At 35.8% G+C, this 139451-nt stretch overlaps 18 protein-coding genes, 1 non-coding gene and 3 pseudogenes across 34 annotated transcripts in view; 11 read left to right on the forward strand and 11 right to left on the reverse strand.

Moving 5' to 3' along the window:
• Positions 1–4879: 4879 nt before the first annotated feature.
• On the reverse strand, positions 4880–5986 carry LOC132170173 (F-box protein CPR1-like). Its single transcript, XM_088512082.1, has one exon. It carries the CDS (start codon positions 5984–5986, stop codon positions 4880–4882), a length of 1107 nt encoding a protein of 368 aa, XP_088368208.1.
• A 2161-nt stretch (positions 5987–8147) lies between these two features.
• On the reverse strand, positions 8148–11259 carry LOC132168541 (F-box protein CPR1). Of its 3 annotated transcripts, none has more exons than XM_088510558.1 (3): positions 9951–11194; positions 9558–9636; positions 8148–8378 (listed from the first exon to the last, which is right to left on the reverse strand). In XM_088510558.1, the coding sequence occupies exons 1-2, from the start codon at positions 11135–11137 to the stop codon at positions 9597–9599; spliced, it is 1227 nt and encodes a 408-aa protein (XP_088366684.1). In that variant the 5' UTR covers positions 11138–11194; the 3' UTR covers positions 8148–8378; positions 9558–9596. The 3 variants fall into 3 exon arrangements, with proteins under 3 accessions (XP_088366684.1, XP_059435523.2, XP_088366686.1); XM_059579540.2 differs by having other exon boundaries at positions 8148–8414; XM_088510560.1 differs by lacking the exon at positions 8148–8378 and having other exon boundaries at positions 9222–9636; positions 9951–11259.
• Positions 11260–13865: 2606 nt separating this feature from the next.
• LOC132171511 (F-box protein CPR1) lies at positions 13866–16506 on the reverse strand. Of its 8 annotated transcripts, none has more exons than XR_009439042.2 (4): positions 15251–16506; positions 14516–14590; positions 14307–14374; positions 13866–14118 (listed from the first exon to the last, which is right to left on the reverse strand). XR_009439042.2 is itself a non-coding variant. In XM_059582841.2 (3 exons), exons 1-2 carry the CDS (start codon positions 16372–16374, stop codon positions 14551–14553), a joined length of 1164 nt encoding a protein of 387 aa, XP_059438824.1. In that variant the 5' UTR covers positions 16375–16506; the 3' UTR covers positions 13866–14118; positions 14516–14550. The 8 variants fall into 8 exon arrangements, 3 of the variants coding, with proteins under 3 accessions (XP_059438824.1, XP_059438823.1, XP_059438822.1); XR_009439040.2 differs by having other exon boundaries at positions 14499–14590; XR_009439041.2 differs by lacking the exon at positions 14307–14374 and having other exon boundaries at positions 14499–14590.
• Positions 16507–21182: 4676 nt separating this feature from the next.
• LOC132171243 (tonoplast dicarboxylate transporter) lies at positions 21183–24320 on the forward strand. The gene is made up of 6 exons (XM_059582511.2): positions 21183–21871; positions 22276–22753; positions 22858–22901; positions 23080–23175; positions 23458–23971; positions 24086–24320. The coding sequence occupies exons 1-6, from the start codon at positions 21428–21430 to the stop codon at positions 24118–24120; spliced, it is 1611 nt and encodes a 536-aa protein (XP_059438494.2). The 5' UTR covers positions 21183–21427; the 3' UTR covers positions 24121–24320.
• A 753-nt stretch (positions 24321–25073) lies between these two features.
• Positions 25074–29602, forward strand: LOC132171245 (tonoplast dicarboxylate transporter). Of its 2 annotated transcripts, XR_009439020.2 has the most exons (7): positions 25074–25639; positions 26113–26590; positions 27005–27048; positions 27319–27414; positions 27752–28265; positions 29086–29187; positions 29434–29602. XR_009439020.2 is itself a non-coding variant. In XM_059582513.2 (6 exons), exons 1-6 carry the CDS (start codon positions 25202–25204, stop codon positions 29121–29123), a joined length of 1608 nt encoding a protein of 535 aa, XP_059438496.1. In that variant the 5' UTR covers positions 25074–25201; the 3' UTR covers positions 29124–29317. The 2 variants fall into 2 exon arrangements, 1 of the variants encoding a protein (XP_059438496.1); XM_059582513.2 differs by lacking the exon at positions 29434–29602 and having other exon boundaries at positions 29086–29317.
• A 7022-nt stretch (positions 29603–36624) lies between these two features.
• On the forward strand, positions 36625–36978 carry LOC148589976 (cysteine proteinase inhibitor 5 pseudogene; annotated as a pseudogene).
• A 7493-nt stretch (positions 36979–44471) lies between these two features.
• On the forward strand, positions 44472–45092 carry LOC132172142 (cysteine proteinase inhibitor 5 pseudogene; annotated as a pseudogene).
• Positions 45093–49491: 4399 nt separating this feature from the next.
• Positions 49492–56415, forward strand: LOC132172212 (Mo25 family protein). Its single transcript, XM_059583673.2, has 11 exons — positions 49492–49829; positions 51004–51168; positions 51406–51524; positions 52565–52639; positions 52920–53013; positions 53558–53617; positions 54476–54544; positions 54795–54893; positions 55314–55358; positions 55450–55552; positions 56054–56415. The coding sequence occupies exons 1-11, from the start codon at positions 49710–49712 to the stop codon at positions 56125–56127; spliced, it is 1023 nt and encodes a 340-aa protein (XP_059439656.1). The 5' UTR covers positions 49492–49709; the 3' UTR covers positions 56128–56415.
• A 1727-nt stretch (positions 56416–58142) lies between these two features.
• On the forward strand, positions 58143–62196 carry LOC132170728 (inositol-phosphate phosphatase). The gene is made up of 12 exons (XM_059581812.2): positions 58143–58301; positions 58418–58473; positions 58590–58640; positions 59041–59121; positions 59260–59363; positions 59459–59543; positions 59973–60027; positions 60136–60179; positions 61110–61178; positions 61267–61367; positions 61504–61560; positions 61856–62196. The coding sequence occupies exons 1-12, from the start codon at positions 58289–58291 to the stop codon at positions 61950–61952; spliced, it is 813 nt and encodes a 270-aa protein (XP_059437795.2). The 5' UTR covers positions 58143–58288; the 3' UTR covers positions 61953–62196.
• Positions 62197–62845: 649 nt separating this feature from the next.
• On the reverse strand, positions 62846–71192 carry LOC132170176 (cytochrome b561 and DOMON domain-containing protein At5g47530-like). The gene is made up of 4 exons (XM_059581067.2): positions 70569–71192; positions 69851–70105; positions 69496–69734; positions 62846–62903 (listed from the first exon to the last, which is right to left on the reverse strand). Exons 1-4 carry the CDS (start codon positions 71190–71192, stop codon positions 62846–62848), a joined length of 1176 nt encoding a protein of 391 aa, XP_059437050.2.
• Positions 64713–68769, forward strand: LOC132170673 (inositol-phosphate phosphatase). Its single transcript, XM_059581738.2, has 12 exons — positions 64713–64874; positions 64991–65046; positions 65163–65213; positions 65614–65694; positions 65833–65936; positions 66032–66116; positions 66546–66600; positions 66709–66752; positions 67683–67751; positions 67840–67940; positions 68077–68133; positions 68429–68769. The coding sequence occupies exons 1-12, from the start codon at positions 64862–64864 to the stop codon at positions 68523–68525; spliced, it is 813 nt and encodes a 270-aa protein (XP_059437721.2). The 5' UTR covers positions 64713–64861; the 3' UTR covers positions 68526–68769.
• Positions 71193–72891: 1699 nt separating the features above from the next.
• LOC148589977 (uncharacterized) lies at positions 72892–73405 on the forward strand. Its single transcript, XM_088515922.1, has one exon. The coding sequence runs from the start codon at positions 72898–72900 to the stop codon at positions 73339–73341; it is 444 nt and encodes a 147-aa protein (XP_088372048.1). The 5' UTR covers positions 72892–72897; the 3' UTR covers positions 73342–73405.
• A 5759-nt stretch (positions 73406–79164) lies between these two features.
• On the forward strand, positions 79165–81625 carry LOC132172102 (ARM repeat superfamily protein). Its single transcript, XM_059583551.2, has 3 exons — positions 79165–80202; positions 80350–80814; positions 81091–81625. Exons 1-3 carry the CDS (start codon positions 79342–79344, stop codon positions 81151–81153), a joined length of 1389 nt encoding a protein of 462 aa, XP_059439534.2. The 5' UTR covers positions 79165–79341; the 3' UTR covers positions 81154–81625.
• A 1550-nt stretch (positions 81626–83175) lies between these two features.
• RABA5A (RAB GTPase homolog A5A) lies at positions 83176–86832 on the reverse strand. Its single transcript, XM_059581962.2, has 4 exons — positions 86598–86832; positions 84984–85128; positions 84391–84844; positions 83176–83764 (listed from the first exon to the last, which is right to left on the reverse strand). Exons 3-4 carry the CDS (start codon positions 84728–84730, stop codon positions 83427–83429), a joined length of 678 nt encoding a protein of 225 aa, XP_059437945.1. The 5' UTR covers positions 84731–84844; positions 84984–85128; positions 86598–86832; the 3' UTR covers positions 83176–83426.
• A 6297-nt stretch (positions 86833–93129) lies between these two features.
• INT4 (inositol transporter 4) lies at positions 93130–95726 on the forward strand. Its single transcript, XM_059583464.2, has 5 exons — positions 93130–93350; positions 93479–93885; positions 93980–94087; positions 94298–94903; positions 95173–95726. The coding sequence occupies exons 1-5, from the start codon at positions 93215–93217 to the stop codon at positions 95647–95649; spliced, it is 1734 nt and encodes a 577-aa protein (XP_059439447.1). The 5' UTR covers positions 93130–93214; the 3' UTR covers positions 95650–95726.
• A 1629-nt stretch (positions 95727–97355) lies between these two features.
• LOC132171089 (heterogeneous nuclear ribonucleoprotein 1) lies at positions 97356–102133 on the reverse strand. Of its 2 annotated transcripts, none has more exons than XM_059582311.2 (5): positions 101765–102133; positions 101527–101643; positions 100989–101211; positions 98567–99764; positions 97356–97864 (listed from the first exon to the last, which is right to left on the reverse strand). In XM_059582311.2, the coding sequence occupies exons 2-5, from the start codon at positions 101529–101531 to the stop codon at positions 97854–97856; spliced, it is 1437 nt and encodes a 478-aa protein (XP_059438294.2). In that variant the 5' UTR covers positions 101532–101643; positions 101765–102133; the 3' UTR covers positions 97356–97853. The 2 variants fall into 2 exon arrangements, with proteins under 2 accessions (XP_059438294.2, XP_059438293.2); XM_059582310.2 differs by having other exon boundaries at positions 97356–97914; positions 101765–102131.
• A 5299-nt stretch (positions 102134–107432) lies between these two features.
• LOC132171493 (Pentatricopeptide repeat (PPR) superfamily protein) lies at positions 107433–117496 on the forward strand. Of its 4 annotated transcripts, none has more exons than XM_088517575.1 (4): positions 107433–107936; positions 112287–112384; positions 114120–116766; positions 117165–117496. In XM_088517575.1, the coding sequence occupies exons 1-3, from the start codon at positions 107602–107604 to the stop codon at positions 116216–116218; spliced, it is 2532 nt and encodes an 843-aa protein (XP_088373701.1). In that variant the 5' UTR covers positions 107433–107601; the 3' UTR covers positions 116219–116766; positions 117165–117496. The 4 variants fall into 4 exon arrangements, with proteins under 4 accessions (XP_088373701.1, XP_088373697.1, XP_059438798.1 ...); XM_088517571.1 differs by lacking the exons at positions 114120–116766; positions 117165–117496 and adding exons at positions 111555–111699; positions 111985–112106 and having other exon boundaries at positions 112287–112822; XM_059582815.2 differs by lacking the exons at positions 107433–107936; positions 112287–112384 and having other exon boundaries at positions 113757–116502; positions 116614–116766.
• A 440-nt stretch (positions 117497–117936) lies between these two features.
• Positions 117937–119127, reverse strand: LOC132171494 (putative serine/threonine-protein kinase WNK11 pseudogene; annotated as a pseudogene).
• A 2841-nt stretch (positions 119128–121968) lies between these two features.
• LOC132173152 (small nucleolar RNA SNORD96 family) lies at positions 121969–122057 on the reverse strand. Its single transcript, XR_009439248.1, has one exon. It is a non-coding gene; the product is annotated as a small nucleolar RNA SNORD96 family (small nucleolar RNA).
• A 1873-nt stretch (positions 122058–123930) lies between these two features.
• On the reverse strand, positions 123931–125316 carry LOC132170178 (putative pumilio homolog 8, chloroplastic). The gene is made up of 4 exons (XM_088515966.1): positions 125179–125316; positions 124773–124936; positions 124399–124648; positions 123931–124053 (listed from the first exon to the last, which is right to left on the reverse strand). Exons 1-4 carry the CDS (start codon positions 125299–125301, stop codon positions 123931–123933), a joined length of 660 nt encoding a protein of 219 aa, XP_088372092.1. The 5' UTR covers positions 125302–125316.
• Positions 125317–130935: 5619 nt separating this feature from the next.
• On the reverse strand, positions 130936–134448 carry LOC132171890 (zinc finger CCCH domain protein). The gene is given in 6 exon segments (XM_059583303.2): positions 130936–131211; positions 132720–132740; positions 132742–132866; positions 133026–133187; positions 133279–133695; positions 134276–134448. Coding segments are annotated over 5 exon segments (744 nt in total). The 5' UTR covers positions 133634–133695; positions 134276–134448; the 3' UTR covers positions 130936–131130.
• A 2836-nt stretch (positions 134449–137284) lies between these two features.
• LOC132170712 (scarecrow-like protein 13) overlaps positions 137285–139451 on the reverse strand; it is a 5477-nt gene continuing 3310 nt past the window's right edge. The window contains exons 3-4 of one of the 2 annotated variants that reach the window (XM_059581797.2): positions 139221–139359; positions 137285–139090 (exon numbers count right to left, since the gene is read on the reverse strand). In XM_059581797.2, the coding sequence (XP_059437780.2) occupies positions 137453–139090; positions 139221–139259 (1677 nt within the window). In that variant the 5' untranslated portion in view covers positions 139260–139359 and the 3' untranslated portion in view covers positions 137285–137452. Of the gene's footprint in view, positions 139360–139451 lie in introns of both variants that reach the window. The other variant, XM_088511182.1, reaches the window with a different exon arrangement.

A 139451-nucleotide genomic window follows, 5' to 3' on the forward strand; every position in this document is an offset into this window, starting at 1 on the left:
TACACTGCTGCAAGTAGTACTCGTCAAGGCAACCCAAAGGTCTAAAACAGCCTTCTGTCCGAGCACTAATCCCAGTGGTGAAATTTGAGTCAACAAAACATTTGGAGCTCTAAAAGGCTACAGAAGTCATTCTAAAATTCATTTTTTTGTCGCTCTTGTATTTCTTTAAAAATGAAGTAATTTTTAAAATTAATATTTTATCAAAATTTAATAATGATTAACTACAAGTCTAATAGTAATCTTAAGAGACACATCATTTTTGGAGTGACACAAGAATGACTTTTAACATTACTCATAAAACATGGTGAAATGGAATAAGCATTTCTATTCCTTTGTTTGGTAACAATAAATATACCCTAATTGGAATTGGACCAAAATTATCAAAAAATCCTCTTTTTTATTTTTCTTTTCTTTTTTTCTAAAACTTAAATTTAAAAATAAAATAACAAAAAAAATTGATTTTTCTAGGTGGCCGCATCCACCCCTAAAAGACTGCAGAAGCAGTTGCGGCCACCAGCAACGTGAATCGAAGGTGGCCTTGGCCACCCTAAATTCATCGAGGGTGGTGTGACCACCTCCAAGTTCTACGGTGGGCGGCCGGCCGCCCTTAAGTTTAACAGTTATTTATTTATTTATTCTTGGGGTTGAGGGGTTGAAAAAAATTATTTTTTTTTTAAAAAAAAATTATGTCTATTCCTTAATGAATAGCTATTCTCTATATATATTTTTTTTTTTTTGTTAAAGGAATAAGTATTCATTTTCATAAGTGAATAGTTATTCCCATGAGTCTATTCTTAGGAATAAGTCCCCTTCGTAAATCTTACTCGCGGCGCGTGTCCCCCACGCACCGATGCGTAAGGCCTCTTTCTCGCTGCTCCACCTCCATCCACCACCTACGCTGGTCTTTTGGTTCCATCAACAGCTCGTGGCCCCGTGCGTCTTCGACAACTCCGACAGTACTTTTTTTGGACATTTTACTTTGCTTTTTATCTTGTATTTTTATTTTATAATGTTGTTGTATTGCTTTCTGTTAAACCCAATCCGATTAGACTTTAGACTCTTCGTAAGTGAAGTGGATCTTTTTTTCTTTCTTTTTGGAAACCTTTTTTCCACTGTTACTATGCATCTAAATCACCATGGCTTTTTCGAAAGTCTGTTTTGATGCTTGATAGGGGTATTCGTACTCCCGATGGTAGTATCCATAAGATTGTGCTGCAGCAAAAGTTTTCTCGGGCTGTATTCGCATATGACTTCCATCTTCACCTACTTTGAGGAGTTTGTAGTCTGTTTGGATTGGGCTAATTTGTCTAAGCTTGTTAGTTTTATGTGTCTGTCCTATAACCTTTTTTTGTTCTGCTTTAATGGACATTCAGTTTGTTACGAAAATCAAAAAAAATATATATATATTTTATAAGAATAGTCATTTCATTCTAGAGGTGTACTCCGTAAACCAAACGGGGCCTAAGTCCATTATAGTAGTGTGTTACTAACAGTAACATATGAACTAAGTCTATTATTTTTAACTAATGGCTTTTCAATTGCATTCTCATTGATCTGATTGTCTATTCTTTCTCTATAATATTTAAATATTATTTTCTTATTATTTCTGTATTTTTAAATACTAATACATTAATGCATAAGATAATAAAGAAAGAAAGATGTGAGTGAGAGAAAAATAAAATAAAATACTTGCGCATTAATAATACAAAGTAGTTCAAAAGCAAAATGCATTAATTTGTATAGAGAATCGAATAAACACCTTGTTTAAGCTTTTGATTAGTCATTTTACATCATTGCATAAGCCATTATGAGTCCTCTTAGCAACTCAAGACACAACGGCAAATATTTTGGTTTGGTGAAAGTTCACATACCAGCAGAGCTGTCGGGGTTCATGTTCCATTTTGTTACTATGCTTCTTCAAGAAACACTCACTTCTTGATGCGGATGCTTCTTCAGGTGCCCATTTACTTACAAGGACGTGTGAGATGCCTATTTTCTAACATATTGTGTCTGATGCACACATTAAACATAATCAAAGCAGACAAATGAATTCAACGATAAGAAGGAACTTGAAAAGCATAAATCTATTGTCACCAACCAAATAAAAGAAGTTCATCCTTTAAGCAAGAGCAAGAGGAGCCTTAATTAGCAGTACAAAGGCATAAACTGCTCTTCCTCAAAAGACATTCAGTTTCCAAGATGACAAACCCTTTCGTCTTCTATGCAACAACATATTCAAATATGGTAAAATGGCCACGTAAACAAACACAACACATTCACATGCTTTAAGAATTTAATCAAAACTCAAAATATATAAGGAAAGAACCATCCTTTTATTTTTAGAACAACCCTTTTCTACTAGGATAGGCATAATTTTGAGCTGTTAGAATATTAATTTAAATAGTTAAATCCACGATAATTTAACATATATGTTGGTATTGCTTCTCAGCTGCTCAAAATATTTGCGACAATTAGTATGTAAACAGACATTCTCTCCAGATTTTTATTCCCTATATATTGTTTTGACAAATTGGCTAATATTCAAATATGCTACTAGGAAAGCAGAGATATGATTTGCTTTTGCCGAATATATATATATATATAGAAGTTCTGGTTCGGGCAAGGTTAAGAGTTCATTGAAGATCCATAACCATGCTAAGCAAAGAAATCCTTCTTCTGTTAGTCCCAAAATGCACATGCAGAAGGCCATTCGCAGCACATGATTGTAACTATTCAACAACATAGAAATTTAAACTCAAAGACAACATCACATTCACAATGTCTGTCTCCTTATGACAATTTCAAGCCAACACTAACAAATTGAAATAATCGCAGAACGAAATACTAGAGCTAATTATAAACAAGACACGACATTCTACAACCAACTTTTTTCCTGGGACAGACTCATATTTTTAATTGCAACCAGTGACTTCCTTTATCAATTCGGAGGGTTAAAAAGAAAATGAAAGAACAAGAAGTTTGTTGCTTTACCACTTTTCACTTTGTGCCCATTTTTCTCCTCCTGTTTGCTTATAGAGTCAGTTTAAAGCCTTTTGACAGAAAATCATCCCTGCAAAACAATGATCAATCCATCAAAGTAGTAAGTTAAACTAAAACAAAAATAAGTAGATGCTATATAGCAATCATGTTGAGTAATTCAAAACAGTGAAACAAACCAGACTGGTCATATACATCAATTTTTTTAAACAAACTTGAACTCTTAAGAGAACCAGAAAATTAAACTAAAGAGATCAACTGCTCACGTAAAATTGGTAATTAACCTATCCAGTCAATTGAGAAAGACAAATGCATAACCAGGTATAGAAATAAGCTTGAACAAAAATAAATAAATAACTCAATTATGTTTATGTTATCTCACATCTTCTTTCTATTGCTTTTCTTCTTTTCCTCTGGCGCTGGTTGCTGTGTCTTCCCATCCATTCCACCACCACATCCGCATTGAATGAATTTGGAGCCCCCTCAATCCTCACAGTCTTGGCTATCCTCCTCCTCAAATCATACCAAAGGAGCTTTTCCTTGTCCAATTCCAAAAGAACCTTGTCCTTGTCACCACTCTTAGAATAAGCTAAAGGCATCACCTGTCCAAAATCCCTGTTCAAACTTGACTGTGAAACCTTAAACAATTTAGTCCAAGATTCCTTTAATCCATATTCCTTCATCAGCCATACATCAACAAAATCATTACCGTAATTGCAAATCATGCATAGGCGCCCTTCCAAGACCCCCAGATCCATTACAAAACCACCATCGACATGATCAGGCTGTGGTACAATTCGAAACTCCTCAGCTACAAGATCATAAGCAACAATCATACAGTACCATTCAAACCCTCCAGGCACCACCCAATGCAAAGCGCCACCAGCAAGCGCAGCATACCCTCTTCTATAAAAAAGAAGGTAACCAAGCTGAAACAGATAACGAATATAATAGGGTATGTCCTTGATTCCTCTCCAGGAGTTACTCTTCAAGCTATCACTTTGAGTTGCAGGAACTCTTACAACCCATAAAATGTTTGTCTTGTATATAATTGCTCACCCCAAATGACACTAATTTCTAGCCTCTAAAAGCCACATTATACATTAAACTATTATAAAACATGTGAGAAGCACGTTCAATTAAAAAAATATATGTGTTTTTCACATACTAAGGGACACGTATCTTTTAAAAGCTAGTTTGTATGAAATTTATATTCATTCCAAAAAAGACAGAGAGAAATTTCCTATAAACTTTGTAGAAAACTCCTCCAAGCTAGTTTCTAAAAGTAACATGTTCTTTAAGCATGTAAGAAGCACATGCTTTCAAACTATGTGAGAAGTATATGCTATTAAAACAAAATAAAAAAACACGTGATTCTCACGTGAAAAGGATATATGTTAGTTTTAGATGTTGGTTTATAAAAAATTTCTAAACAAACCGGTCCATGGAGCTACCAAGTGTTCTCTGCTATCCTAAAACATATCAATCAATGAAATCAGAATCCATCTCATGAATCTGCCTGCAGCTTCTGTGCTAGCAAGTTCTGCATCCTTCTATTTTCGAAAGAAATATACATCCCAGCCAATGGCACGAAGAAGACACAATCAAATACAATGCCTACTTGCACTTTAAGAGTCAAAGCTAATGCAGGTTGAAAAATATTTAAGGAACAACCAAATGCATACAGAAAATGGATAGTTGTATTTGGAGAAAGAAAATTTTCGCCTCCATAGAACATTTAACCAACACAGAACTTAAAAGAGTCTAGAGAATTCCAGCAGAGATAGACATAACTCGAAATATTATTGCTGAAGCAAAGAAATTCTACATGATGTAAAATCCTATTTATCACTTCCTCCTCCATCGTTTCCGTCAACAAATTTTACACGCTATCACCATTGAGAAGAACAAGGCTTCCCACACAAATGGCCATCTCAAAGAAATTAGGCATACCACCAAACTCAACCCTCGTGCCACTTTTCTCCTCTATGTCATACCAAAAGAGATACTCATAATCCTGCTCCATCAGAACCTTCTTGCCGTCCTTCGAGTACGCCAAAGGCTTACAGTACTCAAAAGTCCAAGGTACTGCGCCTTGCTCAATGGTGTAAAGACGAGCCCAAGAGCTGACTACCTCGTACTCCTTCATCACCCAAACATCGTTGCGTGTCGCAGAGACATGCACGCAAACACATATACATCCTTTCAAGACCTCCAAAATGAGTGCCGAACCATCTTCCGATTGAACCGGAATCGTATACTTTCTGAACTTTTCGGTGGCTAGATCGAAAGCCAGAAGGGTCTCCTGGTGCGGGGACCCACTAGAAGAATCAACTAACCAATGGAAAGCACCGTTTAAGGACCTCGACCTTGAATAATAACTGGCTGAACTGAACTCTTTAGGCCATTCCTCTTCAACCGTCTTCCAAGAATGCGCTCTCAGACTATATACCTTGACTTCAATGGCACTTTCAGCATCAATCTTTCTATAGACCTCCACAACCCCCACCACCTTGTAGTCGTCGTTAACTGGGTCGTGTCCGAAGGCCACATTGGGCAACCCAGACAGACAGTCGGTGAATCCTACCGGCTCAAAGGGCAACTTCTTGTACCGCCGGATTAATGGGTTCCAAATCACAATCCCTCTCCAATAGCTGTAGATGCAAACCAGTCCATTGCAGTAGTTCACGATTTGGGTGTTATGTCCTGTATCGAAAAGTGGGTGGTGAATGTTCACGAGCGCTCCGTCGAATCGGTCGTCGTCCTTGAAGCGCACTCCTAAGAAATTCTGCGGCGGTCCTTCGATGTCAATGACTATGAGATGGCGTTCTCTGTTGGCCGCAATGGAGAAGCCAAGATGAATGTTGATGAAAACTCGGCCATTGATTTGTGCGTGCCATGGCTTCGAAACGCATTGGAAACGTACCAGGCTCTTCACGGGTAATCGCAGAAGTATTTCGGTGACCAAATCCGGCGAGTGAATCGACATTTACGGAGTTTATTGTGGTGGCGGAGGAGATGAGTAACTTGGAACGCGTAGAACACTGAATACCCACTACCCAGCGGGAATTTCAATTCCCAACGGTGAACGGCCAGCAAATAGAAACAGAAATGTTCTTTCTTGATTCTTCTAAGCTCTTTTTGCCACGTCCTTTCGGTGGAACGGTTTTGCATGCCCATTTTCTGTTTTCTAATAGTAAGTGGGCTTTTATTTCTTGAATTCTAACCCCATTTTCTGTTTAATATTCACGAGCTTCTTGATGCAAACTAGGCGTCCTGGATGTCTTTTAAGAGTAATGTTAGGTACTATTTTTTTATCTTTTTGAAATTCTCCTAAAGTTGATATGGCTTTTAAAATCACATTTAAATTTTAAATAAATCATACTTAAATTTTGATACAATTGTGATTTTGAATGTTACATCAACTTTAGGAGAATTTTAAGAGGACAAAAATATGGTACCTAATATTACTAGTATTTTAAAGTTCACTGAGAAGCAATCCGACAGAGGATGCTTGCAGTCGGCGCCGCATTCTTGGACGATGAGTGCGCATTATCGATTGGCCATGATGGAGAGCTCGAGATGCATGTTGATGAAAACGGTGTCGTTGATTAGATCCTACATACCATGTCTTTGAAAGGCATTGTAAACGTAAATTTAGAAAATTGAGATGAATATTTGTCTTTCCATCCTAATGATTACTGTTCAATGTATAATAAACCCAATTGTAAATAAATAAAAGAAAACGTTTTCTTTGTTAATTAATATTTTTTAGAGAGTATTCTATATTATTTTATTTTTTTAAAAAAAAATATTTTGATATGACATAAAATAAAAATAATTTTGAGAGTTTTATATCTTGAGTTGTTTATTATTTATTCTTATTATTATTATTTTGTAAAAAAAAGTGTTATCTAACGAATGTCAATACTCCAAATGGGTGTATTGCTTTAATCGTTGGGCCTTTTGCCAAGAATGATGAGGTATGGTCCTTTTACAAGTATGGAAGGTAACATAATTTCAACTTTTTGATGTCTACTACTCTTAATACACTGCCGAAGGTCTAAAACAGCCTTTGGCCCGAGCACTAATCCTAGTGGTTGTGAAATTTGAGTCAACAAAACATACAATGCTCCAATATCATTTTGGAAGTCTCTCTTATATCATTTTTGTGTCCCTTTAAAAATGAGGTAACTTTTAAAATTACTATTTGATCAAAATCCAATATTGAAATAATAATCAATCACAAGTCTAATGGTGATTTTAAGAGCCACAATATTTTTGAAGAAATAAAAAAAAATGACTTGTAACATTACTCATAAATTGGGGTGGAATTGAATAAGCATTTCTATTCCTTTGTTTGGTATCAATAAATATACCTTCATTATAATTTGACCAAAATTACCAAAAAAAGTCCCTTTTTTTAAAACTCAAATTTAAAAAATAAAATAAATAACAATAAAAAAAAAATTGCTTTTTCTAGAAGGCCGTCCACCCACATAAAAACCCGGGGTGACCGCACCACCCCCGATGACACTTGGGGGGGGGGGCGGGGGGGGGGCCGTGGCCACCCCTGAGAGACTGTAGAGGTAGTCGCGACCACCTCTGACATGAATCATAGGTGGCAAAGGCCACCCCAGGTTCTATGGTGGGTGGCCAGCCACCCTTAAGTTTAACAGTTATTTATTTATTAATTTATTTTTAGGGTTAAGGGGTTGAAAAATAATAAAAATAGAATTTTTTTTTTGTTTTGAAAAATTGTGTCTATTCTTTAAGAAATAGATATTCCTTACTCTCTCTTTTTTTTTTTTTATGAAAAAAAAATATATATATTTATTCCTCTTTCTATTCCTAGGAATAAGCCACTACCAAAAAAAAAAAAAATTGTTATTCTATAGAAATAACCATTTCCATTCTAGAGATCTATTCTGCGAACCAAACAAATCCTAAGTCTATTATAGTAGTGCTTACTAACAGTAACATATGAACCAAGTCTATTACTTTAACTAATGGCTTTTCAATTGCATTCTCATTTATCTGATTGTCTATTCTTTCTCCATATTATTTTCTTATTGTTTATGTATTTTTAAATACTAATACATTAATGCATAAAATAATACAGAAAGAGAGATGTGGGTGGGAGGAAAAAAAAAAAGGCATTAATGATACAAAGTAGTTCAAATGCAAAATGCATTTTGTATAGAGAATCGAATGAACACCTTGATTAAGCTTCATTGCGTAATCCATTGTGAGTGCTCTTAGCAACTCAAGACACATCGGCAAAGATTCTGGTTTGGTGAAAGTTCACATCCCAAGTGCCATTTTCTTACTATGCTTCTTCAAGAAATGCTCCCTTCTTGATGTGGATGCTTCTTTCGGTGCTATTTACTTAAAAGGACGTGTGAGAGGCCTGTTTTCTAACATATTGTGTTTGATGCACACATTAAACATAATCAAAGCAGACAAATGAATTCAACAATAAGAAATAACTTGAAAAGCATAAATCTATTGTCACCAACCAAATCAAAAAGTTCATCCTTTAAGCAAGACAGGAGCCTTAATTAGCAGCACAAAGGCATAAATTGGTGATCCTCAAAAGACATTCAGGTTCCCAAATGACAACCATTTGGTCTTGTATGCAACAACATATTCAAATATGGTAAAACGGCCGGCCAAGTAAACAAACACCCCACATTCACATGCTTTAAGAATTTAATCAAAACTCAAAATATATAAGGAAAGAACCATTCTTTTACTTTTAGAACAACCCTTTTTCTACTAGGATAGGCTTAATTATATACTTTTAAATAGTTAAATCCACGATAATTTAACATATATGTTGGTATTGCTTCTCAGCTGCTCAAAATATTTGGGACAATAACTATGTAAACAGACATTCTCTCCCCATTTTTATTCCCTATATCTTGTTTTGAAAAATTGGCTAATATTCAAATATGCTACTAGGAAAGCAGACATGATTTGCTTTTGCCGAATATATATACATTAGTAGAACTTCTGGTTCGGGCAAGGTTAAGAGTTCATTGATGATCCATAACCATGCTAGGCAAAGATGTCCTTCTTCTGTTAGTCCCATAATGCACATAATTGTAACTATTCAACAGCACAGAAATTTAAACGCAACGACAACATCACATTCACAATGATTGTCTCCGTATGACAATTTCAAGCCAACACTAACAAATTGTCACTAGTGCAAATTGAAATAATCGAAGATAGAACGAAATATTACTAGAGCTAATTATAAACAAGACACATGAGATTCTACAACAAACTTTTTCCCTGGGACACACTCATATTTTTAAGTGCAACCTGTGACTTCCTTTATCAATTCCGAGGGTTAAAAAAAATGAAAGAACAACTAGTATGAATCAAGGAAAATGACAAAGAAATTGTCAGTCCTCTAGAAAACAGTGTACTTGTTATGTCAAACAACTTATATCTGCCTCTTTTAAAACAAATTGTCAGCTTAAACTATTAATGAGGTAAGATAAACTAAATCTAGTAATCCTTAAATGAAATGGAAAAGTTTGTTGCTTTACCACTTTTCACTTTGTGCCCATTTTCCTCCTCCTGTTTGCTTATAGAGTCAGTTTAAAGCCTTTTGACAGAAAATCATCCCTGCAAAACAATGATCAATCCATCAAAGTAGTAAGTTAAACTTAAACAAAAATAAGTAGATATATGCTATATAGCAATCATGTTGGGTAATTAAAAAGAGTGAAACAAACCAGACTGGTCATATACATCAATTTTTTAAAACAAACTTGAACTCTTAAGAGAACCAGGAAATTAAACTAAAGAGATCAACTGCTCACGTAAAATTGGTAATTAACCTATCCAGTCAATTGAGAAAGACAAATGCATAACCAGGTATAGAAATAAGCTTGAACAAAAAGTAAATAAATAACTCCATTAAGTTTATGTTATCTCACATCTTCTTTCTATTGCTTTTCTTCTTTTCCTCTGACGCCGGTTGCTGTGTCTTCCCATCCATTCGACCACCACCTAAGGGAACAAGGCTTTCCACATAAACATCCGCATTGAATGAATTTGGAGCCCCCTCAATCCTCACTGTCTTGGCTCTCCTCCTTCTCAAATCATACCAAAGGAGCTTTTCCTTGTCCAATTCCAAAAGAACCTTGTCCTTGTCACCACTCTTAGAATAAGCTAAAGGCATCACCTGTCCAAAATCCCTGTTCAAACTTGACTGTGAAACCTTAAACAATTTAGTCCAAGACTCCTTTAATCCATATTCCTTCATCAGCCATACATCAACAAAATCATTACCGTAATTGCAAATCATGCATAGGTGCCCTTCCAAGACCCCCAGATCCATTACAAAACCGCCATCGACATGATCAGGCTGCGGTACAATTCGAAACTCCTCAGCTACAAGATCAAAAGCAACAATCATACAGTACCATCCAAACCCCCCAGGCACCACCCAATGCAAAGCACCACCAGCAAGCGCAGCATACCCTCTTCTATAAAAAAGAAGGTAACCAAGCTGAAACAGATAACGAATATAATAGGGTATGTTTGTTATTCCTCTCCAAGAGTTAGTCTTCAAGCTATAAACTTTAACCTCAGCAGAGAAAAACCCATTATCACCAACAAACTGCACCATCCTCATCACCTTGTAGTCATCGCTAATGGGGTCGTGCCCAAATCCATAAAAAGTAAAACGACGAGGTTTAACATTTACATAACCTTTAGGAGCCTTAACCGGCATAACAGGCAGTATCTGGTGCTTTCTCGTTGATGGGTTCCACAAAGCCATTTCTTCTTCAGAGTTACACACAGCCAACAAGCCATTGCAAGAGCCAAAAACGTCGGTTACACCCCAGATCACATTCAATGGGGGATTGAGTTCCGTTGCGGTGCGAAGCGAATCGAGCTCAACGGAATAGAGGTACCAATTTTTGAGAAGGAGGCTGAGATTGGACTTGGTGGCAAGGGAGTGGCTAAGGTGAATCTTAATGAAATCTGGACTGTCTATTTGGGAGCACCAACGCTTGGATGCGCATCTAAACCGTAGAAGCGTCTTCACGGGAAGTTGGCATAGTATGTCGGTGATTACATCGGACGGGAAGTTAAGGTCTAGCTTGAGGTTTGGCATATCAGACGGTGGATAAGGTTGGCTATCTGGCTGGGTTTTGGGTCGGGAGATATCAGATACGGATGAAGAAGCAGTTTCTGGTGCTCTCTCGAGAGCCTTTAAGGGTACGTCCAACGTGGCGACTCGTGAATGTACCAAAGGAATGTACTCGTGAATGTACTAAAGGAATGTTTAAACGACTCTTACGGCTAAGGTTCTATTGAAAATGAAAGTGACCGCTTTGGGGTCGTGTCAACACCATTGAAGTTTAGTAGTTGAGTAATGCTTTTACTTTGTTGGTCAGAATACACCTGTCATATTTTAAAAGATTTGTTTGGCAACACAATAAAGATTGGGATTATATATTTTAATATTATTTAATAGAGTTTAGTTGAGTATGATTTGTTTGTCGAGAATATTAAAGTTACAACCATTTTCACAAATGGAATTGCACAAGCTGACGTTGCCACGTTAGTTTGTTTTTTTTTTATTCTTTCTTTTCTCACTCTTTTGTTTTCTACTTCCTTCACCTGCTCGCATTTGCCTTTGCAGAGAGTGAAGGAGAGTGTGAGTCGATGAGAGAGAGACTTGAGGGTTCACTTCTTTTACTAAATGTTGCGTTCTGTCAACGGAACTCTCACGTCTCTTCCATATGCTCCACCCCCTTCAAATCAACACCTCTCGCTTTGGATTAATTTTTTTTTTTTTTTTTTTGAGAAAGCTTTCTATTAATCTTTTGAAATTGAGTCAAAGTAGCGTATTTTGTTTTTCTTTTCATTCCCAGTTCAAATCCATCTTTTTTTAATCTGAAAACAAGCCTAACTATCTTCTGAGAACTTCACAAGGAGAAAAACCAAGAAATCGCACTGACCCAGGTGAGGATATCAGTTGTCTTTGTTTCATGAGTTTGTCTTTGCAGGGGCACGGCGACCCGACGCTCATGAGGTTCTTGATTGCAAGGTCGATGGACCCAGACAAAGCAGCAAAGATGTTTGTCCAGTGGCTGAAGTGGAGGGCTGCAATGGTGCCCATTGGGTTCATATCTGAACCCGAAATTCCAGATGAACTGGAACCCAGAAAGATTTATCTTCAGGGTTTATCAAAGGATGGATACCCGGTGATGGTTGTCAAAGCAAGCAAGCATTTCCCGTCTAAGGATCCTGTGAGAAAGAGAAGGAAGAAGAAAACAAAAGAATGAGAAAAGAACGAATAAAAAAAACAAACCAACGTGGCCACGTTGTGCAATACCATTTGTGATAATGGTTGTAACTCTAGCATTTCTCTTGTTTATATATATATATATATATTACAACGTATAGGTGAAAGTTGTATTATATCTTGGAATTTATAATTGAGAAAACGTATTCTATAATTTTAATTTATTTATTTTCAAAAAAACTTAAATATATTTAAAATTAAAGATGGTTGCGTAACCCCTTTAGATTTGTTGAGTGGCTACATCTTTACCCCTCTTATGCTTTAGGTGGCCATATCATGTGGGTAGACCCAACCCCCAATGGGTGATCGAATGGACCAACCCCGAGAGGGAAATCTTCACCCTCGCAACGCACCACGGGTCCACGGGTAGGATCTCTCCTTACGACCCATTGCGAGGGCTCAGGATGAGTCTTTGCCACCCATTGAAGGTGGGATTTCCTATACCTCCCTTACATGTTTAGCTTTTTTGTGTTTTAATTTTTAAATAATGTTGATGTAGTAGAATAAATAATGTAGCATGGGAGACCCTTGTCATGCTCTACCTTGACATTATATGCTGTTAAGTTTTTAGAATAAACATGGGCGAAAAGATGTTCAAAATGGTACTTTTGTAATCCAGTGTGACTATTTGATACCAACACAAATCGCAAGTACTAAAAAATAAGGGCACCCATGTTGAGAAAAAAAGGAAAGAGATTAAAAAGGCCCAAACTAAAGTTGACATGAAATTCTACCTCCCTTTTGGTTTTAGGTTCGGTGGGCAGCTCTCTTTCTTCATGACCCCACTGCGGATCAAGCATGGTCCTGTTTTAATGCCCATACAAGTCCAAAATAACTAAGGGTTAGGATTCTTCTGCTTATTGATCTTCTTCTAGTCCCACCCTCAACTACAGACACAGCTTTGATTCCTCCGCAACTATTGTACAAAGGATACCATGCAATTCATCCTATTATGAACCACTCAATATTGATAGCAAATTTAGCAAAGCCAGAACTACTGATAGCAACCATCCACCCATAAAGAGTTTTAAACAATATATCTTTTAACCTACAACCGTTCTCTCATGCAATGGGGAGCCATCCTCCAGTTTTTGAAGGTCAAATTGGCCACTCCAGCTGACCAAGAACTCCACTGGGCATTACCCACTACAGAAACCAAATCACTAATCTATGCCTCAAATCCAGAATCCATTCTCAGTGAAGTCCATCTTACTGATCAAGAACAAAGGAATCTCAAACTGCCCCCCATACACAAAGTCCCATTCTCACAATTTTTCTTTATGTCATTTTCTCTGAGGTAAACAATTTCAAAATTCAACAACAATGTAATTTGCTCTATAATTGAACATCACCACCCATTCTTAATCTGCAATCATTTATAACTAGGACTGCACCTCAAAACCAACCTAAATGGTCATGCCATTTTCTCACAGGCCAACAATTTGAAAATTCACAGCATATAGTTCAAAGTCGGTTATAACATCAAATTTCAGTTAAAGAAAAAGTAAATTCCAGCATCAAAATCGACAGATGTCATACAACCTTGTGGATTTAGAGAGGTATACAAACATTTTTGTATATACATGCTTCAAAACCACAGTAACTACAAGTACACAACACCTTACACAAGTGGACAATATATGGCATTAATCAGGAAAAAACCTGAAATAGTATACTCATTCTAGTAAAGGCATTTGGTACACATCGTTGGGATTATTGTTTCCTCCCATCTTCAAGCATTTTCAGCTGATCAAGCATGGCTCTCTCCCTTCACTTTTCACCCTCTGAAGAATAAAGGAGCAAAGATATGTTGCTTATGTGACAGTAAAATTAAAAGAAACAGAAGGGGCACCCCTTTTTCTTTTTTCTTTTTTTCTTTTTTTGAAAAGAAGGGAAGGGAAGGGTGGTTGATTAAGCGAGTCTAAGAAATATTGGCTCCAGAGAGGAGCAACCTCCCGAAGGAACTAAATACCCTTTGAACCTCATTCTGAAATGTAAGTGTGAAGAAGAAGGTGCCCTTAATTCGAGATGGCACACTTCCTGAAAGATGAAGACAATAATTTGATTCACCAAATCCTGCCCTAAATACACTCAAATTGAGCATTGCAACCTTATTTTAGACCAAAAGAAGCCACTCTAGTAAGCTTTAAAAGTAAACGCAAACCAAATTCACAAAAGTACATCTTCTCCACGCTTCCGTTCATCCTGCTGTTTGCTTATAGCACCAATTTGAAGCCCTCTGACAGGAAATCATCCCTGAGAAAAAACCAAGGGCCAATTTGTCAGGCACTAAGTCACATGAAAGTATACGATATAAAATTGCACCAATTGCAAGGTGGTAGGAAAACCAAGCTGGGCTAGCCATCATTAAATTGTGAACCAAATCACATACACCACTACTATGAGTGACTCAGGGTCCATTTGAGAGTGTGTTTTTAAAAAAATAATCTGCCCTTTTAAACCAAATCGCAATTTTGGAGTGTTTGAGATTGCGATTTTAAAAACGAAAATTTTAAAATCGTGAAAAGATCTACGATTTCTATAAGCAGACTAGGGGGTGCTTATTTGAAAATGTGCGAATTTAAACCAAAATCATGATTTCACTTAAAATAATATTTGGCGCAATATTTACCCATGAAACTGCAAATTATATGTTAATGTTATCCAAACACTCAATTTTGGTAAAAACAGTATCTTTTAACATGTTTTACCAAACGTCTATGCAATTTTAAAAAGTAAAACGCAATTTTTTTTTTTAAATCGCACTTATTGAAATCGCACTCCCAAAGAGGCCATCATAACCAGATTATGTAAGCATGTCATCAACGTATCATCACTGTCTAATAACAAAAAACAATGCCAACAGAGATACAATAACCTGCATAAGGAAACCAAAGACAGTCTATTGTCATTTACCTATTTTTCTTATTTTTCTCCTCTTCTAAACTCTGCTTCTTCCCATGATCTCTTCTACTCGCCGCGGTCGGGACAAGACTTCCGACAAAAATTTCGGCCTCAAACGAATCCGGCAAACCGCCCACACTCACATTCTCGACCCTTTTCCCCCTCAAATCGTACCACACAAGCCTCTGATTGTCAAGCTCCACCAGAACCTCCCTACCAGTCTTGGAATAAGCCAAGGGCCTCAAATACTTGTACGACCCAACAACGTCAGCTTTTGCAACCGAAAAGAGCTTAGCCCAAGACTCCTTGACCCCATACTCCCTCATCACCCAAACATCGATACGAACATCCGGGTAAGTCGCTATCATACACACGCACCGACCCAAGACCCCCACTTCAATGTGAAATCTCTTCTCCGCACACTCGGGCAATGGGACCTCCCTAAATCTCTCAACCGTCAGATCAAAAGCGACAATCAGATCAGCCTCTTCGACGTTGAACTTCCGGTTCACCACCCAATGCAAAGCACCACTCGCGAAGGTCCCATTCTTCCTCGCATAACACAGAACATAAGGCATATCCTCAGAGTCTCTCCACTCGTTCGCTCTAAGACTATAAACCTTAACTTTGGACACAAACCCTTCGTTATCCAAATTGATGAACTGCGAAATCCTCACCAGCTTGTAGTCCTCGCTCACCGGGTCGTACCCGAACCCGAATACCCGCGTGCCCAGCAAGCTCGACCCGATTCGCTCAATGGGCAAAAAGGGCAAGACTTTGTGCCTTCTGATCGATGGGTTCCACAGAGCGATGTCCTCGGCCACGTTAGAGATGCAGATCAAGCCGTTGGTGGAGCCCAGGATTAAGATCCGATTGCTGTAGCACATCAGAGGGTGAGCGAGCAAGACGGCATCGCTTAGGGCGTCAAGGTTGATAAGATAGATCTCGGAGTCCCTCCGGAGCATGAGGCTGAGGTTAGAGCCTGTCTCTATGGAGTTCTTGAGGTGGAGATCAATGAAACCCGTGCTGTCGATCAGAGAGCGGAATGGCTTGGACACGGACCGGAACCGAAGAAGCGACCGGACTGGCAGCCGGCAGAGGACGGCGATAAGAATCTCCGACGGCAGGTCCGCCATGATCGGGTTACTCTTTGAAGTCGATTTGTGAGCATCAAGGACTAGGGCTAGGGTTGACACTGGGGTCAGTGCTCGAGAATGGGGGAAATTGCTTAAGGTACAACCAGAAACTTCGCGGTGACTCACGGGAAATGCTTTAGGTAAATAAAACGAAAAGACAAAGAGGGTAGGTGAATTTCTGAATTTAGCCTTGCTTTGGAGGTAAATTATTTATAAGAAAAGGGTAGATTAGTCATACTTGACAAGGACCATACGAAGTTCGGGGCCACTTTAACGCGTAGAGCGTGAAAAAAAAGTCACAACTTAAACTCAACTTTAGTTCAACTTTTTTCTAAAATTTAAAAATAAAAGAGAAGAATTTATTCTAAAAATTGGGTCAAAGTTGATTTAGAGTTGTGGCGGTATCAAATCTAAGCATTAAAAGCCAATGGATTGTCCTGTGGACACTATTCTCCCTTATTTTCTTTTTAAATGGATATCTATATTTTATGGTTAGGAATTAAAAATAGTTATGGTTTAAATTAAATCTTATAGATGTGGTATACATGCTGTCACGCATATATACAACAACAAAAATCTGTTCCATCAAATAATAAATGCTATCCAGAAATAAAGAGAATCCAATATCGTTGGTTGGCAATTTGGTATACCCACTAAGCAATAAACAAAGATGTGGTTTGGACTTTTGATTGTGTGATAGAGAAATGTTATAGAACTCAACAATTTTTTTTTAAATTTCCTTTTTCAAATGATTTGCATCCAGTTCATTTAAGAAGAAAAAAAAATCTAAACTTATTTATTTATTGAACCCATTTCTAAGTAGATAGAGTTTTCTTCTAAACTAAATTTAAAAAAATTTCTCCAACCTAATTAAAATAAAAACTCCATCCTTGCTAAGTAAGTTGTTGATTAGTAGAATACTTGGGACATCTCTGTGAAAGAAATCCGAAGAATCAGATGCTATAAAGTTGTGTTTGGATTCTCTGAGAATAAAGTCCTTGCACGAGTTGACCACTGACAGAGTACAAGTGTCGAGAGGAATCTAAATCTATAGTTTTAAAAAAAAAGGTTTCAAATGTCCCTGACACTGCCACCATCGAGGGCCATCTCTGGCCTACTATAGCATCCAGGGATTGCTTCAAAAATCACTGTTCTTGGTGGCCCTTTTCTTGGTGCCCAAGCTAAGAAATTATTAGATGACCAATTTTTCAGCCCATTTCCAGTTTATTTTATGGGTTTTCTCAGCGTGAGTTAGCAGGCCCATTGGAATTTGTTTTGAGGTGAGTGTTTGGAGGAAGAATAAGCCCAAACGCTTCTCTTTTTTTTGGTCTGAGATTGGCCCAAGTATAGGGACTGCGTTATTGAGGCTACCCTTCACTAATACTTTTATTACCTAAATGAGATTTATAATATAAAATATTTAATTAAAATGAGAGATAAATTATGAACATAAATAATACGAAAATGAATTCTAGAATTATTTAGCTACTTGGGATTGTCTAAGAACAATGTCATGACGTTACGGGGCTTTGATTGAGCCGACTTAAGATGGGTTTAGCATCGAGATAAGAAGATTTAAGTTCAACTGCTATTTCTAATCCGAATCCATTGTTGCATGACATCATTGCAGGGAAGACATCATAATTTAATACTCATCATGGCGTACTTTCTTGATCATCCAAGCGTTAGAAGGGGATCTTTCGAAATTTATATTATCATTGTAATTGGGCCGGGATTACAGGAGGCCCAATGAAGCCTTCCTTTGTCCCAGAAATGGCAGAGCAATGCCCATGAAATAGACGAGTTCTTTAGACCGTCGGATCATCGTAAAATTTTGATTGGTCAAAGTTTGATATGGTTCCCAGTAGATTGTCCCACGCATGTGAGAATATTGGAGAACACATGCGAATTGGTCTGAAGGGGACCACGGTTGTCCGAATGTGAATTATTGGGATGGGCCTCTGCCTTGGGGTCCTGTTGTGAGCCCACACGTGTCTCTTTCATTTTCAAACTTTAATAATTTTTTTTTTCTTCTTTTTGAGAGAAATCAACAATATCATTAATCAAACAGAAACCTACTCATACGTCTCTAAGAGATAGATCAATCGGTTGAGACAACGCCTAATGAAGCAGAGGTTACTAGTTCGAATCTGCATCCCTCCTCTGGTGCGGACACTTTACAAAACCTGACGAGAATGTTCTTAGTGTATAAATTATTGCAGTTGAAGAACAGCAACTTTATTATACTCCGAGAAATACCCAAATTTTTGGAGCTTTTGTTTTGGACACTATGTGGATGCAAGATGGGTCATAGGTTTGACAGAGTAATGCTAAAAGGCCTACAAAATACAAGTAGAAAACAAGTAGGCTTTTTAAAATTACTCAAGTTTGACATGACGACCATTTAACATCCACGAGAACACTTTAAAAAAAAAAAAAAGGAAAAAAGGAAAAGGATAACATGAAAAACACTTATCCAAAAAAAAAAAGAAAAAAGGAAAAAAAAGGATAACATATATATATATATATATATATATATATATAATAACTTCAATTAGAATGCAGTGTAAATCCACTCATTTACGACATCTCAACCCAAAACCAGAGCCTTGAAATGTTAAGGGGAGCAATACCACAAACTAGAATGTTAAAGCAGCCAAAACTAGATATTGAAATTATTATCTATTTTCTTTCTTTTCTAAATTAGCAAGAGGCAGAATGCTTTCCATTGTCAAACCCCACATGTACTGAAATCCACCTCTTCAATTTTTCACGTCTCTTCCGGCTGACGTGGTGGGTCTTGCCGCTATGTGTATTATTATTAGCCAATAAGTGAGTTAACACCTCAACCAAATAGTAGGGGTTCTCTATATTTAGCCTGCTCAAGTTCAAACCATCGGGGCCGTAGCTTGGGGTTTTAATTGGGAGCATGCAAATCTAAAAAACGGCATAGTTTTTCTTTTGAAGCTGAGACATTTTTTTAAAAAAAAAATTTAAATTCAAATAAGGAAAAGCGGGTTACATGGGATAGAACATCAACAAAGGGATAGACACCCCTACAACAAACCCAAACGATAAAATACAGTACATAATCAGAAATAGTAATAAAGTATAAGTAATGGTTTTATTCATAATTCAGAAGAACAATAAACAAGCTGAACTTTTTCAAGGGCCGCACAAGGTGGTTGATAAACAGAGGCTTAGTATCAAGCGGTGAAGACAACAACTACCTCCGTTAAGAAGAAGTTACAGGAAAGCTACCGTAAAAAATCGGATATGAGTCATTGAAGGACAAACACTAGCAACAAAAGTTTGTCCACAAGATCAAACCACTTCGAAGATGAGATATTATTTGCCTAAATTAACCGGTACAATATCCTTGGGCGGATCCCACGAGCATTGTCCAAGAGATGCTTTAATTAAAAGAATTATTGTTAATTAACTATTAATCCCACTAGATAAATACGAGCAATGCTTACATGTAAGCTTAATCCACGTCATGCAAGTATACGTGGGCCTTTATATTCCACTTGTATAAGACGTCATTTTCAGGTCTATATAAAAAACTACAATAATATGTACAAATTCTAAATCCTTCTGCGTGATCTTTATCACCTGTCCACTTGAGAAAAACCCAGATAAACCTCAAAGGCGAAAATATATATGTATATATATATCTTTCATTGCACCTTTAGTACAGTTACGTACACAACTAATTTTACATGATTGGTTGCGTGGTTGAGTAACCCATCTCGTAATTCGTCTATAAATATGGAAAGAAGTCGGATTTGGCTTTTTGATCTTTTCTATGATTGCTAATGGTTATTGACTGTGTGAGAATTAGTGGTAGGGACTCAGAGGTCCACGTAATAAACGTGAAGCATGAGATAAAATTCTGTATGCGTTTTATTTCTTAAACTTGACTTTAAATAGAAAGCTTACCAGACTTAAACTTGGAATGAGTCCTACTACAACTGATCTTATGAGGACTTAGAGAAAATTAGAAATAGGATCATAGCCTTTACATTGCTGTAGATCGATCTCATCCTTTTATGTAACAGTAGTTGGATAGAGCTTGTGACTTCTATCTAACTACTAATTCCTACTTCTACTGGAACTAACTAAGATAAACAAATAGATAATACCAAAAAATTAAAGAAAGATAGAAGTAAGCAGCAAATAAAATTTAAACATGCCACATCACTTTTTTTTTTTTTTTTTTCTTTTTTGGGTTAATAATTTTTTTGATACTTGGGTTTTGAGGTTTTTTTAATTTTCTCTCATAGGTTTTAAAACATGACAAAACTAGTACCTCAGATTTTGGAAAAGACCGAATCACCTCCTCGAGTTTGAAAAATTCTATGGGGGTGGCCGAACCACTCTCTGGGGATGGTTCGGCCACCCCCAGTTTGAACTTAGGGGTGGCTGAGCCACCCCCAAGGCCGGTCTGGGGTTGGCTCCCCCTTTTAGGCTGAGGGGGTGGTTCGGCCACCCCATAGAATTTTTGGAATTGGAGGTGGTGATTCGGTCTTTTTCAAAATTCGAAGTACTAGATTTGTTATGTTTTAAAACATAGAGGGAAAATAAATTAAAAAACCTTAAAACACAGGTACCAAAAAAAGTTATTAACCATTTTTCTTTTTTACAAATTTAAAGGGCATTTTATAAATTCACATGTGAGTCTTTAATGAAATATTTAAACAAGTTTGATAAGGAAATTTAAATTTAATACTTGAAGATATTGTAGAGTTTTATATGAAGGAAAGTTGAAGGAAGTAAATTACATGCGTGCCGCCTCAGCTCTCGTGCGCCACGCTGGAATGTACGTAGGACCCTCGACCATGTTCGTCACGTAAGAAAATAATTGGCATTTATAAGCTAAATCCAAACGACACAAATGGAGAGAAAATTGAACTTGTCCACTGTGCCTCCAATCCATCCATCACAGCTCATAATTAGAAGAAAGCCGTCTCTTCTTCCAACTATATATATCCATTTCCATGTAAAATAAACCTCCCCACCATTTTCTCTTTCTCCTTTTCCTTTCTCCAAAATGAACGGCGATGATCGGATGTCGTATTCCATCTCCGACGACCCCAAGACCCCACTTCTCCCTATCCACGACGAGATCCAACGGCGACCCAGCTTCCGTTCCTCTCTCACATCCATTTTCACACTCAAAAACTTGTACATCCTCCTCGGACCTCTTTTGTGCGCTATCATATACCTCTGCGTCAAGCCTGGCGGCTCCCTGACTGGCTCCGGCCGGAACATGTTGGCCGTCCTTGCTTGGGTCTTTGCTTGGTGGCTGACGGAGGCAGTGCCCATGCCGGTGACCTCCATGTCACCGCTCTTTCTCTTCCCACTCTTTGGGATATCCTCTGCCGATGACGTGGCGCACTCTTACATGGACGATGTGATTGTGCTTGTTCTAGGAAGCTTCATACTTGCTCTCGCTGTCGAACATTATAACATTCACAGAAGATTGGCTTTGAATGTGAGTTCATAGCTACCATTTATTTATTTTCACTTATTTAATCGGTTAGAATTTTTAAAATAACTGATAATTTAATATAATATTATAGTCAATATCTCAATTAAATATTTAACGTGTTAAGTCTCACTTATTAAAAATAAATTTAAACCCATTTTAAATTTACCTTTTTTTATTAGTTTTAAGAAACGTCGTCTCGTTCAAATAAACAGAATAATATCGAATTAATTATATTTAAAAAGATAAAGATATTTTTTAAATACAATTAACTAAATATTATTTAATTCAAATTAAGTAGAGAGAATATGTGCAGACGTAGTCCTCTCTCTCTCAAATAATTGATCGTGTCTTACTACAAAGTCTCTATTGAATTATTTCACCCAACGTGCACACGTGGCACAAAACAGATAACGATTCTATTTTGTGGAGATCCATTGAATCCACCACTTGTACTCCTTGGGATATGTGCCACCACGGCGTTCGTGAGCATGTGGATGCACAACGTGGCAGCAACGGTGATGATGATGCCCGTGGCGACTGGGCTCCTACAGCGCTTCCCAACGGGCCCAACGCAATCCAACGTTGAAAACAAGTTCTGCAGGGCAGTGGTTCTGGGGGTGACATACTCTGCTGCCATAGGAGGGATGAGCACGCTTACGGGGACAGGTGTCAATGTGATATTGGTGGCCATGTGGAAGAGCTATTTCCCTCAAGAAGAGCCCATCAGCTTCAGCACATGGTTCTTCTTTGGTTTCCCTCTGGCTTTGTTGGTTTTCTTTGTTTTGTGGGGTATACTCTGTTTGTTGTATTGCCCAAGAGGTTCAGGGCAGGCCCTCGGTGCTTATTTGGACAAAACCCATTTGAAGAGGGAGCTTGAACTTTTGGGTAAGTAAGACTCAATACTCAATAGCACTCAAATTAGTTTCTTTTGTCTTAATATACTTGGAAATGAAGCTGATAAAGTATGTGGTTTTACTTCTATTGAGCAGGTCCAATGGCTTTTGCTGAGAAGATGGTGCTGGCTGTATTTTCGGTGCGTTGCCAAGTAGTGTATAGTGACTTGTGAACAGTAACGCTATTAAAGCATTATAACGTTTGAACAGTTAAAAGTCGCAGTTTATTCAAATGTGGAAATTTTTGTAGTGATAATGTGTGAAGTATAAATACTAACATGGGAATGCACTTTAGATTGACACAATAGGTTGGTGCAGATGCTCATAGTTTTGTGGATGACAAGAAGCATAACAGACGACATTCCTGGCTGGGGAGCTCTTTTCAATGGCCGTGTTGGTGATGGATCAGTTAGTGTGAGCACCATCCCTTCAAGAATTACATAATTTTTCAAAAGATGATGACAAGAGTTAATTGTTAAAACCATTAAACCAAATTGTTATAGATGAATTCACCTCGCCTCCATGATGAAATGATTAGAGATTTCCCGTGGTTCAAATAAACGGTGAAGATTGTAAGGGTTGAGAAAAGCTCACTATAGATCGTAAGATTTATCTTACAATCTTCACCATTGTTTGAATCACGGGAGGCAATCCAAATCCTTGTTAGAGAAAGCTAATTGACTCAAAATTGTGCAGGTGATGATGGCAACTTTATTGTTCATAATTCCAAACAAGAAGCAAAAGGGAGAGAAGCTGATGGACTGGAACAAATGCAAGAAGCTACCCTGGAACCTGATTTTGCTTCTAGGAGCTGGCTTTGCCTTAGCTGATGGAATCCAGTCTTGTGGCCTGGCAGACATGCTATCAAACACCTTGGATTTCTTGGAGAGAGCACCATATTTAGCTCTTGCCCCTGCTGTCTGTCTTATGAGCAGCATCATGACAGAGTTCATCACATCTAACAATGCTACTACCACACTTGTAGTTCCTCTTCTCATCCCAATAGCAAAAACCATGCATCTACACCCACTCCTCCTCATGATTCCTGGAGCCATTGGAGCACAGTTTGCTTTCTTGTTTCCAACAGCAACTCCATCCAATGTTGTTGGGTTTACCACTGGATTCATTGAAATACAAGACATGATCAAGACTGGTTTGCCACTGAAGATTGCAGGAATTGCTGCACTGTCCCTTTTGATGCCAACACTAGGTAATTAAATTAATCCTTGAAAAATGGTTTGAGCACTTTTAAAACTGACGTGAAAATTCACTTGAATTAGCGTGATAATGCCACATAGTGATTGGTGGCTTTTGGCTATTGCAGGAGCTTATGTTTTTGGAACAAATAAGCATGTTTAATTGCAGGAAGATTCCCAAATGCCACCTTCTTGCAAATCATCGGGGCAGAGTACAAATTATCACGGCCAATATCAGCAGCAGCCCCCAGGTATCTTGGAGACAATGATATGTTATTGGCCCTTGCCCCTTGGTCAGCAAAGTACTCTCACTGTGTAGTCACAAGCTCAAGAAAAAGCAATAAAAAGGCAGCGTTCTTATTCTTTTCCCCACTACTTTAAAATTAAATGGTTCACCTTCTCTGTAAAATATATTCATTAATTAATAAGTTTTATATATATATATATATATATATGATGAGTTGATGAAATTCGAGCCATTTAATTAAAAAAAAAACTAATATTTTAACAACTTCATCCATAGAAATTTGAAAGAACTGAATGCCACTTTGTAGTTTGCACTATTATCTCTCTGTTTTTATCATCCTTTAGGGAAAAGTTTTCTATTCTTTTATAACTAATATTTATTTCTCTAATCTATTATTAAATAATTTAAAACACAAAACATAATTAAACCAAAATCAAAAGGCCATTTTCAAACACTTTTTCTGAATATTTCTCAGTCATACTTTTCCAGTGGAAATTAGCTGTTCTATCGACACGACAGAAAACCAAACAACTAAAAGAAAGGTTGTTGCCTTTTTGGGCCCAAGCGTGCCGCCACGGGACCATGGGGGCCTGGACCATGTTCGTCATTAAAAACTTTAGGCAGTGTTTGGTAATAGAATGGAAAAAGGAAGTAAAACGGTATCGTAATTAAATTTGATTGATATAAAAGAAAAATGTAAGAATATTTTATATTAAAAAAATGAAAATATTTGTTTTATAATGTTTTTTTATTTAAATAATAATAAAAAATAATTGATATAATGTAAAATGTAAGAATGTTGGAATTGATTTTGAAAATAATTTTTTTGATTTTTAGGTCCGGTCCTGCCCTTTGCCAAACACAGCCTAAAGTGAGCCACCGCTTAGGAAATAATTGGCATTCATCAGCTAAATCCAAATAACACAAATGAAGAGAAAATTGAACTTGTCCACTGCTTCCACCCATTACAACTCTTAATCCTTTTCCTTCCCCCAAAATGACCGGCGATGATCAGATATCGCATTCCACCTCCGACGACCCCAAGACCCCACTTCTCCCCCTCCACGACGAGATCCAACGGCAACACAGCTTCCGTTCCTATCTGACATCCATTTTCACACCCAAAAACTTGTACATCCTCCTCGGACCTCTTTTGTGCGCCATCATATGTCTCTGCGTCAACCTTGACGGCAACTCGACTGGACGGAACATGTTGGCAGTCCTTGCTTGGGTTTTTGCTTGGTGGCTGACGGAGGCCGTGCCGATGCCGGTGACCTCCATGTCACCGCTCTTTCTCTTCCCGCTCTTTGGGATTTCCTCTGCCGATGCCGTGGCGCACACTTACATGGACGATGTGATTGTGCTTGTTCTAGGAAGCTTCATACTTGCTCTTGCTGTTGAACACTATAACATTCACAGAAGATTGGCCTTGAATGTGAGTTCATATATAGCTACCATTGATTTATTTATTTATTTTCACTTCTTTAATCAGTTAGCTTTCTCAAAACCCACTTACAGAGTTATGTATCGACTTCGAGTTTGATTTTGAAATTATTAATTATTTTAACTTAATTATCAATATGTTCAAAATATCTAAAAAACACTTCTTTATCTTTCTTTTTCTGAATCATGAACCATGTGTCAAACATGTTTTAATAAGCATGTTTTTGTGGTATTATATAATATCTGAATTTAGTAACCTTAAAATAATGAAAAAGAAAATAAAATTTTCTCAAAAATATAATAAATATGCTACTGAGTTTTCGGATGTTGAAAAAGGAAAGAAGAAGGAAAAAGGGTAAAAGAGACACAGAGATTCCTCTCGTTTCTCTCAGATAATTGATCACGTCTCTACTTTATCGTACAAAAGTCTGATTTGACCCAACGTGCACACGTGGCACAAAACAGATAACGGTTCTATTTTGTGGAGATCCGCTGAATCCACCGCTCGTCCTCCTTGGGATATGTGCGACCACGGCGTTCGTCGGCATGTGGATTCACAACGTGCCCGCGACGGTGATGATGATGCCCGTGGCGACGGGGATCCTACATCGCCTCCCCATGGGCCCCACTCAGTCCAACGTTGAAAACAAGTTCTGCAGGGCGGTGGTTCTCGGTGTGACGTACTCTGCTGCCATAGGAGGGATAAGCACGCTTACTGGGACAGGTGTCAATGTTATATTGGTGGCGATGTGGAAGGGCTATTTCCCTCACGAAGAGCCCATCAGCTTCAGCAAATGGTTCTTCTTTGGTTTCCCTTTGGCTTTGTTGGTTTTCTTCGCTTTGTGGGGTGTACTCTGTTTGTTGTATTGCTCAAGGGGTTCAGGGGAGGCTCTCAGTGCTTATTTGGACAAAGCCCATTTGAAGAGGGAGCTTGAACTGTTGGGTAAGACTTATTAGCACTCAAATTTTGTTTTCTCTCTCTTTTCGCAAGACAGAGAGGACAGTGAAATTGTTAGCCATTGAGAGAATAAACATGAGAATTTTAGAAATTCACATGTTTGAGCAGATATCAGGGAGCTCATCCCTGCTCGAATAAGTGAGCTCTATAAAGACTCACAACTTCTGCCTGGGTTGCTAGTTATGTGAGTACACTTTGTAAGTGTTTTTGTGATTTGCTAGGCATTCAAATGGTACAGTCAGTGGCCCTTTTAGTATGTGAAGTGCCTTGTACAACGAAAATTAGGATGAGATGAATGTGTTCCACAAGTGAAATCGTGTTTACAATTCAATTTCTTTTGTCATAGTATGTTTGGAAATTAACCTGATCAGGTATGTGATTTTACTTTGGTTGGGGCAGGTCCAATGGTTTTTGCTGAGAAGATGGTGCTGGCTGTATTTTCGGTGTGTTGCCAAGTACCGTAATGAATGTTATACATCACTTTATTATCTCTTATTCTCTCAAAGTTTCACTTTATTATCTCTTATTCTCTCAAAGTTGACGTGACGTGCTCTCCAAACCTAAAACTCTATTTTTGTGCATCAAATGTTATAAAGAACCACGCTACATAAGCTTTGAAAGGATGAGAAATAATGGAGTGATGTATAGCATTACTCGAATTATAAATACCGACATGAGAATGCCTTTTAGATTGACACAATATGTTGGTGTAGATCCTCATAGTTTTGTGGATGACAAGAAGCCTAACAGACGACATTCCTGGTTGGGGAACTCTTTTCAATGGCCGCGTGGGCGACGGAACAGTTAGCGTGAGCATCATCACTTCAATAATTACATATTTTTTCAAAAGATGAAGTACATCATGTGGCTCATGGCATGAATTAATTGTTAAAACCATTGAACCAAATTGATATAGATGGATTTGGTTGCCTTTTGTGATCAAATGACTAGAGATTTCTTGTCGTCCAAATAAATGGTGAGGATCGAAAGATTTGGAAAAACCAATGTTTAGGGAAAGTATAGGGTATTTGTTGCATGTGGCTTTTTAAAAAATTTAAAATTTTTTTCCTATATTTAGGAAAAGGAAAAGGCTTTAAGGAAGTTACTGGGGGTGCTCTAATTAATGGCGACTCTCAAATTCTGCAGGTGACGATGGCAACTTTGTTGTTCATAATTCCAAACAAGAAGAAAAAGGGAGAGAAGCTGATGGACTGGAACAAATGCAAGAAACTACCCTGGAATCTTATTTTGCTTCTTGGAGCTGGCTTTGCCTTAGCTGATGGAGTTCAATCTAGTGGCTTGGCTGACATGCTATCAAAAACCTTGAATTTCTTGGAGAGGGCTCCATATTTAGCTCTTGCTCCTGCTGTTTGTCTTATAAGCAGCATAATAACAGAGTTCATCACATCTAACGATGCTACTACCACACTTGTAGTTCCTCTTCTCATCCAAATAGCAAAAAGCATGCATCTACATCCACTCCTCCTTATGATTCCTGGAGCCATTGGATCACAATTTGCTTTCTTGTTTCCAACGGCAACTCCATCAAATGTTGTTGGGTTTACCACTGGATTCATTGAAATACAAGACATGATCAAGACTGGATTGCCACTGAAGATTGCAGGAATTGCTGCATTGTCCCTTTTGATGCCTACACTAGGTAATTAATCCTTGGAAAATTGTTGAAATATTAAACATTTTACTACAATTCCTTTACAAACTGGCGTGTTAGTTCACATCGTACTATCATATCAGTCATATTCAAATTTAATTATTTAGTGCCTAACGTAGTAAGTGGCAAACAGACGGACTTACATGAAAGTCCATGTGGCCTTGCCATGTCAGCCACAATCAAATTAATTGTTTGTGAGGCTGACGTTGTAAGTGTCAAGTACATTTCCACTAAATTTGATTGCAACTGATATGATAGTGTCACGTGAACTACTATACCAATTTGTAAGTTCACATGACACTTACTACATCAACTACTAGATAATTAAATTTGATTATGAATGATGTGGTAATTTTCAGAGACGGCCACATCAATTTTTAAGAAACTTGAGTTGGAAAAATGTGATGTAAAAAAAAAAATTAAAACTTCAAGGCGTGATCACAACGACAATATCCTTAGAACATATTTTGTCCATTTTCTAACTGTTAAGGGATTTGACAAAATAGCTCCTAAGATACAATGAAGCCCAAAAGTTACTTTAGAATAGCACTCTTCTAGACTCTAGAGTAACAAGAAATCACCCGTATGGTGTGTTTTTTAAATTGCACAATTTTACAGGCTAAATTGCGATTTTAAAGGCTAAATTGTTACCGAACGCTTAACAAATTTTCTAAAAATCTCATTTTCAATTTTTTTTTTATTTTTTTATTTTAAATATATGTTTTGGAACCACAAATCCAAATAGACCCTAAAACGATGACATCAATACATGTGTTGGTGAGTGATTAGTGGTTTTTTGCTATTGCAGGAGCTTATGTTTTTGGGACAAATAAGCATGTTTTATAGCTGGAAGATTCCCAAATGTCACCTTCTTGCAAATATCATTGGGGCAAAGAACAAATTATCACGGGTAAGATCAGCAGCATACCCCAGCTATCTTGGAGACAATTATATGTTATTGGCTCTTGCCCCTTGGTCAACAAAGCCCCTCTGTGAAAAAAATTGGGGTTTTTTCTGTTAGTTTTCTGCTTTAGAAGCTGCTGTGATTTTAGTGGATTGCTGTTTATTGCTCTGATAATGCTGTGTCTGCAGAGTTGCTGTGTGGCTGTATATTTTTTATTATTATTATTATTATTATTTTTTGTTGCTGTTGCAGCTGTGATGACAGTGTTGCAATGCTGCTTCAATACGGCTTTGATACAATGTGGCTGGTGTGTTGTTGTTTTGATGCTGCTTTCCTTTGTTTTTGGATTCTTTAGTTTGGTTCTCTGAATAGCTTGCTACATTGTGATTCTTGGTAAAGATTTCCGAGGATTCTTTGATTAGTTTGCTGAGGATTGCTTTTGTTGTGCTTTCTCTGTAGTTTGCCTTTTTTGTTAAAAAAACAAAAAAACCAAACTTGAAGAGGGAAAAGAGATTATAAAATAATCTTTCTCACTCTTTGGAGTAATATTGTGCTAAAGAAATGCTAGGCATTCTTCTAGTGTTCTCTCAACTGTGATGTGGCTTTTAAAATTACCGTTCAATTTGAGATTATCATTATTGACTTTTAATCTATTGGTAATTTTAAAAGCCACATCACAGTTGGTAGAATACTAGAAGAACACCTACCATTTTCCATTGTGTTATACTTGTACCTTTTTATGGGTCGTTGTTAAGATTAGATAAACTAGGAGAGTTTGTTTATATTCATTTAATGTAAGATTGGTATGAAATCAAAAGTTTCCGTATGTGGATAAAAGTCAAAATTTATAACGTGTTACTTAATCAAATTATAATTGTCCAATGACAATTTGCTATCATTTGGGAACCAAAATGTGCGTGAAAGTGACGACAATACAACTCTAGCAATCCCCGAAAGGTCACGGTTCCGATCGTGTTGTTCATTTAATTAGGACCATTTGAATTAAGTCAAGCCAGCAATAAAAACAAAAAAATAACAAAAAAGCGAAGGGCTAACTCCTTGAAGAGTGGCCAATCATTAGTTTACCTTTTGAAAAGGTGGTCAGCCACCCTTATAGGTTGCCCAACCACCCCCTAGAGGTGAAGAGGTGGTCAGTCATTTCATGTTAACTTCTATCCGTATATACAACCACCTCTAGGGTTCGGCAAAGGGTAACCACAACACCTTCTAAGCCATCGAAAATAGTTGTAAGACTTTCATGATTTGACGAGAGATGATCGATCACTCCTTCATCTCTAAAGGAAATGGTCAGCCACCCCCATAAGAGTGGTTAGGGTAGCCGACCATTTCAGCCACTTTGCCCTCTCCCTTAAAGTGAAAAACTGTGGTTAGCCATTTTTCAAGGGTTGACCGACCACCTCAAGAGATGATCCATCCACTCTTTTGTTTTTTATTTTTTTAATGTTTTAATTGTTGGGGTGACTCATTTTGAATGAATGACCTACATTCCTTGAATTGAAACCCCTACATTCCATAGATAAGGCATTTTTTTAGTGTGTGCGTGTGTGTGTGTGTGTTTTTTTTTTTTTTTTTTTTTTTTTTTTTTTTTTTAAATAAGATTAAAACTTATAAAAAATTATTTATCTATTTAACTTTTCGTATTACTATTAAGCGTGAATCCACATTCTTTCAAATGTAAACTCGCCCCAATCCACCTAATTTTTTTTTTTTTTTTTTGAAATGTATAAATTATATATCTCATTAAAACACCTATAATTAATAATCTATTTACTCTCTTAAGAAAAGACACGTACGTTAGCTAATAAGAATTTCCACCTTCATTTTTGAAATTATTTTACAAATTTGAATTTTCCCAACTCTCTTTCATTGTATTCCATCTTTTGAGGAGAATATTTGGACAAAAATGCATTATTCTAATTTCCACCAAACGCATCTCTACAAAATTAATGAATGAAACAGCCGCCCCAATCAACCCCATGCCATCTTCACGATCTTCAACAACCCATGACGTCCACCTTCACAACCCCCTCTGATAATTCTTCCTCAATTTTGTGCCGGTGAAGTGGAATCCCTTATCCAAACCTTATCTCTAGAGTCTACCCCATCCCTCAAATGATCGTCATTGCTAAAACTAGCCATTATCGGCCTCCCACGATCCCACTATAAAACCAAGCACCCGCCAACCTTTCTCTCATGTACATTAACCCATAACAGAAAAACCAGTACCGGTTACAATGAAATCCCCGTGCTTCTACTTCTACCTTCTTATTCTTCTTCTCGTCCTTCCTATGTTGGCAGCGGCGCCTGATGCGGCGTGGACGCCGGTTCCAAACGTGAACGACCCGGTAATTCAAAACTATATATGGGCGGACCGCGGTGACAGATTACAATGGGTCATCTAAGAAAAACCTTCAGTTCGAGAAGGTGATTAGTGCTAACCAAATCGAACTCAACGTCCTCGATCGGGTTGTTGAACTTCAGCCTTACCCTGACGGCGCTGGACCTAGTCTTGGGCGTGACCAAAACCTACTTGGCTATAATACAAAATGCTTCGGGAATACTGAGCCTTCTCTCGTTTCTTCCCGTTTAACCTTCAATTTGAGAGCGTTATCTATGCTTTGTAGTGGATGATTGTGTACGTGTGTTGCATGTAATAATGCTCTCCCTCTTGGCTGAGGGTGTGAGGCAGCCTCTTGTCTTTTTGTACTCTATACATCCTTGTGGTTTATCAATCAATTCAAGGAATAAATAAATAAACATATCGCCCTAAGCTTTAAACAAATTATTCCTTGCATATATATTACATTTATGATAAATAAAACCCTTTTTAAAATTTTCCGTTAAATCTAATCAATATTTTGTCTAGTAACTTTTGCCTCAATAGGGTTATATGCAGACATAAATTTTTTTCAAACTGAGTTAGAGATCAACAACTTAAAAGAATAGTCACAATTGGTCTTCCTAGCCTGCCCTTTTTAATAAATGTCAAATGTCAATATTGTAACAATTTGTTTTTCTGATTAACCATTTTCAATAAGTTGTCTCAATTTGGATTTTGGAACTTTGTGTTTGTTTAATTTTTAGTTGCTTTTATATGTTTCTATATTATTTTTGGCATTCTTTTTTAAAAAAATCAATCTCCAGACCTTATCAAACAGACCAATATATAGTAAGCTAATTTGGTGTTATTGTCAATAAAATAAATTATTCAGAAAAACACCAAATTATTCGCATGCAATTTTCTTGAAGGTTGTTTCATTTAAAATGGACGCCTAAATTAAGTTGCGTCAGCAATAATAATAATAAATTAAAAAAAAAAAAAAAAAAGAGAAATTTTACTTAAGACCCATGAACTACCACGCATTTTGAGAAAATCTCATTAAATTTCATTAACTCTCAATTTTACCTCATGAACTTTCAATTTGATGCAATGTACTCTCTTCTATCAGATTTTAAATGTTAAAAGTGATCAAATGACCTTTATGCCCCCTGACCTTTTTATAAAATTTTAAATTTATCCTTCATTTCAATTTTTTTTAAAAAAAAAAAAAAATTCAAAGGGTAATTTAGTCTTTTTAGTCATTTTTGTTAAGAGTTATTGGTTAAATATAACGGAGTAGTCAATTGAATCAAATTGAAAGAGCATTAGCTTAAATTGAGGGTTTTTGAAATTTGAGTGATATTCTCGAAGCACGTGGTAGTTTAAGAGTCTAAAATAAATTAAGTTTTTTTCAAAAAAGCCATGAAGTGGTTAGACCACCCTTGAAGTGGCCGGTCAACCAACCCTCTGAAGAGTGGTCAACTACTATTTTACCTTAGAGTAGGTGGTTAGTCTATCACATTAAATTGCCGACCAAACTATTTCGAGTGAAGAGGTGGTAGGCCATTTCTTGCGGAATACCCTCGAGGGTGAGCTCAGCTACTTTGAGAGTTCAGCAGAGGTAGTCGATCATGAGGAGGGTTGAGAGTTTGGCTTCTCCTCGAGTTTCTCTACTTCATCGTTTGTTCCATATATATATATATATATATATATTTTTTTTTTTTTTTTTTTGCCGGCTGAATTTAATTCCACCTTCATTATATTGTTGAAATTATTTTACAAATATTAATTTTCCCAACTCTATTTCATTCTACTCCATCTTTTGAGGAGAATATTTGGACAAAAATATATTTTATAAAAAATTATTATTCAAATTAAATTGTATATTTTGAAATCCAAACTAAGTGCATTCCCAATGGTTGAGCCAATTTTTTATGCAAAATGACTCTTCAAAATTCACTTTATCTAGTTTAACTAATGAATTTTTAAATGCCTCCTACATCCAATTAGTTATATTTTTATCTATATCATTTATATATTTTTGTATTTTTTTTTTATAAGGATTATATTTTTTCTAAATATATTATTTTTCAACTTTTGGGAAAAAATAGATGTAGAGAGAGAAATAGTGGGAGAAAATTTTGGAAAGATAGAGATGTAGAAGAGAAATAGAGGAGAAAATTTTGGAAAAAGAGAAAACAGGTGAGAGAAATAATTAAAAAAAAAATGAAATGGCTGCTGAGAAAGTGCCCATACATGTAGCATTTTTTTTGGCTAATCGAATAAATTAAACATCCATTTTGATTTTTTTTGTTGGAATAGAGATTACCCGCTGCCATGAGGCAGTCAAGCGTTAGACATTTTACTATTTTTTTTTTTTAATTGAAGAAGAGAGATATTAAAGGGGAATTTGAATTTGAGGTATTAACACTAAATTTGAGGTATTAGCACCAAATTTAAGGCAATAGCACCAAATTTAGGATGATTGAATCCATTTTAAGTGATATTATCCCTAAAGGATCAACTTTCTACCCCTAGGTTTTAGTTTTGAATTCAAAAACAGGTTTTGATGCATTAGAAACTAAATATTAACTCATAGAAATTTAACTAACAAAAAAAAAAAAAAAATTTAATATATGTCCGACACTAGGCTGCCAAAATTTGATAGCTGGCATAGCAGGACTCTTTTTTTTGGTTAATCCAATGTTGAAGGTTTTTTACAAATCTGATTAGCCATTTTAGATAAAACTACAGTTTAGCTCTCCATTGGGAATGCTCTTAAATAGTTAGAGCATTCTCAATGGAAGAGCCAAATGTTATTTTTATCTAAAATGGCTCTTCAAATGTTTAAAAAACCCTCTGCATTGGATTAGCCAAAAGAAAATACAAAATAAATATTTGATTGGAAGAGCTAAAAAAAAAACTAAATGTAGCAGCACTTTTCAAGGGAGCTATTTTATTTTTCATTGTTTCTCACCTGATTTCTCTTTTTTTCCAAATTTTTTCCTACTTTTTCTCTCCATGTTTTCTTTTTCCCAAAACTTTTCCAATTTTTCCTCTTACATGTTCTCTTTTTCCCAAAATTTTTCTTACTTTTAATAATATTTTAATAGAATAGATAGAAATATAACTAATCGGATGTAAAGACATTTAAAAATAGCTTAGCTAAACTAGATAAAAGTGAGTTTTGAGAAGCCATTTTACATAAAAATATGGCTCTTCCAGCATTTCCAATGGAAGAGCCAAATGTTACTTTTATCTAAAATGATTCTTCAAATGTTTAAAAAACCCAGTACATTGGATTAACCAAAAGAAAATGTAAAATAGATATTTGATTGGAAGAGCTAAAAAAAAAAGGCTAAACGTAGAAACACTTTTCAAGAGACCCATTTTATTTTTTATTGTTCTCTTACCTGTTTTCTATTTTTTTCAAATTTTTTTCTGCTTTTTCTCTCACATGTTCTCTTTTTTTCAAAAACTTTTCTCACTTTTAATAATATTTAAATGATATAAAAATAAAAATATAACTAGTCAAATTATTAGAGACTTTTAAAAATTCATTAGCTAATCGGATGGAAGTGACTCATGATACTGCTTTAGAAATCTTGGAAGGGTCACGGGCACCATGGTTGGCTTGCCTATTTTTTTTCATTTTTGCTTTTTAGTCCCTTTTTTTTTTTTTTTTTTTTTTTTTGGGTGTGTGTCTGAGATTGCCTTTTATTCCATTTATTGCACAATAAGTAAGGCATTTTTTTTTTTCGAAAATAAAAATGAAAGTATTTGTTAATTCAACTCCTCTTATTATTGTTAAGCATGAATCCACACCTTTTTTTATTTATTTATTTTTTTAATGTAACTCACCCAAAGCCATCTAACAAAATTTTAAGAAAACTGTTTTTTGTTTATGAAAACTATTTTCGAGAACAAAAAAAAAAAAAAAAACAATTTTTTGTTGTTTTTTCACTAATTCAAAGCTGTTACCAAAAATGCCCCTGAGTTTGCTGAGATAGGCTATAGCACACTGCATACAGCATCCTCCACATCGTAATGGTACACCGAAATCCAACTGAGCCAAATCCATCAAGCGGGACCCACTCTCTAATCACAGCCCCTGCACATACAAAGACAAGAAATGATACATATCTCAAATTTTTTTTAAAAAAAATTGGTTCTTAAATAATAGGAAAAATTTTACTTTGGCCTCATTAACTTTCACTCGATTTTACAAATCCTCCGAACTTCTAAATCTCTTATTTTGGACCCATGAACTTTCAATTACTCTCAATGTTGACCTTTCGTCGGATTTTAAATGTTACATGACGTTTATACCCATGACTTTTATATAAAATTTCAACTTTCAAAAAGTTTTTTTATTTAAAAAAAAAAATGGAAATTAATGACATTTTAGTCTTTTTTTTATATTTTAACGGTTAAAATTAATAGAAGAGTTCTAATTGAGAGTAATTGAAAATTTAAGAGTTCAAAATGAGAGATTTTGAAGTTTAGAGGGTTTATAAAATCTAATGAAAATTCAAAAGGGCAAAATAAAGTTTATCCTAAATAATATGTCAATATCCTATAAGTTGCTAATACACTTTTTAAAATAATAAATATCTAAATTTTGAAATGTGTAACACGTACAATACACATCACATGGATGGACGATGTAACTTCTCAACCCAACTTCATACATGTACTGCACACAGCATTACAGCAGTACAGCACCCTCCGCATCGTAAATGGTACACCGAAATGGCGAAATCCAACTGAACCAAATCCACCAAGCGGGACCCACTCTCCATTCACAGACCAACACATCACATCATCAGGTGGATGGACGATGGGAGTTCTCAACCCAACTTCACACTGCACACAGCAGTACAGCACCCTCCACATCGTAAAATGGTACACCGAAATCCAACTACAAACCACAAGGAGTCCCTCTCTGAGGCCAAATCTCATCCGCAAAATGCAAATTTTTTCCATATGCAGCCGTTGCCCGTTATCCACGTCCCACGACCCCTATATAACCGAGCCCCCACCAACCATTCTCTCTCACGCTTCCAGACCAAAACCCATCAGAGAAGAAACCAACGGTTACAATGAAAGCCCAAGTCCTGTGCTTTTACCTTCTCGTTCTTCCCCTGTTGGCCTCCGCCACCGGCGAGTGGCAGCCGGTCAACATCAGCGACCCGCACGTGAAGGAGATCGGTGAGTTTGCAGTGGCAGAGTACAACAAGTCGTCCAATGCCACCCTGAAGTTCGTGGGCGTGGTCAATGGCGAGACCCAGGTCATCGACGGGGCGAACTACCGGCTCGACTTGGAGGCCAAGGACGGGTCTGTCACGTCCTTGACCAAGAACTACTACGAGGCTGTTGTGTTGGAGAAGGCATGGGTGGAGTTCAGGAACCTCACCTCGTTTAAGCAGCTAATGACCACTCACAACCGGCCCTAAGGTTACTTCGGGAATATTGAGCCTTCTCTCGTTTCTTCCCGTTTAACCTTCAGTTTGAGAGCGTTATGCTTTGTAGTGGGTGATTGTGTACGTGTGTTGCATGTAATAATGCTCTTGGCTGAGGGTGAGGCATGCAGCCTCTTGTCTTTATACTCTATCCTTGTGGTTTATCAATAAATTCAAGGAAAAAATAAATAAACATATCACCATAAACTTTAAACAAATTATTCCTTGCGTATTACATTTATGATAAATTAAATCCTTTGTTAAAATTTTCCGTTAAATCTAAGGCTGGCAAAATAGGTACCTGGCACATACCTGTTTATTCTACGCATGCTTTTTTATAATAAGATTTTAGATTAGATGAATGAATTATCTGAAATCTTATTATAAAAAAACATGCATAGGATAAACGGGTACCTGCCAGGTACCTATTTTGCCAGCCTTAGAACTTAAATCTAACCAATATTTTGTAAATTATACCTTCATCGTAACTTTCGTCCCAATAGATAATATGCAGACAATATATTACACAAAAAATAAAAAATAAAAATAAAAATAATGTACTAACAATATATGTTCCATTATACTTGGATCAATATTGTATCGATCAATTTGTTTTTCTGGTTAACCATTTTCAATAAGTTGTATCAATTTGGATTTTGGAACTTTGTGTTTGTTTAATTTTTAGTTGTTTTTATATATTTCTATATTATTTTTGACATTCTTGTTTTTTAAAATGAATCTCCAAACCTTATCAAACAGAATATATAGTTAGCTGATTTGGTGTTATTGTCAATAAAATAAATTATTCAGAAAAAACAACAAATTATTCCCATGCAATTTTCTTGAAGGTACGTTGTTTCATTTAAAATGGACGCCTAATTAAATTAAATTGTGTTAGCAACAAAAATTTTTTAAAAAAAATGGGGGAAATTTCACTTAAAACTCATGAACTAGTACCACGTATTTTGAGAAGATTCTCTTAATTCAAAAAACTATTAATTTCACTCCTTGAACTTTTAATTTGATGTAATGTACTTTCCTTTCGTCAGATTTTAAACGTTAAAAGTGACCAAAATGAGCTTTATACCCCTGATTTTTTTATAAAACTCCAAATTTATCCTTAATTCACATTAAAAAAAAAAAAAAAAAAAAAAAAAAAAAAAAAAGAAGCCTCCCAAACTACCAATCATTTACGATTTAGCCTCTCAATGTTCAAAATGTAATAAAGTAACCTTCAAAACTACCAATCAGTTGTAATTTGGCCACTTCATTAGTCATCACCGTCAAATAGGATAGAAAATTCAATACGACATCATTTTAGCAAGGTTAAGTTACTATAATTGCATTTTGGGAAAAAAAATCAATTTAAAAAATACTCCCAAAACGACGTCGTTTGGCAAACCCTAAAAAAATAATAATAATAATAATTAAAAAATTAATTAAAAAAAAAGGGCTGTGGGGTACCGAGTGAGCCATCCCCAGGCCATGGGATCCATCCTTGATGATCTTTGATGTCGCACACAACCTTCAGGGACATCATTGGCATTTGATGCATCCTTCCGTGGGGGTGCCGTCACTCGTAAAGTTGGTAATGCACTTGACCATAAAGGAAGCAAAGCTCTTAAAAACTTGTGTCGAAATGGACCGACAAATGAGAAACCCACAGGAAGATGACGAAGTCTGTTCAGTCCTAGAGTTGGATGGCTTTGTTTGCCATATTTTCTGTGAACAAATGTCTTGATGAAGAAAAAAACAACTTGAATTCAATTTTGGAAAGCTATCTACTTACCCCTTTTAGCATACTTATTACGATTCCCATCTTCATCATCTGCATAATATGAAATTTCAGAGTTTTGCCGTTCAACTTGAAAGACACACTTTCAGGTTGGAGCACCAGGGACAAAAATACGGCCATTGAAGGAGAATATAGAGGACCAGAGAGAGAGATGAGCCACCCCCAGGCCTATGGCAGCCACCCCCACCCCTAAACCACACCTTCTAAATTTTTTTTAAAATTGATTATTTATTTTTTTTAGGGTTTACCAAACGACGTCGTTTTGAGGGGTATTTTTTTAATTGAATTTTTTTTTTTCAAAATGGCATTTTAGTAACTCAACCTTTTCTTTCAAAAAAAAAAAAAAGTAACTTAACCTTTTCGAAAGGACGTCATATTGCATTTTCTATCCAATTTAACGGTGTTGACTAACGAAGTGGCCAAATTGCAACTGACTGGTAGTTTTGAAGGCTATTTTATTACATTTTGAACATTGTGGGGCTAAATCATAAATGACTGGTAGTTAATTTGGAGGGCCTTTTTATATTTTTTGTAACGCCCCAAGTTCTAGAGGTAGAGTGATTGAGAGCAATTGTAACATATTCTTATTAAAACAAAATAAAAATAATTATCCTAATATAAGATCACCACAGAGACATAACGTCGCCAGAGTACTATAATCTCTCATTATAAAATCACAAACACATAATGTGCTAGTATTCAATAATCTCATAAGCAATAAAGTTACACCGTCTATGCTTATCCAAAACTGTCTAGTCTATAGAATGGAGTCCCAAACACTTCTATTGCTACTACTCCTGCTAGTTCATAAAGCAGCGATAGGATCTTTAACAACAAGAGGCCCACCGGTACCCATGTCCTCAGTACTACGATATATAGAGCAATCTGAAAAAGATGTATAGGGAGAAGGGATGAGTTCGACAACTTAGTAAGTAGTCACAACACCAAGATGTTATAAAACATGCTATGCAGATTTCTATGTCAAAATCTTTAATTGTTATGCACAATAACAATTTATGCAGAATAACATAATTAACAAAATAAGCATGATAGTTGCAAAATGAGTAAGCACTTCTTTTTACTTTCATTTCAAAATAATTGTTTTACCCTTTGACCCGACACCACAAATTTACCATAAGCAGTGCATGTTGGCTTGTTCTGAAGGACCTATATGCTCATCTTGTCGTCATAGGGGAGAGCTACCAGGTTGAGAACTTCCCTAGGTGAAGGTCAACTACCTGGTAGCACACACCTTCTAGTAACCGTCATTTGGTGTGCTTGCCATGCTACCCTATGCGGTACCGATCGTCACTATAATTGTATCTCGGGTTAAATATTTATAACCATGAATGCACATATAATATTTCATATGATTTGTAAGATCATTCGTAACTGTATGCTATGCCATAAACTTTAAGAGCTCTTTTCATTCATAATTGCAGTTATGCATAAATCATGAAGTAGGGTAACTGTAACACGTAAAATTCTTAAACAATGACATATGATTGAATAAAACTTGGCATTAAAATATGAAAAGAAGTGCAATTGAAAATCATGTAAGTAAATTCTTTATAAAATCCCCAACATTTTTTCAAAGATTTATAATAAAATTTGTTGGGGTTTTTGGTGTTGTGTCCCCTTACCTGGCATTGCATATATGCTCTTATTTTGAACCCGCATCCAACTCACAATTCCTACAACGGAGATAAAAAGTACTTTAGTCATCAATTCGTTTTCAAGTCTCAATCATGTATCACTTTAGTTGATAAGGATCTTAACTCTAATCTTTATCCTATCATCATCTATCCTTAGCCAAAAACATTATAGTAACATCAACCCTACCAAGCTTGATTTATATGCCTCACATAGAATTCTAGGAATCAACTCCACTAAGGTCTTAATTTAATCAATTGCTTTATACTAAAACACCAAGGTTATAATATTCTTATTGCTATAGAATCATCAAGAAGTTTATCTAGACATACTATTATTCTCCTCCTAAGCCATTTAATTTAGCAACTTACTCCTAATATCAAAACCTTAGAAACATTTACAACAATCACTCTAATTATCACAAGACGTATTAGTATCTAAAACCAATAAGCATCAACTTCTATGGATCCCATAATAATTTATGATCAATATTTAACACTCTAAATATAATTACCTTCTCCAAATAGCAATTCAAGTGTTTATACACTAAAAGCCACAATTTAATTCCAACTACAAAATTAGAGTTTAGCTTCATACTAAAAATACCATAAAAGATATGAAAATATTACCTTGGAGAGTTCTCATTTATTTATTTATTTTTTTCTTCATCCCCCTTTTTCTTTCTCTTCTTTCTTTTCTTTCTTTTGTTCTCTTTTCCCTTCTCTCCTTATTTTCTCCTCTCTCTTTCCTTTCTTTTCTTCCTCTTTCTTTCTTCTCTTCTTCCGGTTCTCTCCCTCATCTCACGCTCACTTGAGCTGTGAGTAAATGGGGGGAAAATTGCTCCCCTTTATAAGATGTAAAAGCTGGTCATCCCACATGCACTCTACCCACCTGCTGTCAAGTAAGCTTGACACCTTAGCTGCCCAGGTGTTCAATGAGAAGACAATGGAAGCATGCTGGGTAACACGTGTACCTCAAATGATCGTCATTGCTAAAAGTACCCGTTATCGGCGTCCCACGACCCCCTTTATATAAAACCAAGCACCCGCCAACCTTCCATCCTCTCAGGTACAGTTTGATCATATACATTTACCCATAACAGAAAAACCAGTACCGGTTACAATGAAATCCCAGTGCTTCTACGTCTACCTTCATATTCTTCTTCTCGTCCTTCCTATGTTGGCAGCGGCGCACGATGCCGCGTGGACGCCGATTCCGAACGTGAACGACCGGGTAATTCAAAACTACGGGTGGACAGCGGTAACAGATTACAATGAGTCATCTAAGAAGGACCTTTGGTTCGAGGGGGTGATTAGTGGCTGCCAAATTGAAGTCTATCCCAGGACGACGAACTTCCGGCTCACCCTGACGGTGCAGGACGGGGGCGTGACCAACACCTACGTGGCTATAATACAGAATGCTTCGGGGATATTGAGGCTTCTCTCGTTTAGTCTCGCTTGACTTTCGGTTCAAGAGCGTTATGCTTTGTAGTGGGTGATCATTGTGTGTGTTGCATGTAATAATACTCTCCCTCTTTGTAGGGGTTTATGTTTAGGGTGCGGCCTCCATGCCTGAGGTAGCCACTTGTCTTTATACTCTATCCTTGTGGTTTATGATCAATTAATAAATTTAAGGAATACATAAATAAACACATCACCCAAAACTTTAATTTAATTAGATGTTAATTGATCAATGTGAAGTGCATGTGGTTGTACCTATACCTTCATACAACCAGATTGTATACCTTCATACAACCAGATTGTATGAAGACAATATAACTTCTAGTAGAGGTAACCGGTCAAGAGACAACTCTTGGTTTGTATCTCTTGGTGAAAAGTTGAGTTGAGACTCTATAGTCATATATATAGTTCCAGGAAAATACAAATACTATTTCTACTATCTATATTTTATGTACTTAAGATTGTGTGTTCTTAAGGTCTTTTGTTCTTCACAAGATTTCCACACTAATGGGAGAAATCTTTCCGAAAATTAATTATACAAATTCCAAACAGTAATATGATTAGTGGCTTTATTTTCAGTTAGCTAGTCTCAATTTGGTTTTTTGAATTTTTTGTTTCGTTTAATTTTTAGTTGTTTTTATATTCTTTTTTTTTTAAAAAAATGAATCTCCAGACCTTATCAAACAGAATAGTGAGCTAATTTGGTGTTATTGTGCTTTGGCCACAGTTAATCTGATCGTGTGGTTGATAGAAATACCTCAACTGCTATGAGTGGGAGAGGGAAAAAGAGCTAGCTAGCTGAAATCTTTATAATAAAATTTGCACCTCAGGTATGTTTGAACGTGCGTTTGAGAAGTTCGTATTCAAAAACTACTTGTTTGGTATAAAAAAAAAAAAAAAAAAATTAAAAAGTGCTTTTAAATGTCCAAAAAATTCAAAAATTGCTAAAATGCACTTTTAGTAAAAACTTAAAAATAAAAATTTTACTAAAATATGTTATTTTTACTTAAAAACTGTATTTCTCAAACATGTTATTAGTGTCTGTCTGGCTTGGTATTTTGCCGGTCAAAAGTGTAATTTTATTTAAAATTATAAAAATATATCATTTAAAAATATATTTTATAAAAAATTATTATTCAAATGAAATTGTATGTTTTGAAATCCAAACTAACCATTTACAAGGTTTGTTATCATTTCGCAATCAAAATCTGCGTGGAAGTGACTCATGATCATACCGATACCGCTTTGGCAATCTTGGAAGGGTCACGGGCTCCATGGATGGCTTACCTGATTTTTTCGTTTTTGCCTTTTAGTCCTTTTTAAATTTTATTATTATTATTATTTTGGTCTCAGATTGCCTTTTATTCCATTTATTGCACAATAAGTAAGGCATTTTTTTTTTCGAAAATAAAAAATAAAAGTATTTACTAATTCAACTTCTCTTATTATTGTTAAGCATGAATCCACACTTTTTTTTTTTTTTTTCCCTCTAATGTAACTCACCCTAAGCCATCTAACAAAATTTTAAGAAAAACGGTTTTTTGTTTATGAAAACTATTTTGGAGAACAAAAACAAAAAACAAATTTTTTTTTTTTTTTTGGCTAAAAAAACGTTTGACAAACTATAAAATTATTTAATATTATATATAAGTAAATAACAATAAGCACAATATTTCTCTCGATTTAGAAAAAAAACAAAGAAGCCTAAATGAAAATACTTAAAACTGTTTTAAAAGACATGTATAAATTATATTTAAATTTCGTGTAGTTCAATCGGCTGGGATCACGCCTAATGAAACAGAAGTTACTAGTTCGAAGTCTTCTCCTCCTTTTATGCGGACATGTAAAAAAAAAAAAAATTATATTTAAATTTTGAGTCGTGATACACAGCACACGGCGTGCTGCACACGCCTGTGCAAAAATTTTATTTATTTTTAATTATAAAAAAAAAAAAAATGTACACCGTGTACTCTTTTACTTCACCCCTAAATTTTAGTTTTTTGGTATTTTTATTTTCACTTGTTTTTGTTTTTAAAATAGTTTGTCAAACGCACATTAACAGTACAAAAAACGCGCTTTACTGTTTTAGAAACAAAAAACTATTTTCAAAACTGTTACCAAACAGGACCGGAGATTGCTTAGATAGGCTATAGCACACTGAACATAGCACACAGCACCCTGCACACCGTAACGGTACACCGAAATCCAACTGAACCAAATCCATCAAGCGGGACCCACTCTCCAATCACAGCCGCGTACAAAACAGACCAACACATCACATCATCACGTGGATGGACGACGGAAGTTCGCAACCCAACTTCCCCGACCTCCAATCTCCCTTATTTCTAGCTGCCACGTGTATACTGGTATCCATCTTTGTTAAAATCTGACGGCTGTAAATCCACCAAGACCCACATCCCAACACATACACATTTTCTTCCACGTAACGTATGTCGGTTCCGGGCCCACTGTAATTTCCTGAAACTCCAAGGCCAAATCTCATCCGCAGAAATGCAACTTTTTTCCATAAGCAGCCGTTGCCCGTTATCCACGTCCCACGACCCCTATATAAACGGTCTCCCACCAACCATTCTTTCTCACGCTCACACTTCGTTACCAAAACCCATCAGAGAAGAAACCAACGGTTACAATGAAAGCCCAAGCCCTGTGCTTTTACCTTTTCACCCTTCTCGTCCTTCCCCTGTTGGCCTCCGCCGTCGGCGGCCGAGGTGCTCTCGTTGGCGGGTGGCAGCCGATAAAGAACGTCAACGACCCGCACGTGAAAGAGATCGGTGAGTTCGCTGTGGCAGAGTACAACAAGTCGTCCAAGGCCGCCCTGAAGTTCGTGGGCGTGGTCAAGGGCGAGACCCAGGTCGTCGCCGGAACGAACTACCGGCTCGACTTGGAGGCCAAGGACGGGTCCGTGACCAAACACTACGAGGCTGTTGTGTGGGAGAAGCCATGGGAGAATTTCAGGAACCTCACCTCGTTTAAGCAGATTAAGGACACTCACACCCGGCCCTAAGTTTATTTTGGTTAGCCGGAATATAAATTTGGATGAAGATTAGCTGCATCCGTAGATGTTTTGGAGTGGGTGATTTTGTGTGTTTCCTGTATTAATGTTAACGCCGGTATTTGTTTGTTTACTGGATTTGGAGAATTAATTAATTAATTAAGTTTAAGAAGTTATCAAAGGTTTTTATTAATTGTCAGATTTGTATGGTAATTTGATTTCTATTTTCTCGACTTTTGCTTGCTATATATATATAATATCGTGGATAAGAAATTAAAAGCGTAAATGTATAATTAGCAACCCACCGGCAGGGACGACCCTACCCCGGCGGAGTGGTTGCCAACAGTTTCTAAAAACCCAGTAAATGTTTTTATAAACATGAAAATCACAATAATGATTATAATTTTTTTGATGGATATATAAGATTGTGTTCAAACCACTGAGTTTGTGCTAAAAAACTGTCAATATGGACAACTCCAGTTGCACCACAAACATCCGTTTCAAATGGAACTTTTTTAAAAAGACAATCTTTTTGGCAGAATGATCGATCTGGTCGGAATTTTTAACAGTTTTTAGTGTTTGAATTGCTAACATGATCGATCATGTGATATAGTTTATAAAGTTTACCTGTACGTCCAAATAGGTGAATTGACAGACAAAACTTACTCTAAATTTGTTCCAGGATATGCATTTTAGAACCTGAAATCAAAATAAATTTCAGTGATAGAGAAGGTCCTCATTTGGTGTTTAATTTTGTAACATTTAGTTTTATTGTTCCACGCTAATGAATCATCTTTCTTATTGGAGTACATAAAAAATTTATTTTGTGTCAAGACCTTAATAGTAAACGGCAGGCCATTTGGATAAGATGCCTAAGATTTTATCGTGTACTAAAATACGAGTAATGTTATAAGTCTTCATATAGTCCTCTTAGAGTCATCCCAAATGTGATATGACTTTTAAAATCACCTTAGAGTTTAAGATATGATTTATTGACTTTTGATCTATTGCTGATTTTAAAAGTTACATCACATTTGAGATGACTCTAAAAAGACTTATAGTATTATTCCTAAAATACTCTTTGGTCACCAGTGTTTCAAGGAGGAGAATTTTGTAGAATCTCATAAATTGTTTTATTTTGTATCAATACATTCACCTATCCATTTTTTCTTCTTTGAAATGGCAAAATTTAAGGCAAAATCTGAGTGAAATCCTCTCTTTATGGCTTGTTTCCTGCATTGATGACTAATTTATCCATCAATCATTGTCTTAAAATTTTCTTATCTTATCATAGATTTCAAGATATTATGTGAAATTAAAAGAACGAGTAATGCTATAAGTCTTTCTAGAGTCTTCCTACAGTCATCCCAAATATGATGTGACTTTTAAAATCACCGTTGAATTTGAGATGTGATTTATTGACTTTTTATCTATTAGTGATTTTAAAAGCTACATCACATTTAGGACGACTCTAAGAATACTTATAACATTATTCTAAAAGAACAATCAATCAAAAGATTATGACTTTCTAAAAATTAAAATTGTTGGATACCACATCAAGTTATTTTACAGCTCTTCGACATTATGAATTGTTTCTCTTTTTAGATGGCTATTATTCCAAGGTTGCCTAGCTTTTCACGACTTCACCCATATTTTTATGGAATGGTTGGTATTTGATTTTAGAGTAACGTATTTTTATTTCACAATTATTAAATTAATTATTATGATTGATTATGATTATTACGTTAATATTATAAAATAGTTGTGAGATAAAAATATGGTATATATATATATTTTTTTTCTAATTTTATAATTCTTACTTGCCTTGTTTTAAGAGGTGGGCAATCTAGAAGAACTGTGAGGACAACCTAATATTGTGATGGTTCATAGTTCTTTGGTTAGATGATTACTACCTATTTTTAGTTCATTTTAATGGTGATGAACAGGCTTTTTTTTTTTTTAATGTTTTTTTTATTTTTTATAATGATTATAGCGTTAAGAAAGTGAGACTCTAGGCACATGCGAACAAAGTTTTATTTTAGACAGTAGTGCTATATATTTAACTCTCGTTCAATTGAATTAATGTAGTAGTGTCCATAAACCATTGGATCAATCTTTTATTAAAAAAGAAAAACAATATATAAAGACTGATAGACACTGCCATATCAGCTTAGTTATATGAAAGTATGATTAAAGTTGAACATTTAAAATTATTCTTTTTAGAATACAAATGATATGTTAATTATACTCAAGTACATGTGAGAATCACATGCTTTAAGGATATATGTCAATTAAATAGACTGAATTAAAGTAAGGGGAAACTTTACTGAAGAGTCCCGAACTTCTACCCGTTTTGAAATACCCCCTTAAACTTCAAAATCTCTCAATTTAGTCTCCTGAACTTTCAATTGCTCTCAATTTAGACCCCTCCGTCATATTTTAAATGTTACATGACGTTTATACCCCTGACTTTTGTATAAAATTTCAACTTCCAAAACGTTTTTTTATTTATTTATTTTAAAAAATCAGAGATATTTTGGTCTCTTTTTTTTTTTGTATTTTTAACAGCAAAAATTGATGGATGGGTCCAAATTGAGAGCAATTGAAAGTTCAGGAGATTAAATTGAGAGATTTTAAAGTTTAAGGAGGTATTTTAAAATGAGTGAAAGTTCGAGAGTCTTTAGTGAAATTTTCCCTTAAAATAATTACAAGAAGACCCGAATCTTGGTGCAGGCTTGCAGAAGTGGAAATTCAATGACCAAAAAGGTGATTTTAGTTGAAAGGGCACAGTTTGAAGATGACCAGTTAATGGCTTAAAAGAAAAAGATGTGGGGTTGAATGTGAAGGTGGAAAGCAGTTGGCGTTGGCTGGAAGCATGGGCAAGTTGATGCCCAACAAAAGAGATGGAGATGATGACCCTTGCAACAATAAAAAGGGCTATTATTTTTATTTTTTTGAATTTCTTTAGTTGTTTTTGTTTGACTATGAATTAGTGAAAATATAGCACATATAAGATGCATTTGAATATATAGGTAAGGTAGGACAAAGTTTTTTTTTTTAAAAAAATTAGGTTAGAGGAAATTCTTTCAATTCAGCCTATTAAATTGACATATAATCATATGCTATGTTAATCATATTAAATGTATATAAGAATCACGTGCTTTAAGAATGTATATCAATTTAGTAGAATTCGAGAAATTTTCTATTCAGAGGAAAATTTGTCATTTATAATAAAAGATTGTAAATTGCTAATGTGATTATTTTTTATTTATTTATTTTATGTATTTTTGTTCTAAAAATTGCTACACCCACTTTCAAGTGCTTACTCTCTTACGTGGCAACAAAAATTACAATTATATCCAAAATTGAATGGTAATTTTGATTGTTAGGTCAAAAAGTGTACTATTAAAAATCCTTATAGCATTTCTATTTTGTTTTTGAGGATAGGATAGAACCCAACTAAATTAGGTTTGACTTATTTTCGAACTAGTTAAACTTATTCTCTATACTTATCAAAGGTGAATGCCTTGGTCCTGAGATATTACTTCCTTCAAGGTCCAAAGTTTAACACCTTATAGGTGCAATCAATTCATTGGGGCCATTCTCTTGGTGAAGAAGCCAGCAACTTAACCAGTTCTGTATAAGAAAACTTTCAAGAGTGCGATGCATGAAACCAGAGTTTATTCTGTAGGAGTAGGTCCGAAAAGTCCTAATTGCAAACGAGTTCCATTCAAATTGGGTTAGATATATATATATTTTTTTAAGATTAATCAATTAAATTAATTAATTTTTTTTTTTTTAAGAGCGTGTGAAAATGATATGCCCCTATGAAACCTATAATGAACCTTTTCACTAACGCAAACAAAAGTGTCTATATCAATGGACCAATCACTAAAATACACAAAAGTTGTAGACCTCTTTTAATTTTTTAATTTTTAATTTTTAATTTTTAAATAATTCAGGTCGAGATCTTACTTGGCTATATGTGAGTCATCACCTAGTCCTCAATTACAGCCTATAGCCACTTGGCTAAACAGACCAATAATCTTATTAAAAATTTATAAAAATAATACAAAATATTATATATTTTGAAAAATAATATTCAAAATTACATTTTTATTGTACCATTATCTCATTATGGTACAGTTTATACTAAACAAAGGTGAATTAGGCAAAATAAAATAATATTTTGAATGGGGTTTCTCCTATTTTTTTGTTGAGATAAGGTCATTTATTATTCCATTAATTATTGTTTCTAGTATTTATCAGTGGATTATCTTTATATTTTTTAGATAATTGAAGTAATTTCCAAATTCTTATATTTCTTTAAGTTATTCAAAACACAAACACAACGATCTTATAGTTAGCGTCAAACACAAGAGATAATTCAATCGGTTGGGATCACGTCACTATTTCGAATCCATCTCGAACACAAAGCTAAACCGCTGGATCTTTACAAGGTTACAGAATTTAGCAAACAACTCAACGGAAAATCGTTCTGATTGGGGACCGACTCATTTATTTTATTTTATTATTATTATTATTTTTTAATTGAAGGAAAATATTATACACATTACACACACAGACACGCTCAAACACGCACACGAATTCGTTCTAGCTGTGTGACATTGGCATCGTCATCTTTGTCCGTGACACCAAAGTTAGGCAGTAACACAGAGAGCAGAAACCCTAATAGAAAGATAAAATAGGAAATTGTGCGTCGAATCCATCGGCGGAGGCCAAGGGTCTCTATCGACAGAAGGATAAGAAGCCGGTAGAGAAGAAGCCGGTACTTCCGTCGGAGATGAAGGGCCTCTTCAAGTCTAAGCCTCGCACCCCCGCCGAAGTTGTACGGCAGACCCGCGATCTCCTCCTCTACGTCCAGCGCGCCTCCGATACCCGCGAGAGCAAACGCGAGGAGAAGGTTCGTGTTTTGCTATTCGGATCTACGCATATTGATTGAGTCCGATTTAAGCCGGTTCGGATTTTCTGATCCGGATAGGTGCTGGATTGTGAGGATCTTTTGCTGTTAATTTGTTAAAAAAGTGAACCTTTTGAAATCTTTATTTGGATTTGGTTTTGAGTTAAGAACGAAAAAAATTTACGTCAACCAAGATGAATAGCATAATTTGGCTCAGTTACTGTGTTTTTGTTCTAATTTCTGGCTCTAGAGGATGGAGTGCGTAACATTGTTTTTATGTTGCGTTGGTTTGTTTGATAGAAAGTTGAAAAATTTGTACCTCAATCAAGGTAGATAGTAGAATTTGGCTCACCTACTGGGTTTTTGTTCTAATTTCTGGTTCTAGATGATGGAGTATGTAAAATCCAAAAGCTGAATTTCGCTGTGTCAGAGCATTTTATTAGAAAAATTCAATTTACTACTTTTAATTTTTCTATGCGTGACCGATATTCGCTTTTGTTTTCTTGTTTTATTTTCGCCAATATCATCAAAACCAGTCGCTTAGGTATAGGTAAATTTCAAATGAATTTGACTTTTTCATTACCTTTTTGTTCATTTATTTTTTGTTTAGTTATTAATGTTTTGTTTATCGCGTGGGTAGTTGAATCTTAAATTGTTGATTTGCGGAATGCAGCAATCTTGTAGCTTTTCAATCTTAAGGTTCCATTTCGTGCAAACCTAGAATAGGTCAGCCATGATTTCGCTTGCATCTAATTTGCGGTTGCAAGACATTGAAAATTTAATGCATGATCCTTATCGTGTAATTGGTGGTCATATGTGCGCCATACCATGACTTGGGTTGAAGTTCTTTAACTGAATATTCAGCTAATCTGACTGCCATCGAGTTTGTGTGTGCTGAAATTTTTACATTAACGTTTGATATGTATAGACATTAGCTTAAAGTTAAACTGTGTGATTAATATAAGAAATTTATTTATCATTTAATTTAAGTGAGATAGTGAAAATATGAATAAATGTGCTTGAGAACAATTATATATGGTGCTAGAGTTTTGGAATCTTTTTAATTATAGTTTGCACATATTTTTAAGTGTTCTCAGGTGAGTGCTCGACCTATTTAATGCACTCTGATTTGCTATTGTGTGAAATTTACCTCGCTTTTCAATTTTGCATTTCTCAGCAGATGTCAGAGTTGGGTAAAAATATCAGGGAGCTAAAGTCAATTCTTTATGGCAATAGCGAATCAGAGCCAGTTGCAGAAGCTTGTGCAAAACTGACCGATGAATTTTTCAAAGAGAATACGCTACGGCTTCTGATTTTATGTCTTCCAAAATTGAATTTGGAGGTAAGCATAACTTGATTCTTATAGTGAGAGCTCGTATTTTGACAATCTACTAGAGTTGTTACATTTAGTTTGCGAGGTTTTCTTCAGATTCATTTGCTCTCAGTAGAGGAGTTGTGGCAAGGAAAATATAGTGGAGTACCCTGGCAACAAATCCTCAAGGGTCAAAAACTGCTAATGCGTGTTTGTCTCTACTAAGCATTGCTTGGTATTAATTTTGACAAGGATTACCTTTTGTAGGCTCGAAAAGATGCCACTCAAGTTGTTGCAAATTTGCAAAGGCAACAAGTTCAATCAAGATTAATTGCATCTGATTACTTGGAAGCAAACATAGATCTAATGGATGTCTTGATATCAGGGTAAGCCACTCTCATAAGAGGTTTGGAATTGTTAAGCTTATTATCCCATGATGATGTCCTTCTGGTTGGGTCTTGAAGATCCATGTAATGATAATGATATAGTGTGTTCCTATTTGAACTAGACATTGTCACATCCTTGCTCTGGATTACTCCATGGTCAGCTGATTCCATTAAACCTTCAGAGAAAACTAATAATGTCTTCCTGATTGACCAAGTTCATGTGAATTTCGTCTATTGGCAAACCAAAGATTTGGTTCAAGTTGGTTATGACCCTGCCCTAAAAAAACAAATCAACTGAACCTCCAAGTGGTTTGAGTTATAAGTGTTAAGTAGTTCTCCTACGTTATCAAAAAAAAAAAAAAGTGTTAAGCAGTTTGTCTATGCTAGATTCACAAACCAAACAAGGATCTGGTCTTTGTATCGTTTGATTTTAAGCTTTTAATTTTAAGAACAAAACATCAAATTAAGAACAAGTTCCTGTTTTCGAAATTTGTCCAAACCAAGGCTTCTGGCTTGCCAAGCACCCCTATAGGTTAAAATTCAGCCTCTTTTTCTGATTCATTTTTCTTATTTGGAATGTTGGGGGCAGGGGAGGGATTTCACTGGAAAAATAGAATGGAAAGTGAGAAATTTTGTGTTATGGCTGTGGGTTATTTATTTATTTTTATTTATTGAATTAGTTTAATTATTGGCGCTCACACCAATGAGCTTTATCTCAAATTGTAGTTCCTCCTTTGTAGCAAGGTGGAGGGTGAGGTTGTGGGTTTAAGTCCCATCGGGCGCGCATGTAACTTACAAATCTTTAAAAAAAAATAATAATAAAAAAAAAAAAAAAAAAAAAAAAATCAGCACTCACGCTGCTGTTAGATGCTACATTCATGATGCCCTTTCATAAGTATTTAGGTTAGACAATCATTTTGAGTTGCTATAATCTGTTCTTCTGAGGCTTCTTTTTAGGGTTCTTAAACTCTTTTTTTTTTTTTTTTTAATTGGCCCATGTTAGACTTCATCTTCTAATGGTAGAATGTTGTTTCTTTTAGGTATGAAAACACAGACATGGCTCTACACTATGGTGCAATGCTGAGGGAGTGCATACGTCACCAGAGTGTTGCAAGGTGAGCAAAAGGAACCTGCTTGTTACCTCTTTGAACTATTGGATCAATAAACTCTTAAAATTATATTGTTGGTAATTGTATCCAGTAGATATCATTCTTGGACGAAGTTCTTGGCATGTCTATCAAATTGATGTAGTTATGAAGCTGTAATTGATATGCATTTTTCCCTGTTAGATCTATCTATTTTGGCCAACTTTCAAATTGTTAAAAGCTGATTTCTTGATGATGTTTGTCTGGCGTGAGCTTTATGACTTACTGGATCTTTCTGGTTTAATTGCAGATATGTTTTGGAATCTCAGCACATGAAGAAGTTTTTTGATTATATTCAACTTCCAAATTTCGACATTGCTGCAGATGCTGCCGCAACTTTTAAGGTCGAGCCCAACTGGCAGTACCACTCATTAATCATCAGTTTTGTTTCTATTTTGATTTCAGAGTTCTTTTTTTATTTTTATTTTTTTAAGAAAAAAAAATTAAGAAAACTACTTCTCTGCAGTCTGGTTTGTGCTTTTATAATTATTATCCTATTTATGAGTTAACTTATCAAAAAAAAAAAAAAAATCCTATTTAAGAAGTTAGGACTGGATGATGTTGCAGGTTTAGCTAGTCTCCCAATTGTTGCATTCCATTCCTCCAAAGAGTTGTACATATTGAATACTTTTCTGTATTTGTATTTAGTGTTGTTGTTCTTTCAAATATTGCATCTCTTGGCCCATAGTTCTCTTATATTATAATTCTATAGAAGCTCTATATTGCAGAAGTCTGCATGGGTTTGCTTGTTATAATAATTAAGAGATTTTTTAAATTGTCATTGGCAGTATTGGGGCTTGTTATGTATCTTTTGTTTGAGTCATGTGCTTACAACATCACACTTGGACTGGGGTTGTTCTGATGCTATTGTAACATTTTTTCTTGCAGGAACTCCTGACAAGGCATAAATCGACAGTTGCTGAGTTTCTTTCTAAGAATTATGACTGGGTAAGTTTTGTTTCACTTTTCTTGTGTGTTAATACACAACCACACTCTTGGAGATGACAAGAAGCGTATGTGGTGATGTGCACTCATTAGAGAGCATATCGAGAGTGCTTAATTATATATGTAGGAAATAAGAATTGGGAAGAACATTTATAATGTCAACTAGGCCGTGATCTTGTGATATTAGACAACATTTTAGACAACATTGTTGCTTTCCTTGGTCTCAAAATACATACGTATCATGGAGGTGAAGAGCTTATTTCTTCCACTTGGTTGTTTTAGTGGTTTGATATTCTTTTTTTTTTTTTTTTTTTTTATTTATTATTATTATTTTTTTTATGAATAGTAATTTGATTTGATATTCCTTGGCTCTTCGTTGTTGCTCATTTGTCCCTAGAGATCTCATATTTGAGGAAAGTTTAGGAACTTCTATTGATGAATGCTAATTTACAATCTGTCCCAAAAATCTTGGCTAATGGATAAGTGTGGATTTAATGGTTTATCTAAATATTTTAACACGTCCCTTATGTACAGGCCTAGTCTTTCCTTTAAGGACAGGGTTCAACATATGAAATTTTTAACTTTGAATGGGAAGCATATAGTGGAGACAACATTTGAACTTAGGACATTCATTAAAAAAAAAAAAAAAAAAAAAAAAAAAAAAGAACTCTGGACAATCTTCTTTGGTACCTATATAAATTACCAGTTATTCTAAAAGTCTTAGCTAATAAATAGGGAAGGGTAAATTTTAATCATTTAACCAAATATTCTTGGAGCCAAATTTGTCACCCGGCAGGGTAGGGAAGCTTAAGGTGTCTGATTGGTCATGACTTATTCTCCATTCTCTTTTGCTGTTTTCAGTTTTTTGCAGAGTATAATTCAAAGCTACTGGAATCTTCTAATTACATCACCAGAAGACAAGCTATCAAGGTATGACAAATACGTGACATTTGGCCCAAATATTTAAAAGGAAAAAAAGGATAAAATATAAAGGAAGAAAATGTGTAGGTTGAGCCAAGGGATTTGTTTTCCCTCCTAAAGATTTTATTTTTTCAATCCATGTTTTTATTTTTTTTAATTTTATCCATAGAAGGTTGCGTTGCTTGTTGGTCTTCATGAACTGCTGCTGGTAACTCTGACATTACATTATTTGCTGAAAAGGCTTTTTTATTTGTTACAGCTTTTGGGAGATATACTATTGGATCGTTCAAATTCAGCCGTAATGACACGATATGTGAGCTCAAGGGACAACCTGAGGATTCTTATGAATCTTCTCAGAGTATGATACCCTTGCCTAATAATATATCATCTTTTCTTTAAATGAGATGGTAATGTTTTCATCTTTTATGGGCCCTCTTACACAGATGTCAACTTTTTTATTTCCCATGTACCTCTTGCCTAGATGGTACCATCTCCACTTCTAGACAAGTGTCACGTTTCAAACCACTAAGATATTCCTTATGGATTCTGTGATGAACTACTGATGTCATATTTGATGGCCCAAAATAAAAAATAGAGTATTTATTTTATTTTTACTACATATATATAAATAAGAACAATATTCATCTCATTTTACCTTAAAAAAAAAAAAGAAAAAGGAAGAGTACTCATCTTAGTTTTATTGACCACCCAAAAGAAAAGTTTTATCTTATTTAAGTGAATGTTCATGTGTTATATAGCGGATTCCCTTTTTTTGCAGGAGACAAGCAAGAGCATTCAAATAGAAGCCTTTCATGTGTTTAAGGTACCATATTTTGGGTTAGGCTGCATTTTGAACTAACGAACTTTCAAGTGCTCCTTCAGTTATTTATGTTTACATCTTCACATTTTTTCAGCTATTTGCTGCTAATCAAAACAAGCCTACTGACATCATCGGCATACTTATTGCAAATAGAAGCAAGCTTCTAAGGCTGTTTGCTGATTTCAAAACTGATAAAGGTAGAAAGACACATTATTATTAGGGAAAATTAAAGTTTACCGCCCTAAAGTTGACAGCGTTTTTCAATTCGAACACTAAAGTTTCAATTTTTGCAATCCACCCCCCAAAGTTTCAAATTTTTGCAATTTGACCAAATGTATCCAAAGCTTTCCATATTGCCCCTAATTTTTATTTTTTTATTTTTTTTAAAAAAAAATTTCCATCTGGCCATTTTTACACTCCCAAAATTTTTATTTTCTTCATAAATTTTTTTTTTTAAAAAAAAAAAAATTAGGGGCAATATGAGAATTTTGGAATAATATTAGTCGAATTGAAAAAAAATTGAAACTTTGTGGGAGTGGATTGTAAAAATTGAAACTTTAGTGTTTGAATTGAAAATTGCTATCAACTTTGGAAGGGTAAACTGTAGTATTTCCTTATTATTAACAATATGTGAGAGTTGGTGTGGCAGCTGGCACCATGTTTACAGTAATTTTTATGTTTTTTAACTTTTGTTGCAGAGGATCAAGAGTTTGAGGCTGACAAAGCTCAAGTTGTGAGAGAAATTGCTTCCCTGGAACCTAGAGAGCCTTGAGACCACCCATGAGCGAGCTTTGTTGTATGTCAGTCATTGGAGTCTTTGTGACTCAATTGTGAATCTTTAGTCTTACAGCTGTCAGCACGACACGCTATCAATACGCAAGAGACCTTGTTTTCTATTTAATTTATACCATCTAGTTTCTAATGATCCTGCTCTGTAATCTAAATATACTTCTGTAAAAGGTAGATAAATAAGCCGACGAAGTTAGTTTAATGCAGCACTTAAACTAATGCAGATGTTTGAATCCTTTAACCAAGTTATAGTGTGCCACCTTTTTCATTCTGTGTTGTTTTATTTTTTATTTTTTATTTCATTCTGTGTTGTTGAGTGGGTTATGTGAGAGAGTTGGTGAGTTGGGAAGGGCCAGGTGGAGCGTGAGCATGGTAAGATTTTCGGGAAGTGTGGAGATTGAGAGCGGAATGCACGGAATTTTGAAGATAATAGACTTCAGTGGTGAAGCTAAAAAAGGATTATGTTTTACGCGTTATATACATGAATTCTAACGGAATTTTGAAGATAATAGACTTCAGTGGTGAAGCTAAAAAAGGATTATGTTTTACGCGTTATATACATGAATTCTAGTACATTATAGCTTGTTTTCTAATAGTTTTTCTGATTTTTTAAACCTTTTTTTTTTATGATAAGAGAGTTTTCTTGTATATTTCTGGTCTATCGAGGCTGCACCCTTATGCACTTTCTGAATGAGATTGCATTTAAAAAAAAAAAAAGGTTTATAATCCCTTTAATAAACGAGTAAGGGGAAAGGTTAGTTTGAGTTGCTGATGGTGGGTTTGGCTTAGGTGCCCAAAGCAGGGACAAAGGAACACGTGTCCCAACATACGACAATGTCCCTCTCACAACTCACAAGGCAGCAGCATCTTGGCATATTCCCCCCCTGATGGGCCTCATCATCTCAATCATATGAAGGATTCAGGAACCATGTTCCTCTTCCTCTTGTAAATCCCACTTCACAGGTATCATCCGTTTGTTCTGAATGCATCAGTTTTAGTCTTTAGATGGGTACCAATCCAACTAGTCCACATTGTCTTTATTCCCCAACTTACACAACTCGAAGTTTCCTACATATTTCCAATTTCTCTGGATTCAAATACTATTCACCTTTTATTTTATTTTATTTTTCTTCCGTACCACACCTATTACTATATGCTCCTTATATCAATTTACATGAATTGGGTTTGGAGAAAAAAATAATGAGGTTTTTTTTTTTTTTTTTTTGAAAAACTTCATTTTGATTTTCCATGAATAGCTATTCATTTTATTTTTTAGAAGAATAATCAGTCTCACAAATGGTGTACAACCAAAAAAGAAAAAAGAAATGATATTCAACATTCTCAAGTGTCTATCTCTTAACATTATTGTTTATGTGACACATTCACATCTGTTTATTTTCTTAAAAAAAAAAATTATTAGTAAGAGACGAACATTTAAAAATGCTAAAGAATCCAAAAAAAAAAAAGATTATTTCTTAAGAAAAACCACTTCATTTTGAGGTTTATTCTGTGTACTAAACAATAAACATGCTTTAAGATAGTCACAAAAGAATGAATTTGTGAAGAGCAACGAAGATGAGAGTCCTAAAGAGGAGGAACTGACTATTAATTGGTGGTAAGAATATCCAATAAGCATATTCATAGTTCTTTATGATAGCAGTAAGGATGCCTTACAAGCTAAAACGACACGTTTTATTCTGAACGAGGCATTATAGATTTACAGTGAATCTCAGCAACTGGAGGAACATATATATATATAAAAGAAAAATTTCCAAATTAATTTTCTATATAAGCAAAGCACATGGGACGGAAAAGGATCCTCTCCATTTTAAAATTTCTCAATTTTTTTTATTTAGTGTATTTTGAAGGGTAGTGTTGTCCAAAATTTTTAATGATAGTAATGCATTAAATGTAATACCCTTTAAAATACACTAAATGAAAAAAATTGAGAAATTTTGAAATGGAGAGGATCTTATTCCACATGGGACACATGGTTCTTCTTGTTTTTGTTGCTTGAGGCTTGAGAACGTGCTACGTGAAAGATCAGAGACAAAGGCAAAGCCTTTCATATCATCGTCATCGACTCATCTAACTTTCCCTCATTTTCTTTCTCTTTCTCTTTCTCTCTTCTACACACTTCAAAAATGGCCCAAAATGGTAGGACCCATCAATCTCTTTCTCACACAAACACACTTTCTATATGCATTTCTTTTTCTTTGGTATCTATTTACTAATTTTTTATTTTTTTTTTCTCCAAATTCTATGAGGTTCAGATTCGCTCTCAGACTTCCTCGCCTCTGCTGTCGATGCAGCGAAGAGGGCTGGCGAGGTTTGTTAATTCAAAGTCCTTTTTAAAAAAAAAAAAAAAAAAATTATTTTTAAATATGTATTTTCATTTCCCTCATCATTTTTTCTATGGAGACTCATAAATGTTGAATTTTGCAGGTAATTCGTGATGGGTTCTATAAAACCAAACATGTGGAGCATAAAGGCGTGGTATGATTTTAGTTTTGGAGGTTTTATTTAGTTTTTTTCTTCTATACTTGGTATGCCAAATCTTATGCTTTTCTTTTTCTCTTTTGGCTTCTTATCTGATCATTACAAGTTATGGAATTATAAATGTTGTTTGATACACATGCAGCATGCCCAGTAAATTATTAGAACTAAATTACAAGTGTTGATGAGATAGTAGTGAGTGGATGGTAGCACAGTGTCGATAGTTTAAGATGAAGAATTGTGTGGACAGGTTCCTTTTGATTCTTTGAACCATAAGTTTGTTAAATAGGCATTGTCTAAGTGAGGGATATTATTTAGGGGAAAAAAAAGATTTAGGATGGAAAAAGGAATTTAGAGAAGTAGCAACTTGTAATCTTAAAGTGTATGTTATGGAGTGCAGGTGGATTTGGTTACCGAAACTGATAAGGCATGTGAAGATCTCATATTCAGTCATCTCAAGCAGCTTTACCCCACACATAAGGTTAACACCTATTCTTCTTTATGCGTCAAGAAAGTTACAATTAATGATCAAAATTTAGTATTTACCTCCTAAGAATGACCTTTAATTTTCCTTTCTTTCTGAATAATTTCTTACTGGCTCCAACTGGCGTTCTCTTAGTTCATTGGTGAAGAAACTTCTGCTGCCTATGGTGCTGTGGATCTGACTGATGAGCCAACATGGATAGTTGACCCTCTGGATGGAACCACTAACTTTGTCCATGGGTAAATATCACTTTCTCAGATTGTTGGTGATCCTTTCTTGTTTGTATATTCAGTCATGTTCATTGTTTTTACTGTCGCAACTTAATTATTTGTAGGTTTCCCTTCGTGTGTGTTTCTATTGGTCTTACAATTGGAAAGGTTCCCACAGTTGGTGTTGTTTACAATCCAATAATGGATGAGGTGAGAATTCTAATTCTCCATGTATTTTTAACATAAGTGATCAACCAATGACCATTCTGTCAATGCCATAGAGTTATACACGGCCGCATCCACTTTAGCCCGTGAAAAATGTCCACTGAATTTGTGTGTCAGCTTTATGCTGTCGGACTGTTGTATGTACAGACAGAGGAGCACTTAACATAATTGTCAGTGAGCAATATCAGTGTTTTCTCCGTCATACTCTGATCTGATCAAGTTGACCTGTTGGAGGTCAGAGATTCGTATGATCGACATTTTGACTTTTCTTTTTAGCTGACTAGGTGTTTGGGCCTCTTTGAGCACCTGGTTGCCAGGGCACGTGTGGTTCTCTTTGAATTTGATAGTTCATAAACGTGTTTCTATAAGTACTACTGGCTAAACTATTTGTAAATATGGGTTTATGGTATGTAGCTTTTTACTGGCATCCATGGAAAAGGTGCTTTTCTGAATGGGAACCCTATAAAAGGCGAGATTGCTTTTCTTAATCATTTGGTTTTGCGCTTTTCTCTCTCACTTTTTTCTTTAATCCTAGGAAACTCTAACAGCGACATGCTTATATTTTACAATGTTGCAGCATCATCTCAAAGTGAACTTGTGAAGTCTCTCCTTGCAACTGAGGTATGTGAGTATACAGCGGAACTGATTCTTTGATGCAAGACTATTAGACGACAGTTGTTATGCTTTTCATCTTCTTCTAAGCCTTAGGAATTGTAGTACTTTTCCATCATATCATAAGTGTTGTCGATGCTTGTCACTGGGGTACTTTTAAAAGTCTCATCTCATCTTCTTCTAAGCCTTAGGAATTGTAGTACTTTTCCATCATATCATGAGCCAACAATCTTAAAAGTCTAAGGGGTCTGGAGTCGACGCCTCAGATTTTTAATGTCCCACTAAGCTAAAGATCAAGCAAAATAAGACTCTGGCCAAAGTCACCATAAACTTTTGAAGTCAGTTCCAAATCTTGGAACTAGTTTATTCTATGGTACGCCCTGATCCTTGTCCATAAACCGAAAATAATAGGAAAAAGGGGAGAAAGTGGGAAAAGGAACAATAAAATATGTCTATGATAGTACTCGTCAAGAATATGCTATATTAGAATGTGGTGGCCCTGCCATTTTCTTTCATTCACTGTCCATGGATAGGGATATAATGCGGAATCACAAGTACAAATTTTGCAGTTATGTTAGCTGGTGTTCTTTAGTTGGGTAGTAACTTGGTATTGGTAATAAAAAACTTCAATGTTACAACCTGACTTGCCACTTATTTGTTTAGTTATTTTTGAAGAACACCAGTGAGCATACATATAATGTGCCCCTGCTTGATAGCAAGTGAATGTACAAAACCTGCTTCGTACCGTCTTTCCATTGTATTAGATTAGGCGAGAAGCTAAAATCCAAAATCGTGCATCTCAGAAACACACGCACATGCATTGCTATCAAAATTTGTCTTTCAGAAATACATGCTTTCAGAATGTATTTCAGATTTCACTGTGTTGCATTGAATTCATAAAAATTTCAACACTAATCAAAATTTATCCTGAAAGAGCAGGCTGGGACAAAACGTGACAAGTCAACATTGGATGCCTCTACAAATAGGATTAATAGCCTACTTTCCAAGGTAAAATTATAAACTTTCCTCAGAAGCTATTGAATTTTATAACATTGCATTGCTGTGCGTTATGGATACTAGTTTCTCTTTTGATCAGGTGAGATCCCTTCGAATGAGTGGCTCTTGTGCATTAAATCTCTGTGGAATTGCATGTGGAAGGCTTGACCTATTTTTTGAACTCGGCTTTGGGGGTCCTTGGTAAGATATTGTAATTTTTCAGAGAGGTCTTTGGTGTGATCCATGATTTAGATAGTCTGCTTCTTGGTTTAATATTGTGTGTTTTAAGTGAGGTTTGGCATGACTTGTGATTGACATAGTCTGCTTTTGTACTCAGGGATGTGGCAGGCGGTGCTGTGATTGTAACAGAAGCTGGAGGCCTTGTATATGATCCGTAAGTAACATTCTTAAATGTGCATTCTTCTTGTTTTCTTGATAAAGGGAATATGGAAGGTTCTGCAGAGGATCAGCATTCTTCCATTGTAACCTTCAACTTGCATTGATCTTCATCTTGTGAGCTTTCACATATCAATTCCTGAGTTGGACATGCAATGGGTTGGTTTAGCAAAGTGCACAACTTTCAGGCCATGATAAACATGTTTGCCTTTTAACTTTAGAAGCATTCACAATTATAGAAAATTTCAAATATTTTACCTATATTAACATTTGATGGTTGTTGTTACCATCAGATCTGGTAAAGATTTTGACATCACAGCCCAGCGAGTAGCAGCTTCAAACCCTCTCGTCAAGGATGCATTTGTTGAGGCTTTGCGGCAATTCGAATGAGAAAACACATTGATCAATGAAATCTGGAATGCAGTTTCTTCAATCTAGTTTTGTTTGATTCCCATGTTCCAAAATGCATCAATGGTTGCCTATTTATAATTCCTTCATGTTCCATTTGCTGAGAGATAGTTGATAAATTCAGTGATTCCTCAAGGTCTCCTGTGGCCTTACTGTGCCAAGTTCTTTGTGGAATCAGTTGATATGACAGCTCACATGGTTGGTTATATAAATTTGCTTTAAATTATGTCGTCGACCATGAGAGTTATTGGTTTAACATTATAGTTGCATCCAGTTGATATAAGTTTCCTTCGTTTTTTTCATTATTGAATTACAAAATGTTCTAAACCTGAAATGGGCTTGAGTGGTTCTCAAAAGCTCTGACTACTTTAATTCAACTGTTAATCCAGGAAGGGGTTCATATAAACACACTCGTTAAGAATCAAAGCTTAGTTATTTCATAAAGTTGAATATAAAATAGCTTGAAACAGGGAAATGAGATGGAAATAATCAATAAATCAAGACAAAACATAGGTGTAATAATAAATAATATAATATGAAGTAACTTATACATGTATCTGTATAACTCTATGAATAATCACCTCTAGTCTCCGTACGTGGGGTACTTTAAATGCCCTCATGCATAAATTTACAAAAAGGTACAATAGCATAGAGGTAAAAAGAAAATGAATAAAATAAGAGTGTCAATAGCCTAATTAAACTGGGTTCGGGCTCTCGAATTTCACAAAAATTCATGCAGCTTAAGAGAAGAGGTAGCGAGATCCATTTGCTTCGAACAACTGAAGATGTTGGACCCATTTGCTCGGGTAGGTGAGCCCTCGCAACTTTCTCTAGTATGATTTTTTTTTTCTTTCAAAATTTGGACAACCTAACAATTAGCTCCAATTTGCTCCATTCAAGCCCTCAGGCTTCTTGGCAGCACTTTCTGACCTCCTCTTCAAAAAAACATACTAAGTAAACGCTTCCAACCACACAGCATTGACAGCCAAAGCCACAATGAAGCCAATGTACGCATTCTTATATGTCTTTTGGGGCTTCAAAATATCACATCCTTTGAATATGTTAATGATGGCGAGAAGAATAACAAAATATCCGATTGGATAGTGACATATCTTCCAATGAAATCTGTATTTGTGATCCTTTTCGGGAAGTGTGAGAGATTGAGAGTAGAACACACGAAGCTTTGAAGATATAGACTTAAGTAGTGAAGCTAAAAAGGATTATATTCTACGTGTTATATGCATGGATTGCAGTACAGTATAGCTTGCTTTCTAATAGTTTTTCTGATTTTTTAAACCTTTTTTTTTATTGATAAGAGGGTTTTCTTGTATATTTATGGTGTATCGAGGTTGCACCCTTATGCACTTTCTGAATGAGATTGCATTACTTATATTAAAAATATATATATTAATTTTTTTTTATAAAAAAAAAAGGGTTTATAATCCCTTTAATAAACCCTTTAGGTTAGTTTGAGTTGCTGATGATGGGTTTGGCTTAGGTGCCCAAAGCAGGGACAAAGGAACACGTGTCCCAACATACGACAATGTCCCCCTCACAACTCACGAGGCAGCAGCATCTTGGCATATTCCCCACCCCACCCCCCTGATGGCCCTCATCATCTCAATCATACGAAGCAGGATTCAGGAACCATGTTCCTCTTCGTCTTGTAAAACCCACTTCACAGGTATCATCCGTTTGTTCTGAAAGCATCAGTTTTAGTCTTTAGATGGGTACCAATCCAACAAGTCCACATTGTCTTTATTCCCCAACTAACACGTACAACTCGAAGTTTCCTACATATTTCCAATTTCTCTGGATTCAAATACTATTCACCTTTTATTTTATTTTCTTTTTTTTCTTCCGTACCACACCTATTACTATATGCTCCTTATATCAATTTACATGAATTGGGTTTGGAGAAAAAAATAATGAGTTTTTTTTTTGAAAAACTTCATTTTGATTTTCCACGAATAGTTATTCATTTTATTTTTTAGAAGAATAATCAGTCTCACAAATGGTGTACAACTAAAAAAAAAAAAAAAAAAAAATATTCAACATTCTCAAGTGTCTATCTCTTAACATTATTGTTTATATGACACATTCACATCTGTTTATTTTTTAAAAAATATTAAAAAAAAAAAAACAAAGAAATTATTAAGAGATGAACATTTAAAAATGCTAAAGAATCCAAAAAAAAAAAGATTATTTCTTAAGAAAAACCACTTCATTTTGAGGTTTATTCTGTGTACTAAACAATAAACATGCTTTAAGATAGTCACAAAAGAATGAATTTGTGAAGAGCAACGAAGATGAGAGTCCTAAAGAGGAGGAACTGACTATTAATTGGTGGTAAGAATATCCAATAAGCATATTCGTAGTTCTTTATGATAGCAGTAAGGATGCCTTACAAGCTAAAACGACACGTTTTATTATGAACAAGGCATTATAGATTTACAGTGAATCTCAGCAACTGGAGGAACATATATATATATATATATATATATATAAAAGAAAAATTTCCAAATTAATTTTCTATATAAGCAAAGCACATGGGATGGAAAAGGATTTTCTCTATTTCAAAATCCTTCCATTTTTTTATTTAATGTATTTTGAAGGGTAGTGTTGTCTAAAATTTTTAATGATGGTAGTGCATTAAATACAATACCCTTCAAAATACACTAAATAAAAAAAATGAAAGGATTTTGAAATGGCGACGATCCTATTCCACATGGGACACATGGTTCTTCTTGTTTTTGTTGCTTGAGGCTTGAGAACGTGCTACGTGAAAGATCAGAGACAAAGGCAAAGCCTTTCATATCATCGTCATCGACTCATCTAACTTTCCCTCATTTTCTTTCTCTTTCTCTTTCTCTCTTCTACACACTTCAAAAATGGCCCAAAATGGTAGGACCCATCAATCTCTTTCTCACACAAACACACTTTCTATATGCATTTCTTTTTCTTTGGTATCTATTTACTAATTTTTTATTTTTTTTTTCTCCAAATTCTATGAGTTTCAGATTCGCTCTCAGACTTCCTCGCCTCTGCTGTCGATGCAGCGAAGAGGGCTGGCGAGGTTTGTTAATTCAAAGTCCTTTTTTTAAAAAAAAAAAAAAAAATTCTTTTTAAATATGTATTTTCATTTCCCTCATCATTTTTTCTATGGAGACTCATAAATGTTGAATTTTGCAGGTAATTCGTGATGGGTTCTATAAAACCAAACATGTGGAGCATAAAGGCGTGGTATGATTTTAGTTTTGGAGGTTTTATTTAGTTTTTTTCTTCTATACTTGGTATGCCAAATCTTATGCTTTTCTTTTTCTCTTTTGGCTTCTTATCTGATCATTACAAGTTATGGAATTATAAATGTTGTTTGATACACATGCAGCATGCCCAGTAAATTATTAGAACTAAATTACAAGTGTTGATGAGATAGTAGTGAGTGGATGGTAGCACAGTGTCGATAGTTTAAGATGAAGAATTGTGTGGACAGGTTCCTTTTGATTCTTTGAACCATAAGTTTGTTAAATAGGCATTGTCTAAGTGAGGGATATTATTTAGGGGAAAAAAAAGATTTAGGATGGAAAAAGGAATTTAGAGAAGTAGCAACTTGTAATCTTAAAGTGTATGTTATGGAGTGCAGGTGGATTTGGTTACCGAAACTGATAAGGCATGTGAAGATCTCATATTCAGTCATCTCAAGCAGCTTTACCCCACACATAAGGTTAACACCTATTCTTCTTTATGCGTCAAGAAAGTTACAATTAATGATCAAAATTTAGTATTTACCTCCTAAGAATGACCTTTAATTTTCCTTTCTTTCTGAATAATTTCTTACTGGCTCCAACTGGCGTTCTCTTAGTTCATTGGTGAAGAAACTTCTGCTGCCTATGGTGCTGTGGATCTGACTGATGAACCAACATGGATAGTTGACCCTCTGGATGGAACCACTAACTTTGTCCATGGGTAAATATCACTTTCTCAGATTGTTGGTGATCCTTTCTTGTTTGTATATTCAGTCATGTTCATTGTTTTTACTGTCGCAACTTAATTATTTGTAGGTTTCCCTTTGTGTGTGTTTCTATTGGGCTTACAATTGGAAAGGTTCCCACAGTTGGTGTTGTTTACAATCCAATAATGGATGAGGTGAGAATTCTAATTCTCCATGTATTTTTAACATAAGTGGTCAACCAATGACCATTCTGTCAATGCCATAGAGTTATACACGGCCGCATCCACTTTAGCCCGTGAAAAATGTCCACTGAATTTGTGTGTCAGCTTTATGCTGTCGGACTGTTGTATGTACAGACAGAGGAGCACTTAACATAATTGTCAGTGAGCAATATCAGTGTTTTCTCCGTCATACTCTGATCTGATCAAGTTGACCTGTTGGAGGTCAGAGATTCGTATGATCGACATTTTGACTTTTCTTTTTAGCTGACTAGGTGTTTGGGCCTCTTTGAGCACCTGGTTGCCAGGGCACGTGTGGTTCTCTTTGAATTTGATAGTTCATAAACGTGTTTCTATAAGTACTACTGGCTAAACTATTTGTAAATTTGGGTTTATGGTATGTAGCTTTTTACTGGCATCCATGGAAAAGGTGCTTTTCTGAATGGGAACCCTATAAAAGGCGAGATTGCTTTTCTTAATCATTTGGTTTTGCGCATTTCTCTCTCACTTTTTTCTTTAATCCTAGGAAACTCTAACAGCGACATGCTTATATTTTACAATGTTGCAGCATCATCTCAAAGTGAACTTGTGAAGTCTCTCCTTGCAACTGAGGTATGTGAGTATACAGCGGAACTGATTCTTTGATGCAAGACTATTAGACGAAAGTTGTTATGCTTTTCATCTTCTTCTAAGCCTTAGGAATTGTAGTACTTTTCCATCATATCATAAGTGTTGTCGATGCTTGTCACTGGGGTACTTTTAAAAGTCTCATCTCATCTTCTTCTAAGCCTTAGGAATTGTAGTACTTTTCCATCATATCATGAGCCAACAATCTTAAAAGTCTAAGGGGTCTGGAGTCGACGCTTCAGATTTTTAATGTCCCACTAAGCTAAAGATCAAGCAAAATAAGACTCTGGCCAAAGTCACCATAAACTTTTGAAGTCAGTTCCAAATCTTGGAACTAGTTTATTCTATGGTACGCCCTGATCCTTGTCCATAAACCGAAAATAATAGGAAAAAGGGGAGAAAGTGGGAAAAGGAACAATAAAATATGTCTATGATAGTACTCATCAAGAATATGCTATATTAGAATGTGGTGGCCCTGCCATTTTCTTTCATTCAATGTCCATGGATAGGGATATAATGCGGAATCACAAGTACAAATTTTGCAGTTATGTTAGCTGGTGTTCTTTAGTTGGGTAGTAACTTGGTATTGGTAATAAAAAACTTCAATGTTACAACCTGACTTGCCACTTATTTGTTTAGTTATTTTTGAAGAACACCAGTGAGCATACATATAATGTGCCCCTGCTTGATAGCAAGTGAATGTACAAAACCTGCTTCGTACCGTCTTTCCATTGTATTAGATTAGGCGAGAAGCTAAAATCCAAAATCGTGCATCTCAGAAACACACGCACATGCATTGCTATCAAAATTTGTCTTTCAGAAATACATGCTTTCAGAATGTATTTCAGATTTCACTGTGTTGCATTGAATTCATAAAAATTTCAACACTAATCAAAATTTATCCTGAAAGAGCAGGCTGGGACAAAACGTGACAAGTCAACATTGGATGCCTCTACAAATAGGATTAATAGCCTACTTTCCAAGGTAAAATTATAAACTTTCCTCAGAAGCTATTGAATTTTATAACATTGCATTGCTGTTTGTTATGGATACTAGTTTCTCTTTTGATCAGGTGAGATCCCTTCGAATGAGTGGCTCTTGTGCATTAAATCTCTGTGGAATTGCATGTGGAAGGCTTGACCTATTTTTTGAACTCGGCTTTGGGGGTCCTTGGTAAGATATTGTAATTTTTCAGCGAGGTCTTTGGTGTGATCCATGATTTAGATAGTCTGCTTCTTGGTTTAATATTGTGTGTTTTAAGTGAGGTTTGGCATGACTTGTGATTGACATAGTCTGCTTTTGTACTCAGGGATGTGGCAGGCGGTGCTGTGATTGTAACAGAAGCTGGAGGCCTTGTATATGATCCGTAAGTAACATTCTTAAATGTGCATTCTTCTTGTTTTCTTGATAAAGGGAATATGGAAGGTTCTGCAGAGGATCAGCATTCTTCCATTGTAACCTTCAACTTGCATTGATCTTCATCTTGTGAGCTTTCACATATCAATTCCTGAGTTGGACATGCAATGGGTTGGTTTAGCAAAGTGCACAACTTTCAGGCCATGATAAACATGTTTGCCTTTTAACTTTAGAAGCATTCACAATTATAGAAAATTTCAAATATTTTACCTATATTAACATTTGATGGTTGTTGTTACCATCAGATCTGGTAAAGATTTTGACATCACAGCCCAGCGAGTAGCAGCTTCAAACCCTCTCGTCAAGGATGCATTTGTTGAGGCTTTGCGGCAATCCGAATGAGAAAACACATTGATCAATGAAATCTGGAATGCAGTTTCTTCAATCTAGTTTTGTTTGATTCCCATGTTCCAAAAGGCATCAATGGTTGCCTATTTATAATTCCTTCATGTTCCATTTGCTGAGAGATAGTTGATAAATTCAGTGATTCCTCAAGTTCTCATGTGGCCTTACTGTGCCAAGTTCTTTGTGGAATCAGTTGATATGACAGCTCACATGGTTGGTTATATAAATTTGCTTTAAATTATTTCGTCTACCATGAGAGTTATTGGTTTAACATTATAGTTGCATCCAGTTTATATAAGTTTCCTTCGTTTTTTTCTCATTATTGAATTACAAAATGTTCTATACCTGAAATGGGCTTGACTGGTTCTCAAAAGCTGTGACTACTTTAATGCAACTGTTAATCCAGGAAGGGGTTCATATAAACTGCTACACTTGTAAAGAATCAATGCTTAGTTATTTCATAAAGTTGAATATAAAATAGCATGAAACAGGGAAATGAGATGGAAATAATCAGTAAATCAAGACAAAACATAGGTGTAATAATAAATAATATAATATGAAGTAACTTATACATGTATCTGTATAACTCTATGAATAATCACCTCTAGTCTCCGTATATGGGGTACTTTAAATGCCCTCATCCATAAATTTACAAAAAGGTACAACAGCATAGAGGTAAAAAGAAAATGAATAAAATAAGTGTATGTAAATAGCCTAATTAAACTATGTTTGGGTTCTCGAACTTCACAAAAATTCATGCAGCTTAAGAGAAGAGGAAGCGCAGCAGCGAGATCCATTTGCTTCGGACAACTTAAGATGTTAGACCCATTTGCTCGGGTAGGTGAGCCTTCGCAACTCTCTTTGTACGTTTTTTTTTTTTTTTTATCTTTCAAAATTCGGACAACCTAACCATTAGCTCCAATTTGCTCCATTGAATCCCTGAGGCTTTTTGGCAGTACTTTCTGACCTCCTCTTCAAAAAAACATACCAAGTAAACACTTCCAACCACACAGCACTGACAGCCAAAGCCACAATGAAGCCAATGTATGCATTCTTATATGTCTTCTGGGGCTTCAAAATATTACATCCTTTGAATATGTTAATGATGGCGAGAAGAATAACAAGATATCCAATTGAATAGTGACATATTTTCCAGTGAAATCTGTATTTGTGATCCTTTTTGGGCCTTAGAACCAAAGCAAACACCTAAACACAATGCAAATCTTTCTCTTAGTTAAGCTAAACATAATTAAATAGCCAAAATTTTATACCAAATCTATATAAAAAATAATAATAATAACATTGAATGATCTTTTGGGTACCTGAAGTGTTCCAAGGATGAAAATGAGAATGCCAAGTATTCTGTGCCCTCTGTATTCGACCCATGTAGAGTCACTGCCGAGTTTAACACCAGTTGCCCATCCAGCAACTCCAACAACATAAGCTGAGCTCTGGCAGATGACATGAATTTTGTACCATGCAGGGTCTTCAAATTTGAATACCTTAGCGTATCTTGCTATCATCACACCAACAGGCATCAAGATACCCCAGCTTACTGCATTTGCCATTCCATGCAGCTGAAATTTCATTCCAATAAGAGCAATGAACAACACTTTCTAGTTTCTAAACAAGAAATCCCAAAACAGAGTCATGCCAGATTTGATTTCAAATAGAAATACCTTAAACATAAAACAGAGAGGATGAGAAAAAAAAAATTGAGCAATCCATGCAAAGGTTTTACTTTTACATGATAACTATCGGCATATCTGTTAAAGTAATGATTAAGTTAATAAATTTATTTCTTCATATCAGCTTAGAAATAGCTGGTGATTTAACATGGTATCGGAGTCAAGGTTCGAAGAGCCAAAGGTCTTGGGATCGAATCTTGACTCCGTTAAATCACCCCTATTTAAATTAAATATTTCACGTATTGGGCCTCACTTATTAAAAACTTCCTATTAGCTTAAACTTTTGGGATAACTGATGATTTAGATGTTTATAAATCCCAGAATTGGTTGTAAAAGAAACTCAATTACTCACATTTTTGCTGAAGGCTTGTAATTTTTCCGCTCTTGCATACTGCCTGGAAAGAAGGTTGAGGGTCCCGAAGGAAATAGTATTATCATTTTCAAAAGAATGAGCTCCTGGACTTTCATTTGTAACGGGGCCCTCTTGCCAAGCCTGGTTGATAGTGGTGGTATCGATTGGCAGAGCCAAGGTGGCATAAACAATCATCTCATTAGTTGCATAAGTTGCCGTCAAATCAGAGACATTGTAAATCAGATTTCCCTCAGGCATGGTGGTGGCATAACTTTTGATCTGGGAAGTGTAGGCTCTCATGGTTCCATTGGTTAGCTGGTAAGCAACAACTGCTTGTGCTCCAATCATGGCGGTCTGTAACTGTAAGCCATTGGGGTTGATGGCCCACGCAGCCCATCTGGACGTCAGCATTAGATGCCTGAAAGCGATTTGGAGGCTTCCAGAGGATGAGTTGTAGTTCCAATGCAGGAAAGAGTTCTGACATGGGAGATTATAGCAGGAGCTGAAGACCTTGTTGCTTGAGAAGCCGTACATCTCACATGTTTGAGCAGAGGAGGAGGAGGAGGAGGAGGAGAGAAACAGAGACAAAAGAAGAGAGGAAATTACAAGCACACGCCTGAACATGTTCGCGCGCCTGCATGCAGGCTGCAGGGATAATAATGGTGAGACTAAGTTAAGCAGCAATGAAACAGAAACAGGTGTTAAGGATGCGTTGGGATAATGGAAATTAGAGGTGATTATTATAAGAGTTTGCTGTAGGCCTTTCTGTTGGGGAGCTTCCATTTCCACGAAATCGTACACCTGCTTCTGCCAGACTCAACTACACCCCCATGATTCATGAAATACACACGGTTTGCAGTTTCTCAAGTGTTTAACTAATTTAATTAAACGTGTTAGACTTCTCGACCCTAATTAACTAATTTTGTATTAGATTTACTAGCCTTGTCAAAAATTGGCAACCCTAAACGTTGCGTGTCAGATTTGAGTTGTGTCGTATACGACTATATGGTTTAATCCTAACTCAACTCATTTAATTAAACTAGTTAAATTTTTCGAATTTAACTTGTTAATTTCATATTGGTTCGTGTCAAATTCGCATCAACATAATTTTGGTCTATTAGAATTATATAAGTCATTAGAACAAGAGATTCTTACATGCATTTTTAATTATATCATGTATTTTTAATAGAACATGTAATTCTCAAATGTTTAAAGAGATGTTGATTTGATACACTAAATTGACAAAAAAAAAAAACTCTATTAAAAACAAGGCTTAATTATTTATTTATTAATTTTTTAAGCCCCTAATAAAAAAAATTATAGTTGAGTCTCCAGGGCAGGCTGGAAGAATGCCCATGGAGGCTGCAGGCAGCCATTGGTGTTCACGTGTAGCCGCATAACGTTGTCGTTTCTCTCTCGTAATCTTCACCAAAAGCTGGGCACGGGAAGTTTCGTGATTAAAAATACTGAATTTTGATCGCAATATTATGATATTTTTTTTTTCGAGTTTGTAATGTCTGCAGTTGACAGTTGACACAAAACGACAACACCGCAGGATCTTGGGCGATCACGTATGCTCTTTGCGCGATATCTAAAACCGTCTTTTGGCCTTATATAAAATATATATAAATAAATAAATAAATATATCTTTTGGCTTTTTTTTTTTTTTTTTCCTTCAATTAAGATCATTGCAGTTCATTTTTATTTTATTTTATTCAAAGTGGGAGTGGGGGAAAAGGGGATGATCATTGCTGTTCTTTTTTTCTTTTTTTATTTTATTTTATTCAAAGTGGGAGCGGGGGAAAAGGGGAAGATCATTGCTGTTCATATAGAGGATTGAACAAAGCTCAAACTGCATAGTGACTAATTAATTTTTAGACGATTATAATTATATGATTTAAGAATTTAATCATCCGATAGTTGGATTTACTTGGCGGTTAGTAAAGAAAGCGAGTTTATAATTGTAAAACACACATGAAAAGTAATTATTTTTTTTGTGTAGAGAAGCAAAGATAGGATTTGCAGGAGGAGAAATAGGCTTGTGAATAGTTGCTCATTCATTAGTCTCTGGTTACCAATAATTGGTGGTTGGGTTCCAAATAGTTGAATAAAATAGAAGATTGCCAAGAGAATGAGGCAGACAAGCTGCTCTAACCTAACAAACCTCATCCTCTTTGTAATCCTCTATTTACTCAACCATTCAGAACCTAACCAGAAAGTAAGCCTCATTCTCTTGGTAAACACTAAAACAGTGAGCCAATGAATGCAAGTATATAAATTAACAGAGGCAATGGCCAATCAGCAGTTACAAGCAACCTTAAAAAAAGGCATGATTATTATCTTAACTTTCTTTGCTCTAATGGTTATGGTGCCCATGTCGGAGGGCCAGATGCCGGTTCCCCGCCCGCTTTGTGCGTCTCAGTTTTCGCTCGCCAACTACGCCTGCGCCCGGCTCCCCTTGAGGCCGGTGACCCCTCCTTCCCCCCCTGATGATGATGATGATGATGATGGAGAGGACCATCAGGTGCACCATCACAAGCACGGACACAAAAGCAGGCACCACCACCATAGCCATAGCCACCATGAAGCGGGCCCCGGGGAACACGATTGTTGTCGTTGGGCGAGGCAGATGGACAGCCAATGCGTCTGTGAGGTGCTCTATCTCTTGCCAGCCTTCGCTAACTTCATCATGAGACCCGTGCATGAGATCTCCCTCAGTATCAGTGATACTTGCAATGTTACCTACACCTGCGGGGGAACAATAATAAGGTAGTTCTCATTTCAAGGTAGTTAATTCGACTGGCGATCACGTTGATGAAGCGGAAGTGTCACTAGTCAGAAGCTCTCCTTCTCCCTCCCTGGCCAAAAAAAAAACCCTACTTAAATATATTTATAAAAAAAAAAACATATATATAGTTATCCTGCTGGTACGTACCTAGTCCTACTCTACATATATACTAGCTTATTAATTTGATGTTTCTGTCTGTGCTTCTAATAGTTTTGAGAATCAATAATAAATTGAAGTTGTTGGCTTGGGAATGTTCTCAAACTTCAACTTCCTATCCATATTCTTAATTGGTGGAGTAGCAGTGTTCATGCTTTGAGAGTAGAGATTGAAACATTGTGTTTATTAATGTGTTCTGGATTTTTTTTTTTTTTTTTTAAAAAAAAATTGTGTTTTTATGTGATATCAATGCAAAAGAAGTTGTTGTGTTTTTAATGAATGTTTTATATTTGAGCGGTTTGTTAATATTTATGTTTTGAGCATTAAAAACAATATTGTACGCACAAAATTGTGTTACGACTTACGAGTCAACCTCACAACTATGCCATGTGTCAACCCTGCAATATAATGGTCTGGTGCCACATCAGCAAATCGCAACTGACACCAGACCACCATGCCACAACAGCAAACCACGTCTAAAGCCACACTATGCCATGCATTAGGTTGGATGCCACATATCATATGTATCGACACGCCACATATAAGAATTAGACTGTCATTTTAGTAGCCACGTATCCATCGAGTATCTAATCATCTTGCCACGTGCCATATTAAATATGTCTTGATAAGTAAGTAAATTTATTCATTAATAATTAAAAAGCTTAATTACATGACCTTTATATCATATTCAATATATTTCACATAATTTATTGCATGATTAAGTTAAGGATTATAATGCTTTTAAGTTTAAAATATTTATATTTTGCAATGATTATATTGTAATATATTAAGAATGATGTGAACTCACATTTTCAGCTTTAAATTTAATGAAAAAGATATAGGGGTGTGGTTTCTTTCAAAACAAAGGGCTCAATGTGGACTGATGTTCAATAGTCAAATATATGGTGGTCCAAGATAACAAATTAACAATAATAATAATAATAATAATAAAACTAAGAAAGGCCTGAGATGGACCCATGACAGCAGTGAGAATAATTATTGCTTCAGACAAAAGATTTCACAGAAAATAAATAAAAATAAAAAATAAAAAATAAATAAAGAAAAGAAAAGAAGAAGGGAGAAAAATAGAGAAGGATATGCTTTTTCTTAATAAACGCATACTACAAAAAAGTAGGTCCCAGAGAGGGGGAGGCAGATTCAGGGAACGTTGCGCTGTTCACCACCAAAAATGAGCCCATCAGGCTGGGCCCAGCAATCTTCATGCGTATTGTTGTGGCCCTTCCCTCCCAAAGCTTTTTGTCCCCTAATACCCTTATAACCACATACTAATCTTTTTTTTTTCTTTTTTTTTTAAACAAAAAAAAAAACAAAGGGCTTTTCAGAGAGTCCCAAAAAGTGGTTTTGGTAGAAGGAAAGTGTCGGTTTGAAAATATAAAAACAATTTTCATTAGTTGCACATTTTAAAATAATAAACGCTACGATTTTTCTTTGCATGTTAAACTAATGGCTCATATTAATACTAGTGGAAGGTCAAGTAGACGATAGCAGAGTGAACATCGCTATAGCGACGTCCGTACAAGTAGGGTTTATGATTTTTCATATATATATATATATATATGTTATGCTATAACCCTGAATCATTAAGAGAAAAATATAGTCACCTTTTTGTGGACGTAAGTAAATTGTCGAACCACGTTAAATCTGTGTCTCGACTCTTTCTCTTTCCAATTCTATATTGTTCATCAATTATTGTGCATAGTAACAATAGTGCCGATAAAGATTAATGCATGGAACTACAAACATCACTTATTTTTTTAGATTAAAGCTAATATATTTTCAATATCCATGTTTAATTGCCGATAAACAAAATTTTCATTCAAATTGAGTAGAAATTTTTTTTTATTAACTTATCATATGTTATTCTATTCTTTACCCATCAAGTTAAGGAGAGACTAGACTTTTAAAATTTAGTTATGAGAAGAAAATATAATTGTTCGCATTATTTATTTGTTTTTAATAAAAATCGCCAATAAAAATTTAGCGTTACTAATATATATATATATATATATATTTACAATGAAAAATATGGGTCAACAACTTGATCCCATGTGGTAGAATTGAGATGACCGCGTCAAAAAGTGTCCGCTTCTGATTGGATAACATAAGCCCAGATTAACATTTCAACGGTTTGACAAATTAAAATATTTTAAAAGTCTTTTCGTTTTTATTTGTCTTCTGATCGTCAAACCTTCTATTCGGGTTTGACATTTGGATTTATTCAAAATCCAAAAGCCCGCAGTTTAAAAGACTTTTCAAACACAAGTAAATAAATAAATTATATATATATATATATATATATATATATATATATAACTTTTTCAAACACCATAATTGTTTGACCAAAAGTGGGCGTGTATAAATGCAGGGGAGACTGGGGAGTGATCACCATCAGCCTTATTGAAAAGGCCAAAAGGTTACAGCTAGAGCTAGGTGTTTCACTAACTCAATAATTCAATATTTCTTTTCAACAAATCTAGGGCTTTCGATTGTTAATATCAGTATTTTTTTTTTGTATTTTTTTTAATAAATATTTTGAAATAATATAAATGTAAAATTAATTTTGATATTTTTGAGACCGACATATTCAACAATAAATTTAATAAAAAATCTGATCTTGATAAAGAAAAGTACGTCTACTAGACAAGATAGAATAGCCATGGATAGATTTGTTTTATCTCTTAGAGAAAAATATGTTAACATCAAACTATGCAAGAAATTTCTACTATGTTCTTTTAACCTTGTTCTTCATCTATTAATATGATAGAAATGATTGGTGTTATTAATTTGTTCATATTTTTCCTTTTTTTTTATATATAAATTCAATAGATTAGTCATTAGATTTGTCGGGTTCAACATTGACTTACGTGAAGTTCACATAAATCCACAAATTTAATGGTTAATTTGTAATATGAGAAGAGAAAAATATGAGAAAAAAAATATATTGACACCAATCATTTTTCTTAAACAGACTGTGTGAAATTTTATTGAGGAAATAATGCAATTATATTTCTTGAATTGGACAAAGTTTTCCTCCAAATTGGGTTGGAAAAATTTTCTTTAATCTAGTCTATAAAAGTGACATGTGTCCAATTTTTTAATAACATGTGAAGTGCAAATGAGTTTTGAATAAGATTTTAAAAGGTGACATAACTCTCCAAATTATCCATCACTTTTAATTTGGCCCTTCATTAACATTTTATGTTAATTTAAACAACAAATGCATTATGTGACCCACACGCAACTAAATAATTCAATTTCCCTTTCATTATATGTGTGAAAATACAATTATGCATTTATATTAAATAATTTTTTTTTAAAAAAAAAAAGTTATCCTTGGTCAAAGAAACTCACGATTTAACAAAGACTAACACCATACTGTATAATTTTATATAAGTATTTGCCCAAGAAGATCCACTACCAAACTATAGGTCTCTAGCCATGGAGTGGTAGAGACCCACAACCATGGTGGTTTAATATATATATATATATTAAACCACCATGGTTGTAGAGAGATATATATATATATATATATATATATATATATAATGTAAAATTAGTTCATATGATTGACTTAATTTGTAATTAATTTTCTATTGTATTAAAATGAACTCAAAAATCTTTGAAGTATGTCAAAAAAATAATTTAGTCCTTATAACCAAATTACGTTCACTGACATATTATGATTGCATGAAACGTTAGAGTCAATAAAATTGTGATACTTTATCATATTTAAGTAAATGTCACACTTACAGAATCTGTTAAATTAGTTAACGAAATTTGACTGTAGGAATTAAATTATTTTTTTTGGCATACTTTAAGTACCTTTGTATACCACATAGAGCTAATTATAAATCAAGTAAACCACAACGATTAATTTTACATTTTTCCGTAAATATAATGAAAAAGCTGAGTTATATGCGTCCAAATTAATAGAAAATTTCAATGAAATGAATAAATTGAAAATGTGTAATAATTTAAAGGGACGATTATCAATTTTCTTTTAAAAGTTAAATAAGAAATTAAAAATTTATAGGTGAATTTTAAGAATTAGGATACTCTTCATTTCATTTGAGCCATATAATTAATTATATTGAAAGAGTATTTTTATTTTTATAAAAAAAAAAAAAAAAAAACCTTCCATTATAAATAATTAAATATTATTCGAATTCCTGACATCATAGTACGACCTTTTAAATGAATTTGTTGCACTAAAACGTATCCAGAATTGGCATTAAGTCTGTGTAGCGATGATGAGGCTCGTAAAAACAAATCCTAGGAGTAATAATGGTGGCATTAAAAGGCTAATCCTACAGAGTACACTTCTTCTTTTATGGCTTCATAATACATCTTTAACTTCTCAGAAAAAAAAAAATACAACTATTAACTCCCACTTTTGGGGAATTTAAAACGTGTCCTTTGGGTGTCCAGAAACTAGTGCAACGTTAACTACAGGTGGCAAGTAAATATGTCAGTCAAATACGCGTAACCATGAACAACACTAACATCATTGTTTCCAAATTCAATGATTTTTGTGGGCACTACGAGTGCTTATGGGTGAGTATTTTGTAGTTCATGAGAAAAACCTTTTAAAAAGGGTAGTTTATGATATGATTCTGATATAAATTTTACATACAACTTATATTTAAACAGGCTTATAAAGGCATGACGTTTAAGAGTTCATACATTCATAGTTAAAGTTGCGCTTAAACCATCTAAGACATTTATGATAATAACATATTACCATGACGCTGACATAGTACCAAAATGTTTTAATGTAGCCTATAGTTCGTCCATTCCGTGAGTCAATCACACAATCGCAACTTATTTGATCACGCACTCGATTATAGGCTACATTAATACAAAATAATACAATCGATCTAAGGAAAAACTCATTTTTAATGCTCCTAGTTACATAAACAAAGCACCTCTGTTTTAATTAATTAATATATATTTTTTTAGAGAGAGAGAGAGAGAGGAAAAAGTGTTCAAGCGTTGCACCAATGACACCTACCACACTCCAAAATCTGCTAAATGGGGACAAGACAAACACAATCTTTTCCATCTATATATTAACCACTGCACTTAGGGTGCTAAACAACTCAGCAAGCACGTTGAATCACACAATAAAATTAATTCCATAATATCATCTTAATTATTTAATTATTTACGGGTTATCTACGAAAGCTTACTACCTAATATTTTTATGTGGTAAAAAGACTAGGAGTAAAAATTAAGAAAGTATTAACCTAACACGCCGACATTAGGTGAGCACGTTGGTTTTGAAATTCACCTCGTTTCAACTTTGATCATCATAACTAGCGTCTCCATCGGCCAGCCACGAGTGGCTCGGTTGTCGAGTTGCTTTCGCCACCGTCCGATGTAGATCGTACGGACAAGTTACGTGAAGGGGCTGGCAAACACGTGTCCCGCATCCAAGTTGTAAGTGACTCTTGTCGTAATCCCAAATCAAGAATCTTTAAGCGTGAAAAGTAAAAAAAGTTTTGGAACCGACGACGTCGCTTCATCTTAGTCGCCCACGGTCCCACATTCCCCCACACAGTATACTGTGATCCCTGTCAGATCAGCACCCTCGATAAGACCTGAACTGTGACCATTACTAGCTCACCAAGGTGTGATTTTAGGTTCGCCCGGATACCAAAGCCACTACACACAGCGAAACCAGCCTTAAAATCGATTCCCTCATCTTCTTCCCCAACCTCTGTTGTACCTGTCAATGGTGAAATCTTCTTTACCAAATTCTTCACACTAAAAAAAGAGGCTCGTGCTCTGATTCATACCAAAGCGACAATGGTTTCTATAGAAGACTCCCATTCGAGCTCCAACCGGTTCCCTCTATCCCGAAACTTGTATTCGCCGAAAGTTCACCGACACAGCATGGGCCGGTCGATGCGCACGATACGGTCCAACGTGTACCAAAGGAACGACGACGAGAGCAGTTGCTGCTCATTTGTCGTCGAGAGATCGGGGTGTGTGTCCGAGAACCTGACAGACTCGGGCATCGACATGCGGCTGAGCGAGCTTGCAATGCGGAACGGCAAGTCGCTGAAGTCCACGTCGTCGTCTGAGATGGTGGAGATGAAGGAGTTTCTGGATCTTTCCCAGGCCTTCAGCGACCTGTCGGTTTGCAGCAGCGACATCTCCGGGGAGCTACAGAGGCTAGCGAACTTGCCCGCGACGTCGTTGGACTACATCCGCGAGGATGCTGACGTAGCGGAGGCGGCCGAGCCGTGTTCGGGGTTTCTACAGAGGGAGAACTTCTCGACGGAGATAATCGAGAGCATTTCGCCGGAGGATCTCCAGCCGACGGTGAAGATCTGCGTGGACGGGCTCCAATCGCCGTCTATTGCCGTGAAGCGGTCGGCGGCGGCCAAGCTGAGGCTTTTGGCGAAGAACCGCGCCGATAACCGGGCTCTGATCGGCGAGTCCGGTGCAGTCCCTGCTCTGATTCCGCTTCTCCGGTGCAGCAGCGATCCCTTGACGCAAGAACACGCCGTCACGGCCTTGCTCAACCTCTCTCTCCTCGAAGGCAACAAGGCCTTGATCACAAACGCCGGTGCGATCAAGTCCTTAGTGTACGTTCTCAAGACCGGCACCGAGACCTCCAAGCAGAACGCAGCGTGCGCGTTGCTTAGCCTGGCTCTGCTGGAGGTAACTAATATCATAAATTTGATTGATTGAGAGATAAAGTAGAGTTAGAATTCGAACTCAGAACCACTGTACTCTGAAAGCAGAGAACTTAAAAATCTAGCTTCTGAGAAGAAAGAAGAATTTGATGTTGAATTCTTATTGTAACAGGAGAACAAAAGCTCGATCGGGGCCTGCGGGGCAATCCCGCCGCTGGTGTCGTTGGTGCTGAATGGTTCGAGTAGGGGGAAGAAGGACGCTTTAACGACGTTGTATAAGCTCTGCTCGATAAGGCCGAACAAGGAGAGGGCCGTGAGCGCCGGGGCAGTGAAGCCGCTGGTGGAGCTGGTGGCGGAGCAGGGGAGCGGGATGGCGGAGAAGGCGATGGTGGTGCTGAGTAGCCTGGCGGGGATTGAGGAAGGGAGGGAGTCCATTGTGGAGGAGGGTGGGATTGCGGTGCTGGTGGAGGCTATTGAGGATGGGTCAGTCAAAGGGAAGGAGTTTGCCGTGCTCACGCTGTTGCAGCTGTGTGCAGACAGCGTCAGGAATCGGGGGTTGCTGGTGAGGGAGGGGGCGATTCCTCCGCTGGTGGCGCTCTCACAGACTGGGTGTGTTAGTGTTAGAGCTAAGCACAAGGTAAGTGGGTAGTTCCATATTCGTCAAAATCCCAAAAACTTTGAGCTAATGGGTCTTGATCTTCAATCAAACTGTTGATGTGGTAACTTTTCTTGATGATGGAGCCTAATGAACTTGAATCTGGAAGTTTTGCCTTTTTGGCATTTTGCATTCAGTGTGCATGATTTCACCACATGTTATAATCAGTTTGATCGCAGTGTTTTCAGTGATTATGATCTTGGGAGTTCATGATTTTCTTCAATTTTAATGATCACATGGTTTGTTATGCATTTGCAGGCCGAAACGCTTCTTGGGTATTTGAGAGAACCAAGACAAGAGGCAGCCTGTTCAAGTCCTTAGACAAAGTGGAAGCCATTTTACTCCTTAGCAGAGGTAATTACAGTAAGAGGTTCGGTGTTGGGTGTATATATATGTTTGTGGGTTTTTGATGGTTTTGTACAGAGTGGGTTGAGAAATTTGGGAGAATATTTGTAGAAGGAAGAAAATTAGGGAGGGTAGCTAGTAAGAGTTCTGACCTTTAGATGTGTATGAGCTTGACTAGGTTTTTGGATTTTCTTCGTTCCATTTCATTGACTATGTTTTCTAGAGGTGGAATACATGTTTGCTTTTTGGGTTTTTGGGGTGATGAGATTTGGGTTATTCTCCTTATGTTTTGTTTGGGTGGCCCAAATGTTGTGAAAAAAAAAAAAAAAGGTTTACTGTGATCCTCTGGTTTTATGTAGCCTACACAACAAGAATATGTAAACGACTTGGACTATGCTATTATTTTCCAATATTTTTATCTGGTGAAACTATTTATCATCTTACTTCACAGCTTTCTCCAACTCCTCCTGTGAATTTCGTCATTGTGACTTTATGATCTCAATTTTTAATTTGAGAAAACCAGCGTAGGTTGCTTTTGGTTTTGGACATCCCCCCTCAATGAGATGACGGCACTTAGGGTGGTGGTTGCAAAATGCAAGCCACCTATGACCTATCCTATCTCTGTGCTGGTTTTTGTACTTGATTCTGTTAACTTATTTGACAGAAAAATTAACAGACACTTCAAATATTCACAAAAGCGATTCCTGTTGAAGAGATAGTGTAAAAAGTGTGGCGGTGGTAAGAGGAAAAATGGGTTGGGTAGGGCCCTTGTCTGCTGCTCCTTGTTGTAAAGTGTAGGGCATATGATGTGGGCTACTATCGCCATCTTTGCTATTTGCATGTAATCCAGCAATGCCGACGATGCAGGTGAACCCCACCACCACCACCACCACAGATTTTCAGTATTTTCTTCTTTCGTTGTTGTCATTATTAATGGTGTGCATTAGCTGGCTGGCGGAGCAGGTATTTGTTTTTTTTGTCGTGATGTTTGTTTGGTCGCGATTTGAAATCAGAAAATCAGTCTCAGGGGCTCAGAAGCTGACTTCGAATCGAATGCATGTGTCGGTTGCGAATGTTGGCTTGTTAGTTGCACCATGTATGGGTCTCCTCACTCTCCTCCATATAAAGGGTTTACATTTTCTAACACGTAGATAGAGCAATATAGCCGGGTGTTCAATCTTGTAGGTTTTGTATAGAGCCAAACTCCCAACAGATAATAAACCAAAAGATTGTTGTGTATTATTATTAGGAGAAAAAATTAAATTTTATTTATTCTTTAGGTTTTAATGCAATTTAGACAATAATTATGTGTTCAAGTTTTCTTTTTCTAGCTTCAAATAGGTCCCTTTTATCAATTTCTTGTCCAATTTATTAACCATATGTCTTGTCAAACTAATTAATTAATGTCATATTATCTGATGAGGGGGTTTCCCTCATCATTTAGCGGTGGTTGACCACTCTTTTTTTTTTTTTTAAATAAATGTTCCACTTGGCACGTACAATGGGCATATGACGTTCCAAACAAGAGCAATGTGGAATTTATTTTTTGGTCTGACGTGACATACTAAATGGAGGAGGAGCCTATTTGAAACTAACAGAAAATCTAAGGACCTAATTGTCAAAATTGAAAAGCTAGAGAATAAAATAAAATTGCGCAAAATCTGAGAAACTAAATTTAATCTCCCTTTTTATGAAATGAAACCACCAAAAATGACATCGTTTTGTTTTTTAGTTTGTTATTATTATTATTATTATTATTATTTTGTGGATGATTTTGAGTTTGTTATCCCTAAAAACAAATTAAAAAAAAAAAAAAAATCTCTGAAAAAAACATTGACTGAGCAAATTTTTTGGTCATTTTTCCCAATGTTTTCTGCCAGCCTTTTAAGGATGGCAGAAACACGTGCATGTGGCTCACAACATAAACAACTGATAAAGAGGTTCCAAACCTACTCCCCAAAGAAAAAGAAAGAGAATGCGGAAGGAGTCAAGGTGAAATAAATAAAAACATAATGACTAGATATGAAATTTGAACATTGTAAAATATAATTTTCTTAATCCCATTACAAGTCACTTACTCTACCCCCAATTTCTATTCAGCCATCATTGACTCAGAACAAGTGATGTTTAAATTGACATTTTAAATAAAATAAAAAAATTTGATCAGATGAAGAAGAAAAGTGTGGAGATTGACTAGAAAATTTAGGCTTGGGAGACCAGCAAAAAGATGAGAGACATGGCGTGTAGCTTCAAGATGAGCAACACCAACCTTTTCTAGGCTCTACAGCTGCTTCTTGGTTCCCTCCCTGCAAAACCACCACAGTTTTTCCATTTCCCATCCAGGTAGGATCTTGTTTCTTGAGCTCTTGAGATATCATCACTTTTCGGCTTAATATATGGTAGATCTCTGTCACAACTGTCTGAAAAGCGGCGGCTACATTGGAGGAATCAAGAGCAGATGTTTCCATAAAAAACAAACCCTGTGCTTCTGCCAAGTCCTTGCCTTCAGCAGTCGATACCTCCCTCGCATCCTTGAGATCAGACTTATTGCCAACAAGTATCGTGACAACATTCATGTCGGAGTGCGCTGTTCAGTAGAACCACCCAATCAATCCTCAGTTTATCAAATTTAAAAAGGATAAATGTAAGTTAATCTATTATAGCCACCAGAGTGAAAAAAAAAAAAAATCAAATGTATTGACAGGAAAACTGCAAGGGAAATGAATCAACATGACAGACCATCAACCTCGATCAATTCTGAAACTGATAGGCTATGAGGTGCAAACAGACATCATAGGAAAAGAGAATAAAATAATGAAATGAAGGTTCACAGCATTTAACATCCAGGGTTGTGATAAAAAAACAGCTTCATTAGGCATCAAGAATATCACTACAACATTTAAACTCACTTAAAAATTACTTCAATATAAAATGGTTCAATAAAGTGTTGGCCCATACAAATGCACTAGAAAATAAAGACAGAACCATTGAAATGGACAGTCAAATATTATGAAAATCATAAAGAAATTATTCATTAACAGAAAATGTCCAATGTATTGTCAATGTAACCTTCCGCCAAGGATTCATATAAAATTATCTACCAAAATTAGTAACAAAAACATTTCAGCAGAAAGCACCACAATGATTACCCTCTTTATTTAAACATGAGAGAGAGAGAGAGAGAGAGAGAGAGAGAGAGAGAGTGCCTCTTACTTTGAAGTTCATTAAGCCATCTGGCAATGTTATCAAATGTCTGGCGTCTACTGATGTCATACACAAGAAGAGCTCCAACTGCACCTCTATAATATGCAGATGTAACAGCCCTGAATCGCTCTTGACCTGCTGTGTCCCAGATCTGAGCCTTGATTTCCTTTCCATTGATATCCATCTTTTGGGTTTGGAACTCCACTCCTATTGTTGACTTTGAATTAGGGTAGAACTCATCTCTAGCAAATCTTGCAAGCAAGTTTGATTTTCCAACAGCTGAATCACCAATTAAAACAATCTTGAAGAGGTAATCCTCAGATTTTTCTTCTTCAGAATAAAAGGCCATCTTCCAACCTTGAGAGATTGTCACTTTATAAAGCCATATTTATATGAGTAGCCTTCTGGGTTTTGGGTCTTTTCAGGGATAACAATATTGCCTAATAAATATAAGACCTCCCCCCTATTCATCATGACGAGGAAATGGAATAAGAGAATAAAGAAGAAGAAAAAACCTAGGTAGGAAGGCAGGAATATAAAGCACAAAAGCTGCAGCTAATTATTGACTTTAATGCACCATAAAACAGAATCTGAGAAAATACCTATCTTCTGGAGCTCACATCGGGTGGGGTCTGAAAATTTTTGGAACTTCTGATCCACCCTCAGCTTCTAGCCACTTCCATATGGAGCTTTTTAAGGTAAAATTCCAATATGCCCCTCCAAGAAAAGTGAACAGCTTTAAAGTTCCTATAGAGTCAAGAAAGCATCAGAATCTACAAGACCTAAAATGAAAGTAACTAATATCATTGTTGCTCATTTCCTGAGCTAGAAATTTGTGGTTGTGCCTCGTGTAGAGTATGTTACTATTTTCAATTCAAGGTCAGTAGTTATCATGTTAGCTAGAAAATGGAGGTTGTGCCTCATGTACAGTATATTTACTATCTATTCGAGGTGAGCACTGTGCAGTGATCATGCGGACTGACAGCCAGAAGCTCAATGTGTTGAAGCAAAGTAATGATAATTGTCTTTTCAAAGCAAGAAGAAGAAGAAAAGGAGCAGAAAGTATGTATGTAAAAGCATTAGGGCTGCTTGCTGTAAAAAAAGGCACTTTAGTCTCTTATACAGGAGAAACTACGATCACTAGTTGTATCTTGATATAGGTCTCCTCGCTCAGCTCCCTGTTGCTGCTTCTAAGCTCAACCACAGAATCAATGATAGTGGGTTAGATCATCTGTGCCAAAAAGATTGTATGAAGACTGAAGAGGAGGTATTCTTGCATGATTAAAAAAAAAATCCTAGATACTTTACTTTGACTAAATCAGAATTCCCATGTGAAATCAGATTATAGCATCAAAGGTAAAAAGATCTAATCTTCTCAACAGGTTTTCAACAGCATTTAGTATGTCCCCCTTTTCTTTCAGATAAGCAATAAGAGATTTTATTGATATGTACACAAAAGGTTCCCCAAAAGAGCTACTTGAAGATTTAATATTGGAGTTTCACGTGTAACGGAATAGTGAGCGGTTGATCTAACATTGCTGAGTTGAAACCCATTGGCTTAAAGGTGGAGACCTGGCATATTGAGACTCGCCGGTTATTTATTCTCTCAACATTTAGTATATTCCAGATACAAGTTATTTAATGCTTCAGCTAGAGCAACTATGGAGAAAACCTGTTCTGAGACTACTAAAAAGAAGAGGTCTAATACCAAAGAATGGTGCTGAATGATGAAAACATTGATGCCGAATTGAAGTGAAACTGAGAAGCTTCATCATCAATACAACCATTTAACCAAATCAGTAGTCAGTGACCTAGCTATCATGTTTAACCCAATCAGGTATTCAACATATCGTGCCCCTGTAGACCTAAAGGTGCAAAACCAAAGCAAGGAGGCAAAACCCAGAAAACCCTAACAGTTTTGACCAATTGGTGTTCAACAACAGAGCATAAGCAAGTACTTCCTTCAAACTATAGGCAATGAAGATCGACCTCTACGTTAGGATGAGCTTGAACAATGAATTAAAAGCATCAAAACTGTAATATTGCACAATCCCATTATCAATCACAAAGTGAACTCATTTTCTATTAAAAAAAACGTGTATTCTAATTGAAAACCAACTCGATCACAAACTTCCTTATGAGAAAGAACAAATGAACTTTCTTTGTCGTCATTTATATGAGAATTGGGAAATTAGGGTTTATTGTGATTGACATACCGGAGAGAATCTGGAGATCGAGTGCCGTCCGATCCCTGTCCCTCTTTCTCTCAGATTTCCGATCAAAACAGAGGCGAATTTGTAGCCGTTGAAGATAGGATCTAGCGAGAAGTGCTATTGAAATTATATGATTAATGAAAAAATTAGGGATTTTAACATTTATTTTCTTGGAAAATTAGGCTTTGGGCTTTTGGGATTGATGGAGAATAAGAAGCGAGCACACCGAGCCAGCGAGAGAGATTTTATTACTGTTATTATTATTTTCTTTTTTTGGGTCGGAGAAGTTATTACCCAAAAAAAAAAAACAAAAAACAAAAAAACAAATTACTCTAACTATATATATTACAAAAAATAAAAATAATAACTTAAAATAAGTCTTCTCAGCACATTAATGTGTGACATGAGCAAAATTATATTGTTTATTATTTTTTAAAATTATTAAATTAATCCTTGTGATGTTTTAAAATGAACAAAAAACAGAATCCTTATAATTTTCTAATTTGTTTTAGAATAACTCAAGAATACAGTTTTCGTCTCCAAAGAGTAGCTCAATTAGTAGTGAACCACGCCTCATGAAGCGGAAGTCACTAGTTTGAATTCCCTCTCCCTTCTCTTGTGTGAACATATCAAAAAAAAAAAAAAAAAAAGAGTTTTCAATATTTTGGATAACTTTCTTTAATTAAAGGGATTTAATTTTTTTAATCTCAAAATTTTTAGTGTCTTATTGCCTAATTCATTGCTCCTTATTAAGTTATCTATTAATAGTATTAAGATGAAATCAGATTCTAATCCTATTAATAAAGCTATAAAAGAAAAAAAAAAAATCTTTATAATGTTATTGATAGTTCAATATTTTCCACCCTTCCAATCTTCTGGGTAGTATGTTTTAGCTTAATTTGCGTGCTAATTAATTTGTATTGTGGGCGTAAAAGGTGTTTGACAAGAAATGTTTGGCTTTTCAGGATCAAGTTGATTTTTGTTATCGAAGAATTGGGTAGCTTTTCTTCTTAAGGATTGGGCCGCATAAAGCGGTTTAGGATGCATAACAGAAGAAGATAGGTTTAACCTCATCCAAACCTCTGTTCGGCAAAAACAATCCCTGTGAGGGCAAGGGGGTGGAAGCACTGCAAATCCCAGAAATAGATCCGTTAAAAAGGAGTGACTCACTCCAAAAACAAAGGTCTCAACAACATAAAACAACAAAATACAGAGAAACCAAAACCCAAAAACAGATAAAAGAACAGAAAATGAGCACAAAAACCATCTTCAGCAAACTACCGGTGAAGGAGTGCAGCAGGGGGTGGTGGAGACCGGCGAAGGAGGGCAACAGGGGCAGTGGCACGGCGACGGGCAGCAGGTGCGGAGGAGGACGTCGTCTGACTCAAGCATCCAAACCACACGCCGGCTCGAATCACACACATTTGACTAACCTTTTGTTTTGTGTCTTTTTGTGGATAATTTGTTTTTTTTTTTTTTTTTTTTAATTTGGGTTTGAGATTTTTTTTTTTTTTTAGACAATTAAACTGAAATATGTTTTTAAAATATAGAGTTGAGAAATGTTTAGTTTTTATCTATCTCCCCTTCTAAAAATAAATATTGATATTTAATAAAATTTATCTAAATTATAAGTAAGAAGTCAACTCTTTGACTATTAGTGTTTATTATTTATTTAGAAACACAAAACACTTTCTAAAAAATTTATTGAACAATTTTCTTAAGTTGACACTACAAGAATATTTTCTCTTATATAAATCTCACTAAAAACACTTTGTGAAAAAAAAAAAAATCTAAATTAAAACACAAAAAAACACATTTTTTTTTTAACTTTCATTGAAGATCTCTGTGGTAAACATCATGGCAATCATGAATAGCCAATTATGAGTCAACTCTAGTTTGATCCAACTCCATACATTGAGGAGCTCTAGTGAAGCCAAAACGTCAACAACAATATAATGAGTCCCTTGCCTTTCCCAGTCTTAGGAAGCAATTTTGTGGCTTTGTGGACACCGTGATAATAAGAAATTTAATAGTTCAAATGAATTGGAGAGTATTCAGTTAATTATATTTTAAAGATATTTTTGCCCCCAAAAAATGAAAAGACAAACTTGCTCCTCAAAATTGTTGATGATCGTGTTCTGATAACAAATGAGTATTCTTTATTTCACTTGAAGAGTAACTTATTATAATCATTGGGTTGAGCGAGAAAGTAAATGATACTTATTGATTAATGCGGGGTGTGATAGGCTTGAAAGGAAGATCTATTTAACGGTCATGAATTATTTTGTTGAATCTAACAATATACAAATGACGCGGTCTTATGTATACCGTTAAATACAACAAAATAAAGTATTTAAGCCAATCACGTTCTCCATTAATCAATTTATTAAGTATCACTTACTTTCTTGTTCAACTCGGTTTTATGTGACAACATATATACTATTAAATCTATAAAATCTAATATGGACCATCTGTTTTACTTGAAATTGAGATTATCCTTATCCGCTTGAAATGCTTCAAATTGTTTATTGTTGGAGTTTTATGAAATTGAGTTTCTTGAAAATTTTCAAGGTGGGTAAAATTACTATCTGTAAACAGATGGATCATCCAAATATAACATGGGTAAGATTGACATTTTCTCTTAACTAACTTAACAACTACTGCCATTTATCATTTTTTTTTATTAAAAAAAAAAAAAAAACTAATTCAATTTCAATAGCAATTGTTTTGGAAGTAGCACTAATAATGGAGTAATGGTAGAAGAAAGAATCATATCATTTTCTTTGTCATTTCAAAATTGATGTGACTTTTAAAATCATCATTGGTTGATAGATAATTATCGGATTTTAATATATAGTAGTTTTAAAAGTCACATCAATTTTGAGAGGACATGAGTCTTATTTCTAACATATATTACTCATAATAATGTGCTATCCTATATTTATCTTCTTCTTTTAGTTTTTATTTATCCTAAAAGCTTACTCCAATAGAAAGTCATGTTAAATCACCACTTATCTTAAAAGCTTAAAATGATAGGATATTGTTAATTTAATTATTTTAATTTAGGGGAAAAATACAAAATCAGTCCATGTGGTTTACCTAATTTACAATTAGCTCCATGTGGTGTCAAAATAAACTTAGAAATCCCTAAGGTATACCAAAAAAATAATTAAGTCCCTACAATCAAATTATGTCCATTAATTTAACAGATTCCGATAGTATGACACTTACTTAAATATAACACATGTTACAATTTTATTGGTTCTAACGCTTCACGTTATCGGAATATGTTAAGTCAATAGACAAAATTTGAATGTAGAGACTAAATTATTTTTTTGATATACCTCAGGGACTTCTAAGTTCATCTTGCTAATTACAATTAGGTAAACCGCATAGACTGATTTTACATTTTTCCTTTAATTTAGACAAATACTATTTTGCATTCTCCTAGCATACTCAGTTATGTGGCATGCTCAATCTACTCTTAATAAATCTCAATTAAAAAGGAAAATTACATTCAAGAGTGGATTGAGTATCCCACGTCAACTGAGTATATATGCTTGAAGAAGAAAAAACTAACGTTTCTCTTTAATTTATATTTTAACACTCCCTGGACTCAAAAGTTTATCTTCATTATCACCATGTGTTTTAGTTAAGGTTTACCTTCATTAATCATTATCCTCTTGTTTCATTCTGGAAGATCATTTTACCTGAATTGGGAAGCTTATCTTAATTCCCTTATATCTATCATGTTTGTAGTATCAAATGTACGTGGGGGTTAATTAATTAGCTGGATTTCTACTCAATTATTGTTGCTGCGGGTTAATCGCCAAGGTTTCGGGAAGAAAATAGAAAATTGGCAGAGAGAAATGTGCTCAGCCTCAAACAAAGGATATAATTATCTCTCTAAATAGTATTTAAATTGGTTTTGGAGGGCCTTAAATAGTTGGATTTACTTGAATTGATAGATCCCAGTCCAACCATCAACATTCAACACCCCCTCCTGCCACCATTAGTGCACAACATACGATCTCAAAGTTCTTGAATCAACAAATATTTCTTCTTTGAAAAGGGCATCTGAAGAGCATAAAGCATCAGGAGGTATTTATTTTGATATGATAACAAAAAAAAAGAAAAAAAAAAAGACAACATTTTTTTTATGTTTTGAGTTATTTAAGTTAATGTCTTATTGACTTTAAATTGCTTCCCCACACTGTTTTTCATCCTAATTAAGCTGATCGTGCAGTTGATAATTGATGGTAAAATTATATATATTTCTTTTGCTAGGATTTTTCGATATTTTAAGAATATTGAATTTCATTTGGTTAAGGACTTTGTTTCCTCATAAATGCTTTTTTTTAGAGGTAGATAATTAAGATAAGAGAAATGCTAAACATCCCAAATTTCTGTTCCAAAAGTTGGTTCCCAAATGATGTGTCACCATCTCATAAGTTAGTGACACATTTATGAAAATAATAAATCTCATGAGATGGCCAACTAGCTTATCTTGAATCAACAAATGATGATAACACATCATTTGGGAAGAAAATTTGGGATGTGTAGCACTTCTCTTAAGATAATAATATACGTACATTAAGTCAATGACATGCGTTTTTTTTTACAATACAATTCATTCACAGCTTGTTTGAATGTACCTTGAAACTTAATATTAAAGATACGACAGAAATTTTCTCCAAACTGGTTTAGAGGAGATATCCTCCAATTTATGTAAAATAGTGCCAAGTGTCTATAAACATCTAAAATGTACATTAAATTTTTAACCTCATTGACGTTCCCTTCAAAGGCTTTTCAAATAAAATGAAGGACTTAGATTGAGTCATATCAATCTTTAATGGAAATTAAAAAAAGTAAAGGAGTATCAAAATCACCCTTTAATGTGGTTGGTCAGCTTGTTAAGGAGTGGCCGATTAGTACTGTTCCAGCCACTCTCACGAAGGTGGCCAATCACGGCAGAATTACATTTTAAAATTAAAATCTTACTCTCCCAAATTTTTTATTTTTTAGTTTTGTCCTCCAACTCTAAATGCTAGTTCCGCCCCTGAGGAGGTAGTCGCGTGATGTAGGACAATATTTATCTATATTTTTGGTAAAAATGAAAAATAATATTGGAGCAAAGTCTTTTTATCAGAATTTTACCTCTTTTCAAGCACGGGAAGTATAGAAGGAAAGATTTTGTCATGATCACCGCTGATTGGAGAAATGATAAAAATCATTTTCTCAACCATTTTCTCAACCATCTCCGGATAGTGAATTGATGAATTTATCATTGAAATTTTGTGGGACTCACATGAGTCCACAAATTCAATGGTGGATCCATTAGATTTGCAAAAAAAGATATATGGTTGAGATACTGATATGTAGCATGTCAACCATAGTCAATTTTATTGATTCTCTATTTTAGGTTAGGATTTTACCAGTTATTTTATTTTTCCATCTTTAGTTTAGTTTATTTACTTTCAAGATTTAAGATTTTGTAATATTTTCCTTCTTAAGTGATTTAGTTGCTTATTAGGTTTTAGTATCCGCAATTAGAATATTGTTAATTAGTAATAGTTGCGGAATTATATTTATTTAGATTTTCTTTTTTAAGCTGTGTATTTTCCATTTATAGAGAGCTTATTGTATATCAATTTACAACTCTTATAATAAATATTTGAAAAAATACATGTGTATTTTTGTCTTTTAAGCCATGTGTAGCTTGTGTTCTTTATAGAATCAAAGATGCAAATCTTCTCTCTTTTATTTTTATTTTTGTTATTTTTTTTTTATCTACGAGGGCTCGGGTCCTAACAAACGTGCCTTGGAATTGCAGTCCTTTCCTCTATCCCTACACATAGGGCTGGCAAAACAAATACCTAACATGACCCGTTTAACTTATGCATGTTTTTTTTTATAATAAGGTTAATCTAAGCGTCATAATTTCATAAATAATAGTTACATGCATTGATGCATAGGATAAACAAGTACCTCTTTATTTGGCATGTACCTATTTTGCTAGCCCTACCTATACAAACTAATGTCACATATTCCGTTTATTTTCCTTTTATTCTTTCTTCAAAGATAATGAGACTTTTTAAAATCAACATTAAATTTGAATAAATCCGATAATTACTAATAAAAGTCCTAAGTATATATATCAACGTAATCTTTAAAGATTATTTCTTCTATACGTTAACTTTTGAAATTTGAATAGTAAAAAACTTTCCAAGCACCGATTTAGTATGTGAAGGCCCAGCATAATCCTTTGGACGCACCCCCACAAAGCCAATCAATCAATCAGCTCTACAGCCATCTCTTTCTTGGTAAACGCTTGTCCATCCAAGTGTAAACGCATGCATGTGATCTTATTAATTAGGTAGTAGTTATTATCGTCTTATCCAAATTAAACTTCCTAGATAATGTTAATGACGTACTCATTTACTTCTCTTTTAACCGTTAGAGGTGTGCTGGAATTCTTTAATCTTAATTAGTGTTTTGAATTTTTAGTAATTGTTTTTTTTTAGCGGAAGACTTTTATCTCCTTGGCAAGCTTGGGTATATATTATCTCATCTGCGCGCAGAACGTTGGTTGAGAGATAACAATCTGCTTTGCATGAACAATGGTGGAGGGGGGTGTCATATCTGCAGACAAGACAGAGTTTCTTGAATGTTTTCGGATCACATGGAAAACACCATACATTTTGCGTCTTGCTGCCACGGCTGGCATTGGTGGTCTCCTCTTCGGCTATGACACCGGTATTTTCTTTTTCTTTTATTTTATATGGTAGAATAATAATCAAGTAAGTTTGTTTAATTAAGATTGTCTTAAACGTACGAAAATCATTTGAATAAATTGGTGTCGTGTTTTGAAATCAATCAAACAGGTGTGATTTCGGGAGCATTGCTATACATCCGTGAAGACTTTGATTCCGTTGACCGGAAAACATGGTTCCAGGAGTTGATAGTGAGTATGGCGGTTGGAGCAGCCATTATAGGTGCAGCCATTGGGGCATGGATGAACGACGCTCTCGGAAGAAAAAAGTCAATTTTAACGGCAGACGCTCTGTTTTTCGTGGGTGCGATTGTGATGGCTGCTGCTCCGGCTCCTTGGATGATTGTTCTTGGAAGGATCTTCGTTGGCCTGGGAGTTGGAATGGCTTCAATGACGGCGCCGCTATATATTTCTGAAGCCTCTCCGGCTAGAATCAGGGGCGCACTTGTCAGCATGAATGGTATCCTAATCACATTTGGACAATTCTTATCCTACCTTGTCAATCTCGGCTTTACTCAGGTATTATTATTTTATATACATCATTTAATTTCTAGCTTTAATATGTTTTTTTTTTAAAAAAAAATTTAAAAAGGCATTTTGATGTGATATAAAGGTAAACGGAACTTGGCGATACATGCTTGGAGTGGCAGCAATCCCGCCTTTTATTCAATTTATCCTCATGTTGTCACTTCCGGAGTCCCCGAGATGGCTGTACCGAATGGTGAGCATCTGATTTGACTTGAATACTGTTTTTTTAGACATTGTGTTATCAAATTGCTAACAATTCGGGTGAGCCAGAGAGCTAATAATATAAAATCCACTTTCAACCTCTCATATTTACTGCTTGAATTGTTAAAAATTTAGATAGCAAACTGCAGAAGATATGTATTCATGAGATGATGAATTTGAAGTTTTTTCTTTCATTTACCAGAACAAGAGGGAAGAGGCAATGAGAATTTTGCAAAGAATCTACTCTGCCGAAGACGTTGAAACAGAGATGAAACTATTGGAGGCATCTGTTGAAGCAGAAAAGAATGATGAGGCGGATATAGGGAACGACATCATCACCAAGTGTAGGAACGCTATGAAGAATGTGGTAGTGAGAAGGGCTCTTTATGCCGGCATTACTGTCCAAGTTGTGCAGCAATTTGTTGGCATAAACACCGTCATGTATTACAGCCCGACTATCATGCAACTCGCCGGATTTGCCTCCAAGGTGGTGGCTTTGGGCCTCTCTCTCGTTACATCTGGTCTGAATTGCGTAGGTTCTGTAGTCGCCATGTGTTTCGTCGACAGATTTGGGAGAAGAAAAATGATGCTTGTTTCTTTGGTTTCCATCATCATTGGCCTCGTCGCTCTCTCCATGGTGTTTTTAGCCTCATCTAGGAATGCGCCGCGTATTAGCGACTTTGATTCCAACCACCTCGTACTCAACGGCACTTGCTCTGCTTACATATCAGCCCCCAACCCATCATCTTGGAACTGCATGACCTGCCTCAAGCAGGATTGTGGCTACTGCGCTAGCGCAGGCAACCATGTAAGTTCATTTAATTAATATTCTAACACCAACTATCGACCTCTGCTCGAGAGCCATTTCTTTTGTGGCCTCGGGTTAGGATTTGCGATTTTAAAATGTGCGATATTTTGAAAACTATGTTAAAGTGGGTTTGCTTGTGATACATTTTTTAAAAGCACACTCCCAAAAGCAATTTGCGATCAAAACTTTAACATCACTAGCTAGCAATTGGCTTGGCCTAATTTATACATTTTCCACCTTCATTTGTTTATCTGTTTTTCTGTGATCAGTTTCAACCTGGGGCTTGCTTAGCTAGTGATAAGGAAGTTGGAAATGTATGTAAAAGAAACAATCGTGTGTGGTACGACAAGGGTTGTCCTAGTAAACTGGGAGTGTTGGCTGTCGTGCTTCTCGGATTGTACATAATAGTTTATGCTCCGGGCATGGGGACGGTGCCGTGGATCGTTAATGCAGAGATCTATCCGCTCAAATACAGAGGCTTTGGGGGAGGCGTGGCAGCCATGGCCAACTGGTCTTCCAATCTAATTGTGAGCATGACCTTCTTGTCTTTGACAGAGGCTTTGGGTTCCTGGGCCACCTTCCTTTTCTATGCTGCCTTCTCCTTCGTTGGCCTTATTGCTATCTTTATGTTGGTGCCTGAAACGAAAAGTATGCCGCTTGAGCAGATTGAGAACACCCTTCGCAAAGGGTTCAAGCCGTTTGGTAGGAGGAGAGAGCAGACTAATAATGATGGGGAAGCTGCTTGACAAGACAAATTAAACAAGTCAGAACTGTAAATCTAACAACATTTGCTGTCTCTAGACTTCTGCTTTTGATAAGTGTCTCTTCGTTGGATTTGTCAATGAAAGTTTTTGTCTTTATATCTATTCAAAAATCTGTTGATCAACAATCTGCAAAGTGGTAATTAGATACGTGCTTCATGTTTCGTTGGGCTTTTCGTAATGATTATGTTGTTTGCACATTAAGAATGCCTATTACATATGGTCAAATAAGCAAGTAGTTAATGGATTAGAATCTCTCACAATCTCTTGCCCCAAGTGCAGGGGATTGTGAGAGGCCCTCAAATAGGGCCTATTTGCCCGAACAATGCACAGGCCCCATCGAGAGCCTCGCACAATCCTCTACCCGATTGTAGGGGATAGGAGAATTTCATGGAGTCTCCAATAGTAAGAAATCCATTTTTCAGAACATGGATTTGAGAAAATAGATTACCAATAACAATATTCATTTTTGGGAGTTCTTTATTTGATAAAAAAAATTTGGGGGGTAGACTCTTCCATAAAAAGTAATTTGAGAGCTCAAGCAAGAACTAGGTGTGATCGAGTTCCATTCAAATGGATAAGAGTCAAAACAGCCACATATTTAGGTGTAACCGAGTCCCATTCACATACTCATATAATCTATGACTCAGATCAAATTTGTATCCAATGCCCTCATTATTATCCATTTAAAGCTTGCACTTTTGTTTCAATGGAACAAATAAAGCAATTTTATGTGAATGAGACTGTTGTTAGGAGTATTACAGCTTTTACTATTATAAGTAATAGTTCACATGATACTTACCACACCAGTCACTAATTAAAATTACGTGTCAAATAATTAAATTTACGTGTTAAATTTTGTTGTTTAGTCTTTTTACCATGATGTATCATGTAATACTCATACGAATTATGTGAGTTTGTAAGAGAGTTATAGTAAAAGTTATAGTGCTTCAATAAAGCAATTGATGTGTACTGGCTTGCATTAAGGGTGTTTTAACAAATAAAGCAAATGGGTATCAAGTGATGATGATCAATAAAAGTAATTCCTTTTGATATTAGGGTTATTCTTTGAATCCTTTTTTTCCGATCAAGCGACAGAGTGTTAGCAAAAGGTGGTGCAGAAGGATAAAATTGTCTTGTATCATGTAGCAGGCACATGCTCATACTTCATCTACACTCATGGCATTTTAAATTTCTAGCATGGGAATGCTTTCCCACGGCCAGAAAGGGCAGGGAGAGTGGGGACCCCAAGACCATGTTCCCAACCATTATGGCCTTTAGCGTCCCCTTAAAACAATTACAGCAAATATGGGTCATCTCGGCATATGCATCAAAGAGATAAGGAAAGTAAGGATAGCAATTCGTGTTTATATGTCGGATTTGAATTGTATCGAGTTATAAGTATAAGACTATAAAGGTCAAATCGAACCCTACCAATTTAATTAAATGAATCAAACCTCTCAATGTTAACTTACTAATTTTGTGTTGGTTTGCCAATCATGTAAAAAATAGTAAACCGTAAGGAAAAAACACTCCCTCTATAACTAGTAATTTTCACTTTGCACCCTACCAATTCCAAACAATATGATCTCCATGGAGTAAACTGTTAAAATGGTATGATGAAGCAAGAGTAGCTGCAGTAGATAATGATTTATAACAGAAGAATGAAGCTTATACCTGCTAAGAAAAAATTTGCAAGGGAGATGAATCACTATGTTGTAAATTATTTTTCTGGGACCCAAATGACAATCCCATCAGAGTATTGCACTTAAATCAACCAGACATTACGTACAATCTACCAAAAACCAAAACCCCAGAAAAAGGGTTATATAAGCAAAACAACATGCCTGACAAGAACCAGCAACTTTGCCAGATATTACAAAAAAAAAAAAAAAAACGAGGAAGAAAAAGTCTTGCTTGTTTCTGTTGTATTGCTATGTCACCAGAGATGCAAGATACAACAAATCTCTGTATACCCAGCAATCCGATTATACATTTCAATCAAATTCCAGGGAAGAAACCTATATTTAACTCAAGCTCAGACCTTATAAGAAATCCCTTGTAACTGCTCTCTACGACGTGTTCTTCAAAACAGGTAAACCAATTAGCTCTAATCATATTTTCATATACCGAAGTATCTCAACGATGAAAATGTACGAAGATTCACAGTACTTCACCTTCTTCACCAATTATACTCCACCTACAATAATTTTTGGACATCCAAATCATAATCTCCCTATGCAGCAATTCCTGAAGCAAAATATGATTGAAAGCATGTAAATACAATAGAGAAGCATTGCATGGCATAGCATAAATAATCTGTTCAAGATCAAAATAATAAGTACTTGATAAAAATGTTGTAGAAGGTAAGGAAAGCTTGACAGTCAGTGAACATAGAATGCAGTCAACGCCAATTTATTAGATGGCAATGTGATTGATGGCTGAGAGAGTAAAATATATATTTTCCATTAGTAGAGCAAATTTCATGTGAAGTAAATGCTGTACACTCACGATTAAACAACCAGCAAGCAAATGGTTGAACTATATTTAGAATCCAATTGATTGGGTAGTAAATAGTTGTCGTAGCATAATGCTCAAATCAAATGGCCTACTTCTATATGTCCAATTGACGATAAAGAATGGTCCCAAATCTGGTAGTTGAATCAACAGGATTATACTATTGGCCAAAATGTTCGAAATAAATAAAATAGTGCTCGTGTGCATGACACTGCTAGAAGCCATGACTCATGCAAGGAGGAGACAAGTATCATTTATATTGTGCCAAGGAACTGTGCCAGGGAAAACTGGATAAAGAACAGAAGATTTAAACGTGAGACAGAGGAGGGGAGGAAGAAGTATTAATATTCAAATGAAAAAAATAAAAAATAAATAAAATAGTTACCTCTATTTGATTGTCTATTGGTAACACTGTAAACACCACCATAACCACCAGAGTTCTTACTTAAAACATCTGAAGCTGCATTTCCAAGCCCAAGACCAAATGAACCAGACCCCTCTAGCTCTGAAGGTGATGATCGCCAAGTTTGGTCCCCATAAAACAAACCACCTTCATAAAGTTCTTCATAAGACCCACTGTAACCACCATTTGATGCATATGATGAGGTTGGTGCAACACCAGTTCCACTGTTTCTTCCATACCCTACTGCTCCTGAACCAAAACTGACTTCTCCACTGGCATAACCAAGATTGCCACTACCGTAGGTAGAACCAGCACCTCCGCCTTGACCCGAGTTAGGAGAGGAACTCCAGAGTGCTTCAATATTGGCAAAAGAACCTATTCCTGAATTTCCACTTCTAGAGCCCAGTAAAGCGCTAGGGTTTGAGGAGTTAGTAGAGTAATTAAGACTCTCATTGCCCCACAGATTACGGCTCGCTGAACTTAAGATTGAACCATTTCCCCCATTACCACCACCATAGCTGATGTGGTTAACATTCCTATTTGAATTTCCAGTGTATAAAGCGTTCAATCCCCGTCCAAAGCCAAGGTCAGAATTAAGGTTTGCATTTCCCCCATAGCTTGGACTCAATCCAGGCTCAATATTCAGTCCTGTCCCATATCCAGGACTGAATGGAGGAAATCCACTACGACCAACAGTAACTGGACTAAATCTACCCTCCAATCTATGTCCGTACACCCCAACTGAGCTTGGGTTATATCCCGGAGTGTAACCATTAAGGAAGCTGCTAACTCTACTCAGACCATAGTTATACCCACCCAATTGGCCCCGGCTTGGCCCTGGAGATAATTCTTTGGGGACAGCTCGTTTAACTTCAACCATTTTACCATTGAGTTCATGAAAGGTTTTGTACAACACTTTCTCTACTGCTTCCTCTGAATCATAGGTAATGAACCCAAATCCTCTTGGCCTTTGTGTATTGTGGTCATACATCACCACCACATCTGTAATTGTCCCAAACTGATCGAAGTACTTCTTAAAATCGCTCTCTGTGACTGTGGATGCTAAGCCTCCTACAAATATCTTCTTAGTGCGGGCAGGACCTGGAGAACCATGAATGCTGCTATTGTTTCTGTTAAGAATGTTCTGATCATCTCTAGGAACAGCTTTTTTCGCTTCAACCTGAGAATGGAAAGCTAGAGGATGAAAAAATGAACTCAATAAATTTTTTCCTTTGCAATACAAATAAGAGTGCCTGAAATGTAGAAATAATAAACTCTAATTCAAACAGGCACAATTAGAGTATGATTGGAAAAGAATTTGGGGTCTGCAAATGCCATCAATTGTATCAAGAATCTAAATATTCAATCATCTTGATCTTCATTACTTTTTTCTTGTGGTTATTATTGTGATTTTGCCTAACTAGAGATGCTTTTACTGTATGAAGATTAGGCTTTGGCTCGTAGGAGTAACAGAGAAAGTATATTGACAAAAAAACTACTTTCTAAATGTATTTTTTTTATCTCATATTACTTAAGCCCATCCTCCTAAGGTTCCAAATTATGGTTCAGTAACTCCACATAGTATCTACTGAGCCTTGAATGAGCAAGTGACAATGAAGCATACACATCCGCAAGCAAGATTGAACTGTCGCCACCCAAATTAAACTGTCAAAGGACTAGTTAGACCAAACTTCTATAGTATTTTTTCTTAATAACAAGTACTTATACCAGACAATCTCCCTGGTGTAATTTTGTTTAAGACTCCCACAGTCCTCTCTCAATTTACCAACAGATTTAATCTTCATGCAAATGTCCTTATTATTGGCACCATGCTATAACTGTTCTCTGAATGCACCCTCCAAACAAATTGACTCTCCATGGAATCCGTCTTAATATCTCTTGGCACCAATCATTTCTGTCTAAAGGCTTCTTTCTAGCATTGCTATTCTGGTAATCTTCTTTCTAGAATTCATTGTAAGACTGACTGTACAATTTCCCAAAGGTTCCCAAAGTTGCCAAAAAGGCACTTGATGGTGACAACACTTTGATTGTCTTGGCTTTCACAGGAATTCCTAAAATCATATTTTGAGGAATTCAATAGTGATATAAAGCCAATTAAACCCAACATCTACAGTGAATGAGGCTCGAAAAGAAAAAGAAAAACATACATTACATTTTTAATCTTCTCAATCAATAGAGTACATGTGAAGAAGTTGTTTCTAAAATTTTGCTTAAAAAAAAATATTGAATCATGATGCACATAAGAGAATTGGGATACGCTTTTAAATTCTCCAATTGTGAAGATAAGAGCCACCAACATCTGCAGTGGAACTCATAATATCAGGAGAAAACCGATATAACATTAAATTATACATAAACTGTGAATTCAAACGTACAAACTTACAGTTCTACCATCTATCACATGCTTTTCCATAACAACTCTTTCTGCAACAGCAGGGTCTGCAAAAACAACAAAACCAAAACCACGGGCACGGCCCGTGGCCCGATCCTTCATTATCACAGCTTCCACTACTACTCCAAAAGACTGGAAATACTCTCTAAGACGGTCTTCATTTGTGTCCCAAGATATCCCACCAATGAAAAGTTTGCCAGGCTCCATTTCCATCCTGCACATCCATTTCCCACAAGCCCATCAATCAAATTCCCAACACTCAAAAACAAAACGAATCAATATGAGGATATTCACTTAAAAAAAATCAATTTTTTCATCAGCATCAGCCAAACTAAATTCAACCAATAAATGGATGATATAGAAGAACACGCACCGGATCTAATCCGCAACGCATAATTTACCGAAAACCAAGTAAAACACAATCCAATAGTCGCTTTCCAAGGAATACAGAAATCAATGTAACATCGAAAAAAAAAAAAAAAAACATGTAACAAACAGCATAGTGCGGATTAAACGAGAAAAGCTGTACCTCATCACAGAATTCACAGACACTTGGATGCTCTTATTGTTAGATAAGAAATGGGTGTTGTTGGATTGAATCCAGGAACGTCAGAGCATCCACCGATCGACCCGCAATCCGGGATTCCTTAAAACAAAAGCAAATAGGAGATAAGTTTAACATTGAAGGAGCGAAAGATCCAAAACCCAGAATTTATATTTGGAAAAAAGAAATTGAAAAGCAAAGCATTTTGCAGAGAAAATATTACCACCAAAAGAAGACAAGCCAGATGGAACGTTTGAGAGAATCTAAGATCTGAGAGGAGGCATAATAAGAAGAAGAGGGCGAGAGGCCCTCCTTTTTCTTTTCTTCTTTTCCTCTCTCTCTTTATTTGTTCTTTCAATTATGGTCGATTCAAATTAGATTATATATATGTGTAATGAACCAAAGCTATGCGTCTCAGACAGACAGGAAGAGATATGTATGAGAAAAGGAATTTGCATCTCACATGGGCATATCATAGATATTATATATTATATATACATATATATAGGAGAGAGAGAGAGAGAGAGAGAGAGAGAAAGAGCGAGAGGTTTGGCTATCTATCCTCTCGTTGTAAGAAAGTTTACAAGGCAGAGACGATGGGAATAGAAGACGGTGACTTCCCCAAGTTCACGTTTTGATTTCGAAATATATAAAAAATGTTGCCGTTTTTGTCTATTGTTTCTTGGGGTCTCATTATTGATTATTCTCACATGTACTGCCTCTTATTTTGTGTTTTTTCCACTTATAGCCATTGACTTTCAGGTCCTTTATGATTGGCACCCCCAATTTGGTTTAAGAACCTCAAACATACAACAACAATATACCTTATCAATTCCATTCACTTTTTTCTTTGTTCTTTTTTCTTTTTTCCTTTCTTTCTGAGCTCAATTCCAAGAGCTTGTTAAACCTAAAGAATTCCATCAACTACATCGTTTATGTGTTTAAAAAATTAGAAAAATTACCACCAAAAAAAAAAAAAAAAGTATTGTTGAAAAACTCTTGATAAGTTCATGGAATTGATCATATGAAATTTTTTCCAACTTAATTATGGATTTTTTTTTTCTATTCTCGTTCACAAACCAAACATGATTGAAGCTTGCTAAAATCATTTATAAAATCTAATTTTACTTGGTAAGAAATTAATAAAATCATTTATAAAATCTAATTTTACTTAGTAAAAAATTAATGTGAGACTTAACATGCATGAGCTTATTTTATAATTTGTCCGATTTATGTATACTATTCATCTTTTCAGTGTGAGATTTGGGTGTTGCATTTATCTTTATAGCACATGATTCTTGTTCCTAAAAGGTAACTCAATCGGCTAGAGACCATATCTCATTAAGCAAAAATCATTAGTCCAAATCTTTCTCATCTCTTTTCCTCTCCTTGAACGGACTATGAACATGTTCACAAAAAAAAAAAAAAAAAGAACACGTGATTCTTACTTATATTTCTAAAAATGCATGTGAGAATCCAAGGGTAGAAGAAGCCCCCAAGCCCCATGTTTTTTCAAAAAATTTTAAAATACCTTTATAATTTTTATTTTTATTTTTTTAAATTAGAATTTACCCCCACCCCCAATTTTTTTTTTTTTTTTAATTTTTTTTGTTTTACCCTCCACCAAACTCTAAATACTAGTTTCGCCCCATGAGAATCGTATACTTTGTTAATCATCTCCAACCTAATTTGAAGGTGAACTTTATTTATTATTATTATTATTATTATTATTATTTTGCTTTTTATAGTGGACTTCTAGTAATTATCTTCTAAATCCATCCATACCCTGATTGCTTGATGTGGAGGAAAGGGATGGACCCTTCTTCCAAGCAAGTCAAGATTTGTTGAATGAATTTATCTACTAAATAGTGCATTTTTAGAGAGTTTTTTTTTTTTTTTTTTTTTTTGAAATTGATATAATTGGAAAATCACATGAATATGGGGGATTGCCAATTGCTTGAATAGATAAGATACTTATTTCTAAAATGCCTTTCTATATAACTTTTAAATATATATATATTAAAAAAAAAAAAAAACCCATCAAAAAGTGGAAGATGTGTGATAGACAGAAGGGATTGCTTGTGCACCCACACATCCAAAGAATACAACAGGTAGATGCATCATCATACATCTGGTGCAAGCTGCACATGCATGACGTTATATCCATTACCAATGCCTCTTCATTTTTTTATTCAAATAATAGTTGGCCAATAAATAATATCATCCCCTCCCCCCCCCCCCCCTCTCAATTCTCAATCTTATACAATTATTATCCCACCATGATATTATCCTCTCCAATTCATGTGATTAATATATATATATATATATATATATATATATATATATATTTGAAATTTACTTGTTTTGAAGACAAATGTTTCTAATTCTAGGGTCGAAGAATAAGAGCTACCTATGTATTAGATTGTCTGCTTAGAGCAGATCTGCAATTACAACTAAAGATTAGTCATAGGTTAGCAGATGTTTGGCGTCATAGTTTGAACTTCAATATAAGATATGTTTGTTATTGCCCTCTATGATGTGTAATCTTTTAACTTCGGTTTGGATCTTAATTGTAAGAGTTTTTGTGCTCTTGACTTTTCTATGAATGAGATCAGATTAATTTTTTTTTTTTTTTAAAAAAAATGTTTGTTTGATAAACTGAATTTTCTGACCCAATTTTGAGAAATGTTTGTTAAAAAAAAGTTGGATTAATTTGGAAAAAATATTTGTTTGGGAAAATAGATTAGTGGGAAAATTAGAGAGTATGAGGTGGCAAGCTTTTCTTTTTCTTTAAATGGTGAAGTTAAATTAAAGTTTGTGGTGTCCGTCCACTAGACATTGCCGAAAATTACCACATGATGTTCGATCGATCCAGCTTTTAGATTGAATAAAACAACGAAAGTTGTTGACCTTTCTAACGTACATGCTTAAATAGTTTTTTTTTTTTTTTTTTTTTAAACTGCCGATACATATGATTTTCAACACAGACCAATTATTATGGGCGATAATTCATGTTCGGATGTCAAATTTAAGTTGTCTCGAGACATAGTATAAGACTATATAAATCAAACAAATCACTATTAATTGTGTTAAGCTCGCAACAAGTGTGTGAATCGACGTTTGCCAAAGTTGTTTTCTTTTTCAGTCATTGGCCAGCAAGTTTGAGAGATGCAGGCCAGTAGCTGCCAAGAAAGCCTTAAGGCCTATCGTGGGTCACCCACATTTGCTAGCATATATATATATATATATATATATATATGAAAGCTACTTGGCGTCAAGTTTATCCCATTTGTTAGGTACCCATAAAAGTTCACCAAGTCATGGCAAAGCAAAAGGTGTTCATGAAATTAATATATGCAAGGACGAGATATACGACACATGAACAATCTCTTTATGAGCACATAAATTGTATTTGAAGAATTTCCTTGTATCCGGTTTAAGGTCTGTTTAAGAGTACGATTTTAATAAGTGTAATTTTAAAAATTGTGTTTTTAAAATCGATTCTTTTTAAAATCGCATAGACGTTTGGTAAAATATATTAAAAAATACTTTTTTTTATCCATTGAGTGTTTGGATAACATTAGCATATAATTGCGGTTTCATGGCCAAATAAGTAAATACTGTCCCAAATATTTTTTTAAGCGAAATCGTGATTTTGGTTTAAATTCACACTTTTTCAAATAAGCATCATCTAGTTAGCTTATAGAAATCGCGAATTTTTTCACGTTTTTAAAATCGCAATCTCAAACACTTCAAAATTGCGATTTGGTTTAAAAATGCGGATTATTTCTTTAAAAATGCATTTCCAAACATACCCTTAGAAACAAAGAAAAAAAACAACAATTTGTCCAACTCTTTAATTTCCGTCTTGCCAATTATAAAACAAAATTTTAATCAAATATTACCAATTTCCCATAAGTCTCTTTTTTTTTTTTTTAATTGAATAAAGATATTAATCAGAATTTGAGTGAAATATATTGCATCACACATATGGGATGATAACTCAAGCTTAATTGATTGTTTGATCTTCATTGACTTGGCATGGGTGGACATGTATAGTGGACAGGCATAAAAGGATGGATGATTGAATCACATGGGCGCAAAATAATGATTTGGGAGGGGTTCACATGTCTCATTGATTCCCATCACCTTTATATTTAAAGTGTATATGTTTTTGTACAAACACCAAAATTGGAAATCCAACGGCTGTACTTATAACAGGAAAGTTGATGATTTAATCTCATATATATATATATATATATAAAAAAAACTAGATTAACATTTGATCATGTCTCAAATGGTATTAACTAGAAAAGTAAACATTATGAGGTTACCAGGAAATACCCTTTGAGGTATATATATATATATAGAGAGAGAGAGAGAATCGTGAGGTCAATGCAAGTGGAACTCATACATGCCGTGTTTCTTTATTGAAATGATATGTGATCATAAATGGTCACATCCTCGTGGAAATTAGGGTTAGCCCTTATTAAAATTTGTCCACTTTTGCGCAAAATGAAGATGATTCATTTTACTCTAAATATTTTTTTTATTGTATTTAACAATGTATGTGGTGATGCCACATAATGTATATAGCGGGACGTCATTTAGAAATTTAAATGAAATGTAATATGGATCAGTAAATGAAGAGGGTACTTATCCACTTAGCTCACTATCTTCTTTAGATGTAAGAGAAACTTTACTGAAGATCCTCGAACTTTCACCTGTTTTAAAATACCCTATAAACTTCAGAATCTATCAATTTAGTCCCATAAACTTTTAATTCCTCTCAATTTGGACCCATTCATTAATTTTAGCAGTTAAAAATATAAAAAAGACCAAAATATCCCTGATTTTTTTTTTTTAAAAAAAAAAATATATATTTTGGAAGTTGGAATTTTATACAAAGTCGGGGGTATAAACGTCATATAACGTTTAAAATCTGACGGAGGGGGTCTAAATTGAGAGCAATTGAAAGTTCAGAGGATTAAATTGAGAGATTTTGAAGTTTATGAGAATTTATCAAATCGGGTGGAAGTTCAGGGGTTTTCAGTGAAGTTTCTCCTTAGATTATTTATTTATTTTTTTGAGCAAATAAGGAAATTGTTATGGTGATTAAAATACTGAAAAATGCGTGGATTCTTCAACAACAGACAAAATAATAATAATAATAATAATAAAATATGAGAAAAAGTAAAAAATAGGTCATCAAATGACCCGGTCCTCTCAATAAAGCAGCGAAAGGTCCTCTTTAATTTATTTTTTTTGTTTTCTATTTCCTCTTTAATTTAATTGATACTATTAAAAGTTGTCTCAAATACTATTAAAGGATCTTGATCCACATTCTCAAGAATGTGATGTTCGAGAATCTGAATTCATAAGAATGTGACTATTCTCATGCTTGAAAGATTAAGTATCTGATAAAATTCTCGAAAAATATAAGATTTTTATGTTTGGTTTACTCCTAGTCATCCCGTAAGATTTATTTATTATTCCCAAAATATTCTTATGCTTCTCTCTTCAAGTGTTTATACCAAATTCTTAATGATTTCTTAAAAATTCTCTAAATTTTTTTTGATAAATTAAAAGGATTTAGTGTGCATATAATTTACGGGAAGAAGAGGCATTCAGACAAAATTCTTCTTCAAATTAAATTAGGAGAAAATTTTCCAATTAAATGTATTAAACTAACATTTGCATTATCACGTGCATTAAGAAAAAAACAATTAATATCTATTTTTATTTTGTGCCAAAAAAATTTAAAAATATTCTTACAATGTTGTAAAGACATAATATTTTTCAAAAAAATAAAATAAAGACATATAATAGTTTTATAAAACAAAAATCAGTTTAATATGAATTTTCTCCAACCAGGTTGGAGAACACTTTCTCCTTTCGGCTCTGGTCCTTCTCTTCTCTCTCTCCAAGTAAAGGTTTTAAAGCCCTCACAAAATCAGACAAAATCGCGACAAATGCTCTGTCTGTCTAACGAGCAAAACCCTTAAACCCCTCTCTCTCTCTCTCTCTCTCTCTCTCTCTCTCGCTTGTAGAGCAAAATACATGCTAACTATTTCAAGAATGAGGTCTCTCTTAACCCCAACGTTCTCATCCTTCTCTTCTCACCTCCCCGAAGCTACTCCTCTGGCGCTGTTTTCGTTTGCCTCCAAATCATTGTCATGCAGCCCCACGACTTTCCGAAACCCCTGTTTCGTCCCTCTAAAATCTGCAATCTTTTCATCCAAATCCTCATTTCTTTCAATCCAAAACCGTGGAGTGCATACGGAGGTGGCTCCACCGTCGTCGGCCGGAGAGATTCACGTGATCGTCGGCCCCATGTTCGCCGGCAAAACCACCGCGCTTCTGCGCAGGATTCAGTCTGAGAGCAGCAATGGCAGGTTTGGGACCTTTTATAATTTTGTTTTTATGTGTTGCGTGGTTGAATTTTGAGCTTGAATTTATGTGGGTTGTGATAAAATGTTACTCTTTTTGGTGGGTAGTATTGTTTCTGTGCCAAAGACGAGATCTTTAGGTCCAATATTGATTGTGTAATTTGAATGTTTGACTATTTGAATAGAATGTTACCATTTTTGTGTACATATTTATGTATGTATTATGATTGTTATAAAGCTCAACGTTTAAGGGAATTGGCATGTGTATATTATTCTTTGGAATGGGAAGAGTAAATGTCAGGGACGTATTAGCTCAATTGATGGAATGCGATTATCGCCAGCTTTCAGGTTGAGCCTTACAAAAGTCACCGCCAATTGGATAAAACATTAAAGGGTCTTTGTATATCGGGAAGATTGAGGGAAGCTGTTGGGCTGTTGTGCACTACAGGACTGCGAGTGGAGCCAGGGACCTATGCTCTTCTGTTGCAGGAAAGCATATTCAGGAAAGAGTATCAGAAGGGGAGAAGAATCCATGCACAAATGGTTGTTGTCGGGTATGATCCCAGTGAATATTTGAAAACTAAATTGTTGATATTGTATGTGAAATTAGGGGATTTAGGAATGGCTCACGTTCTGTTTAATGAATTGCTCGAGACGAGCTTGGTTTCGTGGAATGCAATGATTGCAGGGTATGTGCAAAGGGGGCTTGAAGAAGTGGGGTTAAATCTTTATTACAAGATGAGACAGACTGGTTTTGTACCAGACCAGTTTACCTTTGCATCAGTCTTTAGAGCCTGTGCCACTCTAGCAACAATTGAGCATGGGAAGCAGGCCCATGGTGTCATGATAAAGTGCCAAATCAGGGAAAATGTAGTTGTCAATAGTGCTCTCATGGACATGTACTTTAAATGCAGCAGTTTATCTGATGGGCATCAGGTATTTGACAAGTCTTTAAATAGGAATGTTATTACGTGGACTGCTTTAATATCTGGGTATGGTCAGCATGGAAAAGTTGTAGAGGTTTTGGAATCCTTTCATAGGATGAAACATGAAGGTTACAAACCAAATTATGTTACTTTTCTTGCAGTTCTCTCAGCTTGTAGCCATGGAGGTTTGGTTGATGAGGGTTGGGCATATTTTTCATCTATGTCCAGAGATTATGGTATTCAGCCAAGAGGGCAACATTATGCAGCTATGATTGATCTTTTAGGGCGTGCTGGCCGGTTACAAGAGGCGTATGAGTTTGTTCTGAATGCACCTTGTAAGGAGCACTCAGTGATATGGGGTGCTTTGCTTGGGGCTTGTAGGATTCATGGAGACATGGACTTAGTAAAGCTTGCAGCAAAGAAATTTTTTGAATTGGAACCAGAAAATCCTGGAAAGTATGTGGTTTTGTCTAATGCTTATGCCTCCTCTGGGTTGTGGGACAACGTTGCCGAGGTTAGGGCTGTGATGAGGGAATCGGGGGTCATAAAAGAGCCTGGTTATAGTAGGATAGAGATTCAAAATGGGGCTCACGTCTTCTTTAAGGGTGATAAATCTTATAAACAGTCTCAGGATATATATAAGATGGTTAGAGAAATGACTTGCATTTTAAAGGATGCCGGCTATGTTCCTGATTTAAGTGATAACTAAGTCAAGTTATGGAAAAACGCTTACTGCCTGTGAATTTCTCTCTCTTGCAAAGCAGGGCTATTTGATACATTTAAGAGCTGTGAACCTAAAACCTTAGTGTTTTCTGGAAATTGAAGAATCTGGAAGACCCATTAATAGGTAAGGCACAATGCATACCAGTCATCTTATGTGCCAAATGTTACCTAATTAGGCATCGCAATCATTATATATCTTACATTCTTCAGTAATTTAAAATAATGTTTTGATGTGTGCGAAAGAAAACCATTTACTTTCAATTTATGAACCCAATGTAGAGCAGCAATACTGCCAGTCCAAGCATATAGGTGAACGTGCTTAGTGACCCAATACCGGTTGCTCCTCATGCATGCAGAGTTCTTCTATCCACTTTCCAAGCTTCTTTAGATGCGCCTTTCCGTCTCCACTAAAGACATATCGTTTAGAGTCAGTCCCTAGAGCCCCTATATTATCTAGTAAGCTTTCAAGGCAACAATTTCGTGGTTAAAAGTTTCTACTTGCTAGAGGACTGGCAAGCAACAAGCCAAAAGCATTTTCAGATCTTTGAGTTTATTTTCATATTTGTCTTGCACTATAAATCACTAGTTAAAAGCAAGAGAGACAGAAATGATTTTGCAATCTCATTTCTTGGCTACCTTTAACATCTTTGAATCTGTGAGTTAATTTGCCCGTGTGCCTTGAACTATTAATATCAAGCCTTGAACTATTAATTTGGTCTACCTTTCACTTGCAGAGGAAAAATTATTGCTGTTTATTCAATTCAATTTTTGAAACTCATTTGGGTTTATCATTGTCTATTCTCATCTGTATCAGGTGTTGAACTTTGATGGATTGTTTATGTTGTAGACATTATGTGCAATTGTGGTTTTTCAAGCTGGGATCTGAAATTGAAATTTGAATAATGCATATTGAACCTTGTTTATGTATCTATGTGCTCAGGCTGTTCAGGTTTTGTGATGATATATAAAGGTCAAGCTTTGGTTTGTCTAATAGTACTGCTGGGATGATATATAGACAATCTTGATCAATGACAATTGTATAAATTTTTTTTATGATTGAATATGATTTCTAAAGACTAGGGGCTTAGATCAGAAATCCAGCTGTTTATTCCTGGATTTCTTTCTCCTTCCCCTGCCTCAAGTTCCCAAAAAGAAAAGAATAATAGTAATATAAAAGAAACCTCAAATTGAGGCAGGAGCTCATCAAATCCCATGTTATTTCCCTCCTCAGTCCTCATCCTTCTTGTAAATTCATGGTCCCCTCCTCCCAAAACCACTTTATCCTTCTACACCTGTAAAGACATTTTTGCAAGATCCTTATCACTCCAAACCTTTATTTTCTCTTAGAATCTGTTTTTCCGTCAAAATTGTAATCTCCACAAACTATGATGGACATTATAGATCTCAACTTGGTTTCTTTGCATTTATGTGAGGATATTAGTATGAAACTTTTCCGAATTATGTTGGCATGATAACCTATTACTACATGTCTTTGTCATCAATGTTGTTATTGTCGTTGTTAGTACCATGACTTTTATTATTGTTATTGTTGTTGTTATTGTTATTATTAACGGTTCTACTACATTTGGACACAACAACTACATGCTGGATATATTGTTTCAGGGCCAGAACCATAAACCTAATATCCTTTTTCTCTAGTTATTTTCTTGAGCACCTTAGGATCCTATATTGTTTCAGGGCCAGAACCATAAACTTAGGATTTAGCCAATTTGCAACTTGGGGAGCTGTTAATCACCAAAATTGCTATTGCTGCTTCATGAGATATTTCAAGAATGTGAAGCATCTCATTGCACATGTGAAATTCAGAAACACAAAAAGTTATGTTAGAATAAAATTTCCCAGCTTTCTGATGCCAATTCAGGGCAGCAAATATACAACTACTTTCTTAACAAAAAGTATTATTTGGAATTATTGTTATGAATTGTTAACTCTTTTTTGCATGTCTGCTATGCAGAAATGTGGCAATAGTAAAATCAAATAAGGATACAAGATATGGATTGGATTCGATTGTGACACATGATGGGGTGAAACTACCATGTTGGGCCTTGCCAAATTTGTCATCATTCAGACAAAAATTTGGCCTTGATGCATATGATCAGGTGCTTTTTAATGCCACAATTTGATGATGCTGCGTGTTATGAACAGTTATACTTTCTTGTGCAAAAGTACAGACTTGTTAGCCTGATCTGTATGAAAATAAACTGATTATTGTTTTGTATATGCACACCGACTCAGTAATGAGTTAGTGGTTTGCGTGGCTGAGAAATATCTCGTTTTGAAATGGCATACTTGTATGGCTTTTCTTGGTAAGATTAGTGCATTTAACTTTCATCAGTTTTTCATGGACACTAGGAGTGATAGTCATAACCTGTATATGGTGACAGTTAGATGTGATTGGTATTGATGAAGCTCAATTCTTTGAGGACCTTTATGATTTCTGTCGTGAAGCTGCTGATCATGATGGCAAAACAGTAATAGTTGCTGGACTAGATGGTGACTATTTGAGGTACTATTTATATAGGCCACCATCTACATGAAGCTTTCTATGTTCTTGACTTTTTTTTTTCCTCTCTGATGATAATCTTCCACCATTCATATAGATTTTTTCTTTGTTGGATCAAGAAAATTACAATTCTTGGAAATTGTAACAAGATCCTTTTGATGGTGGATTAAATATTGTTGACAGGAGGAGCTTTGGTTCTGTGCTAGACATAATTCCCCTTGCTGATTCTGTGACCAAATTAACTGCTCGCTGCGAACTTTGTCATAATCGTGCTTTCTTCACCTTAAGGAAAACAGAGGAGATACAAACAGAACTGATCGGCGGGGCTGATGTATACATGCCGGTTTGTCGGCAGCACTATGTTAGTGGACAAGTAGTCATGGAAGCTGCAAGGAGCGTGCTGGAATCTCAGAAAGTTCAGTGTGTCTCAAATGCATAATTTAACTACTTGGTAGGATATCTGGATTTTCCTACCAATACCATGGCCTTTCAGTTGGTCTTCACAACTTGGTAGTGAAACTGCAATGGTGTTAGAAATGTTCTCTCATAGGGCCCTTTTAAGAGTGTACATATAGTCAAATCTGCTTCTGTGGTGAATTTACAATAGACGCTTTGATTACCATCAATGTACATGCTGGGAGGCAGAAGATTCTTGTGAATTTGGATTTATTGTTGCGATTTGTGTTCATTTATGGTAATGAAAATATTAACCCTTTGCAGTTGGTTGGGAATAAGGCTGTCTTCTACTTGTCATTCAGTTCTTTTTCTTTAGATGATGCAAAACTGCGTTTCAGCACTTCTGATCCAAAAGCACTGAAAATCCTGCTCCCTTCGCCAAAATCTGGACTGAGACTGATGATTGTTATGGAAAGATAGCCAATCCAACTCATATAGCTGGGATAAATTGAAGTGATAGTTGACTTGGTAACGTCACGACAACTACGGTTAAATTTAATTGTTTAATAATTGCGTGATAAGTGTCATGTGGACTTACAAGTTGACATGACAATTCATGTGAAAGTGTTATATTAGTCAATCAACTTTAATTATCTAGTAATTGACATAGTAAATGCAACATGAATTACCACGTCAATTTGTAAGAACCTTGTCAGCGCTCTAGAAAGAAATACCCTTCAAAGAATGCATTATAATTTGCCATTAAAATATGGACCACTATGTGGCAGTTTAAAACTTTAAATGGTACTTACTACACTTACAAATTTAGCATGGCAATTCATATGTCAACCACTAAAATGTAAACTGTCACGAGACAATTATGTCACACGCATTTTCATTTTCATAAAATATAATACTTTCATATAAATTTGTAAGAAAATGGTAATAAAATTTGTAATAAACCAAAGCATTTTCTTAGTACGAATCACGAACAATTAGAACAATTAAAATCATAACATGCTCAGCCACACCTGATTCCAACTTGAATGCCTAATACATCTATTGGGTCTTGTTTGTAGACACTTACAACTACTAATCAAAATCATAAGCCTATGGATCATACCAACTAAAACATGGTAAGACCCATTACAACTCAAAGGTCAAAGGCCCTCTAACACACCAAGGCCGAAAGCCCATTAACCTGATATACCATTACAGTGCCTTTCGATAGTTCGATCAGTACTCATTTCTATTGAAGCCGTGTTGCTGATTGTTGAAATTTCTTCCACCTAATGTTTCAATCCATGGTTTCCTCATTCTTTATACCCAGGTACATGTCACTACTTCTTCTTAGAGTTTCAGTATATCCTATCTCGATGGTACCATGTTCATTTCAGCTCAAATTATTGAAAACCATTCTTTTTGTTTCTGAAAAACAACCCAAATCTGCAGAAGGGTCATGGCCATTTTGCTTCAGAGATACTCCAAATCTCTGATTGTTCGGTTAGTTTGTGGAAATTTTTAGCTACCCATTTAGAGTAATGTTGAAAAGATCAAAGTTTTCAACCCATGTGAGCAAAAAGCTAGAGTCTTTGTTAAAAGGTCACTATTTTGCAATTTCCTCAAGTGGGGCTAGAAGAGATTTTAGTGATACAGTCTTGAATGATAACGATGGGTCAGAGTCCGAGACTGAATGGGAAAGGTTAATTAAACCTTTCGACCTCAAAGAGCTTAGGAAGTCGCTTATTCAAATTAGCTCCTATCAGCTATGTAAATTGCTTAAGCTCCCACTTGACGTGCCCACGTCAATGGAGATATTCGAATGGGCGGGTGCCCAGAAGGGCTATTGCCATTCTTTTGATGTGTATAATGCATTGATAGATAAGCTTGGGGCGGCTGGGGAGTTTAAGGTCATAGATAGGTTGTTGATGCAGATGAAAGAAGAAAGGATTGTTTTCAGAGAGTCCATTTTCCTCCTGATTATGAAATATTATGGAAGAGCTGGTTTGCCAGGGCAAGCAACTAGGTTGCTTCTGGATATGAGGAATGTTTATTCTTGTGAACCAACTTTTAGATCTTATAATGTTGTATTGGAGATATTGGTGGCTGGGAATTGTCCTAAATTTGCACCTAATGTTTTCTATGACATGTTGAGTAAGGGTGTTTCTCCCACTGTCCACACATTTGGGGTTGTGATGAAAGCACTTTGTATGGTTAATGAGGTGGATTCTGCCTGCTCTCTTCTTAGAGACATGATGAAGCATGGGTGTGTGCCCAATTCGGTGGTCTATCAGACTCTGATACATGCACTCTCTAAGAATAATAGAGCGAATGAAGCATTGAAACTTTTGGACGAAATGTTTCTTATGGGTTGTACACCTGATGTTGAGACCTTCAATGATGTTATCATTGGCTTTGTTAAGCTCAATCGGATTCATGAGGCAGCAAAGTTGGTCGATCGGATGCTTCTTCGGGGTTTCTCTCCTGATAATATAACTTATGGATTTTTAATGCATGGGTTGTGTAGAATGGGGAAAGTTGATGAAGCAAGGGCATTGCTGATCAAAGTGCCTGCTCCAAATGTTGTGCTTTTCAATACCTTAATTAATGGGTATGTGACCAGCGGACAGTTTGATGAAGCCAGGGCCGTTATTTATAATTTCATGCTACAATCCGGCTGTGTCCCTGATGTTTTTACGTTTAACATACTGGTTCGTGGCCTTTGCAAGAAGGGTTGTTTGACTTCAGCTTGTGACTTGGTTAATGAGATGGTGGCTAGGGGTTGTGAGCCTAATGTGGTAACGTACACAACATTGATAGATGGATTCTGCAAACAAAACCAACTAGAGGAAGCTGGTGATGTTTTAAATGAGATGTCAGCTAAGGGGCTTAGCCTGAATACTGTGGGATACAATTGCCTCATATGTGCTTTGTGCAAGAATGAAAAAGTTGATGAAGCTTTGGATATGATAGGTGAAATGTCTCAGAAAGGATGTCAGCCCGATGTATTTACATTTAATTCAGTAATATTTGGACTGTGCAAGGTCAATAAGATGGAAGAGGCCTTGGGAGTCTATCGTGATATGTTTCTGGAGGGTGTAATTGCCAACACTGTAACTTACAACACTTTGATTCATGCTTTCCTGAGGAGAGATGCGATCCAAGAAGCACTTAAGCTTGTAAATGAAATGTTATTTAGAGGATGCCCCCTTGACGCAATCACCTATAATGGCCTTATAAGCGCGTTCTGTAAAGTTGGGGCAGTTGAGAAAGGATTGGGATTGTTTGAAGAAATGATGAGCAAGGGACTGAATATCAATAATATCTCGTGCAATATTTTGATCAATGGTCTTTGTAAAGTTGGAAAAGTACATAATGCACTCGATTTTCTAAGGGATATGATTCATCGGGGTTTGACACCAGACATAGTCACTTATAACAGCCTGATAAATGGTTTATGCAAGATGGGCCATCTTCGGGAGGCTTTAAATCTCTTTGACAGATTACAAATTGAAGGAGTCCATCCTGATGCTATTACTTATAACACTTTAATCAGTTGGCACTGCAAAGAGGGTATGTTTGATAATGCCTGTTTACTTCTACATAAGGGTGTGGACAATGGCTTCATACCTAACAACACGACTTGGTATTTATTGGTCACCAATTTTGTTAAAGCAAGTGCCAAGGAGAGTCAGATCTTTTCCTCAATGCAGTTTTAGCTTCTAGAAGAAGTTTTTCTCACAGAAAATTATCAGTTCATTTGGTCTCTTGAGTTAAGCTTCAGAAAGAGTTTTAGTTGACATTTACACTTATCTTCTATTCTCATACAAATCTATGCTGATTAACCTTTGATTCTCGCTTTTGAATATTTTTGGAATGCACATCCTTTGAGCTATTTGGACCCCCTGTTCAGATTGGTGGTCACTAGTCGCTTCAATTGTTTGGATGCAAATGTGTGCTCTCCGGGTGCAATTTTACTAATGGTAATCAGAAATGGCAGAAGGTGACAATTTTGGTCGTGATGTTATTTGGGGGAAACGGGCATTCCAGACTAACCCCAAAAAGAGGGGGTATTCTAGAGCTTGATTTGAATGCATTTAATTTGTTTGGACAGGTTTTACCTGCCGATTGGATTTTGAGTTGGTAAGCTGGAAAAAGTTGGCTAGCTGTTCTGTAGCAGCTCATCTGAGTACTGCTTTTGCCAAGGCAGAAGGTTTCACTGCATGACGTCTATGTCAAAGGAGAACCAATCATAATCAAACTTGAGGTGATCAAAACTTTTACCTTTATGACAACTACTTTACTGATGTATTTCATGTATTGGCTTATTTAGATTTAGAAGCTCAATTGTTCTTGCTTCATAATACAATTCTAGTATCCTACAATAATGTGTTGGAAGTTAGCAGTTCATGCATAGTTCTAAATTGTGTTGTTAGTTTGAATAAATACTCGTTCAATAAGTTTCAAGTTGGGATGAAAAATTGGATTTTTGCAATCATCTGATTATCGAATTATGGAGTTAATTTTTCCCACCACTCTTTAAGATTTTGGGTAGTCTTGTATTATGTCTGAAAAGCCTTATGGAAGTTGTGGCTGTGGTACTCGGGGACTTTTACGAATTTGGGCGATAATGTCTTCATCCTTTTCCTTTTTCATTTGTTTCAGAGTTTTCCTGCTAGTTGGTAAGAACAAATTTTGAAGTCCTTATCATGGAGCATGGAAGCGTCTTCAAGATTGGAACTTGGTGCTGAGGCTGGGTTGTTTGTATTGAAAAAAATAAAAAATAAAAATAAAAATCTGTCGCTTGATTCTTTTCTTTTCTAGAGAAACTCAGACTGACAGCGTAGCAGGGAATGCAGTTCCTATCTGTGCTTATTACAAAATAACTTTTGCATAGGAACGAATGTGGCTGTTTAGATTGTGCTGTAAAATAAGCATGATGTATTATTCATTGTCATCAATTGGCGTACAAATGTGAAAACTAAAATCATGTTACAGGTCTGCAAATGTCAAAACTATTGTACATATTTGCTCTTGGCTGTGAAATTCTGTACTCTTCAATCCAATAAAGCGAGATAATAGTCATTTTAGGCAGTAGATTCCGATCCAATCAACCAAATGAAATAAGCAAATTTCCAAGTCTTGCCATGCACTTTGGTTTCCTTTGAAGTAAGGTAGGGCGGTTCGCTTGAGTTACTCAACGCCCTTTCACCCGGTACTCATGACGGAACCTCCACCGTGCCAGGAGATCAAGCAGGGAATAGCTAGCGGCATAGGAGCCAACTTGGTGTCGGCAGCTTCGTGCTGCACTGGAGTCTGGAGTAATACAGGAGGGTTGAGGTGCAGTGGGTGTTACTTAATTTGCAACATTGTTACTTAAAAAGAAACTATATATCGATTCTTTATTTACAATTAATGCATCAACTGCACAGGGGAATTGAACAGCTAGCTAGCAAGTTTGCCTACATATTTCTGAAAGCAAAAAACAATCTAAACCAGTATCATATTTGTCTTCATCATCAAGTCCATCAAAGAAGGGATCCTTGAGAAGTTGAGAGGCAGACGATCTCTCAGACGGCGGCGCAATGCACTTCTCAATGAATCCTTTCACCTCCAAATCTTTCACCTTGTTCAGTGCCCGGGGCTTCGCCCCAGAGGACACCTTCTTGTATATCTTGGCCACACAACCACATTCACTGTATGGTATTTCCAGTGTCACCAGCTCAAGCACACACATCCCAAACGCATAAATATCCACCGTCTCCGTGTAGTTCTCGTCGTACAGCTCCGGCGCCATGAACTCCGGCGTCCCCACAATCGAATGTGCCACGTGGTTCTTCCCCACCTTTTCCGCCAACCCAAAATCTCCGATCTTAACCTTGCCAAGATTGCCATTGATAAACACGTTACTACAGTTAAGATCCCTATGAATTATGCAAGGCTCATGCGAATGAAGGTACTCTAAACCCCTCAATATCTGTCTCAGCCAATTCTTCATGGCCTTGATTGACACGTGCCGGTGCTTCCTCCTATACTCCCTCAGAGTCCCGGAGGTGCAAACTTCAGTGATGAAGTTCAACGTCTTGTGCTCATGATCCGTCCACGATCCGAACGAGGTGATGATGTTTTCGTTCTCCAAATTTCTCAACAACCCAACCTCCGAGTACAATCTATCCATCATTGCCTCGTCATCCAGAAATCTTTTCAAGGAAACCTGATTCCAAGCAACCTCTCTACCCTCTTCTTGATCAAAAGCTCGATACACCCTCTTCACCGCTCCGGCGCCAAGCATGTCACCGTACATACCGTACCGTCCCGTCGGAGAAACCTCGACGAACGGCTCAACATCCTTATCAGACAGGTCTGAATTCAGATACAGCATGTTTGATCGATTGTCAAGAAATTGACACATACGTACGCCGACAAACACCTACAAGAAACCCCAGATGGGGAATCGAAATCAAGCAATGGAAACGAAGAAAACGAGGAAAAGGGTGGACGGACGACAGATCATCAAATGAAAACGGAGGCGGAACAAATCACTAAGAAGTACGCAGTGCGAGCTTCCTTCAGATATAAGCTGTACTGACAAAACATGTCGGCGAGAAGAACAGAAGAACAAGGAGAGTTTATATATATATAGATATACGAGGTGAAGCTTTTGGAAAGATTTGAAGGTTGTCAAATACCAGTTCTTATAATAAAAGGAATGGGGTTTCTTCAATATTCCGTAGAAATAGTAATTGGTTTTGATTTGGATGCAAACTCTTAAATGGAATTTGATAAGGGAAAGAAATCATTGGAGATTGGGCAGTTAGAGGAGGATTTCTTGCTCGTATATATAAACCATATTACATTTTGTTGTGATCATGATTATCTTATTGTTTCGAATTTTCGCTTTTAGATAATCTTTAAAAAGTTTCGGAAAAAAAAGTCAATTAATAGATATCTAGGGAAAATGATTAGAGACCTACTATTCTTTAAATTCTTGTTTATCTTAAATAAAATTTTTTTAAAAAAAATCACAATGTTAATCATAATGTATAACAAACCAAGAAAATTGGAAAAAGTAACGATAGTAATTAATTGCTTTATTTCCTAGTTGAGTAATGCTATATAAGTCTTTATAGAGTCCTCCTAGAGTCATTTCAAATGCGATATAACTTTTAAAATCACCGTTGAATTTGAATGTGATTTATTGACTTTTGATCTATTGCTGATTTTAAAAACTACATCACATTTTGGATGACTCTAAGAAGACTTATAGTGTTACTCTTTCCTAGTTTACATATTAATCATATTAGTAGAGTTGTAAATACTGTGGCACATGGATTAGTTAAGGCTGCCGTTAAGTTTATCATAGATCAAGTTTGATCGGAAGAAACACCCCTATGTAGGTGATGTGATTTTGTCCGAACAATCTAAATATGATTTCTTGATGAAGTAATGATAGTAATATAATATTTTTTCAAAAAAATAATAACTATTATTATTAGAGATAAAATCATTAATATTAATGTTATTATTATTATGTAACGGGTTCTTTGAATAAAGCATATCCTATAAATTATTAGGAAAAAATACACTTTGCCCCATCAAAGTTTAACCTCATTTTTAATTTGGCATTAAATGTTTAAAAGTTGACAATATACCTCAACAAAGTATCATAAATTTGCAATATAGCCACTCCGTTAACCATTTTTGTCTAATTTGATGGAAAATTGCTCATGTAAGTTTTTTGGTTTAAACTTTTCAAAATTGTCCCATATTTTTTTAGAGAATTTCAAAAATGTCCACAATTAAATATAGGGACAATTAGGTCTTTTAATTAAGTATTTTTAATAATTTCCGTAAATTATTAATGGATAGGTAACTGGTTCAATCGGATAGGACCACACTTATTAATTCGAATCCCTCAGACACACACACACACACACATATATATATATATATATATATATTTTTTTTTAAACTTTGAGAGGGTAAAATATATTTTTTCCAAATTATTATGTCGTTAATACTGAGCGAGAATATTTATATGTCAATAAACAAAATGTAACTCTTTGCCATGAATTTTTTTTTTTTTTCTCTCCCTTTCTCTCCAGCCAGGTCTCTGGTTCTTCCCTCCTCCCCTCCTTCCTTTTTACATGTTTTCCTTTAATGAGTTTCTTTCTTCTACTAGAGAGAAGCTCTCCTTTAGGCTTTATCCTTGCTCTCCCCCTTCGCCAATATTTACTTATTTTGAAGAGTGCTGGTTGCACTAAAATAGAATGGGCAACTATGTACGCTAATATTTTATAGAGCCAAGAGCAAGTGTACAAAAGAAAAACATAGTTTTTTACTTGATAAATTAATTAAAAGGTTAATTGAAAGTGCCTTGGTGTTTACACTAGTGAAATAACACCAAATAAGAATTAACCCTAAGACCCAAATTGTGTTTGATTAAAGAGAGAAATAAGATTTGTGATGCAAGCTGATAACCACAAACACCACCAGAAGTAATCAATCTAGAATCATTCTACTGGTCTAAGAACAGAAATTATTAGTTATATTGTGGTCAATAAATATAAATGCAAACATAAAAAGTATAAATGGAAAAGGATCCTCTCCATTTCAAAATCTCTCAATTTCCTCCATTTAGTGCATTTTGAAAAGTAGTGTTGTCCAAAAGTTTTAATGATGGCAGTGCAATAAATGCAATACCCTTTAAAATGCACTAAATGGAGAAAATGGAGAGATTTTGAAATGGAGAGAATCCTATTCCTAAGTAAATATGCTGCCATTGATTGATGAAATTGGGATTTCAGCCATGTGTGTCAAGTTGAGATGACTCTGAGAACACAACAAAACTTTCCACACAACACAATTAACAACAATGTCGAACAAATCCAAAACTTGCAAAACATCTTTTGATTTACAGCTACAAGATGATTTACAACAGAGCTTTTCTGCATCAAGCAGCTTCACAACAGAAGCTAATTAATTCAGGCATACACAAGTAATTTCCATTATTCCAAATTACATGTGTAGCCTTCTAGGTATTCTGCAAACGGATCATCAATATTACATGTGTAGCCTTCTGGGTATCCTGCAAATGGATCATCAATAGCAGAGGATGGATTAACAGATCTAAAACTTACCTACCCTAGATGGAGTGGGTAATCTAAAATTAAACAGCACAAAACTCCCTGAAATCTTGAAATTACACCAAAATAAACCAAAAGAGAAAAAAAGCGAACTTTTTTAGCCGTTGTGCTTGCTCTTTAATAGAATTAAAACAGTAAAACTAACACTTTCAACTACTTCAAGATAAAAATGTGGGTGAAAATTTTCAAAACCACAAGATATATGTAAAAAAGAAAGAACCTTTAAATATCAACCAAAAAACACAGCTAAAACCAAAACAAAGAAAATAAGACCCAGCAATAACAAAAACCAAATTGCGAAGGAAAACATTGTTTTGGTATGAACGCCTCAGAATTGCAAAATCACAGCAAGGCTTTAAAGCCATTCAGTCCCGAAAGATGGTAATTTGGTGTGTGATATCATCACCGGCGACATTCAAAACAAAAACAAAAACAAAAAACAAAAGCAAATCAAGCATCAATGAATGTAGGTCTCATGGCAAGCCTAATTTGGCAATGGCAACGACGCTGCTCCAACAAGATATGGAATATGAGCACCACCCGTCAACGAAAGCAGCTCCCATTGGGGAGGACAGTCAACGTCGACAGGATTTCCTTTGTGACATTAACATAGGAATTTGCAAACACAGCAGTAAAGTTTGCTCCTTATCAAGTAAGGGATTTGATCAATAATCCCCTGTCACATTTAGTCTAATCGATCCAAAACACGTTAGAAGAAAACAAAATCGAAGATTAAAGTCAATAACCCATTTCAAAAACACAGTTCTAAGATACTGCTATCTAAACTACACAACAAAGAACGTAAATAAACCTAGAAGACGGCGAGGAGGAGGAGAGAGAAACCCTAAGCCCCAAATTGAGATGGATTGTGGTTGAAGAGGGTTATTTATAGGGTTGTCGGGGTTGATCTGTGTCGTTGGATGTAGATCGGACGGCTGAGAATGACGAATAGTTTAGAGGGGCTCCTTTGTCGCCGCCAAGGGAAATTAGGGTTTTATTTTTGGATTACACGTCATCAACTCGGCTAATGGGCGTAGGCCCACAAAGTGTCCATCTTCGAAGGACGCCCAACTTCTTCGAGACATATATGGGCCTCAACGGACCAAAAAGTTTTATAATCATATATTTTCCTTTCCAAGATCATGGCATTGCAATATACGGAAGATTTAAATTATGGGAATATATTGGATTTTCTTTTCATTATATTTTATTTTAATAGTGTATATATTACAATAAGCAGAATATATTGCCATATTATTTAAAATTCAAAATAATATAACACTATATACATAGTTATCGTTAGATGTAACAAACCGAAATAGACCCTAAGATCTTCAACCTAAGAAAATTTATATTTGTCCTCAAAATACTTTCGAATATTGGGAAAGGGAAAAATACTAGCTTTTATCAAATCACTTTTTTAAGTTCAAAACTCAATATGGATTCTTAAGACTATGTTATCAAATCAATAATTCCATCCTACTTCTGTTAAATTCAACGACAAAATGCCACTTGTATTGTTGCACGTGTATCGTACAACACTTGGTCTATTTCATTAAAAATGTCACATCATTAAAAATGCTACATCAACAAGATTTTTTTTAAAAAAAATGAGAGTTTGCTAATAGAGAGGGGCCGCGCTGCCTCCCCGCCCACAAAAATTCCTTTTTACTTCTTATTCTATTTTTTTTTAACAACATGACCTTTTTATGATGTGACATGTTTAATGGCATGGGACTAACATGGTGAAGTTGACTATGCAGTGTATACGCGTTTCGTCATACTATTGGATACGATATGACATTTTGTTAGAAAATTTAATGGAGATAAGATGAAATGAATAATTTCATAAAAGATTAAAGCAATTTGATCAATTTTGAACCCATATAGTGATTTGGAAATTGAAACATGCCCAAGTTGTTAAATATTTTGTTTTTGTTGTTTTTTTTTTTTTTTTTTGAATTAAGTCAAAGATATTAACAAATAATTCAAAACATAAAACACTTCTCAAAGCACAATAATTATTGTCACTTTAATGTCGAATGATAACACTATAATTTTCAAACAAAAAAATACCTCTTAAAACACATAAAGAAACATAACCTACATTGTAACGATATAATCCTTACAATTTCTTCTATTCACGACACAGATTGAACCTTAGTCATTACACTTGGTCCAGATAACTACAAAGAAAAAACATAAGAGCTATTCATAGAAAACAGACAACGTTCAGGATGTCCAACATAAAACACTATTTTCACAGTCCGAAATATTGGTTGGGCTCAGTCGAGTGGAACCCCCTTGAGAATCAAATTGATGACATTCCTTCCATATCCAGATTGGAGAGCATCAAAATGCCCTTGCAATATGTGTAGAAGCCTTTCATAAAGTGGACTATTTGCACGCTGGAAGAAAGAAAATTGACAAAAAAGAGGATTTTAATATGGAAGCTAAGCTATATATATAATGCATTAATTAATGCTCAAGAACAAGTTTTCAGTTCAATTAAACAATCAAGACCCCCCCGCAATTGGGGTGCCTGAATTGTCCGAATTGCAAATTGTAGGGGATCCCGATCCTCGCTCAATGTGGAAGGAAAGGAAAAATGTATTTGATGACTACTAATTATGCATTGCTTTTTTTTATGTGTAAAATGGGATTGCTTGTCCTGAAGAATGAAGCAGTGAAGAAAATAGCATTTTCCCACAAAATCTGGTAATCTCAAAGGCTATGGAGTTCAAAAAGTATACCTTTGTGGCTTTCAATGCTGTTTGGATTACATAGTTCCCATATCGATCACGAGCAAGTTGCGAGAGTCTGTTCCACTTTAAAAAATCCAGAATCGCGTAATCCATCCAAGGAGAGTTTAAGCATTTCTCTACCACATGGCTACCACCTTTCTGTGAAGATAAAAGTACATAGCTGCCCCTCAAAAGAAAGCATATACTCTCAGTACAGACAGGATCATGGAGTCCTAAGACATGCTGCAGAACATAGTTCCTGGAAACATACACTCAATAAATTAAACAACCAAAGATGACACAAAGCATTTACAAAAAACTATGAGTTATATATATATATATATATATATATATATATATATAGGATGGGAAGAAAAAGATACCCTGAGGGATCTTGAGAGAGGTGCACCGAGTGTGAAGCAATTAAAGTTAGGAGATATTTTCTGCCTAGGCCTTGGCTGGATGTGATGAACTTGTTGAAAGATATGCATCCTTTTTCATGTTTGGCCAGGTTGAGACAGTTCCTTAGGGCTTGTATGTATAGTGACTGATGAGAGAAGACAAGGCACATTGTTGCAGAATTAGTACGTACACTAGAAGACATCATAAGACATATATAACATGTGAAAAATGAGTTTAATTAATGATTGAATTATGGGTAAGGGAACTGATTAATCATTAAAGCCAAGTTCCAAACACATTTCACCTGTTCATCACATACAGAGCATTCTGCAGTGGAAATTTCCATTTTGTTTTCTTAAAGAAAAGAAATAATTGGTAATGATTTACCTCATTTTGCCAAGTATCAGCCAAATCCAAACACCTTAATATAACTGAAGATCCTGTTAGATCTATCATCAAATTATAGAATCCACTAGATAGAGCTGATATCACCTCAGAAGTCAAGGGCATTTTTCCAAGCTTTTTGAGGAGCTTCTTAACAGATTTTGAGCTGCATACCCAAATGAATTAGCCAGGTTATCAATTCATTCAGTAATTAATCAATAAAAACAAGTTACAACTGCAACAACCAAGATCTGTAATATATATTAATTACAAGCATAAATATATATATCATAGATAGGTTAATTACAAGATCTTTAATCCTAAAGAAGTTTAGTTTAAAACAAATTACCCATAGGTAGTAAGTGACACATTGATAAGCAATTCAGGTTGCGAGGTTATCTTGGCTACAATCAGCTGCAACTGATACTCGTTGACTGACTCCATTAGCTTATTGAAGAATTGATGGCCATGTCTATCAGTCATCAGCAATAATATCGTATCAATAACTCCTTCAACTACCATATTTATAGTCACTTGGTCCCTTGAACTCAACGTATTCTGTAACCAGTTCAAGTAATCTTGATAATTATTTATGCCATCAGGAATCCACAAAACACCAGGAAACCTGGAATTTTGGTAGCAGCCACCACAATAATTTTCACCACCAACACCACAACAGTTCAAGTTCAGATTTTCAGCACTCATTCCGTTAACTCTCCCTCCTCTGGCTGCATTAAATCCGATTGGGTTATTTTGGTTGGCCCAAATAGATGTGGATGCTTCACCAAAACCAGAATTTGGTCTTATCAGGTTTCCAAGCATCCGTCGTCGATTGTCACCGTGACGCCAATCTCCCATATGATTTCCTACAAAAACAACCATTTATTTAGAACAAACGATGAAAACTACTGATATTTATATATGCATGTCTATATATACACGTGTATGCATATCAATATATCCATTGATGCTCATAAGAACTTGTAATGTGATGAGTATAGAATGCGAACAGGGGCGGAGTTAGAATATTTAGTTTGGGGGCAAAATTTTTTTTTAAAAAAAAAAAAAAAAAAATTGGGACCACCCCTTGCCTTGGGGGCTGGAACCGCCCAGGGTAGTTCCGCCCCTAATGCGAAATAATAAACAAGAGAAGAGAAAGAGATACAAGATATTAATGTGGTTCAGCATATATGGCACCCCAAATTTTTTTTTTTTTTAAAAAAAAAAAAATTTAAAAAAAATTATTTTTTTAAAATTTAAAATTTAAAATTTTTTAAATTTTTTTTTTTTTAAAAAAAAAAAAAATCATTTTCTTTTCTCCACTCTAAGCTCAATTCCTAATCTAAATAATCTTGTATTTTAGTTATTAAATATTGAGAATATTAATTGTTAGAATTTAAACATTTAATTGGAGAATTTGACACAATATTAAGCTCAATCCAAGTACCAGTGATTAGAAAAAAAAAAAAAAAAAAAAAAAATCAACGGCCCCTGTAATCTGAATGGTAGGGCGTCCACACAATAAAGTCTTACATATTGTTCAGTTCTTTATGAAAGTTGCAAAGCTTGAACCAGTAATTAAACAAGAATTAGAATCACAATAAAAAGAACTTACTATGAAAACGCTTTTTATGCTGAAGTTTATATATAACAACTAGGACTCCTATAGATTTTGGTAAGGTTTTGCAGATTTGAGAAAAAAAGAAAAATAAAATAAAATTAACCCAGTTATGGAATTCAGTCTATTAATTAATCCTATTAAAAATACAATGCAGATATCAATATGATTACCAGTACTTCCATTGAAGTTTTGTGGATAGAATGGAAGAATATCAGCCTCTAAGATTCGGGGTTGAGTCAAATACGAATTGGAAGAAGAAGAAGGCAAGGATTCTTCGTCGCCGAACTCTTGGGAATTCTCAACTGTACCGGCCGTACTGCTAACTTGAAGATTTTGAAAATTGAAAGAGAGACCGTCAACGTTGTTACACTTACTATCAGTTGAGTCTTCCATGAAAAGCTTGAGTGCGTAGCAAGAAACAGAGCAACAATTAGAAATCCCAAGAAAGAAAGACCTTAGCAATAATAGGCTTTCGAAGCCTGTTTATTTATAACAATTCCTGTTTGATTATCAGGGTTATGAAGTACTAATCTTGGTAGGATTAGGAATGGTAGTGCAAGTCCTGGGGAAATAAGGACAGGAAATAAATAAATAAATAAGTAGACGTGTGCTTATATTTTCATGTTCGAGCCGAAATTGAATCCATATATAAACTCTTGGGTCCAATCTAGGCCCAAATTCAACTTGGCCCAGCTCAAGTACGTACATTTCTAGTCTACCACAAAAGTCTTTCAGAAAACCGAAAGACCAAAAAAGTATAACCAAACGTGGCCTACTTAAGTCGCATCCTAGTATCGAAACCGTATGTCCTCCACTTACCTTCTCTCCCGCAAAACGGTAGAAGACTAGAACTCTCAGCCGTAATGTTTGTTCGAGAGAAAACCTTAGAGAGAGACTTAAAATAAATCAACAATATGAATTTTTGAAGGCGAATTTGGTTGCAATTTACAAACTCACTGTAATTAAGAGCATTTTTAGTGACCCTAACCCTAACCCTAAACCTAACTCCTGGTTGGTTTGCAAGGGTACTGAAGAGGAAAGGCAAACTGAAACTGGGTCGTTTGATCTATGCTGATGATGATTTTCTTCTTCCACTTTCCTGCAAGCTGCTGTTCCAAACCCTAACCCTAACCCTAGCTCAAGCCAGTCTCCTCCTTGTTCATCTTCTTCAGCTTTAAATAGAAAAATTACTTGTTTTGTGCGACACCCTGATTTTATAAAGAGAAAACGATGAGTGCGAACCACCCCCAGACAATTGTAGCATGTTAATTTGTTTGATTATCTCATTCTTTTATGATTATTCATGCAATTATTCAAGGAAAATTATAAACTACTTTGCAATGCAATCAAATTCATACACTGCACCATTAAAGGTGGTGGTTCAGTGGTCTCAGGTTAATCTCAAAATGGTTTGGTAAATGTTAAGAGATAAATTTGACTCCTACAATCAAAATTTTCATATCTTATTAATATAAACCATCCTGGCGGGTTGAGGTCAGCCAATTTAAAGGAGCGCTTGCGATCCCTTGCTTTGTAGTACGACAAAGTGATTCTCTCTTGCTTAGCAGCCGTAGTGGTGAACCCCGAACCCAAAGTTTCTTTCTGAAAGAGCATTTCCTTGGTCATCGGCACTGCGATTTAAAAAGTATTTAATTTAAAATAGAAAAAAAATATGTGATTTCTATAAGTAGGTTAGGGGTGTTTATTTGAAAAAGCGTAAATTTAAACAAAAATCATAACTTTGCATAACAAATATTTGATAAAAAAAAATTATTTTTTAACATATTTTACCAAACGCCTTTACGATTTTAATAAGTAGCGATTTCTAAAACGCAATTTTTAAAATCGAACTTATTAAAAGCGCCATCCCAAACAGACTCTAAATTTGGGAGTGTTTTCTAATACAATTAGGAATCCTATATGTTCATATTACATCTGATGTACTATGGTACGTATCCTTGCAATTTTATCTAATTGGGCTAATTTTAATATAGATGAGTCCAATCCGTTTAAGGGATTATTAAAAAAAAAAAAAAAAACACCGGTTGTAAAAAATGTATATAATACAAAAGAGTAATGCTACTGCTCTCTTTCTCTCTCTCTCTCTCTCTCTCTCTATATATATATATATATATATATATATATAAAAAACACCGGTTGTAAAAAATGTATATAATACAAAAGAGTAATGCTACTGCTCTCTCTCTCTCTCTCTCTCTCTCTCTATATATATATATATATATATATATATATATATGTCCGCACAAGAGAAGAGAGCGGGATTCGAACTAGTAACTTCCGCTTTATTAGGCGTGGTCCCAGACGATTGAACTACATCTTGGAGACAATGCTGTTCTCTATATTAATTTTACATTGATTGATTTAGTATATTTTAAGTGACTTTTTGAAGTGTTTGAAATGAAAAGCTAGTTAAAACATGACATAGTGTGAAATGAGCGTAAAAAATAATATTACTTGTTACAAAATAATCCTTGAGGAGAGGATTTTGAATTAGGGATTTTCTTTGTTCGGTTGAATATGTGAGGTAGGGTTTGAGGGGGATTGGTCGGATTATATAGTTGGTGAGGTTTGTGTTTTCCGAATGAGATGGAAGTGGGTGAATCTATAACTATTGGATTTATTAAGGGTTATTGACAATTAAGAATGGTGATCTGCGTCATTTGTTTTAGATGTGTTTGAACCTCTGAAAATGTTTCAATTGACGATTAGTGTTGCCAGAGAGTTCTTTTGGTAGATTGTGTTCTCTCTATTTGCATCTTTAATGAGTTCTTTTATGGGCTTTTTATTTTTTGTGCTTTTCGGCCAAACACAAAAATAGTGGGGTGACTCGAGCAACGATACTCCAATAGAGGGGTGACTCGTGCGACCACCCCAAACAGAAAGTGTTGGTAGGATTATTAGGGTTACGAAGTACTAATCTTGGTAGGATTAGGAATGGTAGTGCAAGTCCGGGGAAAAATAAGGACAGGAAATAAATAAATAAGGAGACGAGGGTTTGCTAATGCAATTAGGAATCCTATATATTCATATTACATCTTATGTACTTTGGTATGTATCCTTGCAATTTTATCTAATTGGGCTATTTTTTTTTTTTTTTTTTACATGTCCGCACAAGAGGGGGAAAGGGAACTCGAACTAGTGATCTTCGCTTCATTAAGCGTGGTCCCAATGATTGAGCTACCTCTTGGGGCTAATTCTAATAGATGAGTCCAATCCGTTTAAGGCATTATTTGCGGTGGCACACATCCTTTCAACCTGTTCTTTTTATAAGAAAAAAAAAAAAGACACTGTTTGTAAAAAATGTCTATAATACAAAAGAGTAACGCTGCTCTCTATATTAATTTTACATTGATTGATTTGGTATATTTTAAGTGACTTTTTGAAGTGTTTGACATGAAAAGCTAGTTAAAACATGACACAGTGTGAAATAAGTGTGAAGAATAATATTACTTGCTACAAAATAATCCTTGAGGAGAGGACTTTGAATTAGGGATTTTCTTTGTTCGGTTGAATATGTGAGGTAGGGTTTGAAGGGGATTGGTGGGGTTATATAGTTGGTGAGGTTTGTGTTTTCCGAATGAGATGGAAGTGGGTGAATCTTTAACTATTGGATTTATTCAGGGTTATTGATAGTTAAGAATGGTGATCCGCGTCATTTGTTTTAGATGTCTTTGAACCTCCGATAATGTTTCAATTGACGATTAGTGTTGTCGGAGAGTTCTTTTGATAGATTGTGTTCTCTCTATTTGCATCTTTAATGAGTTCTTTTATGGGTCTTTTACTTTTTGTGCTTTTTGGCCAAACACAAAAATAGTAAGGTGACTCAGAGCAACGATACTCCAATAGAGAGGTGACTCGTGCGACCACACCAAACAAAAAGAGTGGCACATGCGGCTAATCCAAACAAATGGAGTGGCCACTCCCAAAAAAGTGGTGGCTTGCACAACCATATGTATAAGTGTGAGAATATAATATCGATTTACCAAAAACCAATTAAACATTTGCCTGAATAGTATCAAAACTGTTTACGTGGCATTAATCCTGCAATTTTCTTCATGCCTACTAAACTGTTTATGTGGAATATATTAATTGTTTACCAAAAACCAATTGAACATTTTCCGAAATAGTATCAAACTCAAACTTCATACCAATTAAACTTACAGCAAATCAACAAGCAAGAACTAACCCAACCAATTAAACATTTGCATACAAGTATATATGTGTAATCAATACTTTGGAAAAATCCTAAAAGAATTGTTAATTGAAAGGCGCCGACACAATTCAGCAGCTTCAGTCTCTGGTTATTTCTACAGTCAAGTAATTCTAAACATCACACAGCCTTGTCCAACAATTAATCCATGCCCATGAAGTAATTCCCTTTTGTTTTCTCCGTCCTGCGGCAATAGAAAATAACAAACAAGTCAACAACTATCAGGAACATCCTTGGAGTGAGTTTAAGTAAATTTATAGAATTTATGCATAATTGATATAACAATACTAGCTAGTGCTTCAGAGTTTAGATGTTAAACACAGTACGTCATCAATGTCATCATTCTTTCTTTTTTTTTGGGGGGGGGGAGGGGGGGGGTTCTTTATCAGGTGAAGAGAAGAGCACCATTACTCAACGAGTAAAGCTAAAAACCACACTTTTATCCCACCATGTTGATATGGTAGTGCCAATCAACCACTTGATTTTTATTTGTTATTTTTAACAAAGGCTGATCAAGGGGTTGATTGGCACTGCCACATTAGCAGAGTGAGATAAAAGTATAGTTTATAGCATTACTCATTCATAGATGTCATGTCCATCAACTCAACCCACATTCTTCGCTTCCCCAGTGGGAGGAACTAGCGTGTCTAAATTTCAACGTGCATGTAAATTAAATCTGTTTTCTACAATGAATTAAAGAGAATAAAAGAATTTGAGTGATGCTACATACCACATTTTTATCCTACAATACTGACGTGGCAGCCCCAACCTAATCTTGAATCAATTCTACTCTTTTTTTTTTTTTTTTTTTTTTTTTTTACTGACGTGGCAGCCCCAACCTAATCTTGAATCAATTCTACTCCTTTTTTTTTTTTTTTTTTTAAAAAAAAAAATCCAAAGTTTGGTTGAGATTGTCATGTCAGCATTATGGGATAAAAATATAATTTGTACCATTATTGAAAGAATTTTCATCTTCCATAAAATTGTAGCCAGCAATCTAATTAACACAAATTTTGTCAAAAGAAATAAAGAGTAATGCTATATACTACATCTCCCATCCCACTCTCATTCCAAATGAAAACCCATTTTAATGAAGATGCAATGGATAATGAAAGGTAAGATGCCAAGAAGACGCCATTTTCTACAAATGCACCAAGTAATAAGGATAAGATGCCATTTCATTGTTTTAAAGAAAAATTACATGGATGGTGTTTGGTAGACATGATGGCCAACAAAAAATTGAAGGTCTTTTAGTAATAACTTACGTATCTTCAATCTTGAACCTCCTAAGAAAAGGTAAGCAAACTTCATTTCTCACATGTGACCAAGTTAAAGGTTAATTCCCTCTCTTCAATAGCCAATTACAGATGTTCATCCTGAAATGTGATAACAAAAACTTATTGAAATCTTCCATTCAAAATTTTCTTGTCAAAATACCAACAGATAATGCGTCATAAACATCAACTACTGGTTTCTAGCATTACTCATAACATCCTAGATGGTCATACAAGTTTCAGGTTATCATTACATATCAGCCCCGGCTCTCCCCACAGCAGTTTCTGCTCTGCTGGAGTAAAACCACCATGCTTAGAAGCAATTTAATAGAGAACAAACACGTTTTGCCGGAAAAATATATCTCTGAGTCTGTAATATAGTTGCAATTATAGAAAACTTACATAGGTTATTCCATACCTTCTTTCCCACTTCGCTGGTTTTGATCAGTAGCCTCTTTCATAGAAGAATTTGCTGAATTGTTTAATGTACGAGCAAGGCGCTTAACACGATTTAAACGTAAACTCTGCGGTGATCTACAAGAATCAGAGTCTCCAACTTGCAAACCTATCAAATGGAAAAGGAACTACATATAAGGAAGTTCTTTTACAATCCCAGTAATTACCACCACAATTCACATTTTACTCAGAACTCAGCTAACTATATGCACATGAACTTAAAATTCTTTAAATAATCGATATGCAAAGTTAAAAAGAAACAACTTACAGTTACTAGCAGCATCCTCTTTCGTTATGAGTGCTGCCACCATTTGGTAATTGTCAGCAAGCCCTCCTATAGAATGATTTAATGATCTTGCAAGATGTCTTATATGACTTAGACGTAACCTTGCCGGGAAATTATTTGATTTGTGGACCAAAGCTTGCAAAACTATAGAAGTGGTTGGAAAAGTATTGTGAGTACATAATCATTTCCACGCAAAATCAAGCTCCATATATATATATAAGGACTAAACACTTACCCTCAGACTCTACACATTCCACATTTAATTTTTCTTCGCCTTGATTAATTCCAACGTGAGTAACACCATTACAATTGACACTAAGTCCTGAAACAGAAGTTACTGCTTGATGGTCATCGCCGGTGATAGTTTCACCTACAGTCACCATACTTGTTTGTCCGGTTTGAGAACCTGATCTCGCACCTTCAGCTCTTAGTCTTCTCAATTGATAGTTTCTACGACGCCTAGCAAGATGTTTCTCCCTCTGCTCAAGAGTCATTGACTGTCTTCTTTCCCTGTCACGCATTCGGCGCCTTTCTCTTTCTTGCTCCCTTTGCAGTCTACGCATCTCTGATCTCTCTGATACGTCTTCCATACTCAATTCAAAACCCTTCTCAACACTCAAAAAGATCGACAAACTCACCTCACATTCAGCTACTGTATAAACCACACACAAACACAAAAAGTTATTATTTCCTAAATTCCACTGAAACTCCAACACCAAACAGATAACTCACACGCGTGCAAAACCTTAAACATGGTAAAAATTATAGCAACCCAAGAATATAAATACATAATTAAAAGGGATTCATTTTCTTAATTCATTTCTACAAGCCCAAAACACAATATTCTTGTTACCGATTAATATTCCCCACAATATTTAACACGCACATTCTTAAGATACACATCAAATAACAACAAAAATTCGCTAATGTGAAGGGTATTATCATAAGCAACTCATTTTCTCAAAAAAAAAATCATAATCAAAGAAGCAATTTTTGCAACAGACCTACCTACGATTCACCATCTACCAAAGTTCTGAAGTCATTCGCGCTCAAACCCATAAGCAAACGTCAATCAAAAAGAAAAACCCACGCTAAATTTTTATTTTTTAAAAAGAAGACTGATTTCTTTTTCCCATAAAATTAACAATCAATAATGAAATAATTTCAGCTTAACAATAGTTCCATTCTGCGATACAAATATTTTGGGGATTGGGAAGAGATTAGTGTCGTACCTCCGACTAGTCCGAGTAGTGGTGGCCTTTGGTTGTCGGCGAACGACGAATGTCATCGAACAACACACCGCGTGCGTGCGTGTGTGTTTGTGTTTCGCGGACCTTTGTAACCGTTTCGTCAGCGATTTTCGCCTAATCACTGATCGACACCCAATTTTGGGTCTGATTTAAGGGGGAACCCGTTACCCCGTGTGCCATTTTAAGTGCTTTTCCTTCCAACAGAATCGGGTCCGGTTTGTGTTGTTTTACCCGACTGGGGTTTGGACGCGAGAGAATTCAAGTGCTTATAGAGTTATTATAGTTTAATAATGCGTTAATACAATATAATTCTGTAATTAGTTGTGTAAATCTTTTTTTATAAAAAAAATAGATTTTTTAAATTTTAAGATAATTATGAAGAGTTTATTATTTTTAATTCAATTCATTCAAATTGTAATATCTTAAAATATAATTTAGTAGGATATAGTTAATTTATTTAAAAACAAAATAGTTATCTCTACTCTCTACTCTCTAGAGATGATAAATACCGAGATAAGAAAATCTTACAAAAAAATTATTTAAGAGTTTGATTAATAACATTTTTTTTTGGGTAGTTTCATTGAAAATTCCTGAACTTCCATCCGATTTGATAAACCCCTCCTCCAAATTTCTAAATTTCTAAATTTAGTCCTCTGAACTTTCAATTGTAATTAATTTGGACCATTTAATCAGATTTTAAACATTAAATGACGTTTATACCTCTGACTTTTTTATAAAATTTCAACTTTACCCTTAATTCCAAAACCTTTTTTTTTTTAATAAAAAAATGAAAATTAGGAATATTTTGGTCTTTTTTGGTATTTCTAACAGCTAAATTTGATAGAGAGGTTCAAATTGAGAGCAATTGAAAGTTCAGGGGACTAAATTGAAAAATTTTGAAGTTTGGAGGGATTTTGTCAAATCATGGCTCTGTTTACTTCGACGTAAAATAGTTTCCGTCGAAAAATATTTTCTTTCGAAAACATTTTATGGCGTTTACCTTGCACACAGAATTTTTTTTTTTTATATATATATTTTTTCCAATATGGTCCTCGTCGGGACTTGCACTGGACCTCGTCGGAACTTAATCGAGACTTGTCTGGGACCTCGCTGGGACCTTCCCAAGACTTGACCGGGACTCGTCCGGGACTTGCTCGAAACCTCGTTGGGACCCGCCCAGGACTTGACTGGGACTTGACCAGGACCTAACTAGGACTTGCTCAGGACTTGCCAGGCGCTTGACTGAGACCCGCCCAGGACTTGACCGGGACCCCGGCGGGACCCGCCTGAGACTTGCCCTAGACCCTCCGGAGACTTACCCAGGACCCCGCCAGGACTTGATTGGAACCCACTCAGGGCCCACCGAGACTTGACTGGGACCTACCCAGGACTTGCTCGGGACCCTGCCGGGACCTGCTTGGGACTTGACCGGGACCCTAACGAGACTTGACCGAGACTCGACCGGGCAAGTCCCAGGCAGGTCTTGGGCAGGTTCAGTCAAGTCTTGGGCAAGTCTCGGCGGGGTCCCAGGCAAGTCCAGGGCGGGTTCTAGGCAGGTCCCGGGTGGGTCTTGGTCAAGTCCTAATCAAGTCCCAGTCAGGTTTCGGTCAAGCCCCGGGTAGGTCTCGGTCAAGTCCCGGTCAGTTCCCGAGTGGGTCCCGATCAAGTCCCAGGCAGGTCCCGGCGGGATCCTGGGCGGGTCCTGGTCAAATCTCGGTAAGGTCCCGGTCAGGAACAGGGCAGGTCCCGGGCAAGTCCCAGTTAGGTCCCGATCAAGTCCTAGCGAAGTTCTAGGCGGGTCTTGGCAAGGTTCATCGATTTAAGAATGAGATGCTCATAGTCGAAAAATGGTTTACGGTTTTCAAAACAGTAAACCATTTTCCGAAAATTAAAGAAAAATTTTCGATCAAAAGAAAAATATTTTTCGTTGACCACTATTTTACGTCGAAATAAACATCGTAAAATGCGAAAATCATTTTCTGGAAACCATTTTACGTTGAAGTAAATGGAGCCCAAGTGAAAGTTTAGTGGTCTTCAATAAAGTTATCCCCTTTTTTTTCTTTCTTTTTTTGAAGCTACTATCGCCCTTCGGGCTTCAATGGTTTCACTTTTATTGCTGGAAGCATTTCCATGACTTCCCTCCCTCTTCTTGTTGTAATCTTCCTCTATGGTTTCCTGTTTCTCCAGTTTTGTTTTGTAGGTTTTTTTTTTTTTTTTTTTTTTTTTTTTTTTTTTTTTTTTGTATATATATATATATATATATATATTTTTATCGTCTTTTACTCTTGGTTTTCTGTTTTGTGGTGTTGTATTTTGCAAATAATAATAATAATAACAAAGAAATAAAACCTAGTCGTATAAAATTAGAATCCAAAAAAGATAACCTCCTTTTCTAGTTTCTCTTATTTGTTTGTTACTCTAGGTGCTTATTTTTGGGTTGTTTTTTCTGTGTCACGCAAAGAAAATTTGTTGGAGGTTGGTCATGTGGATGCAGTTGGTGCTCGAAGATCCAAGAAAATGGGTGATTATGCCATGTCTTTTGGGTCTTCTATCACTCATGATTTATGGCACCACAAAGACATGAAAAATAGGACATGCTAATATTATTTTCTCTTGGTAATGCATTTCTTGTGTAAAATCAAATGATGCAGTTGATGGACATGAAACACATTGAAAGTAGTATAAAAACATGTTCTGTGAAATTCCACCCATAGCTTCGGAGTTCCGACAACCAATTGCAGGTAATCCTAATCCGTTAATTTGAGCCCCCTGAGTAGAGTAGCAATAGCTCATTCAAGCTGCAACAATTCTAAATGGTAACACTCAGCTAATTCCACAAAATATATCTAGTTGGTGCAAATTTAAATTCCACTGAGCTATGTCTATAGTAACTTCTCCAAAGAAATGAAAATAGTCAATTCTAATACATACTATATAGTTAATAGTCAATTTAAATTTAAAAATGGAAATAGTCATTTTTAGGCAGACATGTACAGGGAATTTGGAGATTCAGATATATGCTCTACAATAGGTGTGTCTGGAAACAGTGCTACTCTCAATTCTACAGAACTACAGATAACAGTGTCTCTCAATCTCTAGAAGTCATAAAAAGAAAGGGGAAAAAAAAAAGATTTACAGAGTTTTGCAGAGCAACCATTTTCACCTCCAAGCGGAAGAGGTTGCCATAGATCTGTTCTTCCAGTGCAGGTACAGAGCCCCATCCCTCCTTTCAAGTCTAAAATTCTCATTATAGTCCTTCAACAGATCCTTAACAACGTGAGTCACAGAGGAACTCAACGGATATGGAGCAAACCCTGCCATTGAAAGTCTTGACCTCCACTTTCCTAGAAGTTCATGCCGTTCCACCCTCTCAGCATCCTCACAAGCTATCATGTTTACTATGTCGCGAGCCACACAGTTCTCTTCTGTACGGATCCGCTGCTTGTCATCTCTTGGGAGAGCCGCATGGTGTGAACCCGCATCAATTGATTCAAACATGGCTGTATAATATTCCAGTGTCTCCTTGAACCTCGAGAGGAATGGGGAAGTGTTGGTGTTGGATTCTTGTTCAACAATGGTCACAACTTTGGGAGACAAACTCTTAACCAGCCTCAACAGTCTATCTCTATGATTCTGTGTGCTCACACTCTCATCTGGCATGTGGTGCAACACGTATGGGAAATTAACAGCCAGGGCTTCCCCAGGTCGAATACTCAGATTTTCTAGCTCAACCTCACAACCAGACATGGGGGCAGCATGAAATTCAAATGGTACTTTGCATGACTCCGCATACTGCGACAGCTTCTGCCCTACAATATGAAGTCCTCCACCTCGAGCATGAATTGATTGGGAATCGTCAACACCAGTGATGCGGACAAGGGGGGGCCCACCAGGCCGATTTGCAAGAGCCTGCATGAGAAGCATCCACTGACTGCCCTGTGCAATCTGGAAATCAATGATGTGGATTCTGGGTTCATTTGCCATAACTTCCCCAATGACAACATTTGCAGACATGTAAGCAAACTTCCAATAAGGGCCAATCTGATAAATGATAGACATGTATGACATTAGCTCTGAGCTTGTTGGTTCTTCGCACTTCTTCAGGGATCTGTAGATAACAGTTCCCGAATGCTCTAACTTTGCTCTAAGCCCTTCCAACATGTAAGTACCCACTCGTTGTATTGGCTCCCCAGAGATCGACACCATCTTCCCCAACACTTCCATTAAATTAAATGCTGTTGAGACATCATTACGGGATACCGCCTCTGCACAGCAAAGGAGCATCTGACTCAGATCTAACCTGACTAGTTGATTCCAATCCCACCTCGACATGGAGGTGGCTTGGGGGATCCCACTATTGAGACAGTTAGAGCAACTGTTGACAGTATCTGATTCAGAACCCAGCAATAAAACTTCCACTTCCTTGAGAAAGTGCTTCAATTCATTGCCATTATCAGCAACAGAAGAGCCACTTACTGGAGATCCATAGGTGTTATCAGAGGAATGATGTGGATCTGAAATGCAAGATGGAGAAACTTGGGGCGAAAAGGGACTTCTGTTAGACAAGCCACTAGTTATAGAAGGGGAATCGCAGAAAATATAACCAGCAGTTGCTGGGGATGATTCCAGGGTGAAGTATTGTCCCTTAGAGTGTTCGAAGGAAACACTTGTTCCTTGGTTGCCAATAACTGGGTCGGCATTGTTTTCTAAAATCTGGAACTGAGACAAATAAATGGGATCAATTTCTTGCAAAGGCTGGTTGTACAGCCCATGGAAACTGGCCGAACCATGGTGTTCCTGAGATGTTTGCATCTAGAATAAGAAATTATTAACTTGGCCAAGAAACAAAAAGAAGAATTGCTGGTGGCACTACAAGTGTTCCCAGGACTTGGTTAAATCACTCATTTGTCAAAGCAAGACGGCATACAATTGTAAAGTGAGTCTTGAAAAGCAGTCCAGTACACATCAAGCTCAAAAAACAGCAAGATGTTTTGTTTGTCAGCAATTGCCTCAGTCATGGAATCCCTCTGCTATCAGCAAGAAGTAAATTTTCAAAGCAATATAATCTGCCAAAAGAACAAAAAAAGATTAGATATGATTGCAATATCAATGTTGAAGAAAAAAAGAACAAAAAAAGAAGATTGAGCAAGAGCATGCA

The sequence above is a fragment of the Corylus avellana genome, chromosome 1 (assembly GCF_965113065.1).
Source record: "Corylus avellana chromosome 1, dhCorAvel1.hap1.2, whole genome shotgun sequence".
Lineage (NCBI taxonomy): Eukaryota > Viridiplantae > Streptophyta > Magnoliopsida > Fagales > Betulaceae > Corylus > Corylus avellana.

Coding starts and splice junctions, on each gene's coding strand:
- LOC132170173 (XM_088512082.1), bottom strand. CDS start 5,986: ATGTCGATTCACTCGCCGGATTTGGTCACCGAAATACTTCTGCGATTA.
- LOC132168541 (XM_088510558.1), bottom strand. CDS start 11,137: ATGCCAAACCTCAAGCTAGACCTTAACTTCCCGTCCGATGTAATCACC. Junction 9,637..9,950: donor AAAAGCAATAGAAAGAAGAT/GTGAGATAACAT, acceptor ATTGTTTTGCAG/GGATGATTTTCTGTCAAAAG.
- LOC132171511 (XM_059582841.2), bottom strand. CDS start 16,374: ATGGCGGACCTGCCGTCGGAGATTCTTATCGCCGTCCTCTGCCGGCTG. Junction 14,591..15,250: donor GAGAAAAATAAGAAAAATAG/GTAAATGACAAT, acceptor GTTTTTTCTCAG/GGATGATTTCCTGTCAGAGG.
- LOC132171243 (XM_059582511.2), top strand. CDS start 21,428: ATGAACGGCGATGATCGGATGTCGTATTCCATCTCCGACGACCCCAAG. Junction 22,754..22,857: donor GAGGGAGCTTGAACTTTTGG/GTAAGTAAGACT, acceptor TCTATTGAGCAG/GTCCAATGGCTTTTGCTGAG. Junction 22,902..23,079: donor TGGTGCTGGCTGTATTTTCG/GTGCGTTGCCAA, acceptor AGGTTGGTGCAG/ATGCTCATAGTTTTGTGGAT.
- LOC132171245 (XM_059582513.2), top strand. CDS start 25,202: ATGACCGGCGATGATCAGATATCGCATTCCACCTCCGACGACCCCAAG. Junction 27,415..27,751: donor TGGGCGACGGAACAGTTAGC/GTGAGCATCATC, acceptor CAAATTCTGCAG/GTGACGATGGCAACTTTGTT. Junction 28,266..29,085: donor CCTTTTGATGCCTACACTAG/GTAATTAATCCT, acceptor TTGCTATTGCAG/GAGCTTATGTTTTTGGGACA.
- LOC132172212 (XM_059583673.2), top strand. CDS start 49,710: ATGAAGGGCCTCTTCAAGTCTAAGCCTCGCACCCCCGCCGAAGTTGTA. Junction 55,359..55,449: donor AAGCCTTTCATGTGTTTAAG/GTACCATATTTT, acceptor ACATTTTTTCAG/CTATTTGCTGCTAATCAAAA. Junction 55,553..56,053: donor TGATTTCAAAACTGATAAAG/GTAGAAAGACAC, acceptor CTTTTGTTGCAG/AGGATCAAGAGTTTGAGGCT.
- LOC132170728 (XM_059581812.2), top strand. Junction 58,474..58,589: donor CAGCGAAGAGGGCTGGCGAG/GTTTGTTAATTC, acceptor TGAATTTTGCAG/GTAATTCGTGATGGGTTCTA. Junction 60,180..61,109: donor AGTCTCTCCTTGCAACTGAG/GTATGTGAGTAT, acceptor CTGAAAGAGCAG/GCTGGGACAAAACGTGACAA.
- LOC132170673 (XM_059581738.2), top strand. Junction 67,752..67,839: donor TTAATAGCCTACTTTCCAAG/GTAAAATTATAA, acceptor TCTTTTGATCAG/GTGAGATCCCTTCGAATGAG. Junction 68,134..68,428: donor GGAGGCCTTGTATATGATCC/GTAAGTAACATT, acceptor TGTTACCATCAG/ATCTGGTAAAGATTTTGACA.
- LOC132170176 (XM_059581067.2), bottom strand. CDS start 71,192: ATGTTCAGGCGTGTGCTTGTAATTTCCTCTCTTCTTTTGTCTCTGTTT. Junction 70,106..70,568: donor TACAAGCCTTCAGCAAAAAT/GTGAGTAATTGA, acceptor ATGAAATTTCAG/CTGCATGGAATGGCAAATGC. Junction 62,904..69,495: donor TATGTTTTTTTGAAGAGGAG/GTCAGAAAGTAC, acceptor TTTTTTGAAGAG/GAGGTCAGAAAGTGCTGCCA.
- LOC148589977 (XM_088515922.1), top strand. CDS start 72,898: ATGATTATTATCTTAACTTTCTTTGCTCTAATGGTTATGGTGCCCATG.
- LOC132172102 (XM_059583551.2), top strand. CDS start 79,342: ATGGTTTCTATAGAAGACTCCCATTCGAGCTCCAACCGGTTCCCTCTA. Junction 80,203..80,349: donor TTAGCCTGGCTCTGCTGGAG/GTAACTAATATC, acceptor TTATTGTAACAG/GAGAACAAAAGCTCGATCGG. Junction 80,815..81,090: donor GTGTTAGAGCTAAGCACAAG/GTAAGTGGGTAG, acceptor ATGCATTTGCAG/GCCGAAACGCTTCTTGGGTA.
- RABA5A (XM_059581962.2), bottom strand. CDS start 84,730: ATGGCCTTTTATTCTGAAGAAGAAAAATCTGAGGATTACCTCTTCAAG. Junction 83,765..84,390: donor ATGGCTTAATGAACTTCAAA/GTAAGAGGCACT, acceptor TCTACTGAACAG/CGCACTCCGACATGAATGTT.
- INT4 (XM_059583464.2), top strand. CDS start 93,215: ATGGTGGAGGGGGGTGTCATATCTGCAGACAAGACAGAGTTTCTTGAA. Junction 93,886..93,979: donor TCAATCTCGGCTTTACTCAG/GTATTATTATTT, acceptor TGTGATATAAAG/GTAAACGGAACTTGGCGATA. Junction 94,088..94,297: donor CGAGATGGCTGTACCGAATG/GTGAGCATCTGA, acceptor TTCATTTACCAG/AACAAGAGGGAAGAGGCAAT.
- LOC132171089 (XM_059582310.2), bottom strand. Junction 99,765..100,988: donor ATGTGATAGATGGTAGAACT/GTAAGTTTGTAC, acceptor TTCCATTCTCAG/GTTGAAGCGAAAAAAGCTGT.
- LOC132171493 (XM_088517575.1), top strand. CDS start 107,602: ATGCTAACTATTTCAAGAATGAGGTCTCTCTTAACCCCAACGTTCTCA. Junction 107,937..112,286: donor TCTGAGAGCAGCAATGGCAG/GTTTGGGACCTT, acceptor TATTGTTGACAG/GAGGAGCTTTGGTTCTGTGC. Junction 112,385..114,119: donor TCATAATCGTGCTTTCTTCA/CCTTAAGGAAAA, acceptor ATTTTGCAATTT/CCTCAAGTGGGGCTAGAAGA.
- LOC132170178 (XM_088515966.1), bottom strand. CDS start 125,301: ATGCCCTTGACTTCTGAGGTGATATCAGCTCTATCTAGTGGATTCTAT. Junction 124,937..125,178: donor CTGATACTTGGCAAAATGAG/GTAAATCATTAC, acceptor TTCTCTCATCAG/TCACTATACATACAAGCCCT. Junction 124,054..124,398: donor CAGCATTGAAAGCCACAAAG/GTATACTTTTTG, acceptor TCTTTCTTCCAG/CGTGCAAATAGTCCACTTTA.